The sequence below is a fragment of the Bicyclus anynana genome, chromosome 16, assembly GCF_947172395.1.
Source record: "Bicyclus anynana chromosome 16, ilBicAnyn1.1, whole genome shotgun sequence".
Taxonomy (NCBI): Eukaryota; Metazoa; Arthropoda; class Insecta; order Lepidoptera; family Nymphalidae; genus Bicyclus; species Bicyclus anynana.
In genome coordinates, this window is record NC_069098.1 from 11013896 (window position 1) to 11158074 (window position 144179).

Sequence of the window (144179 nt, forward strand, 5' to 3'; positions counted from 1 at the left end):
GCAAAACTCATCTCATAAACGCCTAAGAATAGCGGAATCAGATTGGATAAGATGTTCGTTTTGCTCCTATTATACCGAGCTGTCCACTTTTACTATCACTTCGTGCGTTCTATAAATCTATACACCTTCGTTGAACGAGAGTGATTTCAGACTAGCGTATTTTTTCGTGCATATACGGTCGTTTCAGCATACGCGCTCACACGCGCGCTACATTACGCGCTTCAAAACACCCGGACTCGCGAAACGGGCATATTTCGGCGTGTTCGCTCGAATCGGGGGTGTTGTGGCAGTATCTAATAGGCTTAGTTTGGACAACTTCAGCATTTTAGTCGAGTAGCATACTAAACTACTTGCTACCGCCCAAAAATCGTTCGTGCTCGACTAAAATACTGTACTGTAGTCCGAACTAGGCCTTACGAGTTACAGTACGAGTTGAGCGTGTGCCAAAAGGCGCGCCTATACGCGCCTACACGCGCTTCCAAAAACGAGCTCATACGCGCGTTTTTATACGCGCTAGTCTGAAACCGCACTTAATACACTTCGATTGAACCTACTATCATCATAAATATCAGCCTATTATAACGGCCCACTACGTACTACGTAAAGGAATATGGAGCTTAGGCCCACCAAACTGCCCCAATGCGGGCAAACTTAGGGTGATATTTGATAATAGGGTTTGCAGTGGCGTGCACAGGTTTTTAACTAGAGAATTCACTATAGATACAAAGGTACAAAGCGGAAAATTCCCATTGCAATACAGGCTCGTAATGAGTTCTCAGGGTAGGCAGGGCATTTTTGTTTTTATGGTATGCAGATTATTGAGGTTTTGACTATTGCACGATCAGGTTAATGATAATAACTGAGCACAAGGCTTAACCTTAGGTACTCACCACCAACTCTACAACTCAGGTTTCAAATTTTGGACTGAAAATTCGCAGAAAGAAAGAAAAGTTATTACATAACCTGACCCAGAACTCGAACCCACATCCCCTCCTGATCCAAAGCCACGCAGGCTAACCACTGGGCGAACGAGGTAATAAAGTACGGTAACCAGTCATCATATTATACCTACTGTATATAACTATATACTCAAAGTGTGTCATCATCATTAACAAACACATATTCGGCTCACTATAAAGCACGAGTCTCTTCTCAGAATGATAGGGGTTAGGCTAATAGTCCACCACGCTGGCCCAATGCGGACTGGCAGACTTCACACACACACCTTTTGAGACACGTAAAATTCCTTAAAACTTACATAATAGTTGTACGTGCATGCCCTGGACCGGATTTGAAACTACGCCCTCCGAATCGAAGGAAAAGGTCATATCCCCTGGGCTATCACGGCTACTAGAAAGTGTATGCCAAACTTCTAATAATTATATTTTTATTATTTAGACCCAAATCCTGAGTAGAGAGATAGATCACAAAGTTACACAACAAGAATCTCGAATATGCTCATATAGATGATGTCACTATCGCTTATGGTAATTTAATCTCCATATACGGCCAAGTCTCGATGAGACAATTTCTACCATAAAAGACTTTCTCGCGGCTTCGCCTGCATAATGATTATCGCGGTTATAGCCTATTATGTCGCGCTTAGGCCAGCTTTTCACTGGGCATGTACAAGATTTCTGTGTATTAGTGTAGACCTAAAGCTTATGTAGCTTACAACAACGAGTATATACTTAATATCTATACCGAGGTAAACTCGTATGGTATCTATACTTATAATAAATCTGTAGAGAGGTCAATTTTGTACATGAAATACATTTCCAAAATAACTATCAGGGGGTGATTAGTGATCGATACTGATGCCAAAATGCAATCTGTAAAATTTTTGTCTGTCTGTATGTTCGTTATAGAAACAAAAAAATACTCGACGGATTTTAACGAAACTTGATACAATTGTTCTTCATACTCCTGGGCAGGTAGTATTCTTTTCATCACGCTACGATCAATAGAAGCAGAGCAAAGAAGGGAAATGTTGGGAAAACACTTTTTAAAATAAACAAGAAAATACTATTGCGACTTATCAATAACATACTATTTTAATGGGGCAATAAAGGGTTTCCGTATCGTTTAGGGTTAGTAGGAGAGAAATTTTGGAGGTCCCAACATGCATCTGCAGTCTCTATAAACGTCTTCGTCTGCGTTCATCAATCAAATTCGACTTTGAATCGCAAGCGCTTGTCAAAATTGCAGCTTGGCTACCACTTAGCGATCTCTTTTTATATTTGTATTAGGAATTTCGTTGGAACGAATAGGTATTGTGGTGAAATGGCTACGACTTTTCTATTCGTTAACGTGTATCGATATCGAACTTTGACCCCCATATATTTTTATGCTTTAGTGAGCGTTTTCGATTGTAGAAAGTCAACATGGTTAGGCCTCCTGTTCAAAGAAAAAGAATATTTAATGAAATTGAAAGGAAAACTAGTCGACCAAAAACTACCATTCAATGTCGGCTTTGGTAGCGAACAACTGCGGAACTCTAATCTGCACGTAGCCCGACTTGGCCTATTTTTTTTACTTACGCTTGACTACAATCATGACTGATGGTCATCAATGATGATCTAAGTTGTAGTGCGCTTGCCTAGATGATGCTTCACTTTAGGTCACTCCTGCCTGAACGGTTTTTAAACTACGAGTATACGCGGGAAACACCAACGCTGGAAAGGTATTCCTCCCACATTTATGCTGTACAAATTAGAAATTTACATGCAAAAAATTCTGTGTAAACTGCCTTGATATTTACTATTTACCTTCGAGGGGGGGTAATAATCCGATTTAATATAGATAAAGTTAATGCCACGAAGCAAAATTTTAGAAGCCCACATAGATCACAGATTAATGATATCCTATGTACGATATTTGGACAGCGCTGGTGGAAATACACCTTATGATCTTACGTCAAAATGACTAATGTGTTTATCAGATTTTTTATTCCCCACTTCCTTCCTTAATAAAAGGTTTTTTATGGGACTTTAACATTATTAAGGTCAATAAGTTAAAAAAGACAAAGGTTTCCGATTTGTGCTTTGCGATTAATGAAGTAGTCCTTAAAAAGGTTGTCAAAAATTAAATTAACTGAAATCTAAATCTTCTATAGGTATAGACCGCCCCCCACCAGGTGGACTGACGACATCAAACGAGTCGCAGGGATTCGCTGGATGCAGGTGGCTCAGTATCGTGATGTTTGGAAGTCCCTACAAAAGGCCTATGTCCTGCAGTGGACGTCCATCGGCTGATATGATGATGATGATGATATAGGTATAGAGTAAATGAAACAATGAAGTCTGAGCGTGTATTTATTCAGTTATGTACATAACAGTTGAGAGCCAATTATTGAGTAGGTACTTCGTTTCAGTGGAGGTGACAGGTGACAGACGGCTAGTAGACGCCAACGAATCCAGGAGACACGAAGCGGTTGAAGCCATCGTATCCGTTCACAACAGTTGGTCCAGCTACGACGGTCTGAAAACAAAGGCCAGCTTGACGTAAATCGATAGATAATTGTAAGATTTTTGGCTGGTGGAAGGCTCCGGCCTTACCGGCAAAGACGTACCGCCATGCGATTTAGCATCATTTACCATCACTTTGATTGCTTCATCCTTTACCATCAGGTGAGATTGTAGTCAAGGGCCAACTTGTAAAGAATAAAAAAAACTGAAGTTAATAACAATGCGTTTCTCACCCTAGAACCGAAAGCGGGAGCGACGTAGCCGGGCCAGTTGAAGAACTGCGGGGCGGCGGTCGCCATGGCGACGAAGCACAGGAAGAAGAACACCTGCAAACACTTTTATGTTAAAACAAAACTTCTATATTCTGGGCCTGTAGCTATGTGGCACGTCGATTCTTTCTACAAACGCTAACGCTTCGAAAAATTTAAAAATGTATGGGAATGACATTCACTATCGACAGGTGATCGTGATCAAATTGTCGATCGGATCTGTCATACCCATACCCATGTCATTTTGTTAGTTTTCGAAGCGTTAGCGTTTGTAGATAGAGAATCGACGTGCCACATGGCTACAGTCCCAGAACCTATTCGAATGACCAACTTCAGCAGCGCTACTTGTATTAAAAATAATGTGTAAGTTTCGAATGTGTCTATCTTTCTCTCCGTCTAACACTTTACTATAAATAGAGAGAGTTGTAAAAACATAATTACACAATAACAGTACTTAGACAGTAGTTAGACTGTATCGTCACTTATCATTAGGTGTGATAGCAGTTAAGGGCTAACTTTCCAAAAAATAAAAAAGTACCTATATAGTAAACGATATTGCAGTATAGGTCTTCATTAAGAGACAGAAGACTACTATAGAAGAGGGCGGATTTGAGCTTAGTCACCATGCTACCCCTCTTCAGAATGGCGGGTTTTAACAATGTTTAACTCTATATTGATCAGATGTTAATAAAAATGACTGGGGCCGACGTCATAACGTACGTACTCCAAGACACAGGGTAAAACCAAATACTCGTACTTATAAGTCTGATAGGTTCTGATTTTCTTTGTAGGAAAAATTAATAACCGATTTTTCACAGAGCCAGGATTTATATAGCAAAATCGACACTTTTATATATAATCAAAGACTTAATTATTATTGCAGTGCAGTAAACTAACAAGAAAAAACAAATTACTAAAGAATACTTATATTTATACAAGATATTAGATTGCTACCAGTAAAGAAATTTTAAATTACTTAGGTATTCATTTACCTATCTATTTCATAGATATTAATAATAATTCTCATAGACAATAAATAGAAAATATTGTAAAGAATACGTACGAGGAATTTCATTTTGATGGGTGGTGGATTAATGTGGGTAGATCTCACTAGAACTGCTCTTAGGCCTTCTGAGTGCAAACTATGCTGATCTGCGGAAGACATATGCATTATATAGTGCCCTAGAAGGTCGCAAACCAGTCCTGCAATAGGTATCCCTAAGCCTAGTGCTTCCTAAGGTCAGACCTATCTGAATACCTAATGAAAATACCTGTCTTCAAGAAAAAAAATATAACTCGTTTTATGGTATCAATAATAATTTATTAGTTCAACTCTAACGACTTAACATATGGTATCGCGATATAATAGTATTCGTGTCATAGCCATAATTTGTTGTATCAAGATATTTTGATACATAGTTCTGTGAAAAAAAACATATAAGTAAAGATAAATATACTATATGTGGAGCCAGAAAGGAAGCTCATGAGAATTAGGACACAAGGTGAGATTCTCGAATGCTAGCGGCAAGAATTGGTTGCAAGTATCTTCGTTTTTTAAGATTGGTATGACAATACCTCGTATCAATAAAACGATGCTCGAATGCAAGTTTGGAAGATGTGTCTCTCGTCTCCTAAAACTATTTTATTATCCTACTCCTACTAATCTTATAAACGCGAAAGTTTGTATGGATGTATGGATGTTTGGATGTATGTTTGTTACTCTTTAACGCCGCTACTACTGAATCGATTTGGCTAAAATTTGGAATAGAAATAAATTTTACTCTGGATTAACACATAGGCTACTTTTTATCCCGAAAAAATCCATGGTTTCCCGAGATTTGCGAAAACTGATGATTTTAATGATATGAATGTTTGTTACTCTTTCACGCCTAGACTACTTAACCGAATTAGCTGAAATTTGGTATTGAAATATATTAGCATGGATTAACACATAGGCTACTTTTTATCCCGGAAAAATCCATGGTTCCCGAGAGATTTGTGAAAAACTAAATTCCACGCGGACGTCCGCTAGTAGATTTATATATTTACTTGATTATACAATATCTCTTTGTTAGCCCATACTCTCTTTATGAGCTAGCTACCTCTATAGCCCAGTAAACATATGATCTCTGCCTTTGATTCCGAGGGCTTACAATTAGGTCCGGTCCAGGGAATGCACCTCCAACTTTTCAGATAAGTGCATTTTTAACCGACTTCAAAAAAAGGAAGTAATTATCTCAATTCGAGTGTTTGTTTTATTTATTGTACTCGAAGACGCCTAAACCGATTTGAATATATATATTATTGTTTGTTTGAAAGGGTATTCTCGTGAGGTTTCATTGTCATCATGTCATTTAACGGCCTCCGTAGCGCAGTGGTATTCGTGGTGGATTTACAAAACGGAGGTCCAGGGTTCGATCCTCGGCTGGGCAGATTGAGATTTCCTTAATTGGTTCAGGTCTGGCTGGTGGGAGGTTTCGGCCGTGGCTAGTTACCACCCTACCGACAAAAACGTACCGCCAAGCGATTTAGCGTTCCGGTACCATGTCGTGTAGAAACCGAAAAGGGGTGTGGATTTTCATCCTCCTCCTAACAAGTTAGCCCGCTTCCATCTTAGATTGCATCATCACTTACCTGGGGATCTGGATTCTAAAGAAATCTAGGAGAACTTTAATCGTAAGAGATTGTTTGGTATTTTTTCATGAAGCACTTTAAAGCTTTAGGTATGTTATTATTACATGGCTTGAATTAATCAAGTATCTTGAATAGATCAGCAAGTAGAACATAATAATTTAAAATTTTAATTTTATTTAGGTGTATTAAAGACTGCATGTCCCATATAGTTTTTTGAATTGAATTTCACACAGACAGAGCAATTAATAATTTCAATATAGATATTGCAAGTTTGCAACAATGTTACCTGATAGGTTGTTCTGGCGTTCACATTGACATGGTTTCCTTTGTCTATGATATGGAAATATTTAAATAAACTAAACTAGATTGAAACGTAGGAGTTCTTTATGACTGATTAACATACACAACACACCCATATAATGTATCTAGTTATTGATAGCAAACTCGTAGTAATTCATTTCCATTTTTGCGCTTTGCTTGTCAACGTCTTAGTAACCCATTTAAACTTTTGCGCGATGCTTGTCAATACGTTGCATTGTAGAACTAATTTATGCTATTACTATAAATCTAGTTTGTACTTTGTTGTCAAGTGCTTACTAGAGACTATTATTACTGGACCACTGCAATCGACTGTATCGACGATATGGTCGATGTGATCGATGATATGGTCGATGTCAAAATGTCCCCAACTGTGTATCGACCATTTTTTGGTGGATTGCGTAGTGTTTTATTTTTTACCTTCTTTTGGTTATTTAGCCCCTTTTGTGTCACATTCTTACTTATATTACACATAGTAAAAAGAACAAGGATGGCAATAGTATAGTAGTGTTTTGTAGAAGTAGTGAGGGACCTCACTACTTCTACAAAACACGTCTTTTGGATATTAAATTATTTACTATAATAATAATACTAATACTAGCTGCGCCCCGTGGTGTCGCACGTATGTGCTCGTCCTGTCCTGTGCTTCCTGGGGTCTTAGCCAAGTGGCAAGTCGATTCTCTTTCTACAAACGAAAACTAACATAAAATCTTTTTAACAAAAAAAATGTAATTGAAGTCGGTTCAATAAGTTTTTTTCAATTTTTTGTTAAAAAGATTTTATGTTAGTTTTCGTTTGTAGACATTATTACATTTTGCTAATCTTGCTAAGTCTCTCTGTCACATTGCATTGTGTACGTACCAATATGACCAATGCATACCTACCTATATGATATAATAAATTATTTCTATCTAAGAAAATTGCAATTACAAATGTCATTATAACAAACAATTATTTACTAAACAGTGATTGTTATTCAATCATCAGAATAACAGTCGTTTTCAATAATGCATCTGTAATACGGTAAGTTGCTTAGCAACATTGTATTTACCAGCTACTTAATAAATAATAGGTATAGACTTTCATCCCTTTCAGTTCAGTTTCAGACGTTCCAGGGGTTGAAAACTGCCATAGAAAAGGAATGGGATGATCCCTCAAAATTTCATAGAGCGATTGATAAACTCTATGCCTAATCATTTAAGAGCTATGGTAGATGCCCATGGAGGCATCACGCGTTATTAAACTAAACCTTTATTTGATAAAACATGTTTTTTATTCAAAAATCAATTGCCTTTCTCAAGGCATATACCACACGACATGGACCGCGTAACTCCATGTAGTGTGGTATTCTGAATTCAAATTTAAAACAATAAGAACGAAAAAGATGGTAAAATGTATCAGGTTTAAAACTGCATCAATAGTTTTTGTTTCAATCTAGCAATCATATTTCGGTAGGGGCCATCAAAACATAAAGTCTAAGGTGGGCCAATAGATATGTCCTGAAGTTTATTTTCGCTACAAAATCTTCTTCCCAAAGATCTGTCCCCACTAAACACGCGGTGACCCAGCTGCAAAATCTATCAACAAAAAAAACCTAATCAAAGTAAAAAGGACCTTACGTAATTAACATATGAGCGGTTTCTCCGTGTCCAGGCGCATGTGTTCGTCGACGTTGGACTCGGCGGGCTCCAAGGCGTCGGCGCGATACACCGCGTTCTCTATCCACACAGCGATGCGGTCAGATATCGCCACCATGAACCGGGCCAGGCGGCCGGAGTGAGAACGAGAGGGTTTCGGCTCTCCTGTACACGAAAATGTCTTCTCATCACCATTGTCATCATCAACTTGACGCAGACGCAAGCCGCAGCTGCTGGCGGTGCCGAGCGGACGCACCAACCTTTTTTTTTTTATTCTTTACAAGTTAGCCCTTGACTACAATCTCACCTGATGGTAAGTGATGATGCAGTCTTAAGATGGAAGCGGGCTAACTTGTTAGGAGGAGGATGAAAATCCACACCCCTTTCGGTTTCTACACGGTATCGTACCGGAATGCTAAATCGCTTGGCGGTACGTCTTTGCCGATAGGGTGGTAACTAGCCACGGCCGAAGCCTCCCACCAGCCAGACCTGGACAAATTAAGAAAATCTCAATCTGCCCAGCCGGGGATCGAACCCAGGACCTCCGTCTTGTATATCCACCGCGCATACCACTGCGCCACGGAGGCCGTCAAACCTACTCAACAAGGCTCCGTTGACGCGCACACTTCGCACTCACAACATCGCTGACAACATAGATTTATTTCATTGTACTTTGTGTGAACTCAAAAAGGCTGCCCAGTGAGCTATTTGTTATATTATCTAGGTAAAATAAGTTTTTGATTTTTTATTGTTTTAGGTTTTGTTACTTGTAAATTGTATATGGCTACACTAGTGAATTGGGGATAACCTGTAATGTTAGAGTAAGTTTGTAAATAAATAAATAAAAACTTCATCGTAAGCTGACGGAGGTCCACTCCTGGTCCTCTTGTAAGGTCTTCTGAACTCTTGTAATATCTACTGGCGGCAAATTTGTAAATCCGCCACTGTTTATAGGTAATAAGTTTAATATGGCATAATTAAGGTCAAGTTCAACGGGAGAAGTATCTACTATAGCCCAATTATTCCTGCTGCGAAACGCATAGTTGCGTTTATTGTTATAAAGTAGGTAGAAGGTGGCTTATGGCTAAAAGTATTAACATCATCATTCAATCATTCATCACCGTCATTTGATAGGCTTAGGATGATAACGTGTGACTCAGTTCAATCAATCAGGGGCCTTAGCCATGTGGCATGATTCTCTTTCTAATAACGCTAACGCTTCGAAAATGAAAAAATGTACGGGAATGACATTCACTATCGACAAGTCACATGATCAAGTTGTCGATCGGATCTGTCATTCTCATAATATTTTGTTATTTTCGAAACGTTAGTGTTTGTAGAAAGAGAATCGACGTGCCACATGGCTATAGGCCCAGATGTAAAACAATAATGACGACTGAACGAGCTCTCCAAGGCAGAAGGATCTAACACCCCGACTATTCAACTCTGAGCTGCTACAAAGATGTTAGAAAACACCAATAATAATTTATAGCACAGCAGTTCACAGCACATAAGATATGGACCAATAAGGCAATTAATAATTGTGCAAGCCAACCTAGTATTTCAGCGACTCTCTCCAACACCACGTCAGCGATACTCCTCAGCCTGTTGGAGACCAGCATCTCCTTCTGACCCTTGGCGATGTAGTCGCACAGCCGATACGCCACCTACCGTCACGTTTAGGTAGGTACATATTAACTAAATTGAACTAATACTATGACATGACACTTGTCTCCGCAGGTACAGTTATAACCATTAATTATAAAAAGATGTCATTGACGTAGGTACGTTACGTGATATCAAATAATAACAATTACTAGAAAATAATTCTAGATACGCCAATGCCAAAGCTTAGGCCCACCACGCTGCCCTAAAACGGGTTGACAGGCTAAGAGTGATAATGTTTGTTTTTAGCCGATCCATGAATCGAAATCGAATCCAGGAACTTGTGACCCGAAACCAAATCAGCTTGTTAATATGTTATAATCGTAGGTACCTATACCTACTCGAAAAATAAAGATCCATCTAAGATCGCCCGAAAGATGCGAAACTATACTTATACTATCGTGTAACTGTAAAATTTCCCATTTACACCCATGAACTGAAAGGCTTCATCCCCGAAAGGGGAGGAAAGAAAATGACCGGGGAACAAGATCCTCCGCGCCTTACCCGGGCAAGGAGGCAAAGTCTCGAGGCCCGTATCACCTACCCGGATTTTTATCTGGAAGGAGAAGACTTGCCCCTACGGTAAAATCTGACTCTTAACACTGATTCAGCTTTGCTTATAACCCTCAGAATACAGAAAATACCAGAAGACACGTTCAGCCGTCACCATAAAGTATACGCATTGTGTCCAAAAGTTATACCTGTACCTATAGCACATTACACAACACAGCATACAAATGACTAATCGCTTGTTCGTGAAATTACACCAAAAAATAGTAATTTCAACGGCTTTATTCCTATACGCGATCACACCTTCTAGAGTTTTCTGTATTCTGACTTATAACCATAGACAATACTTTATTAAATAAAGACTTATAACTCCTTCGCAAACGGGTAAAGTAGGGTTATACTTGTGCACTAAAATCGACGAGCCACTTCTGTCGCTGTCGCAGCTCTCGGGACTGATCAGCCTGCTCCCGGCGACCGATCATGCCACCCGGCCCGACCCAGCGCTTCGACGACTCGCCCAACGCTTGGAAGTATTGCTCCGTTTGTCTAAATAAACATACGTAAAATACATTATATTGCACAAAATTATCTATAAAAAACTCTTTTTAGGAATTTCATAGGAAATCTCGAATACCGCTTGACGTTGGAAAAGATTACCCATCCCAGGCCATGGCTTACCATAACCACCCGGTTATTTTTATCTAAAAAAATTATAACTGTACCTGAAAAAAAGTAAAGTTATCCATACTAATATATCGCGTGGCAAAAAGAAAACCGATTTGACAAATTCGTTCACCAATAGATCTAGCTATCAAGGAGTAACATAGGCTATATTTTATCCCACGAATGGGGCTACGTAGTACGTAGGCTACGTAGGAACTCTGCTAGTAGGAACATGATAAATCGAAAATCCAATCCGTATAGAATAGACTAACCACTAGACCAAAGAGACACTTAAAGCTTACTCAGGACTGAGGAAGTATTCTTCCTCCAACGCGCTTTTGATCTTGTCCCTGCGGTGCTTGGGAAGGATACAACACTTCTCGTCCCATAGACTACGTAGACGGCGAGCGGTCGGTCTGGCTAGCATCTCCGTTCTCTCCATATTACGACGAACACGTGAACCAACCTTCTTTATAGGGGGTTCTGAAAATATCGTATAATTCCAGAAGTTCCATTGTTGACAAAATCTGCTATCAGCAGATAATACCAACAGCTTGAAGGGGCCCTTCTGTATAAAAAATTGTAGGGGGATTTTCTCACAAAACAAACAAAAATGCTTGCTTAAAATAAATATAACAGTGTCTTTTTACCCTTGAAATCTACAATGTTTCCAACTTTTGGGTGCTCGCTAAACTTGAGAAAAAAAGAGATTGCTTTTTTAAGTTTGTCATTTCTGGAGTGAAGCTCTAAACGCAGTATTTTTTGCTTTTTTTCCCAAAAGCTCACCCACATCTTAGGATTTACCACATCTATTTGATTGATAATGTGGATTACTATTATACCTACTAATTTTTGCTTTAACACATAAGGGGCCCCTTTAGTCCGGGGGCCCGTATCGGCGGTAGCTACGTCCCTGGCTTACAGCTGCAAGCAATCTTGAATAAAAGCAGCAATATCATATTTTAATAGCCCAATAAAGTAGCCATGTAGCCATGTGACACATCGATTCCCTTTCTACAAATGCTCCGAAAATTAATAAATGTATAGGAATGACATTCACTATAGACGCGGTCACGCGATCAAGTTGTCGATCGGATCTGTCGTACATACATTTTTTTAGTTTCGAAGCGTTAGCGTTTGTAGAAAGAGAATCGACGTGCCACATGGCTACAGACCCGAAGCCTGAAACCAAGTTACAAATCTCTTTTTACGAACGCTAGCGCACCAAATACTAAATGAAAATAAAGTATATGAGGGTTTTTATTTAGTGTATAGACCAACAACAACAGGTAGTTGGAGATCTTATTCTGTGTTTCTGTGTCAATATGCTGATCAAATATAACCTATGTTAGGGTGCTCCTCATAACATCAGCTATCTGCCAGTGAAAGTATCTCCAAAATCAGTCGAGCCGTTTCAGATTTGCCAGATTTAATCTGGCAAATCAGACGTACAAAATTTTTGACAAATGTTTATGTAGGTATACCTACTTAGCAATTTATTCTCTAATCACTGTTTCCCCGGGGTTCCACTATTTAGCTAGTACCAAAGCCGAGACATTGTAAACCCACTTATAAAATAAACGGGAGGTCCTCTCCAACATAGCAGTAACGCCAAATCAACACCAGCTTCTTCTATTTTCCTTGTCCTCCTAGATTGTCATCTGCTAAGCCTGGTGAAGTTTCACAATCGTGAGATCGGCAGTATCTAGTACATATGCCTCAGACCAATTACCATAGGACATGCCTCTCTAGACGTTACCCCTCTGTCAAAAGTATATGACCACGATCTAACATGTTTATTTATACAAACTGGGTCTATACAATCGATGTTTCATTGTGTTAAAATTACACGTATGTGTATAACGATTTGAGATCATAGTTGTGTGTTCACACAAAGACACAGGATATATTTATTGGTGTTAAATTATTTCGATTTGTGAGTTTATCCTATCCCCTTAAAAAACGACAGACAATTTTGTTGGTGAACTTGATGGTGCTATACAAGTCCAAAGGTAATAAGTAGGTCTGAGAACTACGACTGACTGGCAAATGTATTGCAAATGGCTTTGAATTAACAAAAAAAAATATTTTAAAATTTATTTTTAAAAATATCTGTTTTCTCAAGCCCTTAAAGTTCATATCACGATAACACAAACGAACATTTAAAAAAAATTACTGTCAGTTTGTCCAAACTAAACTCAAACACGGCTTAGCCAATTGTAATGGGACTTCTTGTATTCTGAGTGGGACTTTTACTGGAAAATAGAGATTTAAACACATATGCCCATAACTCCTTTTTATCTTGGACATAAACGTGGTTTCCTGTGGGATTTGTGTAAATTGGAATTTCACGCTGACGAAGTCGTGTCCGCTTGTCAATATGTAGGTAGCCACTTAGAAATAAAAATAGACTCACCAGACTCCCTTCTTATTTTTACATTTTGGTCAGATTTTGCAGAGAGGCTGGTCTTCGAATATTTTTCAGATTTCAGCGTTTCTGTTTCACCCGCCTGATCCCTGCTTTTTCTTCTATTTTTAGGCATGGTTTAATAGTTATATATAAATAATATAACAATTACACGGATAATTTTAATAATTATTGTTAGAAATATGAACCAAAAGCACTGATAAATATAATCTGAAAAAAATTACTCTAACCTCATTGTTATATTTCTGTTGACAGTTTGATAGGTCAAAAATTAATTTAAGTAGTTATTTTTTTAGAAAACCAAGTAAGTACATAACCAAATAGGTTATATTGCATAAACATATAAACAATTTTGACGACCTCTTTGGCGCAGTTGGTAATTGTCATACATACTACTAGAGGTCCTGAGTTCGATTCCCAGCTTTGGTCTGTATGGGATTTAATGTCCTTGGCTAAGGTCTGGTTTGGTGGTAGGTTTCGGCTGTGGCTAGTTACCACCCAACCGGCAAAAACGTACTGCCAAGCCATTTAGCGTTCCGGTACGAGGCCGCATAGAAACCTTAAAGGTTAAAGGTATAAGTACCTCTTCAAAGTAAGCCCGCTTCCATGTTGGACTGCAACGTCACTTAGCATCAGGTGTGAGGTGAGATCGTTGTCAAGAGTTAACTTGGCACAGAATAAAAAAAGTTTGATTACAGTAAAATTAACGTGATGTACCTACCTAGAGATAGAGAATGTCTGATTTTAGGAAAATCTGGTTTACTAGTTAGAGTGAGTGGAAAAATAAAAAGCCCTCGCCATTTTAGGAAATAATTCCTTCTACTCAAAATATGTAAACTCATAATGTGTAACTACAGCCGGCTGAGAAGTACTTGTAGAGCCTTTTAATCCGTTTTTTTTAGAATCAGGCTTTACATACAAAGTAGGTCTTCTTTATCAACCCATTTTAATTTTTTATTGAAAATTTTAGATGAAGATTTCTGCTGTTAGCCTATGTGATCCGAAATCACATAGGCTAACAGCAGGACTATCAAGACAGTTCCAAATATAGGTCTAAAAAATCCTTCGTATCAAGCAAAGGAAATGACTTGAAGACAGAAAAAAACAAAATTACAGCATTCCATTTTATATTTTCAAAAAAAACATGCTTGATATAACAAATTTATTATATAAATTTAAATATTACTGTAGGCATGGTTACAAAAATCGTACTTTCAAATAGGCTACTCGCCTGCTGTACAAAACTAAGATGATTTTTTGCATATAAGGTATCGTAGGCAATTAACGCCCACTTAATTTCAAATCAATATATTATTTAATGAAACAACTGTATTAAAAAACTGCTTAGAAAAATAGTTTTATTGACAAAAAATAAACACAAAAAAGTAATACTTAAGTGCTATAAGTCGTATAAAATTATGTAAACAAAGAATTTTTGAATACCCTGTCATGGGCGTTATTGAGCATACGGTTTTTAGTAACGCCCACATAGTAATTTACAAATTATCTTAATAAACAAAAATATTTTGACTTATAGCCGTACAAAACCAAAAAGTATATTCTGTTGTCTTTTATTAGAAAGAATCATAATTGTCATAAATGACCTACAAATACTACTATATTTAAATTTTGTAACACGTCCAACATATCTCGTATTTTCTATTTAATCATCTTTAACAAAAATATCTCACTTCTAACAAGTTTAATAATTATAGAAAATCAACATATATATATTTTTTTCATTAAAAACAAATTATTAAAAAATGCTTATTGGGCGCTATAAAACGTAGATGGCTAATGACGCCCCAGAACAGTGCGCCAATTAACGCCCAGAATTAAGTACAAAGCTTAATTAATGAGATCAATAATAAACTAATTATATCCTAAGAACTAATCAAAGTACTTATCAGTAATCAGTCTTACAGTCATTTGGAATTGTAGTACGTTTTATATTTATTCGCAATTTGAACAAATTAAATATTCGTCATGTATAGAGAGGCCCACACACTCCTCATGGTACCACTTCATGCAAAATTTACATTGTCTCATGTCCAATTTTGTAGTTTCATGACATGCATAGCAGTACCAGTCTTCCGTATCGTCTTTTTTTTCATTTATCTTTTTCTTATTTTGTTGTTTCTTATCCTTTGTTTTTATTACTTTATTTTTTGATTTAATCTTATCTTTCTTGTTTTTCTCTTTTTTTTTGGTTTTGGTATTCTTTGTTTTATTTTTATCTTCATCGTTTTTGTTAAAGAGATCTTTAGTAATACGTTGACCTTTATAATTGATAGCCTTCTTTCGTGGACGTTTTGTTTTAGTTATAGAGTAATTAGGAGTAGGCAAAAATTCATGAAATTCTGTTTTGTTACTTTGTCTCTTTAAATTGAATAATGGTATATTATCTTCATCTAGTGAACCAGACTCATCATCATCAGAATTTACTGTTTGCTTTTTAGGTGTTGTTTCTCCTTTATTTATGACAGTTAAATTTTCATTTTCTTCTTCTGATAAATAACCATAAACGTCTTCAACTGAATATTTTAACTTATTATGCGATGGCTTGATTATGTAACTATCTATGTCAGACGAGTCAGAGCTGTATTGTCGGCACATAGGTCGTTGCAGACCTGAACAACTGGGAATATCAATATCATTAGAGCTTTCTTTGTTTGCAGGCGCTTCTGGTGGTGCTTCAGGCACATATAGATTTTCAGAAAATATGGATGGTGAAGCACATAAGCTATGGACTGAATCATGAGGTGTATTATTATGCGGAGCTTTTTCCAAATCATTTTCAGAAACATCAGTAGATGAGCTATAATCAACAATACTAGAAATTTTTGCTGCCCTTAATCCTGTTGATTTAGGCAAAACATTCTGAATATTTTGACACTGTTTAGAAGAAATCTCTTTAGGTGGCGTCACAGTCAGGTAATCGTCAGCATCAACATCAATTCTATCAGGAGTCGAGTCCCGCCTGTTTGATGCGTTAAAATCAATATTAGGCTGATTTTCATCAGAGTAAGTGTCAATATTAGAATCAGATTTAGGATTCTGCACTTGTTTGTTTTGATTTTGAGGATATGGAATTTCAGATAAAACTGATGGAGCAAATGCTTCTTCCGGGATTGCTTCAGGGTTATAGGGATACAGACCAGTCGCTTTGAACCCATTCACTATATTTGTATGTGTCATGCATTTGGGCCACACTTGCGAAAATATTTTATTGAAATCGGCTTTGTTTAATGTCCTATCAACTTTGACTGACAAATAATTCATAACAGCTTCATCCCAGTGATGTTCATAGGATTTATTTACCGATTTGTCTAACGGTTGCAGCTCGTGGGTCGTATTTGAAGGAAGGCAATAGAGAACTACGTTATTTTTATCAGCTTCTTCTAGCGCCTCAATTGACAAATGGCACTTTGCACCATCAAAAATTAATAAACATTTATCAGCGACTTTATGTTTTGCCAGGTGTTGAATAAATTCTACAAATAAGTCTGAGGTCATGCTACCCTTCGGTGCCATTCTAACTAGCGTTCCAGCTGGTAGATTTTCTATAAGATCTGGTCTTTGTCTTTGGCCTTTGAAAATTATCATAGCTGGAATCGCCGTACCTATAGCATTCACACACATTGCTATGGTCACATTTTCTGCATGTTCCGGAGCAATGAGATGAACCCTTTTACTCCCTTTTGCTGCCAAAACTGTGTGCTGTTTATGCACAGTTATTCGACATCCTTTCTCGTCCATATTATATAATCTTTCTGGATGTCGCAGTATATCTAATTCATTATATAATTTGCGGATACTTTGAAAATGTTGTTGAACAATAACTTTATTTAATTTTTGTGCACGAGCTGCATTCATCATTTGCGGTTTTCGTTGGCTAATAGATGGATTTCTTTTTAAAAAGGATCGCAACCAGTCGACACCGGCAATCCTTTTCGAACTATTAAAATTATTTTTGATGTCATGTCTCTCGCAAAATAAGAAAGTTTGTTTTCGAATGAATTTAGGTGTTAGTGGAATTCCTATGCTTGCAAATCTTTTTATCCGCGAAACTAAATCTTTTTCTTGATTATTCGTTAAAACAGGCTTTCTGCCCAAACGTTTCATTTCTTCACCCGTTTTTAAATGATCTCTCAAAGTTCTACGCGGAATATTATACCTTGCTGCTGCTGATCGCTGAGTCAAATGTCCTCTTTGCACAGCATTCATGGCAGCTTTCATGGTATCTTCAGTCCACAACTCCCCTCTTTTCTTGCGTGTGGAATTAAATGGTGTCATTTCCCCGATCTGTAAAAAGCAGATCATTATGATACACAAAAAATACCTTGTTTATATACGCCCACAGTATGGACAATAGCGCCCATACAGGCTATTAACGCCCAAACCTGACTTTACGGGGCGTTATTACCCAATTAGTACCTTCTATTATTCTCATATTTTCACACATAATTACAAACAAATCAATGAAATCTTCAATGAAATATGGAATAAAGGTATCTTTAATAAAAGCTAATCACAAAATAAGAAATAGATAGGTAGAAAAATAAACTGAAACTTACCGATTTCTCAGAGTATATTTTATAATAACAGCGTGCACTGTCGGCCTCCTTGCGGTGCGGGTCGCAACTGAGAATAATCGTGGCGTGATCCATGCCGCGCCGCGTCTGAGCGTTCTTATTGGTTTAATCTATGTGTGCGTGAAATGTGTCGTAACTCACGTGACTTTAACTACGATTATTAGCATTCGGGCGTTATTACACATTGGGCGTTAATTGCCATACCTACCTTAGGCAGTTTAGATGCCTAGAAACTCTAATCACATTTTTATTTGTGAAAATAATCTCGTAATTGTTATATTTTTATAAAACAAAATTGTATTGGTAATTAATTAATTAGTTAATTATTATTAATCTTTTGAGTAATACACAGCCAACTGCTGACGTCGGGTACACCGTCGTTCACATATTCTAGCGATGTATTTTCAGCTTCGTACGGAAGATGCCAGCCATTTGTGTGCTGTTGAGCGATTGGAGTGAACTTTAGGGGCTCCTGGAAAACAATATAGCATTTTGAATTAAATAGAATTAGACGTTACTTCATCATTATCAACGTTCGCTCTCTTCTGAGCACGAGTTTCCTCTCAGAATGAGTGGGTCAGAAGTCCACCACGCTGGCCCAATGCGGATTGGCAGACTTCACATACGTGAGATTTGAGAAAATTCTCAGGTATGCAGATTTAACTTCTTAAAATGCACACAACTGAAAAGTTTCGAACTTAGACAATCCGAAATTGGACGCAGAGGTCATATCCACTCACATCACGAGTCAGATAGACGTTACTTACGAGGCCCATAGTTAGTGACCAAATCTTGGAACCATAAGTCACCACTAGCAACACGCACTGTACAAAGACTTTTGTCTTCAGGCACTGAGGAATTTCAGACGAAAAGATATCGCGATGTTTCCCGAATGCTGCCCAGCCGAGTTGTATTCGGTGGTTCACCTCTTTCTCGAAATCAAAATTGCAGTCAAGAGCCAACATGTTTGTGAATTTAAAAAAATCACCTGTATATGCAGCAGGAAGCGATCCGGACACTATGTCCGTCTGTGGCCCGCTTAATATTGCCGCTGCGATGCGACAATATTGGTCAATATTGGCCTACAAATGACCCGCGAATGCCTCTTAGACTTAAGGATAAAATACACAAAACGGTTGTAAGACCTGTCATGCTGTATGAATCAGTATGTTGGGCGGTGAAAGGGACGGATAGTAACAAATGCATGTGAACGAAATGCGTATGTTGAGATGGATATGTGGTGTGACAAGAATAGATAAAATAAGGAATGAGTAGGTATATAAGAGGAAGTCTGAAGGTGGCACCAGTAACAGAAAAATTGAGGAGTAGAGGTTAGCTTGGTATGGACATGTAAATCGTAGGGAGGAAAGTCATATTACTAGAAAAATGTTAAATATGCAAGTGGAAGGACATAAGAGGAGAGGAAGGCCAAAGAAGAGATGGTTGGATTGTGCAAAAGAGGACATGTGTGTAAAAGGAGTGGATGATGAGTTGACGAGTAATAGAGACGAATTTAAAAGATTGACATATTTTTCCGACCCCAATCAAGTGGGATAAGAGTAAGGAAATGATGATTGGCCTACATAAGAGATCGCAGTCAAGGGTTAACTGTTATTGAATTCAAACAAGTCACCTGTATAATAGGTCTAAATCTGTTGGTGGAAGGGAAGACCATCCACTGGTGCTCCCACTGCCAACGCTGGAACAGTTGCCGCAGAGCGTCGGTCCGCAGCAGGAAGCGATGCCCGCGCAGCAAGTCTCGCGACACTATGTCCGTCTGTGGCCCGCTTAATATTGCCGCTGTTATGAAGTATGGGTCGTCTTGCGATCTGGAAACATAGAACAGAGGGCCTAGTGACAGTTTGATACTGTTACTGTCACGTAACGTAAACGCGAATTTCTAAGGTATTGAAACAGCGCAATCTAGTGGCATTACTGCACAATTGTTTCAATTTCATATAAATTTGCGCTTACGTCAACGTGATAGTAATAGTATGAAAATATTGAAAACTCCCACTAGGCACACTGCTATCTATATCTACTAATATTATAAATGCAGAAGTAAGTCTGCCTGTCTATGTGATACTTTTTCACGTCTAAATGGCTGAACCGATCAAGATGAATTTTATAATGGTACTTGTAAATGGGACCTTGGAGCAAAACACAGGGTACTTTTGGACCCTAAAATAAAAATAGAAGGGGGTGAAATAGGGGTTGAAAGTTTACATTGATTTCCACATCATCGATATAAGCTTCCAATTACACCCCCTTCTATTTATACTTTCGCATGTGTTATGTATAGTTCTATTACAAAGCTATAACTCAAACCATGAACAATTTATATTAGAAAAACTTCAACCCCTTTTTAACTTTTTGACGGCCTCCGTGGCGCAGTGGTATGCGCAGTGGATTTACAAAACGGAGGACCTGGGTGCGACCCCCGGCTGAGCAGATTGAGATTTTCCTAATTTCTCCAGGTCTGAAACTGAATTTTGCAAAATCTTGAATGACATTATTTTTAGTATTTTTTTTGTAGTACACATACCAATTTTTTCAAATGTAACGTGAAAAATGAATGACTTTCCATACAAACTTCTACCCCTGTTTCACCCTCTTGTGCTTGTGCAATTTTTGCGACTAAAAGTATTCTATAACCTTCTCCATATTAAGGTCTCAAATCATACCAAGTTTCATTTTAATTCATTTGGTAGTTTCAGCATGATGCCCGGTCAATCAAATCAGATTTAATACAGACAAAAAATAAAAAAATAATATTTTTAGCTCCAGTATATAATGCCCTAAAACTAAAAATTAGAAAATATCTATAATGTACAAAATTTGATAGTTTTATTATAGGTAGGTATAGATTTCATCTAGCCCTACTAGTAGTATGTGCAAGTCGAATCTTGGTATGCATATTGTCAGTCATATGCAATAATTTATGGTTCCTAGTTCACAGAAAAAAACAATAATAAATTATTTAAAAAATACTCACATATTTTCAGTAAAGAAATATTGTGTTTTCTTCATCAATTGTACTAAAGCTCCCCTTTTCCAATTCAACATGTGTTTTCTTCCTAGAAGCAATATCTTTTTCTTTTGTTGAAGAAAATGATTAACCACAGTGGTCAAGATTCTTATCCTTTCATCAGCACCACCTTTTCCAGCCGTATAGGCAACATTTAATGCATCCAAAACTATGTCGTATGGACCTGTATTTTCAACAAGGTCCATGAACTTTTTCAATTCCTCTGGTGATGTTTTAAGGAACAAATCTGATCCAACTATTAGTTTATCCTTAACATTCTGTTGCAATGTAGCGAATTCCTCTGCAGATAATCTCAGACAATCTAATGTTAAGTCACAATTCTTGCATTGGCCACTGTTGAAAAAAATTATTTTATTAATGCATAAAATACAATGTATGTATAATAGTCCTAGAGCATATTAATTCTGCTATACTGTAATAGTGGAGCTACATAGATTTATTAATATTTAATATTATTAAATATCAAAAATTAGGAAATACTACTCCTAAGAGGCATATAAGTGGTGGGAATTTCCAAAATACAAATCAGATATTTGATTAACACAGTCTAAGATTTACAGATTAATATATATATATTATATACCTACTGTCTATTTTTAGAGGTATTATAACTACAATACAAAGTATCTATTGTGTTTTCTAAATTTCTAAAATACTGTATTGGAAAAACGGCTAAAATAAAAGTAACATGATTTTGTTGAAATATCCTCCACTAGTTTCACACCAAGTTCATAACAAATTAACAACAATATTGGACCTATTTAGTTTACCTTTGTTTTCTTATCTCTGTAAACTGAACATTCCAATTGAGAGACTCGAATGATTCTTTCAATTTATTTGCAGTGGCTCGAGGGACAACAGTGCTGTTCTTGGATATATGTGTACACAACTCATTCAAATATTTCAATACAGTCTTTTTATCTTTGTACTTTCTGAAAATATATTTCATCCACTCATCATATGCACAATCTCGTAGTGATCTCCTGTTGTTCTCACTTATATCTATCATTTTCATAGCTTCAGCTTTCTTATTGTTTTTAAAAAGTGTTCCTATTAATGTACTGTATGCAGAATGTGTTGGTGTGCCAGTTAACTGTATATCATCTAATACTTTCTTACATTTTCTCCATTCATTAATTGCACACAGTGCGTGCAAAAGCCTTTCGCAAGTAGCATTGTCCAATACTTGGTATTTCTCATATAGATGGGTGTATGTTTTCAAAATAAAAGCTTTATCTTGCTCAGACAGGTCATACTCTTTGGCATATTCATAATAAAGATATAAAAGGCTGTTTATGGCACCTATTGATAACTCTTTATTAGACAATTGCAGATGATTAGCAAAGGATAGAGCAGCATTGAATTTTTTATTTGCAACCATTGTTTTTAACATAACAGCATCAATATTCTTCTCATTCAGGTTCCCTTGCTTACAGAGGACATTATTTTTAAAATTGGACCAGTTGGGCTCAGATTTGCTTGATTCTGTAGCTGATTTTATAAATTCAACCTGTTCTGAACTATTTGTGTTTGGTGTAGTTATGAGACGAGTAATAATGTTCAAGTCTGTGAAATAGCAAATTATTTTTAAAATAGTAAAATATATTTACTAGGTCTATGGACTCCCTCATAGGTCTATTTACTAGATATGCTCATCAAGTACCACCAGACTAAAAGAATGGGGATGATGACTAGGTTTGAATATATTGATTTTTATGATCCATTCGGGTAAATAAGGTCAATGTTAACTAATTTATACATAAAAAGCAAAGATTGTCTGGATATTTGCAAAATAAATAAAATTATAAAATTTCAAAATCTATTAATTTTTTTTATCGTAATTAGATGAAAATTCATACAGTTTTAGCTTCCTTCCATTAAATGTGACATTTTTCAATAAATGAACTATAAACATAAACGCACGAATAACAAAGATATTAGTAATTTTGTTTGAACGCCCATACAAACCTAATGATCAGCGAGCCAACGACGTCACTAAATCGTGCCATTTTGTATGGAGCGTTTTTCAGGGATCCGCGGCAGCGCCGCAAATCTGACCCTTTAAATCCCTGTAGCTCCGAAAGTAATGATACGCAGATACCCTGTTGCTTTTACAAAATTGCTTTGCTATTAGTATACTCTTAATGTATATACAATTTAAAAAACTTTCATCATCCCTATTGAACACTTGTCACAAGTCAACACATGCTTAGTAAACAAGCATTGTCACTACTCACTAGCAACTGTAAGGGGCGGCGGGAAGAAAGCTACTCGTTCAACAAGTTCACTAATACACCACTTTATTAACACGACTCTTGACATATAATCACGTAAAAACTGAAAAAATCTCTTTCATGAAGCCGTTTTATACCTTTCTAACGGAACAAATAACAAGCATCAAATAAGTCAAACATCAATCTCCTATTTATCGTGTTCTATATTAACATAATTACACTTGTGGGTTATGTTAATATACGTTTTTGAGTTACTTATTAATTTTAATTTTATCAATAAAATGATCTTCGGATATTTTTGAAACTAAGAATTACTCTTGTCATTATACGTTATGGTACGTATATTGACATCACTACAAGTACCCCAAATGTTGTTTGTAATATTTAATGTAGGATATCCGTTAATACAAATACTTTTACTTTACTTTTACATATACTTGGTCTAGATTCTACTATTATAATTTATTAATCTTATTATGTGCTATGCCTGGAACGTTTTTGGACAATAGCCACACCTATCTTGTGCCCTGCCCGATAACATATTCGGTCAATAGGCACATCTATTTTGCACCCTGCCCGATAACATATTTGATCAATAGGCACATCTATTTTGCACCCTGCCCGATAACATATTTGATCAATAGGCACATCTATTTTGCACCCTGCCCGATAATATATTCGGTCAATAGGCACATCTATTATGCACCCTGCCCGATAACATATTCGGTCAATAGGCACATCTATTTTGCACCCTGCCCGATAACATATTTGATCAATAGGCACATCTATTTTGCACCCTGCCCGATAACATATTTGATCAATAGGCACATCTATTTTGCACCCTGCCCGATAATATATTCGGTCAATAGGCACATCTATTATGCACCCTGCCCGATAACATATTCGGTCAATAGGCACATCTATTTTGCACCCTGCCCGATAACATATTTGATCAATAGGCACATCTATTTTGCACCCTGCCCGATAATATATTCGGTCAATAGGCACATTTATTTTGCACCCTGCCCGATAACATATTCGGTCAATAGGCACATCTATCTCATAATTATTATATTCATTAAAAATTCAAATTATTATCCATTAATAAACAAACAATAAAATTCCAAATCAAGGAATTAATAATTAAGGAATCCAATTCAAGGAATATGTAAATAACAAACAATGATAAATAATGACAATAATCCATATAATAATAATTCATTCATACAATAACATATGTTGAACAATCAATAATTTTAGTAACTCAAACTTTCTATTCTATTCTATTACTATTCACTATTTTCACTATCGCTAATGAGTGTACTAATCCATGGCTGTATCTGATCAACTGCCCATACATTGCAATATTTCTTCTTGCCTATATTTGAACCAGGTATACTAGATACTTCATATCTATCATTTCCTAATATTTTTGTTATTATATACGGACCTGAATAAACTGGCATTAATTTCCTGCTTTTCCCTTCATTAGAATTAATTTTCTTTTTAATTATTACTAAATCCCCTACTGAGTAATTTTTTGGATCTTTTCTATTTTTATCAAAACTTATTTACTTCTGATCAAATTTTGTCGATAGTCTGAATTTAACTACGAGTATCTTTAAATAATTCAACAAGCATATTTTCGTTATAATCCGTCAAAGAGCGACCAAACAAAACCTCCGACGGTGTTTTACCTATTCCTTTATTAATCGTATTATTTAAACCCCATTGTACTTTCCCCAGTACTTGGAGAAAATATCGGTAAGTGCATTTATAGTTAAACTACTCTTTAAACTTCGTACTGGCTTTAATATGCAAAATTTTGTGAAACCATCAACAAGTACTAATAAATAAAGATTTCCTTTTTTACTCTTAATGAAAGGTCCTAAATGGTCAATATGGACTGTGTGAAAAGGAATATCTATTTTAGTTATGGGATGTAAATAACCTTCCTTTTTCCCGGATACATCTTTACTTAAAGCGCAACGAATACAGCAGCGAATATATTTTGTGACAAATTTCTTCATTTTAGGGAACCAAAAATCCTTTTTTAACTTTGAAAGGGTTTTTTCTATAGAAAAATGTCCTATCTCATCATGATTCTTTTGGCATAGCTGCCACCTAGCGTCCTTAGGTACCACCTATTTTAATTCTTGTCCTTCTTTTCGAAATAGTTTATTATCTTTTACAACGTATTTTTTTTTTATGTCTGTAACATCACTACAATTATTATCTAGCAAAACATCGCGAATATGACATATTTTAGGATATGTTAATTGAAGACTTAATAACCAGTCTTCAGTTGACAATGATAATATTCGAGCAGGTGTACTCGGATTTTTACTAAGCGCGTCCACATGTCTCATTTTATTATTTGGTCTATAAACTACATCGCAGTCGAACTCCTGTAATGGGGATGATGACTAGGTTTGAATATATTGATTTTTATGATACATTCGGGTAAATAGGGTCAATGTTAACTAATTTATACATAAGAAGCAAAGATTGTCTGGATATTTGCAAAATAAATGAGATTATAAAATTTCAAAATCTATTAAAAATATTTTATCGTAATTAGATGAAAATTCATACAGTTTTAGCTTCCTTACATTAAATGTGACATTTTTTAATATATGAACTATAAGCATAAACGCACAAATGACAAAGATATTAGTAATTTTATTTGAACGCGCATACAAATCTAACGATCATTACATTGCCTATGACGTCATTAGTTCAAGCCATTTTGTATGGGGCGTTTTTCAGGGATCCGCGGCAGCGCCGCAAATCTGACTCTTTAAATCCCTGTAGCTCCGAAAGTAATGATCGCAGATACCCTGTTTCTTTTACAAAATTGCTTTACTATTAGTATACTCTTAATTTATATACAATTTAAAAAACTGTCATCATCTCTATTGCAACAACCAGCGTGCAACACGGGGCAAAAGGTCTCTCTTAATAAAAGTAGCTCTTAACGCATTACAATCTGTGACAATTGTGAACGTTAGCCCTAACAAATAGGTACGAAATATTTTTAAAGATTCGATGACAGCCAAAGTTTCGAGGTCGTAAGCGTGAAATTTTTGCTTATCTGGGGTAGTTTTTCGGCTAAAATAAGCCACGGGCTTAAAAGGAACAGATTCACTATCCTTTTGGAAAATAATTCCCGCAAGACCTAATTTACTAGTATCTGTATGTAACTCGGTTATATATTTGGGATTGTATAAAGCTAACACGGGTCGACCAATTAATCGATTCTTTAAACTTTCAAATGCTCGATTTTCTGCATCACCCCACCTCCATACATATTTTTTTTTGTTAAATTGGTTAACGGCTCTGCTATTATTGCAAAATCTTTAACAAATTTACGGAAGTAACTTGTTAAACCTATGAATTGTCTTACTTCGTGTACATTTATTGGGCAAGGAAAACAACGAACCGCTTTGATTTTAGCTTTACCTGGTGTAACACCTTCGGAGCTTATTTCATAACCCAGATACTCAATACTAGACAGGAAAAAATTACATTTCTTGACATTCAAAGTTAAATTAGCATTCTTTAATAAATTAAAAGTAGTCTCTAAGTTATGAATTCCGACCTCGAAATCTTTAGAAGCTATAATTAAATGATCCATATAGGCTAAAGCTGGCTTGGAAGAGTCACTATTTGATTTGACTTTTTTTGAATTTTGCTCAAGCTAATACTGTATTTTTCTTTAATTCAAGATATGTTGAAGGTGTGACCACTACAATAGAAACTTTACCGTCACTAACTTTATACATACCTTCCTGTATCCAATATATTAAGCCCAAATAACATCAATAACTGCTCGGTACACAAATCGTTGCATCTTTTATGCTTGAAATATAACATGGAATAAGCTGAGTTTTATCTACTTTACAGTCATCTCTAATAAGTAATTTGACTCAACAACTAGTTTCATGTTCGATTGTTGGTAATTCAGGCTGAATTTCACGGTTAATAAGTTCTAATGATTGATCAGTTTTTATTACTACTATTTGTGGAAGTTCTGTGAAGTTTTGGCCAATAAGGATAGGAACATGCAAATGTTCAGAAGTAATAACGTGCGCAATAATGGAAGCTTCTATCTCATCTATTTTTAAATTGAACCTAGTTTAACCAAGAGACTTTATTCTTAAATCACCTACACCTTTAATCACTGGATGGTCATCATTTTCTAAAATCAAATTATATTTAGCGAGTATATTTTCTCGAATTAAAGTACAATCACTCCCAAAATCTGTAAACCCCTCAAGATATTCATTATTATTATTATTTATAAAAACTTTTTGTAAAATTTATTATTTGAATTAGTATTGGATCCTATAGCCAAAGTACGCTTTTCAATATTGGGTTTTATATTTGGCTTAATTTCCTTTTTTGAATAGCAATCTTGAGTTTTATGACCTTTTCTTAAACATTTTTCGCAAGTAATTATTGACTGCGTGCACTGGCTAAAAACGTGACCAGCTTCTTTACAATTGTAACAAACAACTATCTTACACTTCCTAAAACTATGTCCTGTTTTGTTAAATTTACTACAAACAATTGAAGGTTTGTCAATTTGATGCGTAGGATTTATAGTACTAGTTTTGTAATTATGTTCCCGGCACATATCTTTTAAAAACCCTAACAAATCTTCGGGTCGACTAAACCTAGCAGAAGAAGCACTAGCTTTCAATGTGCTGTCATCTAGTCCGTAAATAATACAATCGACAGCTCTTTTTTCCGAAATGTCACAAGCAGTTAATAACACCATTTTATCATAATAATATTCGTCTAAAGAATCTCCTAATTTATAACGCTTGTCCAACATTTCTGACAACAGAGCACCGTAATTACTTTCTGAAGGAAAATCACGTTTGAGATATTCCTGCCACTCTGACCAAGTATGATTAATTGATTGTAAACCTTCATACCACTTTTTAGCATGACCTATTAATCGAGGAAGTGCAAAATGAGCTATTTGTTTATCCTCCCAACCATAAATACTAGCGCACTCATTAACTTTGGATAACCAAATTTCGATTGTATGACTTTTAATTGCTGGATCAAATTCAGGGATAATATTTTTATCATAATGTAACTTTTTAATGTGATCTGGTTTAAAATTGTTCATAGAAGTCATAAATTCTTTAACATTCACAACAACTGACTCGTCTTGTTGTTCTTCGATTTGGCTGGCTGGCTCGTAGTTGCTTCGTCGTTCGGTTAAGCGACTGCGACTTCGGCTGGGCTGTCGGCTGCAACTCCGGCTGGGACGCCGGCTGGGACGCCGGCTGGGACGCCGGCTGGGACGCCGGCTGGGACGCCGGCTGGGACGCCGGCTGGGACGCCGGCTGGGACGCCGGCTGGGACGCCGGGTCGGGCGCCGGCTCGGGCGCCGGCTCGGACTCCGGCTGGCACTCCGGCTGGGACGCCGGCTGGAATGCCGGCTGGGACGCCGGCTGAGCGACCGGCTGAGCGCCCGGCTACGACGCCGGCTGGGATGTCGGCTAATCGCCCGGTGGCGACGCCGGCTGTGACTCTTGCTAGGCTCCTGGCTACGACGACGGCTCGGACGCCGGCTCAGCGTCCGGCTACGACGCCGGCTGAGCGTCCGGCTACGACGCCGGCTGGGGTGCCGGCTAAGTGGCCGGCTGAGACGCCGGCTGCTACGCCGGCTGTGACTCCTGCTGAACGCCTGGCTGGGCTCCCGGATGGGTGAAGCTTTTTGCTCGCTTACGCACTGAGTTCTCGGTCCAGTTTGGTTCGGCTTGCCGAGTATAGGACTTCGCGAGCGTTGGTCTGAGGTTGTACGTGCCTCCATTTTTATAGCTAAAAATAGAAATGTTTGAGGGCAGAAAAAAAATTCATACTATACAGTATCCTTTCAGGTCATACTGAAGTTATTGATAACAATTATTAATTTAAGCATCCAATAGTTTTAAATACATATTATTATTTTTGAAGTTGTGGGTAAATATAAAAACAAATCTTTACAAGTTAGCCCTTGATTGAAAAGAACTTTACAACACTTCTGTTGTTTGTTAAAATACTAATAGAAATTCTAACGTAAATAGGTCACAAGTATAAAAAAAAAAGATTAAGTTGTTTTACAAATATAAATAATGGATGTTACCTGCGGTCAACTGCAGCGTTCAACACTCCCCGCTTCTGATGTAAGGGGCGGCGGAAAGAAAGAAACTCGTTCAACACATTCACTAGTACACCACTTTATTAACACGACTCTTGACATATAATCACATAAAAACTGAAAAAATCTATTCTATGGAGCCGTGTTTTTAAACCTTTCTAACGGAACAAATAACAAGCATCAAATAAGTCAAACATCAATCTTCTATTTATCATTAACATAATTACACTTGTGGATTATGTTAATATATGTTTTTAAGTAACTCGTTGAGCTATGTCGGTGACTTTGGTTCTTCTGCGTATCTCCTCATTTCTGATTCGAAACTCGGTTGCGAAGCTGAAGTGGCAATGGGCGGGGCACATAGTTCGAAGAGCCGATAGACGTTGGGGTCCCAAAGTGCTGGAATGGCGACCCCGCACTAGTAAGCGCAGTGTTGGTTGACCCTCAACCAGGTGGACTGACGACATCAAGCGAGTCGCAGGGATTCGCTGGATGCAGGTGGCTCAGTATCGTGATGTTTGGAAGTCCTTGCAAAAGGCCTATGTCCTGCAGTGGACGTCCATCGGCTGATATGATGATGATGATGATGATGATGATGATGATGATGTTTTTAAGTTATTTATTAATTTTAATTTTGTTAATAAAATGATCTTCAGATATTTTTTAAACTAAGAATTACTCTTGTCATTATATGTCATGGTACGTATATTGACATCACTACAAGTACACCAAATGTTGTTTGTAATATTTAATGTAGGATATCCGTTAATACAAATGCCTTCTTAATTAATTTTCTAACACAACTAATATTATTTTAGCTTCCCTCCTTATATAGAGACCTAGATCAATTATTGTATAGGACCTGCCTCTCTAGACTTTACTTTTCTGTGAAAGTATATATAATCCACAATCTAATGTCGTTATAAAAACTGTCTCTATAGAATTGATGTTATATAGTTCTAATTGTGTTTGTTAGTTAAAGAGCTCTGTAAAAATACCTTTTGTGTAGTTGAATGGTGTAAAAAACATGCAAAAACTATTAGTTTAGTATAAGATATATGATTTATTGAAAGATGACTGGCCAAGGTGGTCACGACCCTCAGTCGTGTGGGACTTATTGGAGAGAGAAATTTGGATTATCTGCTGTTGTTAATATGCAGAAAAGATCTACTACAGGTATTTAGGCAAGACAAACCGTTATACCCCGCTTCTCTGTACCACTGCTACAGCCGAGGATATACATAAACTTACAAAGCAAAGAATATGTTACTCTCTATGAGAGAAGAACTGTAACTTTATAGTAAACACCAACACCTTTCATTTATATGACTGACAGTTGCAGAGGTGTAATGGAACAATGAGCAACCTACATTAGTTTCTCAGCGACACTCCATGAGGCTATCGGCGACCTGGACGGCCTGCAAAGTTTCTGGGGCGACCTCGGCTAGATGGAGTGAATCCAGCCGTAACCTACACCGAACGAAACATGTGCAACGGCCAATCACATGGCCAAGTGCAGAAACAGCCCAGAAGGAAGAAGAACACTATACCAAAGAATATATGACTTATTGATATTGTAAACAGCTGTGAATTTTAATTTTAATTTTATAGAAATATGCAATTTATGTGTTTGTATTGTATAGTGATTATATTGTAATTTGTTTATCTGTTATATTGTTATATTGTAAGTCTGTACTTTGTATGCGTTTTGGCTTAGCTGTAAGCATACTAAGGATATATAATAAATAAATAATAATATTAATAATAATAATGACTCTACAGAGTTATTTAGTGAAGTGAAGTTGATGCTTTAGGAAAAAAGTTACTTCTTTAAGTAGCACCAGCCGTTACAGAAGTAGAGTTGAGATATAAATGCATGCGGAGCCGTCACATTATTGTTTGACTATTAACCAAAACATACACATTTCCAAAGACATATAATGACGAGCCGAGTCTATGAAAAACTTACAAGTTCTTTGAAAAACTCCTTCATATTGGTTAATTCCTCTAGGAACGCCTTTATACAGTAATAGAAAGTGTTTATGTATCATTTTACTAATTGCCGCACAGTTTGGCTCAGCGGCTTTAATTCATAAATATCAACAAATATTGATTAAATGACGAAGTATTAATATTATTAATAATTTTAGGTTATATTGACAAAAAAAGGAAATATTAAAAACAGATAACCCAAATTAAAAAAAAAACATAGACATAGACAACATATAACCTTCAGGGGCTTACTATGACATATTATGTAATCGTGCAATATCCGAGCAATTTCCAGGCAGTTCAAAAGCTGGCCTGCTTCTGAATTACTGAAACGCGTACCATGACATCGTAAAAGGTGAACGATAGTTGAACGCTTCATTTGTGGTCTGTGGTTGAACGATACTGTTTGTTTTGGTCTGCTGCAATGACATTGTCTTTTGTTATTTATGGTTATTTACTAACGTTCAAAAACTTCCTTATCATTCCATCTTTACCCTACTATTTTATTTAATAATTTATAAATTTATAATCGATTTTTCTGTGGTGTATGTAACTTTTATTTGATAATTTATTGCAATTTGTCATAATACTTATCTTACTATTCTAAAACCATAAGTTTTGAGTTTGAAATGAACTTCAAAGATAAAAACAGTTTTCAGACGACAGTCGATGTATTTGTAATTTTACCGCGATACTTGTTGTTTGAAGCATGCCATGGCAACTTAGAAGAATGTGAAATCTTTATGAAGCAGCGCCATCTACATCCTAGATTTAAGATTCCAGGATAGTAAATTCAATTACTTATGGTGTGTATGTATTATAATGTTTTTAGAGAATTAAAGAATTAATTAAATAAAAAAAGAGAATTAATTAAATTAAAAATTAAATTCCCTGTAAGTATGGAAAAAAACCAAAAAAAAAGAATTATTTATCCTTTTAATTTTGACGCGTAATAGGAAGAATGAGAAATAAATTAATATATAATAAATAAAAGAATAGGATTATTAAAGAAAGACAGTAACCGTACAACAATTTCATCGATGTTCCATATAGTTATTTGGCCTAGTGGTGCATAACAAATGTACGATCTAATTATCCTGAGTTCGAGCCTGGGGGTAACAATAGAAAACTTTTTGTCTTTTTTTTTTGTTTTCATCAATTGGTTTCTTCAACTATTACAAAATCAAAAATCTCTTCTTTACAAAAAATATGCATTATTATTTTTATAACATAATGGGTACTATACTAAAAATACCGTAGCTAGTCACTAGATGGCGCTATCACAAGCGTTCCGAAAAAAGTTAGAGTTGCCTATCTATTTCCAATAATACATTGTAATCTTTGGTTTGAAGTCATCACCGTGGTGTGAGTGTGTCAATGTCAAACAAAGATTACTCTTTAAGAGAGATGTCAAACTCAACTCTCAAATAAATGTCAATTGTCAAAAAACATACATGACGAGAGTTTAGTTTTTAAATAGCTATTAACTATCATAATTTAGAAATTTTCAAGATATTAATCATTATTCACATAAATCCAATTTTGTTTTTGAATTAAAACATAATATAACATTATCAAAAATGGATGGAAAAATTACGAAAATGCCCAAAGTGGCGAAGGCAAGTTCAGTCCTATTTACACTACCATAACTTCAAAAAACAAACATTTTCAATACCTTTGTTTATTTTAGGTTAAGAACAAAGCTCCGGCTGAGATACAAATTACAGCTGAACAGCTTTTGCGTGAAGCGAAGGAGAGGGATTTGGAAATTTTGCCACCACCGCCTAAACAAAAGATCTCTGACCCAGAAGAACTAAGAGATTATCAGCATCGCAAAAGAAAAGGGTTTGAAGATAACATTCGGAAGAATAGACTTGTAAGTATTAATTGTAATGGTTGGAGTTTAAGAATAATTGTTAATATCTGTTTTCTGCTGAACACCTATATGGCATAAATGAATATTATAGGGCTGTGCGCTTACAAATTCTTGGCTGCTAGAAAATATTGTTTTTGCAGGTCTAGGTATTATTTAAAAACATCAGCTTTTTTAGTGTCTCACCAGATAGAGAAATATGTAAAATCCATTAGCAGTAACAGCCTGAAACATATTTCTCTATCTGATAGGTTACCTCAGCCATATTATCTGTCAACTATGTCAAACAGAAACCACTAAAGATTTGGTTTTCATGAGGTAAACCTGCTAAATTGAAGTTGGTAAATTATAATGAAATATTTTCTATGTAAACAGGTCATAGGCAATTGGCTCAAATATGCTCAATGGGAGGAATCACAGAAACAAGTGCAAAGGGCTCGGTCTATTTACGAGAGAGCCTTGGATGTGGACCACAGAAATGTTACCCTGTGGTAAGATTTATTTTTTGTTTCAAAAACAAATCAATAACCAAAACGGGCTATAAAGCCGCTCTAGCATCTTACTAAATTTAGCAATGCAGAGAACAACACAAGTAGAGAGAGGGTGTTAGTTAACTGTCAATGACATCCTCAACTCTAAACCCATCAGTTACAAGTTCTGGGCTCTGTTCAAAGTTTTTCTCTCTACCATGTGTTGGACCCGGCATGCGTGGTGAATCCATGCTAAGAATATATGTCTTACTTTTTTTCACTTACACTCACGTTTCAAATAGTTCTTATAACTTTGAAAACTCATCTCTAAAGTTAAACTAGAATTTGATAAACATAATATATATAATATATATTAATGGTTAATGTATTAATTTTCCTGTATTAGAGAAATGTTAATAAAAAGAATCTATAAACTATCATCATTACTATCAGCCAGTTTTAATATTTTTATGAGGAGATATCAGATATGGAGATTGACCCACAATGCTGCTCCAATGTGGGTTGGTGGGCTAATTTGTATATCTGTTTTCTATGTAGAAATATATTATAGAAATATCTGACTAAGTTTCTGATATCAACATAGGGGTGCTATCACCAAAATTTATATCTGTATAAATTCCTTTTAAACAGTGCTAAAAACAGGATTTTAGAAAACTTATCTCCTAAATATAGGATCTTTACAGATTTACATTTGTTAAAACTAGCTACTTATGATATTTCAGGCTGAAATATACAGAAATGGAAATGCGAAACAGACAAGTAAACCATGCAAGGAATCTGTGGGATAGAGCAGTGACAATCTTGCCGAGAGTGTCCCAATTTTGGTACAAATACACCTACATGGAAGAAATGTTGGAAAATGTAGCAGGAGCTAGACAGGTAGAATATTTTGGATGTTTAATTTTGTAGTTACTTTAAGTTTTATCTATTCTATCACCAAAGCAAGAGTAATAAAATCATCAATATGAAAGCTTTATTATGTGTTGTTATAAATCCATTGACCATTCTATTCCTTAATATTTTATTGTAATGTACTGGGATTTGTACCAACATTAGTTGTTCAATAAATTATCATGAATGAAACAAGAATTTAAATAATGACCTGCTTTTGAGTAAATTTTGTTTTCACTTGTACTTTACAGGTTTTTGAGCGATGGATGGAATGGCAACCAGATGAACAGGCATGGCAAACATATATAAACTTTGAATTACGCTATAAAGAACTTGATAGAGCTAGACAAATATATGAGAGGTTTGTCATGGTCCATCCTGATGTAAAACATTGGATAAAGTATGCTCGATTTGAAGAAAACCATGGGTTTATCAACAGTGCCAGAAAAGTGTATGAAAGAGCTGTAGAGTTTTTTGGAGACGAAGAACTTGATGAAAGATTGTTCATTGCCTTTGCAAAGTTTGAAGAAAACCAGAAGGAACATGATAGAACAAGAGTAATTTATAAATATGCACTGGATCATATTCCTAAAGATAAGAACAAGGAGCTTTATAAAGCCTATACGATACATGAAAAGAAATATGGTGATAGATCAGGCATTGAAGATGTCATTGTAAATAAAAGAAAATACATGTACGAACAGGAAGTAATAGAGAATCCAACAAATTACGATGCTTGGTTTGATTATATAAGACTTGTCGAAAATGAAGCCAATGTAGATGATGTCAGAGACACCTATGAGAGGGCTATTGCAAATGTGCCACCATCAAAAGACAAACAGTTTTGGAGGCGATACATTTATTTGTGGATCAACTATGCACTGTATGAAGAACTAGAAGCAGAAGACATAGATAGAGCTAGACAAGTTTACAAAACTTGCCTGGAATTAATACCACACAAGATATTTACATTTTCAAAAATTTGGCTAATGTTCGCACAACTGGAGGTCAGGTGCAAGAATTTGAAGCAAGCTAGAAAAACATTGGGAATGGCTCTTGGAATGTGTCCAAGAGACAAACTATACAGAGGATATATAGATTTGGAGATTCAATTACGAGAATTTGATAGATGTAGAATTTTGTATCAAAAATTTTTAGAGTACGGACCAGAAAACTGTGTGACGTGGATTAAATTTGGTGAACTTGAGACCTTACTTGGGGATATTGACAGGGCTAGAGCTATTTACGAGGTCGCAGTAGGTCAGCCGAGGCTCGACATGCCAGAGTTGTTGTGGAAAAGTTATATCGATTTTGAAGTTTCTCAAGGAGAAACTGATAAAGCTAGACAGTTATATGAGCGATTACTAGAGAGAACAGTTCATGTTAAAGTTTGGCTTTCGTATGCCAAATTCGAATTGAATGCAGAAAACCCTGACAACATTAACGTTGAATTAGCACGGCGTGTATATGAACGCGCCAATGATAGTCTAAGAACTGCTGGAGAAAAAGAATCCAGAGTACTGCTCCTAGAAGCTTGGAAAGATTTTGAAACAGAAATTGGAGATGAAGATAAACTTGATAAGGTGATGGCTAAAATGCCTAGAAGAGTTAAAAAGCGACAGAAGATCGTCAGTGAGGGAGGTGTTGAGGAGGGATGGGAAGAGGTATTTGATTACATATTCCCTGAGGATGAAATGGTCAGGCCTAATCTGAAGCTTCTAGCAGCTGCTAAGAATTGGCGTAAAAAGCAAACATTACCAGAAAGTATTGAATCAAATACAGTTTCTGAACAAGACAAAGAAAATGAACATTCAGACAACTCTGGAAGTAATGATGAATCATAACTGTATGATTTGTAATAATAAATATTATAGAATAAATAAAAAGACTTTTTTAAGTAGTTCATTTTAATCAACTTCCTCAGGTCTAACTGGATGTGTCAAGGGCACAACAGACTTTTTGTTTATATCTCTTGAACATGCTTTTCTCATATCTGCAACAATAAAAAAATAGAAAAATTTAGCTGGTTTGAGCATGACATTTATACAGAGTGCTTAGGAGTATTTCCCATAGGGTTATATTGTGTAAGGAAAATTAATTAAAAATATATAAGGAACATAAAATGAATATTTTTTGAGTAAAAAATATTTCTTTTCTAAATAGATCTTAAATTGTGTCCCTTATATCGATCGCATCCTTATATTATGATAGGTCATAATATAAGGATATGTTAATAAGTAGAAATTAGCCAATCAGTTTGGCTGGCCAAACTTATTTGGTGATAAATATCACGTAGCTTACTAGTGAAGAGCAGAGTGCTATTTGCAATATCTCGTCAATATTGACAGTCTTACTACTATGATTACAAAAACTAAATTTTTTTTTGTAGTTGAAAATAAAATTAGTTATGCAGTTTGGCTCCTATAAGTGGACTTGTCATCACCTTGAAATTATGGGAAATACTCTGCAACACCCTGTATAATGTGTAATGAAAATAATTGAATTAATAAACTATGATTTTTACCATAAGCATCTTCATCTGGATCTCCCGAATAGTATTCCAGGACCGTCCGATACACGATGTATCCCAAATTCTTGTACATATTGATGGCCACCTTATTGCTCACTCTTACAAATAAATCCACAAAGTAGGCCTTTTTCCTGTTGAACAAAAATAAGTAATTTAGATTAATATGTTACAAATATAAAAATTATAAAACTTTTTTTTTTATTCTTTACAAGTTAGCCCTTGACTACAATCTCACCTGATGGTAAGTGATGATGCAATGTAAGATGGAATCGGGCTAACTTGTTCAGAGTAGCGTGAAATCCAAACTCTTTTCAGTTACTACACAACATCGTACTGGAATGCTAAATCGGTAACTAGCCATGGCCAAAGCTTCCCACCAGCCAGACCTGGACCAATTAAGAAAACCTCAATCGGCCCAGCCAGGGATTAACCCCAGGACCTCTGTCTTGTAAATATACCGCTCATACCACTGAACCATGGAGGTTGTCAAAACTAAACAAGAAAATTTTGTATTTATAGTGTAGATAAAGCTTACTTTTCAGAAACTTCTTCCAGTATATTCATCAAGGTTGCTGCTATTCCTAGTCTTCTGTAATCAGGATTAACTGACAGTGCAGTAACATGACCATGCCAATTCTCACCATGTCCTTCTGCCTTGCCCATAACTAGAAAATTAAAATCTTTTATACACTGCCACAAATACTTGTATCTCACAATTCCATGCAGTTCCACAGAGTGTCAGATCAGCAGAGTGATTTGATAACTACCCACTCCTAATATAATACCTTTACCCAAGAATAAGTACTGATCTGCAACTTATGTAATAATAAAAATATAAGGTAGTAGATAGCCCAGCGGATATGACCTCTGCCTTCGATTCAGAGGGTGCAATACATGTCCGGGGCATGTCCGGGTCAAATCTAGTCCGGGGCATTCACATTTAACTTTTCAGTTATGTGCATTCTAAGATATTAAATCAAATGTCTCAAACAGTGAAGAAATAACATGGTGAGGAAACCTGCATACCTAAGAATTTTTTTAATTCTCTATGTGTATGAAGTCTTCCAATCCGCATTGGGTCAGCATGGTGAACTATTGGCCTAACCCCTCATTCTAAGAGAAGACTCATACTCAACAGTGTATGAAAATGTGTTGCTAAAGATGATGAAGGTAGTAGGGAATATGTACATTTATTAACTACCCAACCAGGCAAACATTGATATAAACTTCTATACAAGAATACTAAAATCAAATTTAAAAAGTGACCTTTTTGGTAGTCAAGTAGGTGAAAAACTACCACCTAAGACTTACACGCGACCTTGTGTTTAATAAATAAAAATATTTCATTAAAATTATTCAAGTCTTTGGAGTAGTGTGACATGATTTTTAACAATAAAGGTATTTAAGTTATGGCATAATGTCATAATACAGAGGATGTCTACCAAGCATGGCTAACTAATATTTGATGTGTGTGAATGTGAACTTACTATATCCCATAATTTCTCCACTTGGAGATTCAGCTACTTGAAAATATTCAGGCCAGTGCGCCAAATATTGAGTGTAGAAAGATAATCCATATGTTTCGGTTAACGGGTCTAGGTTTCTGAAAGATCAACATTTCTTTAATATGCACAAAATTTCAATAGAGAAAACAAAAAATATATTATTACCAACACCGTGTTAAAATAGAGCATGTCCTCGCAAGTGAACGGTCGGATAGTCGTCATCGTGAATAGTCCAAATTTTTAATATTCTGCAATAATAAACATGAGAATTGTTAAGGATTTCATTAACTCAGAAAAATCCGAATAACTATATTTCTAATTTGGAAAAAACGCAATATTTTAAATATACCTACAATTTGAATTCGATTGTTCTGACAGTGACAGACGATGTCATGATGTCAATGTCAATCAAAGATTACAGTGTATTATTGGAAATAGATAGACAACTCTAACGCTTTTCGGAACGCCTGATAGCGCCATCTAGTAACTAGCTATGGTATTTTTAGTATAGTATCCATTATGTTATAAAAATAATGTTTGTATTGTTTTATAGCTGAAAAAATTGTTTTATAGCTGAAAAAACCAATTGAGAAAAACAACAATGGTTCCGCCTCTGGCGGATAAAAGTCAACCCAGAGAAAAGCGCAGTCGTGCTTTTCACTGGCAAACCGGTCTCCCGAAACAAACCCGGACTCAAAGAAGTCTTCCTTTACGGAGCTCCCATCCCCTTACAACCTTTGACAACCGCATGAGCTTCTCCGTGCACATCAATAAAGCGCAGAAAAAGGCTACATATGCATACGTAATGTACCGCCTTTACGCGATGATTAACAAAAAAAGCAAATTGTCCCTCCGTTCAAAGCTAACCGTCCCAAAACGACCCTTAAGCCGCTCCAAACATTGCAAAACCGGTTTCTGCGACAAATCACGGGCACACCGTGATTTGTACGCAATAACGACCTCCATAGAGACTTAGATTTACCTTCAATAGCTAGTTACATGAGGCAGCTGTCTCGAAACTATTTCGACAGAGCTGCCATCCATCCCAACCAACTAGTGGTTGAGGCCTGCAACTACACTCCCAACCTTAATGCTAACTTTAAGCAGAGGCGTCCCAAAAACGTCCTTTACGATCCAGACGATGACATGACGATCGACAATGCTTCCCGGGCAACACAATCACAAGCAACACAGCGTCTTCGCCGGCGAAGACGCTGTGTTGCTTGTGTTGTGACGCTGTTTGGCAGCGGAATCTCTGCCGGAGATTCTTAACACCCGCCGATACTGTAACCGCTGCCAAAGCTAGGAATAGCGGTGCTGCCGGGGACTAGGGTCTGTGTTGTGTTTTTGTCAAAGTTTTGCCCAGTACTGACCACGCTGGGCATGCGGGTTGGTCAGCACAAAGCTAGATTACTCGCGCCAGTGTCGCTGCTGCCCGACACCATCCTGAGGCATAATTTCATAATCTAGCCTAGAATGTATATATCGCCATTCGTCGGTCGCCAGAAAAATTCTTATCTAACATACTTAAATAAATTAAAAAATATATTTGGAAAATACTTACTAACTCTATCTACCCCCGAAGTAAGCATCACGGGTACTGAGATGCTGATTTCATGATTTCATCTTATCAGCCGATGGACGTCCACTGCAGGAGGGCTTTTTTAGGGACTTCCAAACATTACGAACCTTAGCCGATTGCATCCAGCGAATCCCTGCGACTCGCTTGATGTCGTCAGTAATTTACATTTGTTAAATTTAAATAAATTCAAGTCATTCACATTTAAATAAATTATATTTAATGTTATTCGTCAGGTAATTATGCGAATGTCTACTATGATTTTAATAATCTGATAAAACTATCAATAATGATTGATACCTCTATAATGTCAGATGTTTGTACTAATCTTTGATTATCTACGTATCTAAGGTACTAATGATAGTAATATAGTATTTAAGGTAAATACGTATCTAAGGTAAATACCTTTTAACTCTGTGAAAATATAATACAAAATGAAAACTGTAAAAGTCCTCTCTCTTTTAAAAAATACTTATGGTCATAATGGTATGTCTTGATGTCTTCTGTCATTGTCATTTGTTAATGGCGGTTGTAATGTCATTTGTCTTATTGTCTTAATGTTATTGTCAATAGAGCGCTTTCAAATACAGTTCAGGTTTAAGCCGCGGGACTTCTTTCATAAAAACATGAAAAGGACTCCAGTTTTAGAACAAATGGTATTTTAACTTTGACAGTAATACTTTTATCTATGGTATCTATGTTATTTAGTCTTTGGATTAGCTTGCCATGCTGTGGCACATTTGTTAAATATGGTGTAGACGAAAAAGTAAATAGACAAAAAGCCATTACAAAAGAAAATAATGAATACTTTGACAAAACGAATAGTACAAGTCAAGGAACATATTTACTCAGGAGTACAAGTTACAAGTACACTCGGAAATCGGAACAAAGCGGTTCTTTATTCACCCATGGATATTTATGAATCCTATTCTCTGTGAAAAGTTAATTAGGAATGAAGATTCTTTTACAAAATTGTTTGGTAGGACAACCAAATTAGCGTAAAAAATATGTATGAATAATTTTGATTTTAATAACATAATTATAATTTTCTATGTACGTTGTAAAGACGATATATTAATACTTGGTTGGGTACCAATATGACTTTCTGACATTTTACTGAAGTTCATTAAATGTCTATTGTTAATTGTTGCCATGTACAATAAATTTGGCTACTCTCAACTATTGTCCTACTCGTTTTACCACATGTCGAAACGCATATTTATTACTCTTTTACAAGCTAAAAGCTCAAGTGGAGCGATCTATGGGCATCTTGCAGAGTTTACCAACACGACAATGGCCGAATTGTCCGTATAAAATATTTTTTATTGGCTCATACATCTAAACCTGCCATGTCTTTGGTTTTAAAAATGGCGTATACAAGCTTTTTGTTTGCCGGTTTACGCTGTTAAATGAATCGTTTTCAAGACCCTGTGCGTATTCCAACGACACGTAAACTTCGTGAATATGAGAATAAAGTGCATGTGTAGTTACAATAATTTGCACCATGGATCCGTGAACAAATTTTCTTAGCGTTATGGTGAATTAGAATGGTGCCTGTGGTTTGTCAAGCTCGCACGTCGACAGGTTACCCGTTCGAAACGTAAATATCATCCAGCGAGCGTTTTATATTTCAGATATGTCTGTGTCGCAAAACAGTAGATAATGGAGAGCACTGAAGACGATGCGGGCGCCGCGACGAACGCTTCCCGCCGCGTATCGGCGCGGGAAAAGGACGTCGGGCGGATTGAGGACATCAATGCAACTGGTAGTTTACAACAAGACCCGTTCGAGCCGAGAACGTCTTGCCAAACCCCCGCGATGTCCGACGACAACTTCGACGGCGACAGCGTTCCGTCGCCGTCGACTCACGACGTCAACACGAGCACGGAGGCGATCTTGGACATGATAGACGAGATCGTGGACGGGCCCGGAGCACCCAAGCGACTGCCGCGCGCCGCGGCGAGCGACTCGGACAGCAGGTTCGCTGGTGGCGGAGATTCCCATGTCGAAACGCGTTGTGCTCGACGCGATGACACTTCTGTACAATCTCCAAATTTAGCTTCTGCCACAAGTGCCAAAAGTGAAGAAAATCAATGTGTTGACTCCAGTTCACTCAGTGTACAGACCTTACCAAGTGATGAGATTCATTTACAAACATCTCAAAGTGATATTTTGACAGATTCAAATAGTCTTCAAACCAATGTCTCTGTTGATTTGAATGTACCTCAAAGTGATGTTTTGATGGACTCGCAAACACCTCATAGTGACAAAGTGTTATCTCAAAGTGAAACATGTGCAATATCACAGGTTTCGCAAAGTGAATTATGTGTTATACCACAGTCCTCAGAAAGTGAAGGTGTGACGAGACAGATACCTGAAAGTAAATTAAGCATAACTGTGCAACCCTGTGAAATAACATCTGTAGTGCAGACTTCAGAAAGTGAAATATGTGCTACATCACAGGCAGCACAGGTCTTAGGAAGTGTAGAAGTGTCTACTAAAAACAGTGACGATAGTGTAATAGAGCAGATATCACACAATGTAATAAGTGCAGATGATGACAAATGTGAAATGGAGCAAATATCTCAAAGTGAAATCTGTGCAAAAGCACAAGTCTCACACTGCGAAGTAATGCAGACTTCCGAAGTTTGCACAACAGAACAATCAATCCATAGTGAAGAAAATACAGAAGCTCAAATTTCTGTAAGTGAAGTTAATGTTGAAGCGCAGACATCACAGACTGATTCAAGTAGATCACAAACTGAAGAAAGTGAGGTATGCACAACGGCACAATCATCTCATAGTCAAGATAGGGAGGAAGAGAATTCATCTAAAAGTAATGTTTGTCCAGTAGAACAAACATTTCAGAATGACGTATGTAGAACTGATGAGATAGCAGTAAATACTATTTGTGAGATAGTACAATCATCACAAAGTGAGAATAGTCCAGAAATACAGACCTCGCTGAGTGAGGAAGTGCATAAAACTGAATCTTGTATAGAGGAACAGGAAAGTCATAATTTTTTAGATACAGTTCAATCATCTGAAAGTGAACAATGTATTCAGGCACAGACATCTCATAGTGTGGAAATTGCTGAAGTGCAGAAATCTGAAAGTAAAGTTTGTGCGATTGCACACACGTCACACACTGAGGACAGTCCTCAAACACAAATAACTGAAAGTAAAGTTTGTGATAATGTACAGATGTCTCATAGTACAGAAACTCCGGAAGTGCATACCTCCCAAAGTAAAACGAGTGAAGTAGGGCAGATATCACAAAGTGAAATTTGTGCAACAGCACAAGCATGCAGTGAGGAAAGTCAAAATGTGCAAACTTCATGCATTGAAGTAGGAAATGAAGCAAGTATAACAGAAAGTGAAACTTGTGCATCTAAGCAAACAACTCAAAATCATGAATGTACAGTAGTGCAGATGTCACAAAGCAAAGTCAGTGCTATAGAAGAAATGCCACATTGTGAGAGAAATACTGAAGAAGTTTGTTCGACAGAGCAGTCACCTCAAAATGAAGTATGTTCTACAGTACAAACATCAGAAACTGCATTATGTGCACAGACATCTAAAACTGATTCATTACCTGAAGTGCAGTCATCACAAAATGAAGCTTCTGATGAGATAAAAGTAGATAGTGTTTCAATACCACAACAAAATCTTCCTGTGCTAAGTAGCAATGATCATATAGTATCAATGGATGCTGAAAAAATTACAGTATCATGTTCTGATGATCCAAGCAATAGTTCACTAGTACCTGTACCTTCTGCCAGTGAAGAGGAGGCTGTGCGGACTAATTTACAAACTGAAAGTGAACCTAAAAGGACTTTAAAATGTGCTACATCTAGTGATTACCGGGACAATGTTACTGTAGAAAGTGCTGAATCCACATCAAGTGACAATAGTATAAGTACACAGAGTAGAGTCGCCTTGGTGGAGAATGTAACGAAATCACCATTGAGGCGTCCGTTAATACGTCCTAGACCTATTCGACCTGATTCTACTGTCTCCTCTACAGTAGATTCCAGCAATAATGTATGTAAGTCTGAACAGGCCAGTGACAGTGTTGTCAAAGATGTATCTAGTTCATCAGACGCTGTGCCCCCTATACAAAGTTATGTTAAGCCAGATGATAGTAAGAAAGTTAGTGAAGTTAGTATCTGCAAAGCAGAAACATCAAGCAGTCCAACTAGAAAAATAAAACTTATAAGACCAAAAGCTTTGCCTCAGAAAAGCAATACACAATCTGAAAATAGAACAATTGATGCGCAACATAAATCAACAGAGAGTGAACTGTGCCAATCAACATCTGAAATTCAGACACCTGCAACAGTATCTTCGGAACAGTTTACAGAGACAGCCACAGAAAAAATATCAAATATCCCACAAAGTGATATCACATCACATACACAAGATATTCCAACATTAGCTATTCAAAGTGATTCAGTGTCAGAAACATTGTCAAACAGTTTACCAGATCCTGCAGAAGAAAAAGTGCTTGAAACTGTACAAGAAATATCTGTTAGTAATGTCAAAGCAAATGATGAATGTGTAAGTCCTAAAATTGATTCACTAGAAAAAGTTGTGGTAGATATCCAAAAGAAACTGCCTCCACTTAAACTTAACCTTTCTACAGCAAATAAACAGGAATCTATGGACACTGAAGAACCAAATAGTGGAAGTAGTAGTAATATTACAGAAGAGTCTGAATCACAGAAACAAGTCCCTAAATTAACAATTAAATTGAGTAGTAAACAAAGTGAGGAAATAAAATCTCCAATACCAAAATTAACAATAAAACCTATTAAACCTCCACCAGTTGAAGAGTTTCGGTCTGTGGAGACTGTCAAGGAGCAAATACCTCATGTTACAAAATTAAACATTAAGCCTATTACAAAACAACCAGAGAAAATAAATGAGATTCATCGGAAATCTAGTAGCAGTGAGATATCTGAATCAGAATACTCAGAGAATGATGAGAGTACTAGTACATCAGATCAAGCATCTGCCTCAGACCAGGGCTCTTCAGATATAGTTCCTAAGGTAACTATAAAACTAGGTAAGCCAGGAACAGAATCTGAGGGTCAATTTTACACTGAGAAAAACATACCTAAACTAACCATAAAAGCTATTCAAAATAGTGAAAATGAAGAACAACTATCTCCATCAAAATTAAAAGTTTTCATCAGTCAGTCAGAAGACATTCAGACTGATAAAGTACCTAAATTGACAATAAAAACAGTAACAAAATGTGAAAGTCAACCTCTTAGTCCAAAACTAACTATAAAACCCATAAAAATTCCGGATCATATGGTTAAGGAAAGTGCTGATGAACATGTTAATTTACAAGAAATACCAAAATTAAAAATATCAACTGATACATTAAGTGCAAGTCCTACAGTAAGAAATTTAGTACACACAGCTTCAAAAGTTTTAGACACTGTGAGTAATAAATCATCTAAAATGGTTAGTAAATCTGAACCTGAAACTACAATTAAAAGTAAAAAAGCAGCACCATATGAAAATTCAGAGAATATTCCAGTAATTACAAAATTAAATATTAAGCCTTTAATGAAACCTTCAGACAGTACTGAATTATCTGAAGGCTTAGAAGATAAAGTTCCTGTAGTTTCAAAATTAAATATTAAACCCATAGTGAAGTCTAAAGATAGTGAAGTAGATTATAATAAAGATGATGTACCTAAGATTACGAAATTAAATATTAAACCCTTAAAAAACCCTGAAACTAATTCTTCAGAAGAAAAAGACTGTGATGAATCAAAAGCTGATATAGATGGAACTAATATACCTGTTATTACTAAACTTAATATTAAGCCTATAATTAAGCCGCTAGATGAAGAAACTTTAAAAGATAATGAAAACCAATCCTCCGAAACAGGCAATTCAAGTGATGACAACACTGACATACCATTTGTTACAAAAATCAATATTAAACCTATATGTAAACCAAATGATACTATGGAATCAGGACCAAGTAGTAAAAATGAGGAACATATTCCAGTTATTACAAAATTAAATATTAAGCCATTAGTAAAACCTGAAGAAGGTACAGCTCCAATGTCACCAAAAAAGGAGCAGTCTAAAGGTTCTAGTGGTATACCAACAATAACAAAATTAAATATTAAACCTGTAATGAAACCTGAAGAAATAAAACAAAAAGAATCTTCAGATGACGTTGAAGAAACTATAACGAAAAATCCACCTTTAGTTATGAAAATCAATAGGAAAACTGTTGATTCATATGTTAATGACAACCAATACAGCATTGATAAAAAATCTGACCATGAACATTGTAACAATATCAGTGTTGAATCAATTCCTATTGTCTCTAAAATCAATATTAAACCTATAGTTAAGCCTTCAAACACTGAAGTTTCTGAGAAGAAAAATTTATCAGATTTAAATTGCAAAACAAGTTTAGAGAAAATAAATCAACTGGAACTCAAAGATTCCAAATCTACTGAAAAGCTAGAACCAGAAGAAGTAAAACAAAATTGTGTGTCACAAGTAAAAGCAAATGAAGAAAATTCACCTGTTAGAAAAGAGGAAGAAACACTACAAAAGAAAGAATCTGAATCTTGTAATACAGACATTTCATATGAAACTAAATCCACAATGACTGATATATCATCACAATCATCATTAAAGCAGTTTAAAAGAACATCAGGAAATGAAGAAAGTCGGAAAAGTACAAGTAATGTTGAAATACCTAATTCCCAGTTGGATACAATATCAAAAGAAACTTCCAAATCTATAACTGAAAGACCTACAAGAAGTAAAACATTGCCAATGAGGCAAAATTGTATGTTATTAAAAAAGTTGTTAGAGACAAGAAAAGAAAAAGGTCAAGAGGAAGACATATTCAATCAAAGTAATATTAATAAACCTACAACTGTTCATGCGATTTCTTCTCCAAAATCACCCAAAAATGTTAACACTAAAAATGATTTACTTAAAGAAAAAAATAAACAAGAAATAATATCTGAAAATGAATGTCAAGCAAATGATTTCAGTATTGGATCAATAAAAGTTCGCTCCATGCAAGAGTTATGTAACGAAGCTAATGAAAACCTAACAAAGCCCCTATTAATTAATATATCTGACAAAGTTTCACAACATAGCTCAGATCAAGATTCGCCCAGAATAATTCTAAAAATCAACAAAACAGAGCAAGGTGCATCAGCTAAAATTTTAACTGAGGAACCCAAAAAACCGGAACAATCAGTTTCAACTGAAAAGGATAGTATATTAGACAATGACATTCAACACAAGAAAACCATATTGAATAGCAGGAAAAAGACTCATGTAGACACTCCAATGCCTATGGGCAAAAGATTAAGGAGTTCTAGAATTCTACAATCTCCAGAAAAAACGCCTTTGTTAAGGCGAAATATTGTTAATAAAAGACCGTCTACTGAGTCAAGTCCTCCAAAAATGAAGTCAGAAAGTGAGTTGTCGGTACTTGAAACAAAAAGATTGAAACTTGGGCAATTGCTGTCTAATAAATCTCTTACAATTACGCCAATAGTCACTAAAACCTCTCCAATTTCACCACCCTCTAAATCTGCAGATATAAAACAAGGCAGCAAACACCATTCAATTTTGAATAATGAAAATTGTGCAAAAAATGGAAGTTCCAAGTTGCACAATATTTTGTCTAATCTTCAAGCGAAAAAATTGCAAGCTTTGCCATTCAATGACCTGAATCATACAGATAATAGTCAAAGCTCAAGTCCAGACATGAAATCTAGTGCTTCAACAGATAGTTCAGAAGTAATAATCATTGATAAATCACCTGAGGTCCAAATGATTTTTAATGAAAATTCTGAATCTCGTGATTACACTATTGGATCTGAAGAAAATGCTCAGGACCCTTTGCAAGTTGACACTTTCAAACCCCCAAATGATTTTATCCATGCTGATATTCCAAAATTGATAGACACAACACCTCAGCCAAAAAAGCGTGGTCGGCCTCGAAAAGTTCCGCTGTCTGAGGGTGCAAAGCCAGTTGTGACATTACCAGTTCCGGCACTAGAGGAGCGACCACAGCGATCACTTCGATTGTCAAGGTATATATTTGATTTCATTTAGTAACTTTTGCCAGTCTTAATATAAATTAGATCTGCCTTAAAGAAAGATTTATAAACTTATTCATCTGGATAAAATACCCAATACCTTTTCCAAAGAATGAAAAATTTCATGATTATCATCTGAGTAGTTGAAGCAAACAATATAGTAATCATACAAAACATGACTTTTGCATTATAAATATTATAATACTATAGTATTTGTAAGTACTGAATAATATTGTACGCAATTTCGCTTCTGAAAAAAAAAAGCTGTGAGGTATTGAGTGTGCATAATTTGAGGACTGTTTACTGTTAGTTTGAACTCAGAAAAGCATGCAAATTACGGTTTTGCATGCTGCCAGGAGGTTTGATTGTCTGTGCTTTTGTAATACCCTACCCCCTACAAACACATTCATCTGTTTACAGGGACCGTCCAGTAATACTCGTGAAACCGCGAGGCCGGGGCCGCGGCAGGGGTCGGCGGATAGAGACCGAGCCCAACCCATCCCCAGCACCAGAGCCCGTTGAGGAGACGGCGAACAAGTTCTTTGTGGAGTCGAAACCTGAGAGATCTGAGGAGGAGATAGACCCCACCAGTTCACGCATAAAACTGCCTCGAATGACAGAGGCGTTAGATAAAATGCCGTCCGTCTGCTCTACACCGTTGTCTAGTAGGAGACGAAGTTCGTCGTCGGATTTGCAAATATTCGCTGCTCAAGATATAAAGGTAGTGGTGGAACAAACACCGCTTCCGAAAATGGAGGATCCGTTTCTGAAGTCTCCCGTAGTTGTGAGCGAGTTGCGAGGGCGAGGTAGTCGCGGCGGGCGCGGGAGTCGCGGGGGACGGGGGCGACCCGGTCGCGGCGGTCGGGGGAGAGGACGCGGACGCGGGGGAGGCAGGGGCGCTATGTACATGAAGGTGAGGTGATACACTATTTTAATAATACTAGCTGATCCGGCGAACCTTTTGCCTTCTAAATGGTAGATGGGTCAAATTTTAGAGGTGTATATATTGTTCAATGCCACATCTTAAAAACAAAAACAATAGAAAAACCATAGATAGCAATGGACAAAGAATACAGGAAAACAATTTAGTGTTCTGTTATGATGTCCTGTAGAAATCTGTTAGGCCATCAGGGGGTTGCCTGTTAGATATTGCTTATAAGGCTGCCTTTACCTACAAATTTATTGCAACAAAGTATTTTTACTGTTAGTGATAGAAAAACAAACCATATCTTCTATCCATATATATAAAAATGAATTGCTGTTCGTTAGTCTCGGTAAAACTCGAAAATAGCTGAAAGTGGCTGTAATGAAATTATATCTTGGTCTTGAAATATTCTTAGATGTATAGAGAGGGTTTAAAAAATGAGTAATATTAGATTTATTGCACGGAAAACCATAAAAACAACCCTTTTCTATTTCCCATACAAACATTTAATGAGTCAAGGTGTAGGGTGGGGGTAGAGTAGTGGTAAAATACTGTATGCGTAGGGATATGGAAGTCAAAAATTAATGTAATACCATCTTAATCTCATCCAACATTAGCTGAGAACAGTCAGGTCATACATAGTACATACCACGATAAAACGACGAGATTTTTATTGTCGATATTTCGACCCAGTTGCGTGGATCGTGGTCCACGGACCGCCACTATATACCCCGAGTAGTTCGAGAAGCCATTGAAATTCGAAAATACAAAAATTTCAATCGAGAAGATGGTTTCAAACTAGCCAGCGAGTGGAACCCGGTGGTAGAATTGTGCAAACCAAGAAGGCGCCGCGATACGCATAATAACAAAAGCGATGTGTGGTTTGCCTAAACAGCCAAAAACGCGAGGTCGTTCAAAAAAGAAAAAGAACAAGAAAGAGGGTAGATCGATTCTGCCCCTAACAGCTGACTTCACTTCTCATCTCGCAACTTCAGTCCCGTCGTGACCACGATCCATGCAACTGGGTCGAAATATCGACAATAAAAATCTCGTCGTTTTATCGTGGTATGTACCCGTTTAAATAACATTCATAATGAACAACCACGAAATAAGTTTAAAATCATACATAGTACATCATACATACATAAACAAAATGTATTGAAAATATGAATATTGTGTTTTAAGGAAACAATGGGTATCTACGGGAGAGTTTGTGGTCCAGCTACCACCACAGTGCAGCTATTTGAAGAAGAAACCTGCATGATGGATGACAATGCTACACCAGCAAAGTATGTATCATGTTTTAGACAGTAATAATAATAATATGCTCCCGACCGACTTCTCGGTCACAATATCTCCTGCGTAACCAATTACGCAGGAGATATTATAGTGCACAAGTGTATGCGTAAGCACAGGTGCACTCTCTCTCGAAATCTGATGGGACGGCAGACCGACACGACCGGTGAGAGATCAGGCGCAGGACCGACGGCTTTACGTGCTCTCCAAGGCATGGGGGTGTACTAACACCGCCAACTTCCCAACTCCAGGCTGCTATTAAGATTTTCCTTGTAAAAAATATTATATTTATATATAACCTATTTTGTTTTGTTGGCCTGACCCGGGATTCGAACCCTGGACCTCATTGTCCGTAGCTGAACCAGCTAACCACGGGACCAATGAGGTAGACAGTAATAATACTTTAAGGAATTACCAGATGACATATGGTCAATGGCATTTCCATTTAATGGACATGCCATTGTCCATTAAATGGAAATGCCATATTGTCTATAACAAAGCAACTCAGAGTAAAGTAGCTAAGAATTTACTATCTGCTACTTCTACTACTGAGGAAGAAGTCTCATGTGACTGCAATTTCACCAGCAGTAACCACCTTTAGACCAAAATGGCAATGCTCTTCGTCGGCCCCCATGGTCCAGTGGTATGCGCCTTAGACTTCCAAGATGGAGGTCCTGGGTTCGATCCCCGGCTGGCCTGATTGAGGTTTTCTTAATCGGTCCAAGTCTGGCTGTGGTAGTTACCACCCTACCGGCGAAGGCGTACGGCCAAGAGAAACCGGACGGGATGGTGGATTAGACCAGTAGGAATTTCGATCCTCCTCCTAACAAGTTAGCTTCCATCTTAGATTGCATCATCACTTACCATCAGGTGAGATTGTAATCAAGGGCTAACTTGTAAAGAATAATATAAAGAATCTAAGTAAGGCAGTAGGGGCTAAACTATTTCTCATAAAAAATACGTTAATTTTTTTATTAATGTAAAATTTATACCACTACAAATGTATCATATGTTGTAGAAATAAATTTCATTACAATATTGATAAATAATATATAGCCATTATGGCTAGTAAGTATCATATATTACTAACCAACTATCATTTGTCCTGCGGTTTTACCCTTGTAGTTCTTGTTCCCCTATATCTGAATATGGTGATAAAATATAGTCTTTGACATTCACAAATTATGGGCATTCTATTGGTTAATGAATTTTCAAAATTGGTTTAGTAAATCTAGAGATTACAATCTCCCAAACTTTACCTCTTTATAAAGATACCACTGACAATTTGTATGTAGTTTTATGATGATTGAAGAGTTAAGGTATAGCTAGGATTTTTACATTTGTCAATGTTTTTATTGCAGTTCCCTTTACTTTTTTTTTATACATTACAAGTTAGCCCTTGACTACAATCTCACCTGATGGTAAGTGATTTACTTGTTTATTGATTTGTTTAATTTTTAGGCCCTCACATTTATTGGACGAAGACTCTCAGAGTTCCGTCAAAAGCTCAACCAATGACAGTAGTAAAATGAGAAAATCCAAGTTCGCAGATTTGTTTGATAGGTGAGACCATTTTATAATAGAAATTCATAGTAATGTTATATTATTTTATATTGCATTGATAAATGTTTCTTGTTTTCTCTACATACGATTTGTTTTTATGGATTTGTGAATCCAGTCTGAAGCATGCATCTCTTAACTTTTTAGTTATGTGTATATGAAGAAACTAAACATCACGTGAAGGAAAAACATCAGTGAGCTGTATATGGGTTGTTAATGAATTTGTAAAAATATCATTCATTAACAACCATATACAGCTCATTGTTGAGCACGAGTCTCCTTCATATACAAGTTCAGGTGAATTCAGGTTTTGCCTGAATTCTCGAAAATACTGACTCCCTGTATAATAAATATATTATTTATCCAAAAATAATTTAGATACTTTATTTAGATGGTGTTGCATCAATATTATGTCTATAATTTTCTTTTGCAGTAATAAAGTATGGACGGCGGCTGATGTCAAAGAATACTCATGGCCGCCACCAGAAAAGGGGGACGGAGAGGTATGTTATTAATCTACTGTATAAAAATAAGTCAGGTTTTCCTTCCTGAAGCTATAACTCCAGAACGCACGAACCAATTTCCACTGTTTTTCATTCGTTGGAAAGGTCTCGGGCTCCGTGAGGTTTATAGCAAAAAAAATTCAGGAAAAGGTAGGGGTAGGGTAGGGGTACGGTAAGGTTAGTTGAAAGTTTACATCGAGTTTCACGCGGACGAAGTCGAGGGCGTCCGATAGTTATTATTATTTACTAGCAATTGTCTGCGACTTCATTCGTGTTTATAAGTTACTCGGATACAATACTTTTTTTTGGATGAAAGTATCATACTGTTTGTTTTATTTAAAATGTGTGAAAAGATTTTTTTTGGTATGTGGACAAAATCAGCAACGCCACTGTATTCAAAAGGCCTAGGATACGCGTCACGAGATATCTCGTGAAGAGAAAAAGACATTGTCGACTAATAACGATGGCAACGAAAGTAAAGCTCTCTCTTTCGTCCCATGGCAAAGAAAGAGAGAGTGATATTTTCGATTATTTATATAAACCTGTTTGAGTTTGTTGTGGGCTCTTCTCGTACCAAGGCGCGTTTGGAACCCTCGTAACTTTAATTTAAAGTTTTCGAATAATTATTATCACCATTATCTTAAGTTTAATATTATTACCTAACGTTTCGAAAGAGCTTGTAAACTAAGCCCATTTGAAATAAATGAATTTTGACTTTGACTTTGATGGATCTGGCACCTGCACGGTGAATCCATGGAATGCTAAGATATTCGTCTCTCTTCCAGGTGATGATGATACAAGAGCAGGTGGCGATGTTTCTCGGCGTGAAGAGCTTTAAGAGACGATACCCTGAGATGAAGAGGCGCACCATATCCGCCGAGGAACGGGACTACGTGCTCAGCAAGGGGCTGGTCAGTGAAGCGCTTTGCGACCTTGGTATGTACTGCTTTAATATATACTATCTATACTAATATTATAATTGCGAAAGTACACATATTTATTTATTATTTTTTTTAAACCGTATTTTACAATTTAATGGTAACACATACATACACGTTGACACGCCCACAGATGTACATATCATTTCCATTAATTTCCTATATCTGTCGATAGTCAATACACTTTACACACACAAACTCGTATATATGCTCTGTTTAATTCTATACTATCTATACTAATATTATAAATGCGAAAGTAAGTCTGTCTGTCTGCTCGACTGTTACTTTTACACAGCTAAACGGCTGAACCGATTAAGATGAATATTTGTATAATGGTAAATAGGACCTTGGAGCAAAACATAGGGTACTTTTTACCCTAAAATAAAAATAGAGGTTGAAAGTTTGTATGGAAAGTCCTTTATTTATAGAGTTAGTTTTAAAAATTTGTTAATCATAAAAAAATACGAAATATAATGTGATTCAAGAATTTTTAAAATTTAACCCCTAAAGTGGTGATTGTAAATTTACATTGATTTCCACGCGAGCGAAGTCGCGGGAGTCTGCTAGTACATTTATAAAAGTAAAAAAAATTTTTAGTGCATGAGTGTACTTTATCCTATAGCATTTAGCTAGGAGGCTTCGGTTGTGGCTAGTTACCGCCCTACCGGCAAAGACGCTAAGCGATTTAGCGTTCGGGTACGATGTTTGGTATTACATAAAAATAAATTAAACCACTTTAAAATCTTTTTTCATCATCAGGTATAACTGCAGTTGATGCAAGCGAAGTCTTGGACATAATGCTCTCAGACTATCCACACAAATACGAAGAGTACCGAAGCCATCAGCGGGAGAAGCAGCTGGCTGAACCTGAAGCGGTGGTGGAGGAAGTTAAACCGGATGTTAAGCCTGAAATTGTAGAAGTGAAAGAGCAGAAGTCTGAACAAAAACCAGAACTACCGAAGGTAGACCCAGAAAAACTCAGACAAGTAAGTGTAAACATGAGAAATCAAAAATTACTTGCAGTGCCACAAGTACGGGCAATTTCGTTATTTTCCTTTTAACACAAAAAATTATTAATATCTTTGTTATTTGTGTGTTTATGTTTATAGTTCACATATAAAAAAAAATGTCACATTTAATGTAATGAAGCTAAAACTGTACGAATATTCATCTAAGTACGATAAAAGATTTTTAATAGATTTTGAAATTTTATAATCTCATTTATTTTGCAAATATCCTGACAATCTTTGATTTTTATGTATAAATTAGTTAACACTGACCCTATTTACCCGAATGTATCATAAAAATCAGTATATTTAAACCTAATCATCATCCCCATTACGTTTGTTTGCGTCGCAGGAGATGGCGGCCGCGGCGATCGCGTCGGCCAGCGAGTGGAACGCGCGGCTGAACGCGGCGCGGCGGCCCGCGTGCGCCGACCTGCAGTCGCTGACGGTGCTGCGCCGCCGGCCGCCGCCCGCCGCGCCGCCGCGCGTGCGCGTGCAGCCGCCCGCGGGCTTTTACCCGCACGCGCTGCTGCCGGGCCAGTACCAGCACAGCTACCGGCTCTACACGCCCGAGGAGCTGCGGTGAGTGTCTCTGACGTGCGCCGACCTGCAGTCGCTGACGGTGCTGCGCCGCCGGCCGCCGCCCGCCGCGCCGCCGCGCCGCCGCGCGTGCGCGTGCAGCCGCCCGCGGGCTTCTACCCGCACGCGCTGCTGCCGGGCCAGTACCAGCACAGCTACCGGCTCTACACGCCCGAGGAGCTGCGGTGAGTGTCTCTGATGTGCTCCGACCTGCAGTCGCTTTTCACATATACATACATTTCAACCTTCGACCATTAAAAACAGGACCTGCTTCGTTAACCGTTACCTCTCTGGCAAAGATCAAAAATCAATGATCTAATGCGTTTATAAAAACCGTTGCTATAGGATCAATCGATGTTTCATTGTTGTAATCGTTTTCGTCGTGTAAAGAGGTCCCTAAAAATGCCGGTTTGTGTAGTTGAAAGGCATAAAAACGGCCAAAAAACTTGTAGCTCAGTAAAAGATGAAGTAATGTTTCATTTGTAAGTATTTCTACCTTAAGTTTCTCAAATTTGTAATAAAAAACAATTTCTACAATGAATTGATTTGTTTGACGGAACAGCAAAAAATCGATCAATTAATCGAATATTCTACGTATATATTCTGTGGATAGTCTAAAGTCTAAGCGAAGTGTTGTGTGTATTGCTAGTCTTTACAGTTGAGTGTGGTGTATGGACACAATATATTTAATGGTGTTAAATATTTTCGTCAAAGGCTCAGAGTCACACAGCGGGCGATGGAACGAGCTATGTTAGGAGTATCTCTGCGTGATCGAATCAGAAATGAGGAGATCCGCAGAAGAACCAGAGTCACCGACATAGCTCAACGAGTTGCGAAGCTGAAGTGGCAATGGGCGGGGCACATAGTGCGAAGAGCCGATGGACGTTGGGGTCCCAAAGTGCTGGAATGGCGACCCCGCACTAGTAAGCGCAGTGTTGGCCGACCCCCCACCAGGTGGACTGACGACATCAAGCGAGTCGCAGGAATTCGCTGGATGCAGTTGGCTCAGTATCGTGATGTTTGGAAGTCCCTACAAAAGGCCTATGTCCTGCAGTGGACGTCCATCGGCTGATATGATGATGATGATGATGAAATATTTTCGTTGTGTGAGTCTACCTCGTCCCCCTCAAAAAACTTTTTTGTTAGTGAATTAGGGTGCGATACAGGTCCATAGTCTAAATAGTCAAAGATTTCAACATATATGTAACTCAGAATGTTCTCCCTATACTCAGTTCTCTATTTAAAATGTTTGCAGGTACTTCCCCCTGAATACGGCACTAGCCGCCCCGCCCGCGCCACCAACCCCTGCGGACGACAGCTCGGAGTCGGAGCCGGAGTGGGGCTCGCGGTGCTCCTCCACCGACGACTCGGACACGGAGACTCATAGGAATGCTAAAGTGAGTACTTCCCCTGAACATGTCACTGAAGCTCATGGAACAGTCTCGTCCGACCATAAATAGTCTTTCTATGTCTATATCTAGATAGAAAAAAAAATATGGAGCCGCTAAAACGTGCCAGATAAATTTATCACATAGCGTATACATACGTTTCAAAATACTACAGACAAACTTAATGTTGAATGTTTATCAACAAAGAAATTTAAAACTCATAAAGCAATGTATATCGGAGAATATTAAATATCTCGGGCTGGACTGTTATTGTACACTGCGCATTGTTATCGTGGTATGTCTGGACTAGGTTTAACGCTATATGTCAGGGATGGCAAATACACAAAGTAACATCATCAATCATCACCGAAACGATCACTTGACTTACTTCTATAGGTCTACCCTAAAATTAAACCATTGATCAAATATAGCGCTGATACCATCAGATGGAAACCAGTTTTAACTATCGTATGGCAGGGAGTCAACCACGAGCGTCAATCTCGGACTTGCGACCGATAGTAGTAGGGTTAAGGGATCCCTTTAAAACTAGTTAACGCTCCCCTTCCCCGCTCGTGTTGCCTTCCAGCCAAGTGATTAACAATGCAATTGCTATGAGAAAAACCAATACATAATTTAAAAAAAAATAGTTATGAAATGACATGCGTTTTCTATCTTAATTTTTAAATTGAAGGTTGCCAAAAAAATCACCACATTGAGTTATTTTACCTAAGTTTACGGCCAATCGCCAATTTGGTTGCAGCGGAAAAAGATAACAAAAACGAAACGCAGCAGCCACACGGAGGTGTCGAACTCGGCCAGCGTGAAGGAGGAGGAAGTGGTGGACACGTGCCGCGCCTGCAAGCTGCGGCTCGAGGCCAACCGCAAGTACACGCACGAGCGCTTCCTCGTCTGCGCCAAGTGCGACGCCAAGCGTGAGTACACGTACTGTACCAGTGGGACGTCTTCACTGATATACATATTCTTTTTTTTCTCTTTCCTTTATTATCTATATAAGATCAGTCTCTGGACCATAATCCAATCAAATGACTGCTTAGAATGTCGTTTCGGGCTCTGCACTTCCACTGATGTAGCGTCCCTGAGTATATGTTACTGTCAAATTGTAAAATACGTTGGTTTATTATCTCACTCGTGATATTATAATCTGCCGTCAAATTGTGAACTGAAAATACTGATTACAATTTAACGTGTTATTTTTGGTATATTTAGTATTTTTAGTATTCGATTGTTTGATATCAAAAAACGGGCTTAAATTCAGTGTTCTAAATTCAAAAAAAGACTATTGAATGAAATTGAGAATGTACCAGGTTCAAAACTACATGAAAACTTTTTGTTTGGCCTAATATAAAATTTTAGCATGAAAATGCGAGGTGGGCAAATAGATGTGTCCAGAAGTTTACATAACATTCTAGTGTACAATTAGTACTATCATTTCGTAGTTTATTATTGAAAGTTTTTCGGGAATTTTGAAAATGGGTATATTTATTTTTGAGGTGCTCTTTTCGAATTTTTATTTTGGTAAATTTTTTGGATTTGTAAAAATAGTGTCTAAAAAATCAGTTGTTTGACTGATAAGAATTTTCAATCATAGCGGAGTGGGCGTTTAGCTTGCAGGTTCCATACAGTAAATCACAAGTTTTATAAGAAGTGGTAAATTAATGCATACGACACTTCTAGATCTGTATATATCTACAGACATTTAGCGTGCCAGACACATGCCGTGGCAGACAGAATAATATTCTTCTATACAGTGTTTATTAACGTATTTATATCTATCGTAAGGCCGCGCAGACGTTGACAGACATGGGCCGCGCCCGGCCAGTATTCGCGGAAATAACATTTTGTTTGTGCGGTTCATGCCTATAGAGTCCTTTTCATAAAACCTGAACTAAAATTGACAGCGCCTTACACAAATGACAATAAGACCGCCATTACCAAATGACAACGAACGCCATTAAGACATTAGCGCCGCGTCTAAACTTCTTTCATGAAAAGGACTTTAAGTGTCTCTAGCTACCAGCTGAGCAGTGTGAATAGATGGCGTCTGTGGGTGTCTGCCACGCTACTTGTCTGTGACGCACTGTGTCTTTAGATATAAACGGACCTTTATTGCCAATGAGTACTAAACACTTGCAAATGTAACGTTTCCAGTGCACCCGTCCTGCGTGGAACTGAGCCCGGACACGATCCGCAAGTGTCGCGAGTACCCGTGGCAGTGCGCCGAGTGCAAGACGTGCTGCGGTTGCTCGCTGCCCGCCGACGACGAGAAGATGCTGTTCTGCGACCTGTGCGACCGCGGCTTCCACATCTACTGCGTGGGGCTGCAGGCCGTGCCTAATGGTGAGTGCCCACAGTGCGAATGCAAGACCTACAGTGCACCGGGTGCTGGCTCGATATTCAGTCTATGAGCACTGAAGTGGCTGTTCACCGTCATCATCATCATCCTCCATAAATTGGTTAGACTCCCCCCCCCCCACAAGATTGACAATATATGCCAAGAGTTCTTTTTGTATGGCAATAAAAATATATAATAAACTTCCTCATAGTCTAAAAGAGATGCCCTGGTCAATATTTAAATGTAAAATTTATAAATTATTATTTAAAAAAAGTTATTATGATATTCAAGATTATTTTATGGACATGGACATTTTCTAACTTATTATTTTCTAATTGTGACATTGTATTAATTTAGATTCTTTTTTTTTTTCTTCATTTAAATGTATTTAATTATTTAAGATAATTTATACACCAGTTATGGTAAAATGTATAAAGGCTCAATTCTTTAATATGTACCATCATGTTAAACCTACATTTTCATGAATAAAATATCATTCATTCCTCATCCTGGCACGCAAGCAGCACGACAAGTGTCAGTCTATTTTCGAAGTTTACTCCTTAAGAATCGATTTAACATAAATAGTTTGAAAAAAATATAAATAAGTAAAATTCGATGAACGAATGACAGCGTTATGTTTTTTGTGCGCAATCTATTCTGCGTACCTGTCACCGTGCGCATTTGCCGCCAACAGCGTACACATGGCGGGCGCACACGCCGCAGCCTGCTGCTCCTTGGTTGCGCACCTTTCACTTTTCAGGCGTAGGTATTGACACGTACATAGTGTATGCTGCGCGGCAACATAATATTATTCAGACAGTCGATCTGAAAGAGTAAACTCCATTCGTGCATCGGAGCTGACACACACTTTTTTATCTGCCTGCGTAGACCTTTGATTTTAATAATTGTATTTTTAGGGTTCCGTAGTCCACAAGGAACCTTATTGTTTCGCCATGTTCGTCTGTCCGTCGGTTCGTGGCTTAGTGCATAGACTATTACTACTAGAAAGCTATGAATTTGCATGTGTGTTCATTGAAAATGTGAACAAAGTCGTTAAATTAAATCTGGTAAAATAAATTTTACCAGCTTTTACACCGCTTTTAAGAACTAATTTTTATTACAGTCAAGTGTCCCCACCCTCTACAGCCTAAAAGGTTATTTATGGATACGTGTTTATTCATAAACGTTGGATATAATTATATTGAAATTACAAGGAATTAGTCGACCAACTTACAAAACTCTTACACTTGCAAAAAATTGGAAATCGAAAATTGCACACTTAATCCGTAGTTACTTGAAAAACAATTTCAGTAAGATAACTCAAAGTTAATTAAAACTTGAAAGCTGAATTTGTTATGGGTATGTATATTAATTACGTCTATAAAGTGGTAAAATTAAAATTTGAAATAATAAATTTTTGGGGCTCTTTCCCTACATGCAAGGTGAGGATAATTATAAATATGGGTATCGCTATCGGCATTTTTGTGTATTAAATAAGAGACTAGCTGACGCCCGCGACTTCGTCCGCGTGAAATTCGATGTAAACTTTCAAATACCTCTACCCTACCCCTACTCTACCCCTACCCTACGTTGAAATTTTTCCTGTATTTTCTTTGCTATAAACCTCACGGAGCCCGAGACCTTCCCAACGAATGCAAAACCGTGGAAATTGGAAGAAAAACCCGACTTATATTTATATAATTGATTAAAGTGCTAACTTAATCTTCGGAACCCTACACTGCGCGTGGCCGTACACACACTTGGCCGGTTTTTGATATATCGGAACAATCGTTTCCAGGGCGGTGGCACTGTGTGGAATGTGCAATCTGCAAGTCGTGCGGCGCGCGGGAGCCCAGCGGGGCGGGCGCGAGCACGTCGGCGGGCACGGGCACGCCGGGGAGCACGGGCACGCCGGGGAGCACGGGCACGCCGGGGGGCCTGGGCAGCGTGAGCACGGCGGGCGCGGAGTGGCACCACCAGACGCGGCGCGGGCCCGGCGGGCACAAGGTCTACTCGCACTCCCTGTGCACGCCGTGCGCGAGGTAAAACAATTCCGTTTTAGATTTGTACATCTTTTATGCTCTCAGTTATTGTTGAACCATTCTTTCTCGTATGGAGGGTAAACGATTTTCTGGAAAAGTGCAATTTCAATAATTCTTATACAAATGATTATAGATATTCAATAATAATAAAAATATGTTCAATAAATAGATATCTGTATGAAATGTTCAAAAAAAAAATAACTTAGATGTAAAACTATTCCGTTTCTCAATGGCAAAAAATTATGAAAGCAAAAAGCATAAGGCACTGTTTTAGTTTATTAATTATGAATTATGTTATGTATTTTGTTTATCAATCGGACGTAAAACGTAAATTTGTAATGTAAATTAAAAATTGCAACATGTTTTTAAAAAGCCGATTCTTCTTTGTCTTCCGAATATGTATGTATTTTTTAAAAATAAATACGTTTTTTCAGTACTTTATTAATGGAATCAATGATTTAGTTCCTTTACTCAACCTCCATTTATAACAGTGATTCAATTATAACTCGATGCTGTGTAAATCTTTTTGGTTAATATTAAATATATTGATGAATTCTATATAATATAGTATTAATTATTTTTTTTCGTGTGAAGTTTATTCCTATATCGAATTATAACCATGTTCTACGGAATTCATCTATTAAATATATATAGTCATAGATTGAGTGTCTAATAGTTCAATAAATAAAAAAGATTTTTAGTTACACTGTAAATTATTTTGAAAATTGGTTTTTTATTGCATAATATATGTATTTAATTAAATTTCCCACCTGCTTACAATAATATGTAATGTATAAATATTTAAATAACAGTTATACAAGTTTCAAATCATAACACAGCAAAACATCTTGAAAAATAACTAATTTCAATATATATTGGTAGTACAGTATATTTAGTATATATTAGTGAATAAAATAGCTCTTAGCCACTCAATCTAATAATATGATCAATATAGATCTGTATGAAATATTCATGAAAAAAATATAATGTAAGATATATTACTATATAACCAGCCAAAGATTTGATCCCCATAAATACCTTTTAGATCCATTCTCACTTTAACTAGTAATATTTTTTTTTAATTTGTTGCGTTTTAAAAACAATACAGGCCCAAAAAGGTTAGAAAAAATACTCTGAACACTTTTGTAATTCAAACACTTTTATAGATTTGAATTTAATTTATTATAATGAAAATACATATTTTCTAGTCTTAGAAATGCCTGAATTTATCTATTCATGTGTAGGTATCAGCAGATTTATTTTCCCAATATATTGGGAGTAAAATGGGAGTTTTTTTTTTTATTTATTAGGTATAAATAATTTTCCAATCAAATCTGTTGATATTCTATACTTTTCAGATAAAAATATCCTAAGTATCATATAATAAAAGTTAGCTTAAATAAAAGTAGATTGACATAACCATTCTTTGGTTCTGGTTTTAATAGAGTGATTACAGAGTATTTCATTTTGACAATAACGCTAACTTTGTAACGATTAACGTACTACAACGATTCAAAGCTAATTTTGTAACGACATGTTACTCAAAGTGACTCGGTATTGTTTTTCAAGTAAAAACAAGAGGGGCACCGGCAAAACGTGAAGCCGAATATAACGAGGGACGCAGACGAAAAGTACAAAAAATTATATTTTTCTATAAAAAGTTTCCATGATTTTATGTGTATTTTTAACTGGTCTTGGTAGACGATTGTGTTCTCACGTCATCTCATGCGTGTTCAATGTTGACTAACACAACCCGATCCATCCCTGAGCCGTGAGTGACTTGTTTATGTGAACGGACGCGTCGATACACTCGGTGTAAACCTGTCATTGACTTCTGCCTTAGTTTTATAATATTATTAAAATGCCACATAAAAGAGACTTAAAATAGTTGATAAAAATGGAACCAATAAATTCGTTTTGTGACAAATTTACTGTCATTATAGAGCAACCAATTATTATTGATAGTTTTGTCAGATTATTACAATAAATATCATTTATGTAGATGAGATTTACTTTCTTTTAAATATGATAAATGTAAATAATGAAATCAGCTATCTTAATAGCCACAACATGAACTAGATACTGATGAATGTATTTTCCAAATATATTTATTTTATATTTGATTGATAATTTCACACTGAACTTAACTAATTTAACTTGACTTTTGGAAAGCATTAAAGTTAGATTTGCTTTCCAATTTGTGAAATATTGAGTCGTTCGTCTTTACAAAATGTAAGACAGTATAGTGCGACTTAAAAGAGTAGAAGTCAATGAAAATGGAACTAATAAACTCACTGTGTGGCAACACCACATTTATCGTCATTATCACAAAGATCTGTCAATATAGTGCAAATAATTATTATTGATAGTTTTATCAGAATATTAAAATCATAGTGGATATCGGATATTTAGCAGACGAATTACAATACATATCATTCTAAATCTCATCTAAATGATGAGATTCAGTTTCTTTTAAATTTGTAGTTTATTTCTAAACATTTGACATGATTCGCAGAAATTGACAGGTTTCCGCCAATTGTTATTGACACGTTTGTTTGTGTGAGAACTGACGCGCAAAAGCTCTGTCTTCACTGTCGACATCCGCTTTGTCTCTGGTATATTGTAGCATTTTGACCCCGCATACTATAAGACCCCATGCGTTCTTACTCAGCACATAATTCCGGCTGCCAAGTTCTACTAGATACTAACTGTGCTTTATTTGTTTGTTATATTTTGTTACTGTGGGTCATATTTGTTTGTCATTGTAGTGTTTGCACACACTCTCTGGGTGATCGGTTGATCACTCGGGTTATCACATCCAGTTGGTTGAACACGGTATCTACTTAGTACCTTGTGGTACGTACTGCTGTAGCACCAAAGTGCAACTAACTCCCCCTCTTGTCCGAGGCTTGTATTTATAGACTCATCTATTGACAGTCTAGGCTGTTGACATATACTACAGTCATCTTCAAAAGTTACAGAGAAATTTTTTACAGTTTCCTTCTGTATGTCGACAAATTATTTTTTATCTAAAACGATTTTTGAATCAATTGGAACTTAACTATATATATTACTTAAAAAGTAATGGTCTGTGTATTGTTATTAGAAAATTTCTTGATTTTTAAACAACAAAAAAATATTGCACTTCTATATAAGATCAATGTTTTTCTCAGCCGAGATCTATATCTCCATTCCCCTCCTTAAAGGACCCTTAGAGTCATCACTTGGCAGAGCTTCTGCGCTCACTAAAACCCCCAGTGATCCTCTTATTACTGCGATACAAATACCAAATAATAGAATAATAATAATTTAAAAGTCACTGTTAATATTTAGTAGAATTTGGTATAATTATAAGTTGCATGCTCCACATCTCTTCATACACTAAGTTATTTTTATGATTACGTAAGTAACGGAGGTTGTTTGTTATGTTTTTATGTATATTATTATTTAGTGACTTAGACTTTAATACTTAAAGCTTCGTTTTTAAGTATTTTTTACGCAAACAATCTTTGTAGATCAGTAAAGTGGGTCTGTTAATATTTGGCTTAATTTTTAATTAAAATTTACTTGTACAATTAATAATTGATTTATTTTGCTGTTTTCCACAAAATATGTCGGACCAAGACACAATCGAGAAGACCTTTTCAATGTATGTACATTCTTTCGCAATTCTTAAACAGCGCCATCTAGTCTCACTACTGCACAACTGTTTCAATACCATATAAATTCGCGCTTACGTTAACGCGATAGTAACAGTATGAAAATATTGAAAACTCCCACTAGGCACACGGAACATCTTCAGTTATTAGCTGAACTGTAGATTGCAAATTTACTATTGGCCAACTTTACAATTAACCATTGTAACTTTACAATTAAACCCCTTGACAGCAGCATTATAGGTCCGAACCAAGCTACCATTTTACTTCGCAACTATTTAGTCACTGTTTCAGGCTTCCTCCTTAAATTGTAAATCGATTGGGAGAGAGCATACGACCGGCCGTAAAAAAATTAAGAATTAGTAATAGCAAAAAAAATAATATATTCATTGTTTTTATTTTGCTTAAATATTATTGAAAATTTGTTAAAAGTAATACATAATACAGTTCGCTGCGAGATCCGTTTTTGTTTAAAATATCAAACAAACCAACTTTACTGATCGATTGGAACTTTTCAATATTGATAAATTTTCTCGATTTATTTTTATTTAATTGATGCAACATGCTACTTACTTATTGCTATATTTTGTTACTTTCTACTTTAATGTTATATGTTGTTGTCGCGCAAATGTTGCCTCAGTTAATATGTTAATCGTTTGGCTGTGGATGTCACCATTACATCGCTGCTGTGCCATGACAAAACACTGTATCTGAACATATTTTTTAGTTCCCTATTATTTGCTAGATACAAAGTACTATTACTATACTGTTGATGCATTTCGCAGTATTTAAGTCTTAAAAAAATATTAAAAAGACCAGAGAAAGGGATATGTCGACCGATAGCGACAGACTCGAAAATATTGCTATCTCTTTCGTTGTGTTGGCATGAAAGAGATAGCGATATTTCAATTCTGCCGTTTTCGTCAAAAATATTTTTTGCTTGAGATAATTTGTCCTTGACTAGCCCTACAGTATAAGTAACCAAATGCGAGGATCTCTTTTATAGATATTACAGCAATACGCCGTATCTTACGATATATGGGTGTCACTGCTAAACACTGTATCTGCATATACAGTGTACCGTCATAGCACAGCATCAGCCATGGCAATACAAACTAACATCACTCTCATACTTTGTCAACTAACAAGGGCGTCTAAAAACTCAATTTCAAGCGTTCACTAACCACCGTACACTTTGTTACTTGTTTTCTGGCTCTTTACATATTACTATGATATACTCGGTTCTATAATCTATACGTTGTTCTATACTCTATACGTTATTTCAGTACTTATTGATTTAACATTTTTTGTGCAGTGTCTTTTTTTTTTATTTATGTTTTATAGACATATACACATTGTACATTTACACTAAAATTATTGTATGTATTTATATATTTTGTATATTTATTTCTATAGTTTTTATTTTAAAGTGTCAAGGTGTTGTCAGTTGTAGTTTATCTACTTTTGGAAGTCTGTTTAATTTTGGATGTAGTGGTAAGAGACATAGAGAATTTGAATTTTTGAAATTTTTTGGAGTGTTTCTCATATTAATTTATTTATGAAACACGGCTAAAACTCACGTGATACAACGTCGAAATATGCCCGAGTATAAATAAATTAAAAAATAAATCTAACCGCGTTGCAAGGACCAGCTCATGACTAAGGGTCCCGTATTTTGTTTGAAACTACGCATACTCCGACGTTGTATCACGTGAGTTTTAGCCGTGTTTCATAATAAATTAGACAGACAGAGAGGTAAAATAAATCCGTGTTTGTGTATAGGACTGATGGAATGTTCTTTAACGAAACGAATCTTTAGTTCATACTCGTATATACAGGGTTAGTTTGTCTTTTTACCACTTCATGCAAATGGTCTAAGACCTAGCATTAGAAATATATACCCTCATCTGTTATTTATTAATGATAAGAAATAAATCATAGATAATATTCACAGTGACACATTGCAAATAGGTTACCTTGTTATATTTTTCATACAAAATCTAGGAAACTATTAACTAAATCAAAGGCAACTTAATGCAGTTAAATTAAGCATAAAATATGTTTTCATTTGACTTAGACGACTAAATAACTGATGAGGGTACATAAATAAAATTACTAAACTGTTTGTACAAATAAAAAAATAATAATTGCTCTCCGGCCGCAATTTAACTAAGCAACGGATTTGCAATGTGTCACTGTAAATATTTTCTATAAATTATTTCTTTCCTAAATAAATAACAGATGAGGGTATATATTTCTTATGCCGGATCTCGTACTAAAAGACCAACGGATATTCCAAAATCAATTGACTATAATTGTCTCATGTATAGGGTTCACATTGGTATATATTAGTGTAATATTTATATATTCGCATTATTGATATACAATACAAAGCGAGCCAACGGAGAAGTAACAAAGTATAGAGTGAGGCGCGACCGTCGCCGGCGACGCCTCAACTGATACTAATGGCGTGTTTCTGTGTTCCGGTGCTTGTGCGCGTACGGTCCGTATGTGTGTGCGTAGGGCGTATCGCATCGGTCGCTACTGCCCGCTGTGTGAGCGCTCCTTCATCGGGCCCAAGGGGACCATGCAGCTCGTCATTTGTAAGCTCTGCGATAGGCAACTGCATCAAGGTACGTCACCGCCGTAGACGCAACCCCCCCGACCCCCCACCCCATGCCCGTAGACCCCTGACGCCCCGACTTCCCACCTCCCAGCGACCCCGTACCGCAGGGCTAGGCGTAACTGTCCAAAAATTAAATATAATAAAACAACTTATTGCGTACGAATACTAATACTGCGTACCTAAATAATAGTGATCGCATATTAAAACGCGGCGCCGCAAGCATCGTTTTTATTCATAAGTGCCTTGTTGTCTGAATTCTTGTTTGTCTGCTAATCTTCAATATCGCTCCGAACCGATGTCGTGTAGAAACCGAATGGGGTGAGAATTTTTATCCTATTCCTAACAAGTTCTTAGATTGCATCATCTCCATCAGGTAAGATTGTAGTCAAGGGCTAAGTTGTAAAGAATAATAATAAAAAAAACTACAAACAAGTTATTGGCGTTCTGAAAAATCCTCAGTTGCAGTATGGAATTCTTAACTTAGTTGTATGCCTAATGCCTTAAACAGACTGTAAAGACTGACCCATTCCAGATGGCTTTCACTTCGTAGTCCGTACAATGGACAGGTAGAATTCTAAAGAAGATTTTCCTTGAAAATATAGTCTGCAAAGACTAATACAGTCCAAATTATCATTGTTATCATTCAACTCAGATACTAAAACTCATAGGAGAAAAGGATTCCATTTATTCAAATCAGATATTATAACTCTTAGGAGAAGAGGATTCCATTTATTCAAATCAGATATTAAAAAGAGGATTCCATATTCCTAAAAGCCATCATATGATTCCTATTCGAATTGGCCCGTTTAGGGTTGTCAAGGATTAAGTAAGCAGTAATTGTTTCAAGTCTATTACAACCAACCTACTCCCCAGACAGGAATCCGTATTCTGATCCAGAATTAGACATAAAGGCAGTTATAGGCCGTACAGACTACTTTAGTATTTTAGTCGAGTACGAACAATTTTTGGATTTACCGCCTAAAACTCGTTCGTACTCGATTAAAATACTAAAGTGGTCTGAACTGGGCCTTATAGACGAAATTTTACCTTATTTCGTTGCGTGCGGTGCGGTGCGATCATAAAATGTGTGATTAAAAAAAACTTTCAACAAATAATATAACATTACGCCTAGACCCTTGTATGACATCTATAAAGCTTGGTTTTCTATCAGCTAGCAGAAGGACATCATTTTTAGGTTATATTTTGATCCATACAAGAATGCTGTCCTCGAGTTAGACGCTTCACGCTTTGAAATTTCGCTTCGATACGCATGCTTCAAAAGCTTAGTTCAGACTATGCTTTGATATATAGCTTATATTTTATAGCACGTCATTAGCATCATATACAATAAGCTGTACTATAATATTTGTAGCAACAAGCTATATATGGGTTGCAGCGTGGTCTGAATTGTGCTTGTTTCATTTTTTGGTACGATTTTTTTCTTTCATTGTCTTTAATGTTTGACATTTTTACGCTTCATCCATTATTATAGCTTTTTTTAAATCTCTCGGTGTGTCACATGATTATCGATGCTCAATTATGAAGAATGTATGAGGTTAAACAGTTTGAAATGACACCATAGGAGGCTTAAGTCTTGTGTTAGATGTTTAGAAGGAAATAGGCCAAAGCATGATGTGTAAACACTGCAAAATATTTATTATAATAATATCTAACGCCTCGTTTGGACAATAGTTTGCATCTCAATGCGACGACATTGTTGAATTAGTTGTACAAGCAACTTAACTATAGCTTAGCACGTCCGTTGATGACATTCCCATGATATGCGGGAGACGGGAGGGGAAGGATTGCGCTTGTAAGACGTCATGCGCGCGGAGCATCTCTACCCCCATCCCGGCCCCCGCGGACCATCGGGAGTGTTACGAACTTTGCCAAGCTATAGTCGCCGATTCCAAAAAAAACAACAAAAATCTAACTGTAAATCGAAAGATACTTGTAACAATCTTGTTTTGTCTAACACTGTCATTATAGTCAAAGAAAGGTACACGATTGCTTTGACTAATGATATGTTGCAAAGTGATTTTGTTATTGTTTTTACGGATACATTGTGTTATTTCACCGTAAAATTGTAAATATCGTTAGTGTTGTCTTGTTGTTTCTATGAACTATTAATGAATTGACTAAATGTTTCCGTCCTTTTTCATCAGAAACATTGTGAAAGGGATAGGATTACCTTAATTATGTCAATTTAAATTCAAAATAGGTGTTAAGTTGGTTGTACAACTGAATCAGCATCTACAATGGCTAGGACCAACAATGGTGGTTTTTTAGACATAGAAATGCTGATGTGTGTGCAATGCATATGATATTGTAATAAGTGGTGAATGATTTCTGACTCTGCTCGTATGATAATGAAACGAATATACATTATTATTTATTATATAATGAGTTTTGAATAAAAATGAGTATTTACTCGTAAAACTTAAAAACATAATATTTCTATCCAAATTTTCAATTGTATGCATTAAAAAGTTAATAAGTCTAATTTGTCAATTAAAGAGGTATCCTCTTTAATTAAAAATTAAGTGCAATTACATATGTACTTATTGAGCCACTTATCTCTTGTTAGTTTATTTGGATTTAGGTGTGGTTTTTCATCTTCCTCCCAACAAGTTAGCCCGCTTCCATCTTAGTTTGCATCATCACTTACCATCAGGTGAGATTGTAGTCAAGGGCTAACTTGTAAAGAATAAAAAAATAAAAAATAATACTTTGTTGCAATGTATGAGTAGATTTAACATAAATAATAATGAAAGTAATGTATTTCTAGATACCAATACAATCATGTTAAAAGTCCTTTAAGTCACATACTCTGTAATGTGAATTCGTTGCAATATCATACGGGCTAGAGAAACTCTCTCACACTCACAATAATATTGTCAATAGAGTAGAATAAGTTTACCTAAAATCTTACTCCGTTGAATATGATTTATGGTTACGTCACATAGTGGACACTCAACGGAGCGGGACGGTAAAGCGATGCTGGCACGAGAGTTGTGATAGTAATTTAATATATAACACGTCATACAGTCAACGCGATCGTCGCGATGTTCTTTCTGTCTCTGAGTAACTGGCCACGGGACATGTCTAAACGACTAAAACATATATATAGAAGTGACGAGGAAATTAGTTACGGCGATTGTCCGTGGTCAGATTATGTCAACTATCACATTACGACGGCTCAAGTAACACCAGTGTGACGTCACCGCCCAGTTCTAACTACATTGTACTTTGTTGACGATATTATTGCACATATGTGTGTAGGGGAGTATTTAGAGCGTTTGCCTCATAAGTGAGTGTTAGGGTGCTAGTCCACCAAAGCCGCGAGGCGGCGGAGCTGAGAAACGGAGAAATATTAACCAATAGGATTGCACAAAATCTCCGCTTCTCTTAAGTGGACAAGGACTTGCGAGATAATTTAAGAATTCATATAACACTGGTAAGCGGTGCGAGGAAAAGGAGCGGGATTAAATCCTCGCTCCGCTCCGGTGGACAGTCACAGTACGCAACTCCGCTCCGCATTAGGCTGTGTCCAGAAAGGGCGAATTCGCCGCGATTCTCTCGCGCGCAATACGCGCGTATCACGCGCGAGTCGAGATTCTGGATTTTTTGAATTCCCGCGATGCTTGTGGACGCAATGTAATGATGTCTAGTACTTAGACAACGCGCGTATGAATACGTGCGACGAATTCGCCCTTCTGGACAAGGTCTTAGTCCGTTTCTCCGCTACGCTCCCTCGCTCCGCTTTGGTGGACAGGCAGCCTAACGTGGTGTGTCGGTTGCGCAGAGTGCGTTAAGGCGACGGTGGCGAGCCTCAAGGTGCTGGACTACACGTGCGGCGAGTGCCGGCGCGGCGGGATCACGTCGCGTGCGGCCGCCGTGCGGTTGGCGCCTCGCACCATCGCCACGCTCTTCATGGCGAAGCGTCGCTTCAACAAGTACGCGCACCGCCAGTATCTGCAGAGCCGCGAGCGCGAGCGCGCCGCGCTCTCCGACTCGGAGCCCGCCGACGACGCCAGCGACCCCCTAGAGCCCGACCCCTAGGACCCCCCATCGTCTCCATTGCGCCCCTCCGCTCTGACCAATGCGATTATATTGTAATATTTTAATTGCAATTCAAACAGCGTCGTCTATTCGCGGATTGTTTAGCTATACTATAGCGAAACTTTATATGCAATGTTTATCAACAAACAAATTGAAAATTAAGTTAGAAAACACGTCATTTCCTACGTAATTTATTATAATTATGTATTCTTTTTTTTTGTCAAAGATTTTTTCTAAGCTTATTAATCAAATTGATTGTCATTAATTTAGGTACAAGTTGATTAAAATTATTATTATAGGTGTAAAATGGCTACCGATTTATAACCTTATTTTTAATTTGTTTGTTGATAAACATTCCACATCGAGTTTGGCTTTAGTATAGAGCACTGTTTAAATTGTATACAAATTAAAAGTTTTACAATAACCTCGTGTATCCAGAGGCCGCGTCTTCCCGCGCGCCCGCCCCTCGGTGTATAGATACAGAACTGTGTAATATATCTAGCTGTTATTAGTTCGTAACGTATAACTATTATTCGCTTCGGTAATACGGTCGTGAGGTATAAACTGTTGCATAAATCTGATTAATATAACGATTAACTAGTAGGCTATGTATAGGTAAGCTGTCGAATAGTGGATAGGTCCGAGCGACGCGACCGCCGGCGTCGGGCGCGACGGTCGCGTCGCGCGAGTGACGTCACGATGCGGTTCGTTAGATGTAGTGAGCGGTTCGCTAACGACAAACTGTACAGTAATTTAATACTAACTTCACTATATGGGTAGCTGGGCAATCATACTATTTTTAATATTAATTTTTTGTTTTTTGAAGTTAGCGAGACAAATCATGTATGCATCCCCGTGTTATTTATACCGAAAGGAAGTGTAGGCTGATACGGATCGAGTAGTGTGGTGTTGTTTTGTGAGGAACGTTGATTTCATCGAAGCTGACATTGCTGTGTACATGTATACGCGCGTTTACGAGGAAAGTGTTATAAATAGAATGTTTTCTCTGCAAAATAAACTTCTCCAAACTTGAAAATTATAAACTGTGTATTATATAAAAAATCTGCCTTTTTAATGCATTTGTAATGCATAACTCTTCGTACTAAATGAGATAGATACTCGATTGGACGGTCGTTTTTTTGAAATGGTTGATTTGAAAAGAAGACAGTGCGCATTTTTCTGTTTTGAATATAGGTTAATTATAGAGTATTGTTAATTTCGCTTAATAAGGTATTTATTTTAGTTATACTTTTATATGGATACAACTGTATACAAACATATATCTGTATCTCTATTCACGTAATTATGTATTATTATATTATATACGAGATGAAGTGAATGGAAGGTGTTTCAGTTTATCGGCTCTCGTTACAGATGAGAGTTCACTTATGAATAGAATCGCATTGAAAAGAATTTATCAGACTCCCAAAATAAAAAATGAATATAAGTGATTAATTTACTCTTTAGACATTGTTGAATTAAAGCTATGTTAATAGATTGTTAGGTTTTTTTGTTTAGTTTAATCGAACGAGTGAAGACCAGCAGCTCTTCTTCTGATTAACGATTTATATTATTTAACTCATTCAAGACAAAATGCTAGACCACAACAGCTGTAACTGTATTAAAAAAAATGAAGGCAATTCCTCAACGCCACGTGTCCTCTCTACCCTACGAATTATTTGATCCTTTAGCTATATTGTGGTGTAATTTAGTAGTAGTTGTATCTGCGTATATAATTCGTATTTTGAATTGCCTCCCACTATGGAACCTAAAGTTTTAGTGACGTATTTACGTCACTAAAACATGTGTACGATGTTGTCATCACGAAAATGTAGTACAGTTAGATTTGCCGCATCTCAAGTTTTGTAGAATATATAGCAAAATATAATTATGAATTACCATTAACATCAGATTTGTGTATAGGATATAAAATAATGTATACACCAGCATTTGCAATAATGAAAATATTTAAGAAAATACCTATGGTATTTTTTTGCTGTCTAACAATATACCATGTCTATAAAGTAGTGTCCTTTTGTTTCATAAAGCAAACCCTTAAACGCAAAACAAAGTCAGATCAGTCAGAAATTCTTATTACAAATCTAATATCTTGTAAAATAAAAATAAATGTCTCTTAATCTTTGAGTAATTGTGACATCATTCAAATTGCACAAAACATGTTGAATGAACGCTAGATAAACGCTACGTGTGAATGGGCTGTTATAAATGATGGCTGGTCGTTATTATGATTTCAATGAAATTCAATAAGTCCCGTCTTGAATTATAAACAATGCATTATTTTTGTGCGAGTGCGATTTTGGTCTAGCATTTTGTGTTTATTTCAAAGTACAAAACATAGGCTACCTTTATCTGCTAATTTATTTAAAATCGCCCAGGAAATTGTACAAGCCGAACGAATGAATAAAGTTTATTATTATTATCAGATTAAATTATATATCGAAGAGTACCTATTATATTGTTTAGTTTTTTGATTATAAAGATATAATTTATTCTATCGAGAATGATATAGTATTACTTAAATAGATGATTTTTTAGGCGGTTCCGATTTCACGGGCGATGCTCAAGATTAACCCACACTTACATTTTCTAATTTTTCTAGTATTCGGTGAAACGATGCAATATTCAAACGCACTTGATTATTTTACAATGATGCTTGTATTATGTATCATTTAGACAAAAACTTGTATGTAATGACGTATTTTAAAATCATACCAATCTGTTAATTCTACTGTCTAATGACTACTGAATTTGTTCTGAAGATTTTTAGAAGCCGTTTAATTTCTACCATTAGCGGTTGTAAAAGTTAAACCAAACTTTGTTTTTGTAAATAGTCTTTATGGTAAGATAAAAAAATATTCAGATCAGATATTTTTCAACATAATTTATTCAACATTTATGCCGGATTTACATTGGGTATTTTGTACATTGGAGATTTTTTTCATTATAAATCCTTCTCTAAGGGCCAATCTACCTCTACATTGACTAAACAATACCAAACAGATACCTATTCCTATACCGTTCAAAGGACATAACTAAATCTATCGGTCTGTATTTCTAATTTAATCGTCAAATATTGAATTTTTATTTTTAAAAATAAATGTACAATTTATTACTGCTAAATCGCAAGGCTCAATGTAATTCCTGCCTAAAATAGTTAAATATCATTTTGTCGTTTGTGATATGTGACAGATATTATGACTAAAGGTTAAATTTACACAAGATTCGCAACAAGAGATACCTATAAATATAATTTAGCATACATATCGCTCTCTTCCCATCGTAAAGAAAGGTATACTATGCATAGTACTCTTTCATTACGATAGAAATACAAAGCGATGTGTATGCGAAATAATCCCATTATCTCTTTGAGCGCATCTTATGCTTGCTGGAATGTGTACGAGCCAGTGTCACTATCCTTGTGTAAATAGGCCTTAACAAAATACGTCTAAAAGTTTTTGTCGCCACATTAAACTGTAATATGAAAAATAGTTTCACAAGTGTATGTATTTTAACAATTATACAATGTGTGGAATTGCCTTTTCACTTATTTCCATCTACATTGTGTAGGTATTGATGAATGATTGAATGAGAAGCTTTACCAAATTTACGTCAGTGAAAATCGTTCTTCAAAACGATGCTTCATTTTAGAGAGAGTTTATAAAAAACGTAGATTGAAAAAATCATTATAACCAATGATTTCATCCAGAGTGAATGTATAGTGAAAAATGTAAACATTTCCGTCCCATTCACTATTCAGTTCACATGATAATTGAAAGTGTTCCATACAATTTCACACAATTGGATGAAAGTAAGTAAATGGGGATAGATTCAGTATTCCTCAGATGTGCGAAAAAATTACACATCGACCAATAGTGCCGAACTAGAAATATCGCTTCCTCTTTCCCATTGCAACAAGAGAGAGAGACAGCGATATTGCCGGTTCGCCCGCTATTGGTCGATGTTACTTTTTTTCTTCGCGAGATTGTCTCGATGCAGTCAGGGCTACTGGATAATTTCAATAATAATGTAAAAAAATGTCGCTTTTGCATTTGTTTCACTCGTAGTCTCCCGTACTTACGTCCTCTGCGCGCTATCGTCTTACTGCTGAGTGCAATTGTCCCAATGTGTTGTGTATTATACCTTGTATTAGAGATGTAATCAGTAACTACAACTAATACTGATTAAGTGTAATGTATCGAAGTTTAGTTTATAATTATGCTTTCTTTATTATTAATCATAATTTACCTTAGTGACAATTTTTAAGTAATGTCAACAGATCAACTTACTTGAAATCATGTAAAATCGGTTCAGGTGTGTGTGTTTTTTACACGCCCTTTCAAATTCGCGTTGCTTTATCGACACAGGTGAATAAGACTTACTTGTAAGAGAAGTAAATAATTACTTGAGTCTACTTAAATGCAAATGTAAACGTTCTAGAAATCTCGCACTGTTCGGTCAATTTTGTAAAAAAATAAAGTAAATTTAATTTGAGCAGTTGTTTTTATTTTTTTTTCTACTGTTAAGCTGACGCACGTAAATAACATGGCATTATTATAGTGGTAAAAGAATTTTCAAAATTGGATCAGTAGAGCCAGAGTAATACCCCCTACAATACCACAAGCTTTACTTCCTTATAATATTAGTATTTTCATCATCGTCATCAACCCATAATCGGCGCACTGCTGAGCTCGAGTCTCCTCTCAGAATGAGAGGGGTTAGACCTTAGTCCACCAAGCTGGCCAAATGCGGATTAGGAGACTTAACGCAGAGAATTAAGAAAATTCTCAGGTATACCGGTTTCCTCACGATGTTTTTCCTTCATCATTTGAGATAAGTGATATTTAATTTTTGATTTTTACATTATTACTAAATATATATATATATATATAGTTAATAATGTAGATATTGTATATCGGGTGGAAAAAATTCAACACGTGTGCAATAAAAATAATTTATATATTTTCGACTTAAAATATGGTAAACTCGGTAGCATAATTAACAAAATTTTATAAAGACTGAAAAACATTCAGCAAATATATTTTTAAAACGGCAATAAAGCATCTGCATTCCTATTTTATGGGCTGAGTACCTGCAAACAAAACGTAGTATTAAAATAATGATATAAACAAATTGTATTAGTTACAGACAGTATGAATTACGAGTATGAATTATTAGTACTATAGTTCGTTTCGTGTAGGATGGTGCGGGTGACAGTTCTTTTTTACTCTTGAAAGTTTTTTGCGATTCACGTAGTACGTATTATGAACATCTTACATCATACATACAGGCGACTGTCACCGTTCCCATGCTATCTGAAAAACACTTTAATAGGGTAGTTGACTCATCAAATTAAAAATAAACAATATCAATTTCGTGTAGTCCATGGAATAAGAGTCCGAAATATATTATCGATATTAATGGATAAAAGTGCCTGATGTTGTAGATCAGGCAACCTTTTCTAAATTATTACACTTTTCTAACGTCAGTTTTTATGTGTAAGTGTGCATTAGTGAGTGTGGGTGTATGACTATGTATTTGTGTGTACTCACGGGTGACGTCACTCCTGCAAGCGCAGGCCGCTGATAGAGAGGAAGGTGAAGGCGTTGTGAAGCGCCACCACCGGCACGGCGGTGAGCGCCACGCGCGCGTTGAGCCGAGCGCCCACCGCCGCCGCACACGCGGACATGCTCGCCGGCGTAGGGGAGCCCCATACCTAGAATGACCACAACATCTTAAATGTCAGAGGATATTAGCTCATAGAGATACTTAAAAGTCAGAAGATAAAACTCATATAGTTAAACATGAGAGGATATACCAACTTATACAGTTAAATGTCAGAGGATATACCAACTCACACAGTTAAACGTCAGAGGAAATACCAACTTACATAGTTAACTGTCAGAGGATATACCAACTCACACAGTTAAACGTCAGAGGATATACCAACTTACATAGTTAACTGTCAGAGGATATACCAACTCACACAGTTAAACGTCAGAGGATATACCAACTTACATAGTTAACTGTCAGAGGATATACCAACACATACAGTTAAATGTCAGAGGATATAAAAACCCATACAGTTAAATGTCAGAGGATATAAAAACACATACAGTTAAATGTCAGAGGATATACCAACTCACACAGTTAAACGTCAGAGGATATACCAACTCTGACATTTAACTGTGTGAGTTGGTATATCCTCTGACGTTTAACTGTGTGAGTTGGTATATCCTCTGACATTTAACTGTATGTGTTTTTATATCCTCTGACATTTAACTGTATGGGTTTTTATATCCTCTGACATTTAACTGTATGTGTTGGTATATCCTCTGACAGTTAACTATGTAAGTTGGTATATCCTCTGACGTTTAACTGTGTGAGTTGGTATATCCTCTGACGTTTAACTGTGTGAGTTGGTATATCCTCTGACAGTTAACTATGTAAGTTGGTATATCCTCTGACATTTAACTATGTAAGTTGGTATATCCTCTGACATTTAACTGTATATGTTGGTATATCCTCTGACATTTAACTGTATGAGTTGGAGGATATAACAACTCATACAGTTAAATGTCAGAGGATATACCAACATATACAGTTAAATGTCAGAGGATATACCAACTTACATAGTTAAATGTCAGAGGATATACCAATTAACACTGTTAAATGTCAGAGAATATACCAACTAACACAGTTAAAAGTCAGAGGATATACCAACTCTTACAGTTAAATATCAGAGGATATAACAACTCTTACAGTTAAATATCAGAGAATATACCAACTTACATAGTTGAATGTCAGAGGATATACTAACTCACACAGTTAAATGTCAGAGCATTACCAACTCACACAGATAAATGTCAGAGGATATACCAAAACATACAGATGTCAGAGGATACACTAATTCATAGACAGATAAATTAATAGACGAATATAATATAACATCGTCCTATTTTCCCAAAAAATGAGAACTTACGCGCGGGCTCTGTAAAGAAACGAGACAAGGGTATTCAGTGTCATTACATTTTTTAGACCCAACAACAGGTTAAACAAGTTCAACAATTGTCATTGTTGAAAAGTGTAGCCAAGTGGCACGTCGATTCTCTTTCTACGATCGCAAACGCTTCGATAACTAGAAAAATGTATGGGAATGACAAATCTTGATCACGTGACCTGTCTATAGCAAAATGTCATTGCCAAACATTTTTCTCGTTTTGGAAGCGTCAGCGATCGTAAAAAGAGAATAGACGTGTCACTTGTCTACAGGGGCTGGCTCGTGGCCGGACGCGAGCCACAGTTACAGACAGACACCTGGTAGAATATCCTGACGTAGAGCGCGGGGCAGGGCTCGCGCTCCTGGCAGTCGTTGAGCAGCTTGCGCAGCGCGTACTCCAGCACGGCGGCCAGCTCGCGCGGCGGCATGGCGGCGGCGTGCGCGCGGTGCCGGCCGCACGCCGCCGCGTCGGGGAACGACACCTGGCTCGTGGCCGGGGACAAGCCACAGTTACAGACAGACACCTGGTAGAATATCCTGACGTAGAGCGCGGGGCAGGGCTCGCGCTCCTGGCAGTCGTTGAGCAGCTTGCGCAGCGCGTACTCCAGCACGGCGGCCAGCTCGCGCGGCGGCATGGCGGCGGCGTGCGCGCGGTGCCGGCCGCACGCCGCCGCGTCGGGGAACGACACCTGGCTCGTGGCCGGGGACAAGCCACAGTTACAGACAGACACCTGGTAGAATATCCTGACGTAGAGCGCGGGGCAGGGCTCGCGCTCCTGGCAGTCGTTGAGCAGCTTGCGCAGCGCGTACTCCAGCACGGCGGCCAGCTCGCGCGGCGGCATGGCGGCGGCGTGCGCGCGGTGCCGGCCGCACGCCGCCGCGTCGGGGAACGACACCTGGCTCGTGGCCGGGGACAAGCCACAGTTACAGACAGACACCTGGTAGAATATCCTGACGTAGAGCGCGGGGCAGGGCTCGCGCTCCTGGCAGTCGTTGAGCAGCTTGCGCAGCGCGTACTCCAGCACGGCGGCCAGCTCGCGCGGCGGCATGGCGGCGGCGTGCGCGCGGTGCCGGCCGCACGCCGCCGCGTCGGGGAACGACACCTGGCTCGTGGACGGGGACGAGCCTACAATTGCACAGCTACTATTTAATAAATAAACATATTGAGACAATACACACCTCACCATCTAGCCCCAAAGAAAGCGTAGCCTGTGTCACGGGTACTAAGATAGCTGATTTTATCATATACTAGTAGACGTCAAGCGGTTTCCCCCGATTGGTTCCCTTTCCCGTCAGGAATACGGGGGTAAAATATATGACACTTGCTAATAATGTAGCTTGCTATTGATAAAAGAATTTTCCAAATCAGTCCAGTAGATCCAGAGATTACCCCCGACAACCACACACACTTTACCTCTTCATAATATTAGCATCGAAGTCGCTTGGGAAATAGTCCTTTGGTCATTGCACCACACAAAGGGCTGGACCGATTTGGCTGAGGGTAGGGGTAGGGATAGGACAGGGGTAGGGTAGGGTACGGATAAGGTAGGGGTAGTGTAGGGGCAGGGTAGAGGTAGGGGTAGGATAGGGATGGTGTACGGTAGGGGTAGGATAGGGAAGGTGTACGCTAGGGATAGGATAGGGGTAGGCGAGGGGTAAGGTAGGGTTAGGGTTAGCGATATGGTAGGAGTAAGATAGGGGTAGGGTAGGATAGGGTATGGGTAGGGTTAGGGTAGGGGTAAGGTGGGGGTAGGGTAGGAGTAAGGCAGGGTTGGGTATATTGTAGATTACTTTTACAAAATTTTGCGTCAACACGTAAGGGAATCATTGACACAGCGGTAGCTGACTTGAGGCATAGACTATTCAGATCCTATCTGAATAGTCTATGCCTCCAGTCCTTGAATAACATCCAAACATTTTCAGAGTACATTTTTTTTTAAAACTTCTTATGGCAATATGTATTGTCTAAAATCACAATGACCTGTAGCGACATAGCACACGATGGCGGCGACAGTGTTCTCGTAGTTCCAGCGGCGCGTGATGGCCACCTTGTAGTCGCCCACGTTGCAGCCCGTCTCCTCGTCTGCGCACACATACAAGCCTCAGTAAGTACCTAAGTGTCCCCGCACACAAACACTTTGAAGCGTGACACTGATCAGGGAATGGCGCGAAGATAGAAAGTAGAAATTAAAAATCGTTTTAAAGTTCTCTAAAAACGCCATCTACTGATAATTTAAAATAATAAACACCATTTCACTAAGCCTGTAGATGGCAGCACGCATCTTAAAAGCCCGATTGCGCTTTTCGTAACGCATTCATCAATTTACTCCTAAAGTCAAGCGAGCGTAAAGAAGTTTTAGAAGAAAAATAGTGAGTTACATTCGAATCGGTTGTTGTCGGTGTGCGCCCAGGCGTGCCACTCGACGTTGGCGGCGCGCGGCAGCGCCTGCACCACGGCGCACTGCACGATGGCGCCCGCCGTGCGCCGCTCGAGCTGCCGCCGAGCCTCGCGCGCCGCGCCGCGCCCCGTTACGTAGCACACGCTCTGACATATTAAAAAAAAAAAAATTGTGCCTGCCTCGCTAGACGTTATTTTTCTGTCAAAGTATATGATCAACGATCTAATGCGATTATAAAAACTGTCTCTATAGAATCTATGTTAAATAGTTGTAATCGTGTTCGTCGATTAAAGAGCTGTTTTTGTGTAGTTGAATGGTGTAAAAAACGGGCAAAAAGCTCGTTTTACTCAGGAAATGACAGACAATTTTGCTCGTGACTATGAGTGTGATACAGGTCCTTCTATAATTGGACTGAGGCCACACACAATGCGCACTATTGTAGGGTCTGATGACTCAACCTGAGGTGCTAGTTGTTCCAGTCCCATTTACCAACGCAATGAAAGCGGTATTTACGGTTGCACCGCCATTGCTTGAAAGTCTATTACTCCTCACGAGATTATCTCGTTAGTCGCCCTTGTTGGTTGGTCGTTGTTAGCACTGATGGGCAAGTCAGTGATTGATGACCAAAACTCAAATAGTAGAAGCGTCAAACACCACTTTGTCATGTTAAGCACAACCTCGATAAATGTCCAGCATTGTGCTGCATGAACAAATTCTGGAGCATACAGTTTTGATTTTCAGCTGTTACCCTGATCTAGAAGACACCATCATCACTAATGTTTAAAAATTGCTTATGCCGTGCCTAAAAAAGGCAGACTAATGACATCAAGCGAGTCGCAGGGATTCGTTGTATGCAAGCGGCTCAGGATCGTGATGTTTGGTTCGTACAAAAAGCCTATGTTCTTCAGTGAAGGTATCCTACTATAATATTATAAACGCGAAAGTTTGTATGGATGTTTGGATGTATGTTTGGATGTTTGTTACTCTTTAACTCCACTATTACTGAAGCGATTTGGCTGCAATTTGGAATGGAAATAGATTTTACTCTAGATTGACACATAGGCTAAAAAAATCCAAGGTTTCCCAAGATTTGCGAAAACTGATGATTTTAATGATTTGAATGTTTGTTACTCTTTCACGCCTCGACCACTGAACCGAATTAGCTGAAATTTGGTATTAAGATATATTATAGTCTGGATTAACATATAGGCTACTTTTTATCCCGGAAAAGGCCATGGTTCCCGATGGATTTGTGAAAAACTAAATTCTACGCTGACGAAGTCGCGGGCGTCCGCTAGTAACTGATATGATGATGATGATGATGCATGTGGCTGCTACAACTCACCTGCACGACGCTCCGAATGTGAGCCCTAGGGTGCGCCGCCCTCAACACGCGCGTGAGGTGCCGCAGCGCGAGCGAGCACTGCGCGCGCGCGCCGCCCTCCGTCAGCTGCATGCAGCCCGGCACGAGCGCGATCTGCCCGCACGTGCCGAGAACTTCGCCCACCTATGAACCATGGGACATAATCTTACTGCAAGTTGGTTAAAAGTTTATGAGCTGAATTTTTGGAGCGTATGATCAACGGTACCAGGATTGTTAAGGATCACTTGGATTGTTGTCAAGAATTGATGAACAGAATGATTGGATTGCAAGCAATTTATGTGGTAGAGGCTAAAATGTATCAGAATTGATTAGGGGAATGTTTGGGGTATTAGTATTGTTGAAGAAAGTATTTCGATAACTTTACCAGAGTTGCTGAGGAATGCTGAGGAATTGTTGTGAGGAAAAAATATTTGCATAGGTGAATCAGAATTGTAGAGAGAAGTAGTTGGATTCAGAATTGTTGAGGGGAATGTTTGCATAGGTGATTCAGAATTGTCCTAGGAAGTATTTGGATGAGTTATCCAGAATTGTTGAGGGAATGATTGGATAGGTGAATCAGAATCGTCGAGGGAAGTGTTTGGATGAGTTAACCAAAATTGTTGAGGGGAAGGATTGGATGGGTGCATCAGTATTGTTGAAGAAAGTACAATGTATGTAGAATGTATTTGGATAACTTTACCATTGTGGTAAAGTTCTGCTGAGAAAAATGTTTGAATAGGTGAATCAGAATTTTTGAAGGGTGTATTTGGATAACTTTACTCGAATTGTTTTTGTGCGGAATTGTGGCAGACGTCTAAATAACTGTAAAATTTGTTTCTATAAACAGTATTATACCATGGTATGGACATGTAATGCGTAGAGAGGAAAGTCATATTACTAGAAAAATTTTGAATGTGCAAGTGGAAGGTCATAAGAGGAGAGGAAGGCCAAAGAAGAGATGGTTGGATTGTGTGAAAGAAGACATGTGTGTAAAAGGAGTGGATGATGAGTTGACGAGTAATAGAAACGAATGGAAAAGATTGACATATTTTTCCGACCCCACTTAAGTGGGATAAGGGTAAGGAGATGATGAAACAGTATTATACCTTAAAAGCTTGACTGTATGGTCCAATATTCGCTGGCGCCCAATGCGATATGCCTTGGACGTGCATCGTCATGCGTTCCTTTAAAATCCCGTCGCTGTCCTGGTTATTGTTGACCGCTTTGTAAGCAACCTAAAATCAATAAATGAAATTAATCTACATAGATTCAGGAATAAATGTTTGTTGTATAACAATATAATAGCGGACACCCGCGACTTCGTCCGCGTTAATCCCTAGCCCTATCTAACTCCTACCCTACCCCTACCTTAGCCTATGTTATTTCTAATACATCCAAGAATGTGTACAAAGTTTCATGACAATCACTTGAGTAGTTTTTGCGAAAAAGCGTAACAAATATCCCTACATTTACATTTATAATATCAATAAGGATTAGTTATAACATGGCCTATCTTAAGTACATTTGACTTCAAAATATTTCACTTCCTAATCTTTTAAAAACTACAAAAATGACCAGCTTTGGGACTGACTCAATTTATAGGAATGGACTACTGAGTCATTCGTGGATTTTATTTCCTTTTCTCTATGAATTCTATATACAGTCTTTATAATTTTTATTATTAGTTTCTTCATTAGTTTGTCTGGAAGAGATGGCTTGTTAGGTTAGGTTGGGTTAGGTTAGGTTAGGTTAGGTTAGGTTAGGTTGTAATTTTTTTGCATCTATTGTATTTGGTGTACAATAAAGTGCATTTCTTTCTTTCTTCTTTTTACAAGTAGGATTGGATCACAAAGTGTACTTACCCCGTCTAATATAAGTCCAACGTCGCTCGGCAGAGGGCACTGTACGCACACTCTGGTGGGCGGGTTCGGGAACGAGAACGTATCAACGTACACCCTGTTCAGCGCCGCGTATTGCTCCATATCACGCATATATATGTTCACAGAACACACGTCGTGTAGCTGCAGGTTTTCAGACTCGAGTAAGTCTGAAATTGTTTTGGCGTGTCAGTTTGTTTGTAACACTTTGGTATATATTCTGATTGTGCATTGCTCTACCGCACTATAATACATCTAAATGTTATCCACTTTTGAGAAGTCAGTTCTTTGTCTTAGTCCCCTACTATTTGCTAGAAACACTAGATATATATTAATGCATTTCTCAGGGTTTTTAAAAAAAAAAAAAAATGTGCGACCTCATTTGACCTCATGATTATAAAACACTGTATTGTGTCTAAAGATACGGTGTAATGTCATAGCATAGGTTGTAATGGCATTAGGGTTCATTTACACGAGCGGCAAATCTACTGACGACCGCAGTCGACTCCCGGCGGCGGTCGGCGGTGGTCGCCCACTGCAGTCGACTCCCGTTGGCTGCCGCCGAGATGTCGCTGACTGCAGTCCGCGACGCTGTCTCCTGCCGCCGAGACGTCGCCAACTGCAGTCGTCGGTAGCAGCGGCCGCTCTTGTAAATGAACACTTTGCTGTACTTTATTGTATCATTGAGGTCTAATTCGTAGGTACTACTTTAGTATTTTAGTCGAGTACAAACGATTTTTGGACGGTAAATCCAAATTTTTTTTGTACCCAACTAAAATACTAAAGTAGTCTGTACAAACTCTGAGGGTATTAGGCATGAGGCATGGGTATTAGACTTGAGGATAAGCCTTAGGTCTCCAAAATCAAAGGGAAACTATGTTTAAAGTTGAATGGTTTAAAGGTAAATTCTACTTTATGCGATGTAGCCAAGTTGAAGGTGAGTGAATAGTAATGACGTAAAAAATCAATATATGATACAGATAAAAGATTTATGTGGTAACGTTATATTGAGGGCTTATGTTAGGAGTATGTACAGAGTGTGTACTACAATAAATATTTAAATTATCCCGAATTGTTTACATATTGAGGCTTTATTATTGTTAAAGGAGATCATTCACGCTCCAAACATTTCTGGGCTCTTTGAAAGTGCCGGCCAACAAAAAAAAAAATGGCACGACTCGTTAGAATTAACCATTTGGAGCAATAGCTAATATGGCATAAAAGTTGTAGGAGGGCTCTGAACCAAGTTGGAAATTGAAATAACGAATCATCGAACCTGTATAATTTGGTTCAGAGCCACCTGACAACTTTTATGCCATATTAGCTATTACTTCAAATGATTGGTTCTAACGATTCGTGCCATTTTTTTTCGTTGGCCGACACTTTCAAAAAGGGCCCAAAATGAATGATCTCCTTTTATCTGCATTGTTTTCAATTTTATCTTTTTTATTCAATTTATTTTATTACCTTTTTAAATATGATAATAATGCAAATCGTGCAGCTCATAATTACTTGACGCATCTACATAGTAATATAAGTTGCACCTAAACAATAACAAAGTTAATAAGATAACAAACAGTGTACGAGATAAAATGTACCACTACAGTGCAAACTATGTCATCTGTCATCACTTTAATTACTCAAAAGTGTTGCCATACTTTTTAGAATTTCCCCAGATTTATGTGGGACTTTTTCAATAAACATCAAGCAGAACGATATGCTTTCAAATGCCAAAAAAACAAAAGTTAGTCTGTATGTATGTCTGTACTACCGACTGTATGTGGTTCTTTAAAATTTACTGCAAATTAAATAACAAAACAAGCATATGTTAAAGAGGGATGGTATCACCCACAACAACAACACTTAGCATGTCATGTTGGGGAGTTTGACGGGAAAACTATAGAGGGCATCTCGTTCCTAGACATGATGCCCTAAGCAATGCTTAATTAGTATATAGGCTTATCTAGGACTGCCCACACCACACATACACATTTCTTTACTGTCACTGATTGCTCACTATCAAATCTAATTTTATACTGCAGTACGTATATTGATAGCTTCAAAGATACAGAGAGATTTTGCATTAATAAACTATGTGTGAATTATTATTTATAGAATGTATAAATCTTTAATAAAATGTATTAAAATTAAAATTTACATTATATTATAAATATAAAATAACATGGGCATTTATTTTAACGAAACACATGGCAATATTTACGTTAAGACATACTTTATTAAAGTAATTGTGAAATTTTGCATGTTAATATTTAAATGGTATTCATCCTCTTAAATATTCCCACATATCTCGTTAATTATTGTCATGCTGGCAACATTGAACGCGTAACATACTGGCACAGAAAAAAAAGCTCTTACACAAGTTTACCTACTAATGAGTTTCTTCATAGCGTCCTTTGTCGCTACCGCTGTATCGACACCCTCACCAACTATGCCTCCAATGAAATACCACCCATGTCTGTTCCCATATATTGTTCTGTGATCCGAAATTGGGTGTATTTCACTAGGATCGTGCATCTCGTCATAGTAATACCCGCCTTCAACTTCTTCGCTGTCACTAGAGTTTAATGCCTCAACATTATCACCCGAGTACGTCAGCAATGGGTGTATTTCATTGTTCTTTATCTTCTCAACTTTCTCCAGTTTCTCTATTGACTCTAGTTCTGTCTCGCTCAGTTCTATATCACTTATGTCGCTAAACACCGTATCGCTCAAGTCTTTTACAAAATCTAATGAGTTTCTCACTGTTGGAGGTAGTTTGATTGTTTCATAGTTCCCTTTATCTTCTAAGTGTAACTTTAGGTTGAGATAACCGACGGACGCTACGGGGTCCTCGGTGTGAATCACCATTTCAGATTCGTCTCTGTTGACAACCACAACATTGTCAGCACTTATAGACAGAGAGCCAGCGACGGTTAGACCTTCGTCAGAAAGTTTGTCAGCTCATGCTCCTAGAGTACCGTAACCAACTATGAAGTATGGACTATGGTGGCTTTAGGAGATAGCAGTTTTCAAAGATCCAGACCCTGAACATTACATTTTTAGCATATTTTTATAATAATAATAATAAATCTTTATTTCAGATAATAAAATCCATAAATTACATTCAATTGATTAATTTTTAATATCCTATTGTTAGTAATATTAGTAGTTATAGGTACTTGAAAAAACTAAATTAAAATATGTTAGTGTGTTAGTAATGACAGTATCTACCATTTATGAAGCACCGTGAGTGCATATGCAAGTGCACCCAGTGCTTCAAAAATGGATTTCCACCATTTTCCACCAGCGTTTTTAATATGCTGTTGGAGCTCTCGCGCATTCTGTGCATAACTGATGCTGCTCTTTTTCGCATTATAGCATAAAAGTCATCTGTATGCGCTTCAGCAAACATCAGTGATGCACTGCAGTAACGCGGCAGCCCCATCAGTGTCCTAAACCCATTATTGTATTGGACTCGCAGGTCGCTATAGGCCCTTTGCGTATATGTCACCCACAAGCTGCATGTGTAAAATGTTTGACAGTATGCCTTAAATAGGGTCAGTTTTACGTCCATATTACACCGTGCAAACCTGCGGGCTAACATATTGCATCGGACTGCCAGCGCCCTGCGCTCCCTTTCTATGTCATTAACATCAGACAAGTCCTCCGTTACAATGTGCCCTAAGTATTTGAACTCTGTGACTCTTTTTAGCGGCATACCGTTAAGAGTCACTGGAGAAATATAATTTAAGGCGCATCCCTTACTCTGAAATACTAAGAGTTCGCTTTTTTTAATATTGTATATGAGTCCGTGTGACGCAGCATATGACTCACATATCTTCAGCAGCTTCCTAAGTGCATTAATTGATGGACTCAACAGAACCATATCGTCTGCATAGCTAAGATTATTAATTACTATACCATCAATTGAGCATCCGATTCTAGTACTGCGGAGTTCATCAATTAGTTCATTAATGTAGACATTAAACAGAGCAGGAGATGTCAATCCACCCTGTCTAACTCCACATTCCAGCAGGTAAGCGTCTGAATAGACACCAGCCCATTTGACACGATTTGTTTGTGAACTGTACCAGAATCTCAATATATTTATTAACTCTACAGGTACATTTAGGTCTTCTAATTTTGTCCACAATTTTTCATAGCAAACTAGATCAAATGCTTTCGAAAGGTCAAGAAAAGCTGCATAAATGGGAGTTTTTCTGTCCGTATAGTATCTGACAGTTTGCTTGAGTGCCATTATAGCACTTTCAGTAGACAACCCACTTCTAAATCCAAACTGTGCATCGTTTAATTTCAAGTATCCACTAAGCTGGCGGTCAAGCAAACCATCAAACACCTTGCCCAGTATCGCAGCCAAGGATATTGGTCTATAATTTAATTTGTCCGAAATATCCCCCGTTTTATTTTTAATTACTGGCACAACTATGGACTTCATTAGATCTGCAGGAAGATAAGAGTGCTGTATGCAAAACGTATAGAGCATCGCGAGAACACGATAGAGGTGAGGACCAGCAAACAACAGGTGTTCCACACCCAAACCGTCATGTCCTGGACTCTTTCCCTTTGTTAGGCTATTTATAACAAGCTTCACCTCCTTAGCACTGAATGAGAGCACAGAACTAGAGCTAGGCACTTTATTTCCTGTTACCTGCCGGTCCTGTTGTAATGTTGATCGAACTCTAAAGTGTTCCTTAAATATATTGGCTATACGTTCCGCATCCGTCTGTCCATCCACACTCACAGGGAGGCTCGATTTAGGATTTAATTTATTAGTTTCTTTCCAAAAATTTTTGAAATCTTTTTGTATATGTCGCTCTGCCAATTTATCCATTTGTATTTTCTCTATATTACTCTGACAGAATTTTAGTTTGTTCTTGAAAACTCTTTTACTGTCTTTCATGTCTTGATACTTTTTTCCAACCAAGGGCATACCATACTGTTTCCACGTAAAGAACTTATTGCGAGCCTCCCTGTGAGCATGTTTCACATATTTATTCCACCCAAATATATGCTTTCCCTTCCTGACCTTTCTTGGCTGGTTGCTGGCTATCGCTGCCTTCTGAAGCGCTTGAATTATTCTACTGTACAATTCATCGATTATGTTCCTATGACTATCATTGATACACATCCTGTCGCAACAAGAGCTTAACTCAGACGGAAAATCTATATTTTTCAAAGCGGTTTTTTCAAATTTTTATCAGCATATTATGAGAAATGATATCCCTATTCGCCAGACACTTAGCTTCATGGCAACCGTTCGCTAGACGGTTGACAGTTTGGTTCCTTAAAACCTGGAACCTCCATAATTACTTATGATAGGAGCATGAGCTGACGAACTTTCAACTTTTATAAAATGAGGAAGGTCTGGGCTTCAGGTTCTCTCCGTCTATAATGTTCACCAAACGGTGAGAGTTAAAAAAATCCAAAACTAAACGCTGGCACGTGTAAAGTATTAGTGCAGTTAAGACTGATTCAAAACAAATTTTACAACTATGTTCGCATTATTAGTAAGGGAATTTAGGTTTGTAAGAAAGTCTTTAATCTCTGCCAGCAAAGCTAATCCACACTAATATTATAAAGGCGTAAGTATGTCTGTCTAACAGTTATTTTACCACTGCTAAACCACTGAACTAATATGGATGAAATTCGGTATAGAGACAAAGTTGAGCTTGGAGCAGAACATGGGGGGATGGGATGGAACATACTTTTTATCCCAGAAATTTCAAGGTTTCTCGCGGGATTTGTAAAAAAAAAACAGAATTTCACGCAAATGAAGTATATATAGAGGAAAGATTTGATTGTTTGTTTGCATTGAATAAGCACCGAAGGTACTGAAACAATATGAAAAATTCTTTCACTGTTGGGAAGCTACCGAGAAACTATACCTTTATAGGCTATATTTTCATTACCTACGGGAACGGACACAACGCGGGTGGAATCGCGTGGCATCCGCTAGTGTACCTAATACAGAGATTATTAAATTCCGGCCGCTCAGAAATTGCGTTTCTGATAGGTCGGCGATGTAACATGTGAGAGAGATAGAAAAAAACGAGGCAACTGCAATATCTTTGTTCCATTCGCACGATCTGTCAGAGTCACAATCCCTGAGCGGCCGGACTTTGACAAATGTTCATAAGGTAAATACTCACATAACTAGTTTCTTCCTAAACAGCGGGCAGTCGAGCGTGAAGGTCTCATACTCCCCGCCCTCACCGCACACGTTGAGTCCATACTTCTCCTGCATGACTAGAATATGAGGCTGGATGTCTTTGATCGTCATTCCCAGGTGAACCCGTGGATCGAGACCTAAGGCTGCCACCTATAGTAGAAAAAATGGTATACAAGTTACGATAATTACATCGCAGCGAATCCTAAGAAAGTCCTAACCTACCATAAAAGTTGTCGGCAGTCGGCCGCAGATTTTAAAATAACAATTACATAATATATATAATCTTAAATACTAAGTACATTTCTAAAACAGAGTCGAATTTTTACAAAGTAACAAAATGGATTCTGACGAGAAAACACTGCTGTTTTATTGATTAAAATTTATTAAAAAAAATCAGATTTCTGGCTAAAAATTGTTTGTATTTTTCTTTCCTAACTAACAATTCATCCCATTTTTCGTCGACTAGTTAATATTTTTAGTTCGTTATGACGATGGGTCTAAGATTTGAACAGGTCGTAAATTTTGCGTACGATTTAGATTACTCGATCGTACCGATGTACGATTTAAATCGTAATTGTACGACCTTTTTGGCTCTTGTATTACTTTTTTTTTACTATTTGATTACAAGAGCCAAAAAGGTCGTACAACCGTAACTTAACGTACCCGTTTGGAGCCCGTTCCGCTTTAAAACGCTCGCAATCCACTAGTGTGATAGCTCTGTAAGGGTAAAAGCTCCCTCTAATGATTTCCACCTTTCCCTGTGTTTAGCTGCAGCTTGCTATATTTTCACTACCTCTGACGCCTCTATTTCTCTACTCTTGTGGCCTATTGGACCAGCCCATTTCAGCAATCTTACAGATTGTAACATAGACTTAACTTACTTTAGAGGCAAAACTGCAAGACACAGGGTAGGTTTCCATTTCTACGCCATTGACATCCCTAGGACTCTTTCAAAGCGACTTGCTTCTTCGTTTCTTATACGCATGGATAAGTAAATTCTCTCACGAACTCAGTATTTCCTAATTCTTATCTAATCCTAATTCTGGGCATCTTTAAGATGAGAGTGAATAGACATCTTCTAGACAAGCGCTTTCCACCTTAGCCCACATGTACACTTACCATCAGGTGAGATCGTGGTCAAGCGCGAGCTTATTATAAAAATAAAAAAGGCGAGGGGATCCAGAGAAGAATAGGTGTTTTGTAAGAGTAACGAAATATTGAAAACATTTATTATGTAGCTATCTATAACAGAAAACCTACAATTTCAAACACCAAAGGCTTAGGAATATATAATTTAATTTCCAACTGAACCGCAATAACCGCAAATCAATAGAACGAACGGTAAGATAATACACCATTGCAACTAAATCAGATACCTAAGGAATTTGATATTGGCTATCAGATCGTCGCATATCAGATTTTAAGAAAAAAAAAAGCGGATTGAATTATTATAAATTTATTATGATGATATTTGAATTTGGTTTGAATTTTAAATGAACGAATAATTTAATTGGTTATCTTCCACTATCCCGTAATTCTGTGTGCCTAGTGGGAGTTTTCAATATTTTTATACTGTTACTATCGCGTTGACGTAAACGCGAATTTGTATGGAATTGAAACAGTTGTACAGTAGTGCCACTAGATGGTGCTGTTTCAATTCCTTAGAAATTCGCGTTTACGTTAACGCGATGGTTACAGTATCAAACTGCCACTAGGCCCTCTGGTCAAACCATTCCGTACTGACTCTTAAATCTATGGGTCAAACTATGTGGCAATGGATCACGTAGTAACTTTAAGCCAAGCGAAGAAAGGGGTGTGGATTTTCATCCTCCTCCTAACAAGTTAGTCCGCTTCCATCTTAGATTGCTTTATCACTTACCATCAGGTGATATTGTAGTCAAGGGCTAACTTGTAAAGAATTAAAAAAAAAGATCTATTGGCCTAATATTCATTTGTTTCGTAATTTTATTCGGTAGGTATAAGTATCATCATATTTACCTATCTTTGCTATAGCAAACAATGTACTATGTTAACTATAGGGTAATTAAGAACACATTCGTATCGTATATTAGTACCTATTTGAGTAGGTAGACTAGATTAACAGGTCTAAAGTGCATCCGTTAATGCATGGCCGGCAAGATAATTGATAGATACACTCGTAACTCATAAATAAGGTCATATTACCTATTTACCTAGACCTACTATAACTCGCGACTTCCTCCGTACCTTATGATCTATGAATACCTACTATCTACTAATAAAACGCAGTTTCGAGCGTTTTTTTTTTCAAGTCTTGATGATGTAAGGAAACAAACATCACGAATCGGCGGCGGCGAAGACGCTATGGACCAATAGCGTGTATAAAGGTTTTAACTAGGGTATGCGCTATACGCACAAATTGTAAAAAAAGTTCTTCTTTATTGTTTTTTTTATTCTTTACAAGTTAGCCCTTGACTACAATCTCAACTGATAGTAAGTTATGATGCTATACGACATCGTAACGGAACGCTAAATCGCATGGCGGTACGCCTTTGCGGTGGTAACTAGCCATGGCCGAAGCCTCTCTCTAGCCAAATTGTGTATTTACTTTTTAAATGAACCGTAGCAGCGTATGTTAGGACGAGCACAGAACCTCTTTCTATCAGAGTCGAGAGCCCAAGGGATAGACGTAGGGAGGGCAGAAGAACTTTCTAAGACATTGACATTGACTTGAATGTGGGGGGTTGTATACAATTTATACAATTAATTCTTGACCTATGTATCCCACTAGGTAGATACATGTTATACTCTAGGCTAGTATCTCCACATTTACATAGATATGTAAGTATAATTATGATATCGCTTATCGTGTGTCTATCCAAATGTTAAAAGTTAACAAAATGATCGATGGGACAATATTTAAGTACGCAACACATTCATACAGTAGCTATGTACCGTCTATGTAAGCATTATTAGACATACGACACTGTAGAACAAATTGACACACTGTCTTACTAATAAATATTAAAGGAAACAACACAAATTCTTTGTATGTCTTACTATACACAGCCCTAGGTACTCGATGTGTACTGTTTACCAGCAAACAAATTAGAAAGGAAGGTAGAAAAGTGTTCCGTTATAAGGGTTTCGTTTTTGTGCGTACATTCGTTCGGAAAATACAACACCTCTGTTCCCACTAAACTCTGGATCTACATTACGGATTTTCAAGCGGCTTACACAAGTGGATTAAGCGAAGATTGGGGTAAAATTAGGAGTTGATTCATCAAAATGGGACACTCAAAAAAATTGTTCGTAATCTGCGCGAGAAATTAAAACGTGAATTAACATGATTTAATTTATCTTATCATAACTTCATTGATCATATTTCTCATATTTGAAGAAACATGAGTTCTCGACATTGATTTTGTTATATTTTACGTACCAATTTAATCACCATTTCAATATTCATCTAACTTCGTCAGTTATTTATTTTTTAAGAGCGACTTCGCTCGCAGTCATAAAATTGTATTCCTTTAAGATATTTTTTTTAAATAAAACTCTCTGTAGCCCTGACAAGTGACAGCTTAATGTGTGAAGCAACACAAACGTTATATACTTTTGCATTAATAATGCTAGTAAGAATGGCGGTTATAGACATTATTTACTTTACATATATCATCATTATCAGCCCATATTCGGCTCAGTGGTGAGCTTGAGTCTCCTCTAGGCCAATAGTCCACCACGCTGGCCCAATGCGGATTGGCAGACTTTGCATATGCAGAGAATTAAGAAAAGTCTCTGGTATGCTGGTTTAGAATCAGGGGTCTTATCTACTGAACTATCACGGCTATATTTACATATATAATACTAGCGGATACCTGCGACTTTGTCCGCGTTAAAGTCGATGTAACTGTCACTGCTCTGCTCCTATTGATCGTAGAGTGATGAGAAGTATAGTATAACCTGCCCAGGAGTATGAAGAACAATTATACTAAGCATAAAATCCGTCAAGTAGTTTTTCTTTCTATAACAAACATACAGACAGACAAAAATTTTACTGATTGCATTTTTGGCATCAGTATCGATCACTAATCACCCCCTGATAGTTATTTTGGAAATATATTTCATGTACAGAATCAACCTCTCTACAGATTTATTATAAGTATAGAAGATAAGTTAAATGTACAAATACAACAATATAGACCTTGATAATGATGGCTTCAACGCCACTGGCTATCATTTCTTGCAGCAGCTCTTTTTGGTTCCTTCTCCACAGGTATGCAAGTGACACTAGACCTAGCCTCTGACATCTAAAAGAACATCTTAGCTTAAACATATATTACATTTTCTCATAGTATTTAAATAAAAGATAGCATATAGTAACAGATAGCATATGATAAGACAAAAGTTAAGAGAAAGATGCAAAATAAAGATTAATGATCATCATTGACAACCCATATTCAGCTCACTGTTGAGAACAATTCATTCTGAGACACCACACTGGCAAAATGCAGATTGGCAGACTTCACACACATAAAGAATTAAGAAAATTCTCAGGCATGCAGTTTACTTCACAATATTTTAGTACAGAATATAACCCCAGAGTCATGGGAAATACTCCCCAGCACCCAGTATAAATAAATAAATATTGATAGCCAAATTTCAGTTTTGATTTTGATTTGGATTTTGAGGGTAGGAAAAGTTAGAACATTTAGTTTTAGCCAAAAATAATATTAAAAGACTAGCTTAAATGAACCTTATTATGTAATCAAAATATGAATACTCACACATTTTCCACTCTTATTCTTTGGTAATCAGACAAAATGGCTCCACATGCCACTGCTTCTATATCTAATTCATTCTGAAAAGAAGTGTATATTTATACAACCATACACACAAAAAAATACAATTTAATAAATACAAAAAAATGTTTACAATAATCTCAGAAAGTATGAATGATACAAAGTAAGTAGCAAGTAGCATATCTTTAAATCAAGAGTGAATAGGTAACTTATAGGCAAATAAATCATAGTTAGGAGAAACATTATATTCCTTTTATAATAAAATTTTATTCACTTGTTAAATAGAATGAAACAGTAATTAGTAAAATTCTAGCAAAATTAAATCTAGATATTATAAAAGCGTAAGGTCATCACAAAATCGCAAAACCCTTTGAAAGATGAAATTTGGCAGGGAGGTAGTATATCGTTAGTAGACATCTGCTTAGACCAGATCTTGTGACAGGGCCTAAGGATTACGGAGGTCTAACGGCGGACAAAGTCACGGGCGTCCGCTAGTAGCAAGCTTAGAAGAGTTTTAAATCAAACTAGCTGACGCCGCGCGGATCCGCCCGCGTGGTTCTCGTTCACGCAGGAGTACGGGGATAATATATAGCCTGTAGTCTTCCTTGATAAATGGGCTATCTAACATTAAAAGAATTTTTCAAATCAGACCAGTAGTTCCCGAGATTAGTTCAAACAAACAAACAAACTTTTCAGCTTTATATATTAGTATAGATAAGATATTAGGCATTTTATGTTCCTGATTTAATTGTTAATCTTATGTAGAGTTATAAATATAGGAAAAATAATAATTACCTTAATTTTTGACAACAGTCTATATAAATCTTCCACTTCATCATTATCTGTTGGCTCATAGTTTCTGCCTTGGTCCACTGCCACACCAGATATTTTCGCCCTATACAGGGGCAGGCCCATAGCCTCCGCATACAGATCAATGCCATGGTGACCAACTGTTTGATACATGTAACTGTCCATTTCATCTGAAAGAAATACTCTGTTATCAAATTGTTTTTTTTTTAAATATTGGCAATGACTTTAAGCATAAAAGAGAAAGAGGGTAGATTATTCTGCCCCTAGCAGCTATCAACTTCGCATCTCTCAACATCAGTCCCGCCGTGACCACAATCCATGCAACTGGGTCAAAATATTGACATTAAAAATCTCATTGTTTTATCGTGGTATTTACCCGTTTAAATAATATTCATAATAAACAACCACAAAATAAGGTAGAAGTAAGAATATTTTGTGGTGCATTTTTTTATTTATTCAAGACAAGTTAGCCCTTGACTGCTATCTCACATGATCTTGAGTGACAATGCAGTCTAAGATGGAAGCAGGCTTACTTGGAAAAGGTATGTGTTAATTCTACCCATTTCTGTGATGATTTCTATCTATCATCACTCTGGAAATTTGAATCTCTTGACTTTCAAAACTATTCCTTAAATCTAATTTTTATTCATTAAATATTTTGCTAGCTAATTGTTTTATATTAATTAACATTAATGCAGAAAATTATATTAATTAATTGTATTTATCTGCATACAAAAATCTGACACTTATTAACTGATGTGACAAGTGTAATCTACTAAGATATTTATTATTTGGCTACTCTCCAAACATGTGTATGTTTGTTTTAATACATTTATACAAAAAAGCACAAATATTTTCTTATATTTGTAACAGGATATATAATATATATTAAAATAAACAGACTGATATATTTGAGTGATATTAGTGAAATTCCTATACATCATTTCTGACTTAATATTAGATTATTATTAAGAAGTCTATGATGCTTTTTTCTTACAAGAAAATGGCATGGCATATTGTTTACCAAGATTTTTATTAGTGAAACATATTATTAAAATGTATTGAACATTAAAATAACATGTTTCTTTGTTTGTAAAATGAAGAGTTCATAAATTTAACTAATTTTAATAAACCTGAGACCGAAAAAAGTTACGACAGAATTTAATTTAAATAATACTTAAATAAAAAAGTGAGTGCAACTCTAAATACAATAGACATGATGTGTAAATAGTTGTAAACGTCAGAAGTAACCTTTGTAAACAGGTTGGAGGTTGGCCAGCGCCACGATGCTATGCCCGGCACCGATGCACTGCATCATGTTGTAGCAGCTGTCCTTCCCGCCGCTGATCAACGCGACGGCCTTCATTGTCAGCTTCAATGATCGCCAATAATAAAATAACAACAATTACATAACAATCATAATAACTATTTGTGCGAAAACAATGACGATTTCACAATGCGGTATTCCTCACGAGACCACCATCGTTTATGTATTGGGCGTCACGTTTCCGTGAGCTCACTTCACAGAGAGACTGTGAGGAATTGAATGCGGAGCACACTCATTATCTCCCTAAGATAACATTATTTAACTAGAAGAAAATATAAATTAATTAATGATTAAAAATTCTACACATCCTGCCTGGCGCAACAAAAAGTGACAATTAATTGACGTTAACTGTCACCACATTTGTCAATTACCGATTACAGATAATAAAGTAGCATAGACAATCGTAAGTCATTTCGTAATTTTAATGTGCTCAGACGAATTATATTTTTGTTATTACGACAAATTATACTTGTAATAGTTTCAAGTTTTTTTTGTCTGTCAGTATTATATAGTATTTTTGTTGATGGGATATCACTCTGAAACTACTGAATGAATCAAATGATACCCAACGACTTATTGTACCTACGATAATTCTACCCTTAGAGGGTTTAAAAGGGGCAAAAATTACTGCACTGATTTTGATAAAACCTGCACTGATCTCTAAGTTGGATTATACCTATAGCTACTCCACCTAAAAATTGCGAGCTGATCTAAAGTTTTGGAGATATATGCACGGACAAACGTACATACACTTATGTATGTTGACACACATGTATAATATAAGACGGTAAAAATAAAATTGGGATATGGTGTAAAATTTAGAGATAGTAAAAGGAGACAGGGTAAACCTCCTGCAATAACATTAAATTCTTTGGGATATGCCATTGAAGAGAAAGTAAGCAAGTAGATTGGAAAATGAACGGATGATGAAGGCACGATAATTTTGGAAGATATAAATTCTCGTAGGAAAGATTGAAAGATTCTGGGAGAGGCCGTTGCTAAAAAGTAAGACAATTTAATTTAATGGTGCCAAAAGATCAATTTAAAAATAAAATAATAATGTAAATTGTTATATTTCTAGGCTAAAATGATTAATTTAATGGTGATATGATGAAGCGCCATCTCTGGTTTAAAATGAAAGTTTTGAAAAATACACTAAATATTTTATGATAATCAGTATTTCAAGTTACATGAATATTCTTTATTTCTTTACAGATTTTACATAGGTACTTTTATTACTTTGAGGAAGTTACTGCCCAAAGATGTAAATTCCATGTTCAAGTTGTTTAATAGTTCTTTTTCCAGTCTGTACTGTAAGTGTTGCTGTATGTAAAAAATATAAAAGTAACAAATATTCTGTTTTAAAAATAAATTACACCTGATTTAACTTATTTCTTCAATAAATTAAGCATGTTGAAAATATTTCCAGAAAATTTTCACATTTTCTACATTAAATATTGTTATCCAAGAATTTATATGATCAAAAGTGAATGCCCGAGCTAAAGGTACAGACGCCATGAAATGAACCAAGGTAGCTAATATCTAGTTTGTCAAATTATTGATGCGGTGGTTTGAATCACGTTTGAATTGAAGTGCGAAGCTTCGCATTGAGTTTATTAATCGTATAATAGTGCAGCTAAAAATATCTTATCAATGGACTTATAAAGTGTGTAAATCAAAGGTGATATTAGTGTGATAGTGTGTAAAATTGGGAATCATGGTTTTGGCCGAACGAAGTAATGATGTTCGAAATGGGAAGCGTTCGAGAGGACCAAGCCCAAATGGTCACGGTAGCCCTGATTCAAGCTCTGAGGATGAAAATGGTAAGCTCCATATAGTCGTAAGGCAGTAGAATTTAAACATTTTCACTTACTCACCAAACATGTCTGGCTGCTGGCTGCATGACGGCGGTGCCTATTATCGCGCAGATTAAGATTTATACGCCAAATAATAAAATCTGTCAGTTTTTATTCAATAACTTTAAGCTTATTTTTTTGAAGTAAGTAATAATTTTGAATTCACAAAAATACAACATTCATGCTTTATTTTCATGCTTCTCTTCATCTGCTTTCATGCTGCGTTCACATCATCAAAACATCATAAAAAACTCAAAACCAAGCAGTAGTGCCATTTGCAGCTGAAAAAATAAGAGTGGGTCGAGATTATCAAGCAGTATGTCCTGAGTTGGAACCAGTTGAGCAGAGAAAACCAGATCAGATATCAGACAGAGCTCTTCTAGTTTGGTCACCAACATCTGACATTACAGATTTAAAGTGTAAGTAAAACATTTTTTTAATAAAAAAGGGCTTACTATCTGAAAACTATTGAGTTATCAGACATTTTTTTTTGAGCTGGCTGTATGTCTGGTAGCTCATTAAGTAATACTTTAGCGACTTTACTGTCATGGATCATTAATCAGTCTTTAAAACTATGCACTGACATATCTATACCTAGGCAAATTCGTTCGTAACACTCCAGATGGTCTGCGCGGGGCGTGAGGGCAGTAGCGATGCCCCGCTCGCACGACTTCATACCCGCGTAGTCCTTCCCTATGCCCCCCGCGCGCTCGACTTCACACCCGCGCAGTCTGTTACCCCCTTCGCCCGCATATCATGGGAATGTCATCAACAAACTTGCCAAGCTATAAGTTTACAGTCATCATTATCAGCCTATTTTAATAACCCATTATGTCAGACCCAGGGCTCCCTTGTAGGAAATAGGATATAGAGCTTAGACCCACTACTTAGCTCCAATTGAGTTGATTTAGGGTGATACTGTTTAAACTCTACAATTATCATCATCATTATCATTAGCAGCAGAGGGATGTCCACTGCTGGACATAGGCCTTTTGTATAGACTTCCAATCACCTTGCGACCCACTTAATTTCCTCGGTCCATCTAGCGGGAGGTCAACAATGCACTTTGCAGTGCACGGTCTCCATTCTACTCTACAATAGAGTAGAATAAATGTCACAAACTAAACAATTGGACATTACCCTAGAAAGAGAAAGAGGTTTAATATTGAGTCAGAAGATCTCACTACAAAAATTTGAGTACCTGGTTCAGTTCAGTAGGCCTAGCATCCTTTAATGACATATCTAATGTTGAAAAAAGACATGTTGTAAAACAATAGTGGTGCAGTTGAAATATTGTTGTCTAGAGAGAGTGATATCATTTTCTTGGCTGAAGATATGTCATGGTGCACATCTCTAGCCTACTAGTGTTATTGATATAAAATAAAATCAAAATTAATTTCTTTCAAGTAGGTAAGTTTAGTTAGCAAGCACTTTTAAAACATCAAGTTTGAATATTTGTTAAGACTACCACAATGCAATATATTCAAAGTAGGTACATATAGAAGTACAATTTGATAACAGGAACTGGTTTAAGAGACTTGCAAGATAAAGGAAAATATAAATGTAGTTAAATTAAAATTGATATAAAAGCTCATATTAAACCCACATGATATATTGTCGATGTATGCCTGACTAGTTTTGAACCCATACAGGGGGCCCTTAGTCATGAACTGGTCCTGATGAATTATTGTAATAAGATTGGTTCTTGATTGGGATTGAATGATTTATGACAATGAATTTCTTTAGATTTAAGTATGTTTAACCAGACTCACACACTGATTGTTTAAATTTAATTTTTTCTGCTGCCATTGTTGGCACATCCAATAAGTATATAAACAGATAATACTATGTATAGCATAATATATGTATTGTACCTAGTGAACCAAAGGGTTTCCTTGCATTTGGCTACATTTTGTTGAATCTTTAGGAGGGGATACCATCCCTCTGCCCTATGGTTACTCGTGAAATTATTTAGGTTTTAGGCATTATTTGATAAACAAAGAAGCAGATAGGTACTTAATTTGAAGAAGGTGACAGATGTAGTTGTTAATCAACTTCAAAAAAAGGAGGTGGTTCTAGACAATAACTTATTGTTGTAAAATATGATTTACAGTGGATGAGTATATAACAACAGCAAAAGAAAAATATGGCTACAATGGTGAACAAGCCCTCGGTATGTTATTCTGGCACAAACATGACCTCAGCAGAGCGTCTATGGACTTGGCAAACTTCACACCCTTTCCGGATGAGTGGACGGTGGAGGATAAAGTGCTTTTTGAGCAAGCCTTCCAGTTTCATGGCAAAAGTTTTCATAGAATACGACAAATGGTGAGTATGACTCAATGTCTGGGGGAATAACCATCTATTATTAGTATCCTAACAGAATTCCATATTGGTAGCCTAGAATTCTAGGGTGGGCACAGGTCCATTCTAGATTGGGCATACCCTCCTCCCTCCATATATGCCTATATGCCTATGATCTAAAGACTGCTTCTAAGCAAAAACTTTGCTAAAAGGGAAATCTGTAACTGTATTTTTATTAAAGTAACAAAAATATGTTACTATAAATTTATAAAAATTCTTAAATTACTTTAAATGCACAGTGGGTCAATGGAATGCAACTTTATACTAAGTTAAGATTTAATCAAGATACCTAATTAGGTTTTTTTGATAGAATGTATTAAAAACAAAGCAAAAAATTACATTATATTTTGTTTGAGAAGATACTTTCCTAATTATATTTTTCTATCAGTTACCAGATAAATCAATAGCATCTCTAGTCAAGTATTACTACTCATGGAAGAAGACCAGAACTCGAACATCCTTGATGGATGCAGTGGGCGAAGGCCGTAACCCCACCAGCTCGGGAACTGGTAAACGGGAGTCTGGAGCAGGTTCTGAACCTGGGGGCTCCGATAAGGACTCCGACAATGATGAAAAAGTATGTGTTTATGTGTATTGTTTATGTTGTTTTGATATATATGCTTTTGTTTATTGTTCTCCTCTTGTTTTGTATGCGTATCATTATTTGGTTATTAAAATAATCTAATGTGGCCTTAATGGAAGTTTTAGAAAAATAAATCTATGATGATTGTTTAAATATAACGGTTAGTATGAAAAGCTGAATTTTAAACAAATACAACACAGACTTGAATTTGTAGTAATACTTACCTCATAACTCAAAAACTTACATCAAGGACCTAAAAACATAGTAATAATAATTACTATAAATATTACTCTGAAAGAGTGTATCTGGATTGTCCAATGGTTATTTTTGAAACCGTTTACACACAATTAATAAATAATTCATTGGTCGCTCAGTAAATAGAAATGCAGAGTAGACAATTTTTTAAATAATGAGTAGTGTACATTCATATTACTCTTACATTAATATACACAGTTTATTGATTCAATATAAATTTTTCACTTAATTTGGTATATTGCTCTGACAACTTTTTAGTTATTAACATTTGGATTTATTTAATAAAGTCAAATTCCCTTTAATATTATTTAGCCCCTATGTGACAGCACTTGTTTCGAAGTTACATACTCAATTTAAAATTACAAACAATACTCAATTTGATGTAGAGATGGTCTCTGTACAGGGACCTTTGTCATCATAGCTTGTATTATCTATCTATTAATGATTGAGATGTATTCTGAATACTGTATATCTGGGGGCATGGCAGTGCCCTCGCCAAGTCGAGCAATAAGTGTTTATCAGGAAGGACATTTTATCCATTGTGTGTACTCTCCCATATTTTTTTTTTAAATTGCTTTGCCTGTCTGGAAGCACCAAAGCCATAAACAATATGATTGAGTCATATCAGTCATAGACACAAAGCACTTATTTGGCTTAAAATGTTAAATTGGCAGAATTTTGTTAAGGATAATTGAATATTGGTAATGACAGAGGTGGACTTTACACCGCGGTGTAGTCCGCGGAGGCAAGTCCCAGCCGGTTGGTGGGCCTTCACTGCGCGCGGGCCATCAAGGCGAGGTGGGTTCTACTCTTGCCCACAGTGTATCATTGCTATGTGATGGGCGACTATATGTTTCACTCAAGTATCTCGAGTTACTACTCTTTGGAATCGAATTAACACTTCTATTTGATTGATAAACATTGTACTTTGACATTATGAATTTGAAACAATATCTAGATTTTGTATGTTTGAAATAATACGTAGATAAATTTTGGAAAAAGCTGTAGAGGTTAGAGGTAAGGACTATATCATGTAAATTGTAAGGTTTTTGTGTTAATGCTAAATAATTTACTCATCTCATAGTTCAGACTCTCAAAATCCAGACTAGAATTGTGCTACGCGATATGAAAACAACTTAACAATTTGTAGAGTGAAGTATGTATGACTTTGAATCCATCCAATGCTTATAAATGCGAAAGTAAGTCTGTCGGTCTGTTATCTTGATCCACTGACGGTTTTGATAAAATTTGGTACAGAGATAAATAAGAACTTAGAGACATTGTCTCTTTTTTACCCCAGAAAATCCATGATATCGCGGGATTCGTAAAGTAGATTTTCACCCGAAACTAGTGGGATTCACTCCGATTTTTAACCATGTTTTAAAATATTTTAATATGAACAACATTCACCATTAAAAAATATAAACTCAAAATCTAACTTTAATTAATAAAGCTTTCTATTAAACTTACATTCAGGCTCTCGCCTATTTAATATTTAGATTACTTAATACTTTGGTAGTTTCTATATTTCAAATACAAGAGATGATGTTCCTTACCTCTGACCTGCATATTTAAATCTAACTGCCAGCGAACCTGTTACTTGTTGATTATTTTTTGGCTCTATTAATATAAACAGACAAAGAGTTAACTTGAGTAACTGGAGTTTAAAAAAAAATACGACTCGTCCCATCACTATTACAATAACTGGATGTATTCTGTCTTCTTCCATTATCTCACTGTTTTATCTGTTTATTGGTGTGTTGTCTTCCCTAATTTGATGTTTATCAAATCAATGTCAAGCCGTGCCTTGCCATGTGGCCATTACATGTAACCAGTCACAGAGATCATAGGTTTATGCACTAGTCATTGTTTTATATATATATGTTCATTTTCATATCAACCTTTGAAGCATTTGCTTGATTCCAGCTTTTTTTATAATTTCATTAGTTGAAGGTTTTTTTTTTAATTTCTTTTTATTTTGTACATCATTGATTTCTTATAAACTTGGTAGAACCTCTACCAATTTAAAGATTTGTTCGGTTTAAAGTCAAATAAACTCTTTTAAGACCTTTAAATTGAAGTAAGCAAATAATTGGACTTTTAATTTATAGCCAGATGCAATTACTGCATAATTTTGCAGTAGAAAAGTTGGTACGATTTCTGATGTTTTGTTAATGTTAATATCAACTGTGGTTTATGTTGCATGTTGGTGAGACTAGATTTCATAATTAGTATACTTAATTGAGAAGTAAATTCAATTTAACAGCAATTCATTTATTTTAGATTATGTCATTTTGTCAGACATTTTATCAATTAATTTTCGTTTAAATTTTTTTGTTGCGCGTTTTTTCTTGGACTGTGCTTATTTTTTTTTTAAGTTTAACTGCTCTGCATTTTTATCTACAGACTGTCTTTTATCATGTTCACATAATTATTTATAACAAAACAATCTATACAAAGTTTTTAATGAATCATCATATTGAGGATATCTAATACATTATACAATCGTGTCACAATTATAAGCAGCATATAACATTTTGGTTGTGGTCATTCTATATTTGAAATACATATGCAAGCAATTTAGCGTTCCGGAACGATGTCGTGTTGTAACCGAAAGGGGATGTGGATTTTTATCCTCCTAACAATTTAGCCCACTTCCATCTTAGATTGGATCACCACTCACCATCAGGTGAGATTTGTAGTCAAGGGCTAACTTGTAAATAATAAACAAAAAATTACATGGTAAATTCTGATTTCGTGGCAAGTGGGACAAAATTATGAACGTAGCCGTAGTGGTGGGGTATTTTCTAGGAGGTAATAACCTATACTACAGCCTTTCTTGATGAGTACTGTTTAACAACAAACAAATTGAAAATAAGGGTTTCAATCTCTAGTCATTTTACTTAATTATAAATATTATTAGAATTATAATTAACTTGTTCTTAAATTAATGAAAATAAATTTGATTAATAAGTTTAGAACAATTAGTAATGGTTAATATATTTTATATAACAGTTTATAAACAAAACATACATAATTTGACATAAACAAGTTATGAAATGACATGCGTTTTCTACCTTCATTTCTAATTTGTTTGTTGGTAAACAGTATACTCATTAAGTATGTAGTATAGTCCCACAATTTTCTGAATCCCACTGAAGTCTAGATGGAATGAAAGAAAAATGCTCTATAACTATGGTTCGCTATGGACGCTCATTATTTTGTCCACCATGAATATCCCATACACAAAGTTCTAGTTGAATGGTCATGAAACAATATTTTGTTCCTGGTCCAAATTAAAGCTATAGTCTGGCAAGTTCCTTGATAACACTCCCATGATATGCGGGCGACAGGGGGAAAGACTGCGCGGGTGTGAAATCGTGCGTGCGGGGAAGTGACATGCATCAGTCGTGGGCTTTTCATTCATCGCTACACGGCTCCTACCCTGCGCGCAACATCGGGAGTGTTACGAACGAAGTTGCCAAGCTATAATGTATTGTTTATTTACTTGCTATCCAATGTACTGACAATTTCCGATTAATTGGTTACTTACAATGACAATAAACGAAATGTCAATAATGAATGCCACACAATGTTATATGTTACTTATGACATATAAAATTGTTCTTATCCGTGTATTACAATCTAATTGTGCTAGCACCTTACCTTTTCCCTTTAATTCACCTCAGTGTTCCCGCATGCTTCCTTTAACAGCCCCCATGGATTTTATGTTGTTAAAAATGTGTGCAGAATATCGTTTAACGGGTTTTTAAATGAAGTGTGTGAGGAGTTGTTGACGAATTTTTAAATATATATCTAAAATTTGCAAATAAAACACCTCTCGTATCGATTTCTAATTTTATTTACTTGAGCACTTAACTAGCTGGTTATGGGAATCATACGTACATTTCAAGAGTACCAAAATGCTTATAAAATGATACAAATTGTCAAATTTTGCCATTAACTGCTCCTAACATTTCTCTATTAAAAAAATATACCGAGAGTTTGAGAACCTCCTTTTTGTTTTTGAAGTCGGTTAAAAGTATAGACATTAGTGAATATTCGCTATTTAATTTCTCTTAAGTTTGTGGTAAAATTGTTTCCCAATGAATATGTCATTTGCAATATCTCACAAAACCCATAGATAGAGCTTAATTAGAGGTGCAAGCAGATTTTGATATGTATTTAAAAATTTGTTGAGATATTTCGTCTTAGGTAACAGTTGAATAAGTTGAGAAGTGTTGTGGTGGTTGGTTAGGCGTGAAGTGAAGTGAAGTGTAGTAAAATATTGCATTGGGGTTTAGGGCGAAGGCGGCGACGCGACCAAGTGGTGCTCCGTGTGCGGGATTCTGTGCACTTACACCACCGCGCACAACTCGCACAAGTTGTGCCAGGCATGCCTTGTGCACGCCAGGTCGGTAAACACAATATTTTGAATATACCCATCCTCATATTTAAAAAAAAAATTATATAATACCATAGATCGCGACCTCCGTACGGGATTAACACTTTTTTGTATTTTTTTTTTAAATTAACATTTCAATATTATTTTCGATTTATAGTGGCCTATACTTGCTTCAATAGTCAGTCACCTTTGCTTAATTTAGCATTACAAAACAGTATTTTCAGTTTCGAATGTTTTTTTTATTAATAGAACTCAAAACTACTGTCAATGAGTAAATAGTGCTGTGTGCCTAGTGGGAGTTTTCAATATTTTCATACTGTTACTATTACGTTGACGTAAACGCAAATTTATATGGAATTGAAACATAGTGCAGTAGTGACACTAGATGGCACTGTTTCAATTCCTTAGAAATTCGCGTTTACGTTACGTGGCAGTAACGGTATCAAACTGCCACTAGGCTCTCTGTTCAGTTTAACGGAGTGGGTTATAAGAAATGTAAATTTGGCCATTGTTGATCCCTTACGTAGCGAATAGCGGGTAGATTTTGTTTGGGTGCATTTAGCATGAGGCACACAATGACACACGCTTGCGGTGGAGTGTAGGGTTTGTTTGAACGTTCGCGGTGATGTGACAGACGCACGGGCTCGATGCGACCGCTGTGCGGGCCCTCGGGGCGGCGCGGGCCCGGCTCGAAACAGCAGCGGTACAAGCACCGGCTGCCGCGGGGCATTTACCTCAATCACGACGATCTCGTTGCCATGGCGACCGGCCCGCAGCCCGGCGACGCCACGCAACCGGGCCTGGTCAATCAGGGCGAGGCTATGCTCAAAGCGATGGACAGAGAAATTATCTCGCTCAAGAGACAAGTAAGACGCAACCCGCCATCCGATGACGCTATGTAGCTCACATTCTCACCCTTACGATCTCAGCCGACGCTCACGCTTCTCGCCCACTATTGGGATCGTGCGCGCATTGATTCATAACATCCAAGCATAGCAAATGCCGCATGTCTTTTCGGCTCTTAGTAGATTCTTCCTTCCGAACCGCTGATAAAGTCACTACAAAAAGACAAACTTGACATTTCAAAAGTGCTTGCAAACCAAGCCTACTTGAAATAAACTAATTAAGGATTTATGAATTTTGAAAATATGCTGATTTATTGCTAAAAATTTGTCAGGGCTACTGCGTTAGTTGCTTCAATTTTTGTAAGCGACATAACATGAAGTCAATTTTGTAGCAGCCTGTTAAAATCAAAGCTTGCCAACATTGTGGTTGTGATGGCAATGTAGTGGCAATTTTCAATGTTTTCATACTGTGACTATCGCGTAACCGTAAACGTGAATATCTAAGGAATTAAAACACTTGTGCAGTAGTGCTACTAGATAGCTCTGTTTGAATTCCTTAGAAATTCGCGTTTACGGTTACGCGATCGTCACGCGATTGAAAACTGCCACTAGGCCCCCAGGTTTATTTATGCAGACGTTTGATGTCTTTTCATAAATCAATATTGAAACATACTACTGAGAGTTTAGAGAGAACTAAGGTTTATTATGCAATGCACGTTCCTATGTAGTGGGCGGAGATCTTGTACTTAACATCCATTAATTTTATACTCACCATGGTATGTTACTAATAGAATTGTGTGATGTAACGTGGAGAATGTGATATGATAAACTGATCTGAATTCGCATAATACTGTAGTTTTACTCCGACATTGCATTAGGCGATTTAACAATGTATTCTGCACACATCAAGTAGTATAATTGTTTTTTTTTTCATTTAATTTTTTTCTTTTATGCCATTTTTTATTGACTTAGTTTGTTTTTGGCAACTTCCATGTACAATGCAGTGAGAGTCCTGCGTATAGTTTTAATTTGGATAATCCAGATATGCGCACCCCGAATCCTGCCTGACAATTACAAGGTGACGTCACGAAACTTGAATGCAACCTCCTTAGATATCACGAGGAATATTATAAAGAGGTATAGTAGGGGGTAATTTCTAAATTCTTTTACCACTAGAAAGCCACGTAACTTGTAAGTGTCATAAGCTATATTTTATCCCCGAATTCTCACGGGAACAAAAAAAACGCGGGCGAAACCGCGGGGCGTCGGCTAGTATTAATAATAATTTAACGACGTTCCATTACTTTACACACACAAAAGTGAATGTCACCTTAAACATTCAAAGTTAGACATTTTACCTGAAATAGATGGTTCAGTCTTCCATAGACTTTTCTTATTTAAGTTTAAAATACATCAACCAAGTTGACTATTGTTGTTCTACTTATTGTATTGCAATGCAAAACGAACGAGATTATGAATATAATTGACAGTCCTCGCCCGCGCAGTACAAGTTACATGTTTGCCTCTATTTACTAAACTCGCATTTTCAACTTTCGTGACGTCATATTAACGACTCTTAAAAATTGCTGTTTGGAATATATTTTGAGGGTACGCGTGTTAATTGTTGTTTATGCTCAGGTCCAACAACATAAGCAACAGTTGAGCGCGATGAAGCGCAAAGTTGGCGACGCCGGTGTTGAGGAGCTTCGGCCCGGGGAGCCCCCCGCAAAGATCAACTCGCGATGGACTAACGACGAACTACTCATGGCAGTCACGGCAGTCAGGAAGTATGGTATGTTGTTCAATATTAAATATTGAATTGAATTCCTTAACCCTACATCCTGTAGTCACAAGTCTAGGATTCTGCTCGGAGTTTTCCCTCTTTACCACGCGATGGACCCGGCACCTGCCCGATGAATCCACGGAATGCTAAGAAATTCGTCTCTTGAAAGACCACCGTATAAAAATTAATTACTCATGGCAGTTACGGCCGTCAGAAAATACGGTATGTTGTTCAATATTAAATATTGAATTGAATTCCTTAACCCTACATCCTGTAGTCACAAGTCCAGGACTCTGCTCGGAGCTTTTTCCCTACCTCGTGATGGACTCGGCACCTGCACGGTGAATCCATGAAATGCTAAGACATTCGTCTCTCTCTTGAAGGACCACAGTATAAAAATGAATAAATATTATGGTCCAAGTTCGGGTATAAGAAATATTTTCTATCATTTATTTCTTATCCCAAATAAATAACAGATGAGGGTATATATCTCGTACTATTACGACCTAACAAACGAACTGACTAAAAATGGCTATGTGCTTAGTTTGTACGCCGTAGAAGTGGGTGCGAGAGTATTACGAGAAAAATCTCTTTATAATTTGCATAAAGACCTTGGCCTCTTTAGAACTACAGTAAGTTCTATATTAGAACGTGTATCCAAAGCTGCTCTAGTATTATCTTACCAAATTTGGCTATTTAGGGAGGGACGAGAAGGGTAGTGTTATTCGATTGCCAAGGAATACCTTAACCCTACACATTTTGGTCACAAGTCAGGGCTCTACTCTGAGATTTTCTCTCTGCCACATGATGGACCCTTTAGGTAGAGTATTGTAGAAGTTTACTATATGGGGTAAGAAGAATCTCGAATTTACCTAAAATAATTTTTTGTTATGCAATTTGTTATGCAAGACATCAAAATTGTTTTTTCTTGCTGTGACTGTTTTCTAATAGTTCTAAGCAAGAAGTCTTAGGACTAGCAGACGCTCGGGACTTCGTCCGCATGAAAGTCGTTGTAAACTTTCAACTACCTCTACCCTACCCTCATCATCATCAACGCATATTTGGCTCACTGCTGAGCTCGAGTCTCCTCAGAATGAGAGGGGTTAGGCCAATAGTCCACCACGTTGGCCCAATGCGGATTGGCAGAATTCACACACGCAGAGAATTATTTCTCTGAAGTGCAGGTTTCCTAACGATGTTTTTCCTAAATTGTTTGATACATGTGATATTTATGAATGTTATTTAAACGGGTACATACCACGATAAAACGACGAGATTTTTATTGTCGATATTTCAAAAGACAATAAAAATCTCGTCGTTTTATCGTGGTATGTACCCGTTTAAATAACATTCATAATGAACAACCACGAAATAAGTTTAAAATGTGATATTTAATTTCTTAAAATGCACACAACTAAAATTGATTCGTATCTCTTCAACATCCTGTTTTGTGATATGAAGTAGACAGTCTTATAATAATAATAATAATAATAAGCCCTTTATTCTGTGATAAGAAATTACATTTTTTACATCTATTACATTGTGTTAATTTTTTTTTTAAATGACTTATAATATAATGTTAAATAACAGGTAAAGACTTCCAAGCCATCGCAGAGACGCTCGGCACGAAGACGGAGGCGCACATCCGCACGTTCTTCATCTCGTACCGGCGCCGCTACAACCTGGACGCCGTGCTGCGCGAGCACGAAGCCGACCGCGGCAACGCTAACCACATACAACCCGGTGAGTTACGCTCAGTCCAGAAAGGGCGAATTCGCCGCGATTCTCTCGCGCGGCCGTTGCGTCCACAAGGCGCGTACCAACGCGCGAGTGTTTGAGGAGGAATTCAGTACGAAACATGGAGTTGAACGTGCACTCGCTCTAGAGTTCGCGCGTTAACTGGACGCAACAAGGCGTCCCTTTCCTTTTTTTTTTTCGCGGGGAAATCTCTTTCTGAAATACCCGACTTACTGGAGGACAAGACGAGATATGTGGGATTTACCACTAAAACCCCCTCGGTGGCCACCCTCAGCGCATTTTGGTGGCGTCCCTAGTATTGCGCGCGAGTCGAGATACTAGGGACTTGTGACGATGCTTGTGGACGCAATGTATTGATATCTAGTACTTCGACAAGGGGCTAAAGACATCCCACCACCTCCATCGGCTGATAATGATGAATGAAATGATGATAAAATAATGTAGCCTTTAAGAATAAAAATAAGAAAAATTAATCTTACTGTTGTGTATTGTTCTAATGATTTGTGTATTTTGTCAAAGGTACAACAAGCACAGAGTCTACAGACAACGATGTTGCGAACACAACCGCAAATAGCGGGAGTGGATCAACACAGGCTAAGGATGAGAAAGTAAGTCACTGGTTTGTAAAACAAATACCGTCTACGGCGTTGTGACGTCACAGAACGTCAGTGGCGTAGCGTGTACAAATTTATAGGCGTGGGCAAACACGCAAATGCGAGGCCCCTATTTAACTGACGAAAAAGTAAAGCAGATTCTCATTTGTCCGAATTTGATGGTTCTTTTTTGTTTCAAATTTCAAAATTCATTTATTGATCTAAAAACATGTATAATATAAAATTGAATGCGTTAACGGTAAGGCCTTTGCCCACGCCTTGTTACGCCACTGCAGAACGTTATAGAGCGATTCACGGCAGCACTGCAACGATGGCCCTTTTTCTGCGAAAGTAATTATCGCAGATACACTGTTACTTCTAGAAAACTACTCTACTATTAGCTGACTTTTAGTGACTAGTGTAGTGTTAAGCTACATGGACGATCACGTGAACAAAGTGACCTAGAGACGTAATAGTTAGTGAAAGACTAAGATTAAATTATTGGACGTTATCTTACCATAATAACAATATATTATAAGTTTAGCTTAAAGTTAAATCACTAATTAGTCACATAAGTAGGCTAGATCGTAATTTTATGAAGTACCACATTGGTATTTTCGAATAGAAAAAAAAAAACTAGAAAAAAAAAATGTCAAATACTTAATTTTTTTTAATAAAGTAATTGTTTTACAGACGGAAGTGGACAGCGAAGGCGTATCCATCGGCGCGTCAGCGGAGCAAGGCGGTCCGCCCACCACGCCGCCCAAACACAAGCCCGCCAAGTGATGCCCACCAGTCAAGCGGCATGCCAGATAAACGGTCACACATACCACATGTATTGTATACTAGCGGATGCTTATCACCCTTCGAATTTTAGTATTCTTTGTATAGAAAGTCATACAAGTGCGTTCACTGATCCGCATCGAACGGATTTTACCTACCGTAAAATTAAAAATCCGTTTGATGCGATACGTCCGATACCTACGATGCGGATTAGTGGACGCCTGCCATAATCTGACGCTGTCACAAAAACCTTAAACAATAACCACAAAAACTTAGCGAACGTTTAATAATTACTACAAATAACTTCCCTGCTAAATTTCATCTTTGTGCGTCAAGTGGTTTTCGATTTATCGTGATATTTAGAAGACTAGCGAACGTTCGCGACATCGTCCGCGTGAAATTCAGATATTTCACAAAACCTGGAACAATGGCTTTGGCTATATTTATTTTCTTATAAATCATGGTATGATTACAATAATACTATCTATATAATAATAAATAATAATACTATATAAGAAAACGATTTTTATCCTAAAAAAAAAAACAGTAAAAATCTATTTCATTCGAACAGAACTGTGGGCGTCGGATAGTCTGTTACAAAAACTATATAAAAGTCTACATGTATTTATATATTACATTGTTAGACAGTTGTATCTCAATCAAAGATATATAAAATCAGTGGAATATCTATTTTCACATATATTATGCGTTTAACAAACATTTAGTAGATTTTTTTTTATTTTTCGCCGGGCGATTTCAGTCTGTTGATCTGTTCTTGAAGTAGTGAAATTATCAGATATAGGATATTGAAAACTGTTGTAAAACGTCACCATTGCAGTAACTAAAATTCTACGAGGATGAAAGATATTTTAGTTTTTGATAAAATCAAGTGTATTAAATTTATTTTTACCTTTGAAATAAGAGGTTCATGATCAGAAAGGTTTGAAATGATTCTTACATTATTTGAATCATGGATATACATGAAGGTTTTGATGGATAATTTTCTATAACCAATAAATATACCATTTATATGATAATCACAATAATAGGATAATCACACATTTAAGTAAACCTTATATTTGTCGTAAACTACATAAAACCCCTATGACCACTATTTTAACGCAGGGCGTAACATTGATTAATATTATGTGTGCGATTGTTTTGTATAGATTTAAAGAAAAAATATATTCCCATTATGAAAATATTTATTTTTTTAACATAGATTTTGTAACAGAAATGTTACGGTACATATACGGTACTTTACTTTATCACAAGTAAATAAATAAGGCCGATGCCTCATTACTGCGTTGCGTTGCATCGTCGCAACGGATCAAATAATAGGGATGATGTCAGTTTTTTTAAATTGTATATAAATTAGGAGTATGTAACAGGATATCTACGATCATTACTTTACGGAAGGGATTTCAAGGGTCAGATTTGCGGTGCTGCCACGGATCCCAGATAAAAGCCCCATACAAAATGGTACGATTTAATGACGTCGTAGGTTATAATGATCATTAGATTTGAATGGGCCTTCAAACAAAATTACTAATAACTATAAACATAAACGCGAAAATAACAAAAAGTTATTTGTGCGTTTATGTTTATAGTTCATGTATTGAAAAAGATAAAAGATATTTAAAAGATTTTGAAATTTTATAATCTTATTTATTTTATAAAGCAAATATCCAGACAATATTTGTATGGATGTTAAGTATAAATTAGTTAAACATTGACTTTATTTACCCGAATGTTTCATAAAAATCAATATATTCAAACCTAGTCATTATCCCTATTGCAGCTCAAGAGGACGATGCACGTCATTCTCGACAATAGGCTAGTTGACGCATTTTTTTAAACAGTCTTAAATTGTTAATTATCGTCATATTAGATCGTAAAAACTATATTGTATTTTTTTAGACATTAATACTTCCAAAGGAGGTCACATTTAACATGGAAATCTTCATTGTTGAATACTACATGAAAAAAAGTTCATTTTTGGAGGATTAAATTACAACTAACTATTTGTTGAATAAATAAAAGATATTTATTATACGTACACCACAGATAAATAACTTATTATCAGGTGATCATTTGTTTTCGAGTTTTTATATCGGATCGGATCGGATATGTGAACGCATACGTTTGCAACGACGCTGCGACGACAACTTATCGCAACGCACTAATGGGACCAGAGCCTTACCGTTTTACGAGTACATTATGAAATAACTTCATATGCTGCAGCAATTAATATCCATGACTTTTTTAAACATAAAATATAATATTATGGAGATTTTCATTTCCGATAGCTATGCGAAAATTCTTGAACGTCTCACGATTATGTACAAATTTGTACATAGAATTTTGTAAATATTAATTTTATAACTGTAATGTGACATAAGGTAATATCGAAATATCGAAAATAAAAATAGTTATTTGTAGATGTTTGTGTTTACCGTCTGTATAACGACTAAGTATAGTTACAATACGTAGATGTTATATAGAGTTGTAAGGTTAGCTTTGTTCCATATCCACTGGCCTCATTAATTTAAGATATTCAAAATTAAAAGACCAATACTAATATTTGGGCGGATATATTTAATTTTGAATATCTTTTATATATCGTATACTCGCATGTCTAAAGTACTATCCTAATATTTAATATAATATAGAGATAAAATTATTATTATATTTTGCACATTTTAAGTTTTTAGTCCTGGCTTCCTTATTCTTACCTGTTCCAGATATGGTACATAATGTTTTTTTAATTATCTTAACAGAGAAAAACGTGTGATTTTTTTCATTTCTTTACATACTGTTGTGTAAGAAATAAAAAATAAGCGATATGTATTGACGGAATAATTAAATTATCTAATAAGAAAGTTATTCGAATTTCATACTTGAAATTATTGTTAGTAATAATGGGCGGTCAATAAAATACGTCATATGTTAAGGCGGGGGTAGTGGACAAGGGGGAAGGGCGTCCAAAGTATGATGACGTCACATTTATTAATAAGTTTGACGTCGACGTCGATGACGTCACTTTTTTAAACACGCCCACCAAAAAGGAGATCTTTGAAAAATTACAACACAAGATGCATAAGTTAGTCATCCCTCCTAATGTATATAAAATTACATTTTTCTGGAATGTTTAAAGAAAAATAATATTAATAGATAGCTAGACAAGTTTACGTAGATTATAATTTAGGAGTAATTTTTTATTGCCATGTATGAAATTTTAAGAAAATAACAGTTTTAATCATTAGGACCTATTAAGTGAATCGCAACTATGAGCAGGAAACTCGGTAATAGTATTTATAACTAAATAAACGCTTCATATAAAAACTATGACTATTATATAAAAACAAATATATGTCTGTATCTATCTGTCAATATAACGTATGTTTATTATAAAGATCATTAGCACGTCATGGAAATGTATATTTGCCGTAAACCCAACACAAACGTTGACTAATTACGAATAATTACGTAAAAGTAGCCGATAACCTTAGTGAAGTACGACATTAACTGTAGTACATTAAAATAAATAAAAAAAACTAATTTTCATGTGCGTTGAACTAACACCAAAACTGAAGTTGAAATAAAAGCACCTACCTATCTACTAAAAAGATATACATTTTCAATTAATTAAAAAAAAAATATTTCAAGTAAAAAAAATAAGGTTTTACGTCGAAATCGCATTCGCAGGGTACATTATATATGTCTCCGTTAAATTGTAAAATACGTTAGTTTATAACCTCACTTGCGATATTGTAATCTGTCGATATATTGTGAACTGAACATACTGATTACAATTTAACGTGTTGTTTGTTTTCGGTATATTATAATCGAAGTGAAACCGTATTCATCAGTATGTTCAGTTCACAATATATCGACAGATTACAATATCGCGAGTGAGATTATAAACTAACATAGTTGACAATTTAACGGCAACATGTATAAATCAATATTCACATAATTGTGTATTTATTTGGTATTATGACAGGTTTTAAAAATCACGAGATTTTTTTTTATACAACGCAAAAAAATGGGTCATAGGTCAATATACAAATATAATAGACATGTATGATATGGGTACCTACATAATTATATTAAAATTAGACCCCTGTAGTTAAGGGTATCTTTGCTTCAACAAAGTTCTTTTTGACATAAGTCAATAAATTTTTCAATAAAATATTCTATCGACCGATATTCTAGTAATTATTTGATTATACCACTACATCAAAAATGATTTTTATGTAGTAACAATAGCTTAATTTTAATAATGTAGCTACAGAATTCTATATTATAGACAAATGTTACTAAATAATGACGATATTTTTGTACACATAAAAGACATTCAATAATCCATATTTTTATTAAAATTAGGGTCATATAAAATAGATTATCATTGCTCTAGTACTAATTATAAATTAGGCTTTAAGTTCCTTTAATATCTAATAGTTTCACGGTAAGCATAAATAAATTTAACATTATTATATAGCTTTAATACATGTCTATGTTCGGGCAATGACAGTGATCATACTTGACTGTTATACACCGTGCTATTTTCACCGTCTGTAAGCCGCCCCGACAATTATTAGTCCAATACAAGAAATCCCTTATTAACATTAAATATGACCTGTAACTAATTCACATGGTAGCGAAAAAAAAAATTCGTTCGTTATCAACCATATTCGGCTCACTGCTGAGCACGAGTCTCCTCTCCGAATGAGAGGAGTTAGGCCAATAGTCCACCACGCTGGCCCAATGCGTATTGGCAGACTTCACACACGCAGAGAATTAAGAAAATTCTCTGGTATGCGGTTTTCTTGCGGTGTCTCCGGAATCGGAGACAGAGGTCATATCTACTGGGCTACCACGGCTCAATTAATGAAAAAAATTAAACATTCTGTTTAATTCTGTTTCGTAAGTATGAAGTCATTGACCTCAAAGGGACCGACGAGCCGCTTAGCGGCGAAAAGGTAGATGTTTGAAGATACAGGTGTTTATGAATGATGATGGATTAAAATAATTGATATTTGAAAGTTCGTTACAATCGGAACTCCTTGAATTGTACTTTTTTTTTTAAAAACACTAAATAATTAATTTACATTGGGTAAATTATGTGGGATTTCGGTATGAGACGAAGGAAAGTTCACGGTGTATACTGTAGCCATATTCAGACTGTCGATTATTCTATTCACTCGACGGTGTGAGTCTCGCTATCTCTCTCTTTAACACCATACCATAGATAGAATGAAATACGAATACTGTGTACTCCATTTGTACACAGTGTTCGTTTCGACAGAGTTTTATTGATGCTGTGGACCGGGCATTAAGATTCTATTTGGTAGCGAGTTATACTTGTAAAAGATGCGTTATAGAGCATAGTACGAGAGCTGGTTGATATTTTTGGTAAGCTGAAAACTTCTCCTGAACCTCTCCTATAACTATAACTACCCTAACATAGTACTGGAGACCTGGCTAGGAAGTAGTAGGACTGTTGGGGGGGGGGGGGGGGTTTAATTTCAAGAAAACTAAACAAGTTTGTTATTTATTCCGGTCTTCCGGTCTTTGAGTTTGCCAGATGTTTGCAAAACAATTTTTCAAAAAAAAAATTAAATGAAAGGTATAAAAGTTTCATAATATATTTTTTGCAAGGATAAAGTCCCATTACTCCTGCGCCAGGTCTCAGGTTAGTTTAGGAGAGGTAAACGACAATTTTTTAGCTTGCCTCTAATACATACTCAAAAATGTCGACCAGCTCTCGGTTTAGAAGATGACCGCCTATAACATAATGCCCCCACCACGAATAAGATAGTGGTTAATGAGCCGAAGATGTGGTTACCTATGTAGATTTGTGATTACCCTTTATTTGTATTAATAAAATAAAATAAAGCCCTTTGTATAAAAGAGCTCGGAAGCCCGATGTAACGAAGATTAAATAAATAATAATTATTTATTATTATTATTTACAATTCAGAATATTCCGCCTGAGGTTATGTTAAGCAAAAATATAATAATATAAAATACTTTTAGTATATTATTCGCGTACTATTTTTTATTCGAAGTAGGTTACCTAACATGGTTTCATAGGGCTGTTTTTATATTTTCACTTGTGTTATAGCAATAATTATATTAAGTAGTAGATTTTTTAATGAAAAAAAAATTGCAGAACCAGACATTTTTGGTTTTTCGGAAACTACGAGTAATGTAGTCCATGAGTAAAAATTGGCCGAGAAAATTCTCTGCTGGTATTTATTATTGTGTATGGACATTGGACATTCAAAATCTTTAAGCATTATTTGCTTCAAAATCAATATATCAAAAGGGATATATGTCAATAAGAGTTACATACTACTCCTGTATAAAAAAACAGTCTCCTTTTCTTCGTATTTATAGGGACAAAATTTATGAATGACCATTCAGATGTGTAATCTTAAAAATAAAGAAATGTGACTTTTTGTTAATAAGTAATAGGTAGTTTTTAAAACATTAAAAGTTCTTTCGTGTAATATTATGCTATATTTTCGAACTTTAACATAGATTTTCAAGTTTTATATTATACTGTAGTTAATTAATTAGTCACAATATTATTTACTAATTTTAGTTATTAACTGATTATCATTATTTCTAAGTTTCGGTTTTGGGTTTAATCGTGGTTTTATTTTACGTGGAGATTTTGTAAATATTTGAAATTAATTGTTTTATGATGCTTCTTAGAAACAATAACGGAAGTTTACGACATGAAATGAAATGTTTAATTTTCTCACTCCAAAGAGATCCACAAAATGTCCTTTTATTTATTGATGCTATTTTTAGACCTAATGTAAAATTTGTTAAAGAATTAAATTATTTTTATTAGACTAATTGTGTTCTCTGTATATTAAGCATATTGATCGGTTTAGTTAATATTTTTTCTTAACATTAACTTTAAGCTCAAACAGCTGTTCAGTCTGTCCTGGCAGTTTTAAATTAATTTAATCATATTTTATGTATTTCTAACATTCGTAATGTTTGAATTTAAGATATTAAATAAACATAAGTCTGTATGAATTGGATTCTTTTATTCTTTAGTTTACCTATATCCTTGTCCAAATGTGGCATTAATAAAATGAAATGCATTTATACTAAATTTATGAAAGCGCATGTTATACATACGTCTGTCTGTTATCTTTTCATAGCTCACTTTTGCTGAACCGATTTTGATGAATTTTTACTCCAATTAGTCGTTATGTTAGGGACGGGTACAACAAATTATACCCTAAAGGTAACATTCGGTATGCATTTAAATAGATCACCAAACAAAGGCGGTCGCGCGACACGGTCTAGTGTTTAGTGCTCCATATAAATTCATACTAAGTGGGTCGTACGACCCGGTCGCGGTCGCCAAAGTCCGAATGCTACCCTAGGGAAGGAACTAAGGAACGGTAGGTAATCGAACTCACGACCTCTCAGTACGGCCCTTTGACCGTGTTGACTGACGCTTGATGTGTCAGGTAAATTTGATCTTGGAGAAGAACACTATTTTTTAGTCATAAATTTACGATTCGGTACAAGTGCCTATAATTCTATGATTTTAGTTGTTTATTTACGCTGTCACGAAAACTATCGAAATATGTCAGTAAGCCTGTCAGTACTTTGTCTTTGCCAGAGACGATGGTATAGGCTTTTCTTCCTTCATAGATAAATCTGCTAGAGTTTGTCTAATGAAAGTTGAAACTAAAATAACTCTAGTTTGCAATTTAATTTTTTTAAATATGTAGTAATTTTCACACATATTGGTACGTTTTTTTGATGAAGATTAGTAGATATTTTTTTTAATTTGCCGGGCGATTTCAGTCTCAACTTTCATTAGCTCTATAAAGTCTTCTGCTATTGATAAACTGATCTGTGCACCATAAATTGCTCTTTGCTGTCCACTAATCTGTGGTTAGACATCTTAAAAAGTTAAAAATAAAAATAATTCAAATAATTTATTTTCTGATCACGTAACGTATCTGAATTCTGAGTATCTTGGGATTTTTGTTTAGAAATAGATTTTCAACTTTATAGTTTTGTAACTGTATTTCTTAACATTAAATTGGTAACATGGTATCGAGAGCGAAGGCTGTTCCGTTAGGTCGTTTGCGGTTAGCGTGCGTGGAGGATGCCTCGGTCGTTTACCCGTTGGTGACTGAATCTATGGCGAAGAACTTTCGTATCAACAATGTTTCTGATATTGGATACCTTTTGTAAGAAATCTTGCTAATTAATTTTTACTTGATTATGCTTCATGACGTTTCTTTTTTTATAAATTTTGGGGTGTAGATACCAGTACCACCCTTATCTCAGTGTATGAAAAATATATAACAATCTATTCTCAGACCTACTCAATATACTCGTATCCAACGATATTATTATAAAATTATCATTGCTCGTACCTACTCAAAATCGGTCAAGCCGTTTCGGAGAAGTATGGCAACTAAAACTGTGATACGAGAATTTTATATTATTAATATAGGTACCTAGAGAGATTTTGCCTGTGAAAGTACATATTATTTGATAGATATGAGCTATTTATTAAGGTAATGTATCTTTTTTTATTATTTACAAGTTAGCCCTTGACTACAATCTCACCTGATGGTAAGTGACGATGCAATCTAAGATGGAAGCGGGCTAACTTGTTAAGAGGAGGATGAAAATCCACACCCTTTTCGGTTTCTATACGACATCGTACCGGAACGTTAAATCGCTTGGCGGTACGTCTTTGTCGGTAGGGTGGTAACTAGCCACGGCCGAAGCCTCCCACCAGCCAGACCTGGACCAATTAAGAAAACCACAATCGGTCCAGCCGGGGATCGAAGCCAGGACCTCCGTCTTGTAAATCCGCCTATACTTGGTACGAATAGGTACCTCTACAAGGTAGGTATAAACATTTAACTACTTATTACATTACATTTACAGTGAAACAAGTGTGTTGTCTATATGTCACTTGGATAGAAATGAAACGGTGGTCGGTTGTCTTGTGCTGAAAGACTATCCGCTTATACCTGCCGTGTACCCAGGCGCTTGGGAAGATTTTATAATGACCAAATATAGGTAAGACAAACAACAGGCTCAGATCAGCTTGTGCTACTGCAAGCTGGTTCCCGACCCAAGAGATAGCATAAATATCGTTTTCTTTCGTTCCGATTGGAAGATAGGGAGAGCGATATTAGGTATCATTATCATCATCCCTTACTCTTTGCGTTGGCAGTAATTATCTACGTCACAGTAAATATTATACATTATTTAGTGTACGTACTGTACGTATGTCGTAACTCGCAAGTGGAAGTTTCGAATTCACCTCTATCTCTCTCTGTCTAACACGATACAATAGAAATAGAAAGATAGACATGAATTCGAAGATCCCATTTGTGAGTCATACAGAACGTCGTTACAGTATAGGCCTCCTGATATATGTACTCGTAGGTCCCTACTCGTCTATACTATTATGAAGATATTATGTTAGTGGTATTGTAGGGGTAGTATCTGGCTCTACTGAACCGATTTGAAAAATTCTATATTTATCCGAGTGTAGCGTAGGCGAATTTGTACTTACTAAATAATTTTAATACATTACAGAACAACAGAATTGAACTCTCGGAACTCTCTGTTCATACACTTGCTTTGCTGGAACTCGTCGTACGGTCGTGATGTCGTGGACGCCATGATGAAGTCAGTGTTCATGCACGACCATTACTTGCAATACATCGCGATGGTGAAGTGCTTGATCAACAGTACGCGTAAGTTGTTTGAATGTAATGCTTAAAAAAGTATAAAATAATAATCTAATTTTTATAGTAAGATAATTAACTAGCGGACGCCCGCGTCTTCGTCCGCGTAAAATTCCGTTAAAATCGGGCAGCCTTTCCAAAGATTAGCCCGGACAAACAGACAGAAAGACAAAATTTAAAAAAAAAGCTTGATCAACAGTACGCGTAAGTTGTTTGAATGTAATGCTTAAAAAAGTATAAAATAATAATCTAATTTTTATAGTAAGATAATTAACTAGCGGACGCCCGCGTCTTCGTCCGCGTAAAATTCCGTTAAAATCGGGCAGCCTTTCCAAAGATTAGCCCGGACAAACAGACAGAAAGACAAAATTTAAAAAAAAAGCTTGATTGTGTTTTATTGTCATGTAAATAAGCACTTCAGAAAGTTAGTTATTTTAAAAGCACAGACAGGCACTTGAATTTCATTTATATGGTTTGATTTTTTTATTTTTTAGTACTAATGCCAGGCCAGGCCCGCAGTGAAGCTTCGTTTAAGCGCATACAGGTCTTGGAGCGTGGCATGCTAGGCGACCAGTTGCCTTCTCTATGGCTTGCAGAGAGAAAAGAAGTCTGCCCCAAACTGAAGATACGGAGAGCAGTGTTAGTTAACGACCTAAACTAGGTTTTCAAAGATGTATTTAGGTAAACAGTTGAATGGTATTCATTTTGCTCTTTCACCGTTTTACCCTTTTTTAGATCCATTAGATACTTACTTACCTACAGGTTTTACGAGCTTATTTATACCTACTAAATGGTCCATGATCGGGGAGGGTAAAGTAGGGACCTAATCTAAGACACTAAATCAGTAGGTAATCCAATAATATACCTACACCAAGTATATTTACATATTTTCACAGCGAGGAAGACAATGATGATCTATTGCCAATAATCGATCGACAGTCGAAACTATTACGCGAGCTGTACGGAGACTTCTATATCAGCGAGCTGATAGCACGACATCCGGAGTCTGAACGGGTCCAACTCGTTTGCGAGGTCTGTTGTTACCTTCCTACATCATTAACATCATAATCATCATCATCATCGCCATCAAACAACGGTTTTGCTATGGTTTTGTTAACCAGTGGCTTCCTGTGACACGATATAAAACGCCAGTTGAGTTCGGCTAACATTGCACTTTCTGAAGCGGAGTCGCCATTTCAACATTCTGGGTCCCCAACGATCATTTTGTTCTCTAATCAATCTTCTCAATTTTGCTTAGCTTCGACATTTTAATTATGAGTAACTTATATGTTAGCTAATGCTAACATTAATGCGTTTGGTTTGCCAAGTGGTTAATTTCCACACGATTAATTTTAATTTTTAATATTGATCGAAAATATAAACGGTTACTGAAATTAATATAAGGGTTCATTTACTCGAGCAGCACGTTCCCTACGACACAGGCAACTGCTACCGACGACTGCAGTCGCCGACGTTTCAGCGGCAGTCGACGGCAGTCGACGGCAGTCGCAAACGCTAGCAACGTGCTGCTCGTGTAATTGAACCTCAAGATAACAGAATCATTAGGAAAGGTATCTTTATGTCCTTTTTATTTTGTAAACAGCACAAAGAGCTTGCAGTCGGTGTGATGATCCTGAACACGCAAATAAACTACGAAGCTTTAGAGGAAAGTTTCGAACTGTCCCCGTTTGCAGGCCTGCGACACATCGATATGCCGCCACGACCAAATGTACATGATTCAAATACCAGGTAGGTAAAGAGACGAATAAGTAAAAATTATTATTATTTTATTCTATGACAAGTTAGGTTAGCCCTTGACTGCAAGTGCAACCTCACCTGGTGATAGATGACGATGCAGTCTAATCTAGTAGTCTAGTCTGGAAGCTGGATTGACTTTATTTTTTGTAAACTGTGATACTATTGGCGGCTACCGTGGCCCAGCGGTATGCGCGGTGGATTTACAAGATTGAGGTTCTGGGTTCGATCCCTGGCTGGGCCGATTGAGGTTTTCTAAATAATCAAGGTCTGGATGGTGGGAGGGTTCAGCCGTGGCTAGTTACCACCCTACCGGTAAAGACGTACCGCCAAGCGATTTAGTGTTCTGGTACAATGTTGTGTAGAAACCAAAAGGGGTGTGGATTTTCATCCTCCTCCTAACAAGTTAGCCCGCTTCCATCTTAGATTGCATTATCACTTACCAGGTGAGACTTCAGACATCACTTACCATCAATCAGGTGAGACTGAAGTCAAGGGCTAGTTTGTAAAGAATAAAATAAATAAAACTCCTTTTTTTCAGTCTGTTTGTAGGTGCTACTACTGAATCACAGGAAGAATCTAACGCTGATTTGCCTGAACCTAACTATGGGAAATACCAAGTAAGTGTGATTAAAAGAAACAAAATCTTGCATTGAAATAGCCTAGGTGCTATTTATTTACATATATCTTTTAGAGAGTCGTTCCGCCCATCTACTTGCTTCTTTCTGCCTTCGGGCCCCATCAGGCGATGCTTCTGCGCTCGCCCAAACCCCCCGGTGACGCCGCTGAGGTCCCATAAGGAGCCTTACACAATCCGTCGTTACCGTCTAAAAAAATCTTTAAGACTATGTATAATGTATATTCGCTCTAATAGTCTAGCTCTAACTTAAAAATACACTTTACTTCTAAGGCTAGTTTGCTACCTGAGGAAGTTCCATTTAAGGATATTCGCAAGGAAGCGGATAAATCAAAACAGAAACTAGTAGACGGTTCCTGCCAGTTAGATATAATGCAACTATTGGAAGAAGAAGAGGAGGAATTTGAATATGACATCGTTAATATCGATACTGATCTGTTGAAACTGCCACGGTTATTCATTAGTGACTATGTGAAAAAACAAAGGTATAGAATCTTATTATTTTTTCTCGAACCTCGAGCTATACTCGGACTGTTTCTGCGTGATCGAATCAGAAATAAGGAGATCTGCAGAAGAACCAAAGTCACCGACATAGCTCACGAGTCGCGAAGCTGAAGTGGCAATGGGCGGGGCACATAGTTCGAAGAGCCGATGAACGTTGGGATCCCACGGTGTTGGAATGGCGACCCTGTACTAGAAAGTGCAGTGTTGGTCGACCAGGTAAACTAACGACATCACGAGTCGCAGGTAATCGCTGGATGCAGGAGGCTCAGGATCGTGATGTTTGGAAATCCCTACTAAAGGCCTATGTCCTGCGGTGGACGTCCATCGGCTGATATGATGTTGGTGATGATGATGAGAGTCGTGGGTCCATTGGTTAGTCTATGTGGCTTCGGATTACGAGGTCATCAAGTCTCGGGTCGTAGACCGTATTGTTATGAAGCTAAGTGAATGGTGACTGGGGACATGATATTTTATATTAAAGTTGTTATATACGTATTCTGTTGTACTTACGAGTGAATGCTCACCAAATAGGTCACAAAATACTCAGAATTTAGTGAAATATCAACTGTGTTACTCGGGTCACATGTCCTGGGCTTTGCTCGGAGAGTTTCTCTCTGCCACGCGATGAGTGCGGTACTCGCACGCTAAGTCCATGGAAGATAATACCTATTTGTTTCTTACTGTTACCCCAAAAAAGTAAGAAAATCTCAATGTACAGGTTTTCCGATGAGAGTGAACCAAAGCAACGCAAGGACTCAATTGTTGATACCTACAAACATTTCGCGAAAGATAAATCAAAGGCGCTCAGTAAGTATTCTGCGATTAAAGGTTTTCCCTCGGTAGGCTTGTATATTTAATCTATCTATACAAATAAATGTCTATCTGTAATTTTAAATTACCAGCTTTTTACTGAATGCATATTATGAAAGTATATACGCTACTTATTTCAAAAATATTTAATGCAAATAGTCAATCTAATCTAAACACAGGCTGTGTCGATTTTGTCAAAACTCACTGGCAGAGGCTAATAAAGGAATAACTTAGGCTACTTTAATTTATTTTATAAATTCAGTATAAACAGTTATTTTGTATATACTATTATACTACTAGCAATTTTTTACTAGCAAATGCGGCGTATGTCGGTACTTCCCTAAAACCTCCGGAACCGAACCGCTATTCAGGACGACCAAATGCTTTCTTGTTAGAAGTCTTTGCGATGCACCCTGAATACGACGAAAGGTAAAACTTACAAGTATTTTTTATGTATGAATTATAAAATCATGGTTCATAAATTTTGCTTGGTTTATGCGGCACAATGCTGTTACCTTTTTCAAGGTTATAAAATCATGGTTCATGCATTTTGCTTGGTTTATGCGGCACAATGCTGTTACCTTTTTCAAGGTTATGCAAAACATGGCAGAGTGGTGTTTGATGCTTCTACGAGTACTACATGAGTTTTGGTATTCAATTAGGTGGTTGTGGCATTAGCCCCTGTAGCTAAGTGGTACGTCGATTTTATTTCTACGATCAAAAACTAGAAAAATGTATGGAAATGACATTTGCTATCGATAGGTCACGTGATCAAGATCTGACATTCCCATACATTTTTCTAGTAGAACGTTAAGACTAAAAATGATATTGTACTCGTACCCGTTTGGTTAAATGAATAAATGCCAAAAAATATAAGCTGATTTTCAAATGTATCTCTTGAAAAAGATATAATATATATTTTTTTTAATTGTTTTTTTTTGTTTTTTTTTTTACTATTTTTGTAATCTAATATCAGGTACGGTTTTGAGATGCTCGAGGCTGCTTATGAGCTATTTCCCGATAGAGACTACTGTATCGTGTGTCTCCCTTACTCGAATGCATGTTTTCCACTTCTAGAACATTTTACGGTACCTATTTTTTTAATAAATTTTGTTAAAAATTTATTTATTTTTAGTTTATTACGTTATTTAATTATTTACTAGCAGTAGTATTAGGTCTCTTTTCAAGTGAAACTACAGTTATCCCTTTATTTTATAGAGACCAAACTTCTAAATTGCAGAATTTTTATCAAGAATCCAAAATTGTTAGCTTGTTAATCTAATGCCTATTACCATTAATCTAAAATAGGTATATCGGCTTTCATAGGCTTGTGTTACATTATCTTTTATTGCTTTAGTTCGTTAGTTTAACTTACATAATTTATATTTTACAGCTCGTTACTCCATTCAACTTTAGAATGCGTTTCATGAATTATTCCTTGTACGTGGCTCATGTAAATTCCATAAGAGGGTAATTATTTATTTTTTATTTGCACCTTGATTAAATTTCAAATAGCAAAATTTGCAATCATCATTAACAATCTTCTGCTCTCTGTTGACCACGAGTCTCCTCTCAGAATGGGGTTAGGCTAAAAGTCCACCACGCTGGCCCAATACGGATTGGCAGACTTCACACACGTAGGGAATTAAGAAAATTCTCAGGTTTTCTCATGTTTTCCTTCAACTTTTGAACATGTGATGTTTAATTTCTTAAAATGCACATAACTGGAGAGTTGGCAGCGCATGCTCTAGACTGGGTTCAAACATACGCTCTCCACATTGAAGGCAGTGGTCATATCTACTAGGTTTTCACGGCTCTCAGAATTGTGATTCAGTAAAATCCAATTTTAGTTTTTTTGGCTTTCAGCTTAAAATTCTTTTTTCAGAGACCCTTCCGTTCGCCCAGCAGAATATTACGACATTCCAAATTTGAACAAAGTCTTAGATCACGCTCCCAGGAAACAGGACTTGATGGGGTTGTTTGAACGTAGTCTTCAATCTTTGACGTTGTCATCATATGTTCTTCTTAACGAAAACCAGCCTATTGGATTAGTTATACTCGGGTTATTTTTTTATTTGTCTATAAAAGTTAAATTTACTTTACATAATAACGGATTCGAAATTTGGTCGATATTTCTGGAACTGGGCGATGGAGCGAGCTATGCTTAGCGTATCTCTGCGTCATCGAATCAGAAATGAGGAGATCCGCAGAAGAACCAAAGTCACCGATATAGCACAGCGCGTTGAAGTGACAATGGGCAGGCATCATAACTCGAAGAGTCGAAGGAAGTTGGGGTTCCAAGGTGCTAGAAAAGCGACCGTGTACTGTGCAGGGTTAATCGACCCCCCACTAGATAGACCGAGTACATCAAGCGGGTTGCAGGGAGCTGGATAATTGATTATTTTTTATATAATGATTTATTTATTTTGCTATCATCCGCGAAAATTCGGCGAACCCATGCGACAACGTCACCCAGGTCCGACAAAATACTCTCTACGTACGTTTCACCCCGAAACCGGAGCATCCTCAGGAGATGTTGACTCTACAACGTGCAATTGCAAAAATTTTTGCAATTGCAAAAATTTTTGCAATTGCACGTTGTAGAGTCAACATCTCCTGAGGATGCTCCGGTTTCGGGGTGAAACGTACGTAGAGAGTATTTTGTCGGACCTGGGTGACGTTGTCGCATGGGTTCGCCGAATTTTCGCGGATGATAGCAAAATAAATAAATCATTATATAATCATGATGAACTTCCGCAAAGTAACGCCTGCTTCTATCCAATATTTAAAAGTGATTATTTTTTTCTCTCATCTATTTACCTATTTGTCTTTGTTTTTTTCAAATTTTTAACATTGTCAATAAAATTAGTTGCTTTTGAGATTACATGTAATCACTTTCCAATATATATTTTAGACCTTTGGAAGATGGGACATCTATTAGAACACAATATGACTTAGAACCAGAGGCTAGAAGAGCCGGAACGGATGCATCGGTATTTAATTTTTATACCTACCTATTGGACAGTTAAAGTTAGGTTTTCCATTTCTCTATTTGAGATTTGGCGTAGATAGAATAATGATAAATTAGGTAATGTTATTTTTGCGACTCATGTAAGTAGATATCCCAAATATTATGTATTATTAATTGTTGTCTTAAAAAGAGTAAGTAAGAGACGAAATATCTTACCGGTACCGGGTCCATCGTGTGGCAGAGAGAAAAACTCCAAGCAGATTCCCGGACTTGTGACCAATGGTGTAGGGTTAAGGACGTCCTTGACAGTTAACTAACACTCCCCTTCACCGCTCGTGTTGTTTTCCCTGCCTAGCCAAATTTGGTAAGAGTAAAATGTAAAGTTTAAATTATGCCGTAAAAATAATAAATCATATGATTTTGTCGACAGATTTTAGCATGTGTTATGTCACCTATGATGGAATCCCACGCACGATGGTATCTGAGAGACGTGCTACGTCATACCAAGTATTGTTCTTTGTTTTGGGTGTGTCGACTCTTCGCTAAGGGCGATGCGGTAAATAAAGAGATTTTTTTAAATTACTTTCATTAAATCATTGTGAAGGCCTTCGTGGCGCAGTGGATTTACAAGACGGAAGTCCTGGGTTCGATCCCCAGCTGGGCCGATGGAGGTTTTCTTAATTGGTCCAGGTCTGGCTGGTGGGAGGTTTCGGCCGCTAGTTACCACCCTACCGGCAAAGTCGTAGCGCCAGGCGATTTAGCGTTCCTACACGATGTCGTGTAGAATCCGAAATGAGTGTAGGATTTTTGTCTTAACTTAGCCCGCTGCCATCTTAGATTACATAATCAATTAACATTATGTGAGATTCTAGTCAACAGCTTACTTGTGAAGAATAAAAAAAAACCATTTTTTTACATAACTTCCTAGTGATATATAAAGTCGTAAATGTTATCATTAATTTTTCGTAGCGTTTAGTTACGTACTAGCCAACGCCCCGCGGTCCCACCCGCGTAGTTCCCGTTCCCGTGAAAATACGGGATAATATAGCCCATGACTTTCACAAATCACGTGGCTTTCTAGTGGTAAAATAATTTTCAAAATCAGTTTATTTGATGCAGAGCTTACCCCCTAAAACACCACAAACTTTACCTCTTTATAATATTAGTATAGATAAGTAACTTACTTATTAACTTCCTTAGTGTGGTGATGATGCTTTTACTACTTGAGTTTTAGTCTTGCCTTGATCAGGTGGTTGAGGCATCGGACGCTGCATCAGTGCTTCGGCATTGTGGTGTGTGGCACAATTAAAAAAAAACGTTTTTTTTTTCTTTTTTCTTTCTTTCTTTCTTTCTTATTAGAATATATTTTATATTTGCTTGCGTTCCACAAAAATCGTGATATTAATGACTTATTCATAAAGAAATAGTTTTTTGATGTTGGGTTCATGTTGATAAAAATGTTGTATAACGAAAATTAAATGTCGTTGCCATAGCTACAGTTTTGTTTATTTCTATAAACTCTAAAGATGTTTAAATTATTGGTGATAATATCAATTTCATTGTTCATGTACACTTTTTGTTTGCATTATATAAATTCAGAGTCCTGTTCGAAATCTCATGTCGCTTGCGAGTTACATGAACCCGGTGCGACCTCGACGAGTAGTGGCGACCATGTCTGGAGGCAAATATCATGATAAAATGTTTAAAAATATGTAAGTACTAGCTGACGCCGCGCGGTTTTACTCGCGTGGTTCCCTTTTCCGTAATAATACAGGAATTATATATAACCAATAGCCTTCCTCGTTAAATGGGCTATCTAACACTGACCAGTAGTTCCTGAGATTATCGCGTCCAAACAAACAATTCAGATTTATAGTATTAGTATAAAGTTACTTAAACCCGATTTATATTTGTCTGACGTGTCTTGTGTGACGCATCAGAACAGAATCGGTATAATACATTTTGTATGCGGCACATCAGAAGTCATCACGACATGTCACAACACGTAAGTGTAAACGTTGCCATACAAAATGTATGATAGCGATTCTGTTCTGCCCCCCTAGCCAAGTGGCACGTCGATTCTTTTTCTACGTTCGTTAACGCTTCGAAATCTAGAAAGATGATTACATTTGCAATCGATCAAGATCTGTCATTCCCATAATTTTTTCTAGTTTTCGAAGCGTTAGCGATCGTAGAAAGAGAATCGACGTGCCACTTGGCTAGGGGGGCTGATGCGTCACGACACGACACGTCAGACAAATGTAATTCCGCCTCTATTCCCATTGGCTTGGTTTGGCATCAAAGTGGTAAGATGGTTGACCAATCGCTATTGGAATAAGCTGTCTTTCAACTCTTCTGTCAAACGCTTGTTAACCGACTTCAAAAAAGGAGGAGGTTCTCAATACGACGCGTATGTTTTTTTTATCTTTGTTTCTACCTCATAACTTCGTCATTAATTAACCAATTTTAATTTTTTTTTGTTTCATAGGGTATTGTCTGTTGTTTTTCAGCGCAACTCCATTTGCTTTGTGGGTGTTAGAGCGCCCTCTGACGAGCATGCCAAAGGTGGAAGTTAACAGCAGCATAGTTGTTGTAGGAGCTAGCCGTACAGGACTCGCTTTTCTGGAATCATTAATTTTAGGGTATGTTCATGAAATGCTTTTGCCACTGCAATACATCTGCCATAGCTACGATAACTTAACCTCAATATTTGTACTGGTAATTTCAATAAGGTTGTTTCATAATTCATCAGCATAGCATAGTTGTTGTAGAAGCTTGCCGGACAGGACTCGCTTTCCTAAAATCATTAATTTTAGGGTATGTTCATTCAATACTTCTGCCATGTCTAGGATAACTTAACCTGAATATTTGTACCTACTGGTAATTTCAATAAGGTTGTTTTATCATTCATCAGCTTAAAGCATGCCAAAGATGTAAATTAATAGCAGCATAGTTGTTGTAGAAGCTATTAATTAATACAACATACACATAACTATTAATTAATCAATAGTAAAAAAAACATCTGGTTAGTAACAACTTTTGATAAACTACCCTCCTCCCAACTTGTATCAATTACGAGGTTATTAAAAGTTGTTACTAACTAGCTGTTTTTTTTTTACTTTTGCTTAAGTCGGATTATGTGCGTAACATTAATTAACATTAACATTATTAGGTGCGAAAACTTAAATTTTATAATTATGGATTATTTTTCCAGACCCACATCAGAATACCTTACGTTTACAAATATAACTTTAGTATCTGAACACGGTTTACCAACCACTACAGATTGTTTGCGCGCTGCAGAAGTTTGCGTACCGAGAGACGGCCGATACACAGACCGATACATTAAGAGCGTTCCCTTTCATTATTATATAGATATCATGACTGCTGTCATGGTTCAAATCGACAGGTAAATTTTATCTTCTTCTAAATATATAATAGCGAAAATTTTGTCTGTCTGTCCATATTTTTGTACATCGGGCATCTCGCTGAAACGTGAGTTAAAAGTTTGTATGGAAAGTTCTTCAATTTTCAAAATACAAGAGCAGTATGTCGGAGTATAAGGGGTTTCACATCAGAAGCGGTTTCTGCAAAACACAATTATTGAATGAAAGTCTGTCAGGTCTAACAATTCCCACTAAGAATGTTACCAATAAACCCTGAGTGGCAGAGAATGACCTTGAGTGAAGTCACGTACTTGTGAACAAAGTGTGTAGGGTTAAAGGCGCCTTTGACAGAAATCTAACACTCCCCTTTTCCACTCAAGTCACTCTCCCGGCCTATCAACCAAGTAACCCGTAAAGAATTACACAACAAGAGATGTGTACGGCTCGAACGGCTTCGAAATTCTATCTCTAAAGTGTTATGGGGTTGAAGGTTTTTTCAATATACATCATGTTCATGTTTCGAGTTAATTTTTTTCATAAGTTCTGTCAAATTGTATTTCACATATTTTTTTTTATAACAGGAAAAAGAAATGCATTTATTTGAAAGGTGATGGTGTGAAGTTTTACGATGAACTAGTATTAACGTGTGGTCATCAATTCCAACATCCAGAATATTTGAAGGATTTAATCGTGTTGGCTAAAGAAGTCGAGTAAGGCAATCAAAAAGTAGCGCTGTTCTGTAACGATGTTTTTAAAACTCGACAGTGTGAGTTTCGGACTTTTTTTTATCTATACTAGTGTGTTAGAAAGAGAGATGAATTCAAATCTGAACTCTCTTTATCTATACTAGTATGTTAGAAAGAGAGTGCTATCGAGTTGTAAAAAGTCGTTAAAGAATATTGCTACAGATATTTTAAATATAATTAGTAGCTTTTGTTTTAAAAGATTGTGTTTATTTTCAAAGTCAACTCAAAGAATAAGTAAACATGTTTGCTTTGAACGTAGGAATCTTTAATTTCAGTATAATTAAATGATGATCTTCTTAAATGTATTGCGAAATCCATTGACAGGTATTATATATTTTTACTTGATATGTTTAACGTGTTATTTACTTTCCCTTTATTGTCGTCGTCATCAACCCATATTCGGCTCACTGCTGAGCTCGAGTCTCCTCTCAGAATGAGAGGGGTTAGGCCAATAGTCCACCACGCTGGCCCAATGCGGATTTGCAGACTTCACACACGCAGAGAATTAAGATAATTCTCTGGTATGCAGGTTTCCTCACGATGTTTTCCTTCACCTATTGAGACACGTTATTCCTTGTATTTATTTTCTCTTTTATGATTGGTTGTCTGGAAGAGATCGCTCATTAGCGTATCATCATCAGTGAACAATATTAGTTTTCAAATTAATTTGTTTGTTATCATTTTATTTTAGGTGTACAGTAATAGTTATTTATACCACTGTTATGTAATGGCACGAGTGTTACAATCGCTAATTAAGTGCAGTGGCATACGATACTTTTATACGATTATGTATATAAAAATAAGTCGGGTTTTTCTTCCTGACGCTATAACTCCAGAACGCACGAACCGATTTCCACGGTTTTGCATTCGTTGGAAAGGTCTCGGGCTCCGTGAGGTTTATAGCAAAGTGAGGGTAGGGGTATGGTAGGGGTAGGGTAGGATAGGGTAGGGTAGGGTAGGGTAGGGGCAGGGTAGGGGTAGGGTAGGTAGGGTAGGGTAGGGTAGGTAGGGTAGGGTAGGGTAGGGTAGGGTAGGGTAGGGTAGGGTAGGGTAGGGGTAGTTGAAAGTTTACATCGAGTTTCACGCGGACGAAGTCGCGGGCGTCCGCTAGTACGATTATGTATATAACTGGCGCTAGGTATGGTCTCATGGCATGGCATGGATTTGTCTATTATAAAAAAGTCTGAATTTTTGTAGGCAATAAACATGGAACTATTTAAAAATTAAAAACAAAATAATTGTAGCACGGCTTACCCGTACTCATTACCAAATGACCTGTACGAATGAATAGCTTTGTAATATAGTTTGAGGTTTTATTTTGAGCAGATTACGGGAGTACAAAAATTATATATCATTCATTCATTAATATTTTGCGTACCAGGAAAGGCAAACCTTGTGTTAGACGCCTCATGGATGATCCTGCGTATTTACCTGACAGTCTACCTTTGCAACCCGAACTGCCTAACAATGTCATGCTAATAAATTCTCCGTACCAAGCCAATAAGTGCTTCCGGAAACTTCTGCATATGATCGCTGAAACGGGTAAGTCTGATTTGTGTACCTACTGGAGATATTGTAGTTCTACATACGAGTAACTATAGCTTGACAATTTCGTTCGTAACACTCCCGATGGGCTGCTGTCATGCAATGGTTGTTCTTTTGATGCTAATGTTCTTAATATCATGAACGTTATATATTATATATTCGCATTTTATGATATCAAAACGGTAAATCTACTATATGAAATGTCAATGAATCGTGTTTGTTAACAAACTCCGCCGAAACGGCTGGACCAATTTTTATGAAATTTTGTGTGCATATCAGGTAGGTCTGATAATCGACCAACATCTATTTATCATACCCCTAATGATATAAATATCGTTAAATATAATATAAATATCGTTACGTACCTATTTAAACTGTAAAATCAGAAAAAAATACATACATACATATAGCCGAACGTAGAACCTCCTCCTTTTTGGAAGTAATAAGAGCACTCACAAACAAAAAATAGTAAGATGACCAGTAGCTATCTAAATTCCAGATAACACAACAGAATCTCTCAGTAATAAGAAGCCAGTTATTGTATATGGAGATTGTATAGAGGCATACAGCTGTATAGCGGGTTTGTTAGAATTGGGCCTGACGGGAGACACAATTGCTTTTGTTGAACCTTTTCCGCCAGAAGACAGTACAGCATTAAGAGTTAACTGCTTTAATGATGAAACAGTGAGTAATTCATATCATATATCCTCAATTCAATTCCAGTCCAGGCCAGGTCCAGGCAATTGGGCCAGCGTGGTAGACCTGGCCTAAACCATCTCATCCTGAGAGGAGACTCGTGCTAATGAATGATGATGAATGTCATAAGAAAACTTAAAAATAGTGTTACTCGTGATTACTTGAGTTTTCTTCGCAGAAAACGAATTGCGTTTTGTGAGATATTTGAATTTTTGAGATACCTACTGTTTTTATATCTCGCTATACATAGAAAGTACCATGTTCCCATTGTTCCATTAATGGATCGATACTGTAATTCAAAAGAACAGTGTCCGATATTTTTTTAATTATGTAATTTTGATACTGTATCTCAAAGCATAAGAGTGATACTGAACTTTAAGCAAAAAGACGGATAAGAATTTACAGTGTTGGGAACAACGACATAAACTTGTCAGATACCCAGTACTCCCCGCTTAGGGTGATTTCAGACTAGCGTAATTTTTTGCGCGTATACGATCGTTTCAAAATACGCGCTTTCACGCTACATTACGCACTTCTAAACTATTCTTATTCTATACTATCTTATTCTGCGTAAACGGGCATAATATTACGGCGTGTTCGCTCGAACCGGTGGTGTCTGGAAGGTGTGTCTCGCGGCTTGTATACCTAAGCACGAGTTGCGCGTGTGCTATATGCACTTCCAAAAACGCGTTTTTAACGCTAGTCTGAAACCGATCTAAATTGAGACCAACTTTTGTGTGCCGTTTTTATGAAACGTAACTGCAGTCTATGCAATATATGTCGCTGATTGTGAAGATAGGTCAAAAGAAGTAATTTTTGATACTAATATTATATTCAAAGCTCATAATTCAATTTTTTTTTAGATCGATGAAAGAGTGCAAAAGAAGCTGGAGAAGCTTGACATTCGTATATACCGCCAATGTTACTTCCACGGCTGGTCTGAGAAAAGAGGAAGTATTGAGCATATACAACTAATGTCTCCGTTGCACGCTATACATGTTCCCTGCTTTGCAATGTTCTATTTCGGAATAAAAGCCATTGATTTGAACGCATTTAAAGGTATACATATAGGCACAATAATTAATAATTAACTAGCGGACGCCCACGACTTCGTCCGCCTTTTCTGTTGAATTTTTTTCTGAATTCTCTTTGCTATAAACCTCACGGCGCCCGAGACCTATAGAGAGCCCGAGAGTTATAGCGTCATGAAGGAAATATTAAATAAGGAATTACAAAAGTAGATAATATGGATAATTTTATACTATAGTTAGGTTACGTCCCCACAAAATCCGCATCGCAAAAGTGATCCGAATTTAGCTATACCATTGAGCGCACACATGCACAATTTTGTTTTTAATTCCATTATATATTTCTAAATATTCGTATAAATAGTTTTTACACTTCCTGAACACACAACTCGACATTGTAGACGATGTTTAACGCTTATTTAAGCTTAACAAACAAGAAAACGAACAAACAAACCAATCTTTATTTAAGTCTTCAAAAATATCGTAAAATTCAGGCTCAGGTTAACGATCTTTGCTTGTTCCTTCTTTTGGACAAAATAAAAATGTCGTAGAACGCTGTGGCAAACTAATGATTTCAATATTGAAGTAGAATTAGAATTAGAACAAGATTTTTTTAGATGTAGGTAAATTGCGGGGTGGTTAGGTTAGGCCTGTATGGCCTAACCTAACCACCCCGTATATATATTCCCTTTTGAAAAAAAATGTCTTTGATCATTTGCTTTTAATGAATATCTTAGGAGATTGGAATAATTGGAAGTGCCAATTTATTCCAATTATATATAGCCACCAGCAGTGGCTTTGCGAAGTATTCTTTTACTATGTCGCTGGCGTCGGCTAGTCTTCTCATCGTCATAAATACATAGCTTTTGTCCTGTGTAAGAGTATGGTAACTATGGGCCTTATTAAAAGAATCAAAGTCACTCAGCGGGCGATGGAGCGAGCTATGCTTGGGGTGTCTCTATAGCTAAGCGAGTTGCGAAGCTGAAGTGGCAATGGGCAGGCAACATAGTTCGAAGAGTTAAACCGAAACTGTTGGTCGACACTTCTCTAGGTGGACCAATGACATTGCGGGTTGCACGGAGCCGCTGGGTGCTGGCGGCTCGAGACCGTTTTGTTTGGAAGTCCATGCAAGAGGCCTATATCCAAAAGTGGACGTCCATCGGCTGATAATGATGATGATGATGATGAAGAGTATGGTAGTATGCGTCATGTATTTGTCAGCTATCAACGAGAGCGGCCTGGTGTACGACGGCGGGCTGGTCGTGGGGCCGATGTTCGACACCAACGACCCGCATGTCTTCGCCGCGGGGTCCTGCGTGCGGTATTCGCGCCGCCTCCACGCGCGCCATTTTGAACACAAGTACTATTGCCCTGAGGATGTCGGCGATGCTGTAAGTATAGGGTCATCATTATCAACCCATATTCGGCTCACTGCTGAGCTCGAGTCTCCTTTCTGAATGAGAGGGTTTAGGCCAATAATCCATCACGCTAGCCCAATCCGGATTGGCAGACTTCACACACGCAGAAAATTAAGATAATTCCCTGGTATGCAGGTTTCCTCACGATGTTTTCCTTCACCGTTTGAGACACGTGATATTTAATTTCTTAAAATGCACATAACTGTAAAGTGGGAGGTGCATGCCCCGCACTGGATTCGAACCCACACCCTCCGGAATCGGAGGCAGAGGTCATATACTGGGCTCTCACGGCTCCATATCCACTGGGCAGCACGGCTATAGGGTAAGCAGGGGGAATAGCGATCACTGGGTAATAAAACACCTTTGGAACTTGTTCAAAATTGAACATAGCAAAACACCGTGTCCTGTTAAACAGGATATTTTAAAGGCAGAGGCAAGGAGTTCATGGCATGCGGTCCTGAGGTGAATTTGTCTATTTACGGTTGTTTTGATCCAATTTTCGGTCCGGTGTTTTCGCCGATTAGCTTTTAACACTTGTTTAATTATTGATGCAAAGAATTTGACTACAATAACTTAATGAACTCTTGCTTGGCTATAGGCCCAGGTTCATAATGAGTTTTTTTGGGTAGGCAATGCGCGTTTGCATCTACAAAATGCATGCCACTGTTATTGTATTATTAATTAATTGATTTATCATAAAGGTCATTAATAACCAATAAATCCTCTCAAAATGAGAGGGTTTAGGCCTTAGTCTACCACGCTGGCCCAATGCAGATTCACACACCTAGAAAATAAAGAGGTATTATCAGGTGATACTTAATGCACATAACTGAAAAGTTGGAGGTGCATGCCCCGGACCGGATTCGAACCTACGCCCTTCGAATCAAAGGTATTGTTCATATAGGTATTTAAATAAAATAACCGTGCTAGGTGCTGATTGTTTTCTTGTTTGCCGTTTTTAGCTAGGAAAGCTCTTCTGGAGTAAATTGGATCCATTCATGTCAGGACGAACGGACATTGAAGAATCAGTTGCAAATCGTTTTAGTTCGCATTTGCTTGCGTAAGTATGTTTTAAATCAATAGTAAGTATCATCATCATCATCATATCAGCCGATGGACGTCCACTGCAGGACATAGGCCATTTGTAGGGACTTCCAAACATCACGATACTGAGCTGCCTGCATCCAGCGAATCCCTGCGACTCGCTTGATGTCGTCAGTCCACCTGGAGGGGGGTCGACTGACACTGCGCTTACTAGTGCGAGGTCGCCATTCCAGCACTTTGGGACCCCAACGTCCATCGGCTCTTCGAACTATGTGCCCCGCCCATTGCCACTTCAGCTGGGGTTCACTAGTAAGTATTCGCAAATTTTGGTATAAAATATAATTATATATATATAGGGCCGAGAACACTTCTAATTCATCATCATCATCATGTCAGCCGATGGACGTTCACTGCAGGACATAGGCTTTTTGTAGGGACTTCCACACGATACTGAGCCGCCTGCATCCTTTTAAAATTTTTATAAACACAAAAATTAACCCTGCAGTACATTACTCTTAGTATACCCAAGCGGCTGGTGGTCATGGCTCCGGAGTGAGGAACCTCCTCACAATACGCGCCGTCTCAAAAGTCACTACCTCCTGTATCCGACCCTTGCTCCAGCAGTAAGGCGAAAGCTTCTTAACTTGAGTAGGAGTAACCAAATTTGAAATTTGTATTTTTTAATGTTGGTTCGGCAGGTTATATAGAATATATTTTTTTACAGTTTTCAGGAATCTCATGGTAGTGTTGGAAGCACTAGCCGTTTATCAACTGGTGGTATGAAAAGGTAATGATTTTCGAATTTCATGTAGTATATGCAGTCTGAAGTTAAAAAGACAGACTCGAATAAACCTCCTCATTTTTTGAAGTTGGTTAAAGAAATAAATCTGTTTCTTTTATTCTAAAGACGGTATACTTACTTACGTTTCTATGGTAACTATACAATAATACAATAATATTGAGCTGGTCATGGTCTGGTCAGGTGGAATTTTTAAGTATTTAGTAATAAAATATATACAATAAAAAATATTTTGAGTGTTTAAATTTAAATTTGCCGTTGTAAGTAATAGCTCGTATTTCTAAGACAATTACACATTCTTGATCTTGATCGAGTTTCCGAGATACAAAGTCAACTACCTCCCTGGCAATTTTCTAAGGCAGGTATAGTTTATAGATAGTAGACGTCCGCTAAAATTTTATTAGAGCTAGATTAAGAAGGTCTAATTTTACATTTTAATTAATCTATATTTTAGCCGCTGGCAACCCGTTACGAAATTCGAGGCGCCGATAGTGCAACTAGCAACACTGCCAGGACCTGTTTATTACATGACGCTGCGCAGACCGGGGCGCGACGTTCCGATGGCAGTACGGTCTCTGTTACCGCAACAGGTGGGTCATTTTGTTCACCAGATGATGTTCCGACCGACTGAGCTAACGGTCAGGCAACACAAACACAAGCTACACAGCGTCTTCGCCGGTAAAGACGAGGCCTCCGATATATGACGTCACGACGTCAGACGTGGGATTTTTATCTCACGATCTCGGGGGCGCCCGGACTGATACACTCAGGCCAAAACACCCGTGACGGCCTCCGTGGCGCAGTGGTATGCGCGGTGGATTTAAACACGGAGGTCCTGGGTTCGATCCCCGGCTGGGCAGATTGAGATTTCTTAATTTGTCCAGGTCTGGCTGGTGGGAGGCTTCGGCCGTGGCTAGTTACCACCCTACCGACAAAGACGTACCGCCGAGCGATTTAGCGTTCCGGTACGATGCCGTGTAGAAACCGTGTAGAAACCGAAAGTGGTGTGGATTTTCATCCTTCTCCTAACAAGTTAGCCCGCTTCCATCTTAGATTGCATCATCACTAACCATCAGGTGAGATTGTAGTCAAGGGCTAACTTGTAAAGATTAAAAAAAAAAACCCTTCCCGAACAGCCCTCTAAGCCGAGGCCCGAGTCTCAGAGGAGACGCCCTTAGAGAGTCGTTCCGCCTATCTACTCTGCTTCTGGCTTCGGGCCCCATCAGGCCATGCTTCTGCGCTCGCCCAAACCCCCCGGTGACGCCGCTGAGGGCCCATAAGGAGCCTACGGCACTTACACAATCAGAAAAAAAAACCATTCATCATCGGATATGGACATTTACAAGATAACTTTTATTAATAATTAGCATGAGTTCCCGTGGGAATAAGGGAATAAAGTTGATGATATTACTCGGCGAAGGTTTTGTAACTTTCGAATGGTAAAAGATTTTTTAAAATTGGTCTACTAGTTTTTTAGTTAAATCGTAACAAACAAATGAAAAGTCAAATCTTTATAATGTTAGCTTACATAAAAAGCAGATTTAAGATAATAAGCTAGATGACGAAATATCTTCGAAAATATTTTTTAATTAAATTAAAGTATAATCAGGCTTCTTTTAATTAGATATTTCAATTAGCTTCAGGTTATAGTAACATTAACAAATTAAGACCCTATATAACTTAATTTAAAAGTGAAATTGTTATGAATTAGATCCGACGTGGTCTTTAGTTTAGTTTGATTCAAAACATTATATGTCGTAAATTCTTACAGGGCCATACCCTTGTTACTAATAAAAAGCACAACTACTTCAAACTACGGATAAATACCTTGCATTGCATCGAATCTTTCACTTGTTTGTCTAAAAAACAATTTTCATGCGATGTCCTAACGCAGCTATATGGAAAACATGAAGCTTATTTCAACAATCTACTAGTTCGGTACAACGTAAGTTAATTAATTAATATTAAAATATTATAAATCTCTGTAACTACACTACTATAGGTTCATTCAGGCATTGTTATAGTTAATTAATAGTAAAGGTGAAGTAAAGCTACCTTGTAAGATGCTTCTGATCAGAATATAACCATCGCATCTAAACCCTGTCGTTGACCAATAAATGAAAAGTCTAGCTGAGAGGTTACGAATAACGACCCTTCGGTGATGAGTCCGCCCTCTTTACCGTTGACCTTTTGAAACTTTATTAAGGCTTTACTAGGAGCAAAGACAATTTCGAAAAATCGAAGATTATAAGAATCGGTACAGCCGATCTCGAGTACATATATACACACATAGTATATCTATGAAGGGACAGGTCATTAGCCAGATATATTAAGCGTGGTTTCACCCTCGTGGTTCCCGTTCCCGTAGGAATACGAGGATAAAATGTAGCCTATAGCACTCAGGGATAGTGTAGCTTCCCAACAATGAAAGAATTTTTCAAATCGGTTCAGTAGTTTCAGATCCTATTCAATGCAAACAAACAAACAATCTTTCCTCTTTGTAAAATTAGGTTTATGGTCCGTTGATTTCAGATGAATTTTATTGACGATCTATTCGATTACTTCACCAAACCGTGGACAACTGTATTCTATCAGGAGCCATTTGCCAATATGATGAACGATGTATACGTGCATGTAGGAAATACTGTAAGCTCAAAATTTAAGCTAATATTTAGTTGTTCTTAAAATTAGAACAAAGAGCACTTATACTTTTGACGGCCTCCGTGGCGCAGTGGTATGCGCGGTGGATTTTCAAAACGGAGATTCTGGGTTCGATCCCGGCTGGGCAGATTAAGATTTTCTTAATTAGTTCAGGTCTGGCTGGTGGGAGGCTTCGGCCGCGGCTAGTTACCACCCTACCGACAAAGACGTACCGCCAAGCGATTTAGCGTTCTGGTACGATGTCGTGTAGAAACCGAAAAGGGGTATGGATTTTCATCCTCCTCTTAACAAGTTAGCCCGCTTCCATCTTAGACTGCATCATCACTTACCATCAGGTGAGATTGTAGTCAAGGGCTAACTTGTAAAGAATAAAAATAAAATACTGCACTTAAGCGGATTTTAATGATAACACTTTTGTCATTTTCATCATTAGAAATGTAATTAAATCGCATTTAAATTAGAAACATTTTCTACAGAAGTGCATCCCCGAACCCTCCCCTCCTGTTCGAGATGCACCCTTTGCATATTTTGATCTACCGCAAAATGACTGAAATGTTTCTGAAATGTGTTGAGCTTTCTGAAATTTTTGTAATATTACACGTTGCTTCATTGTTGTTTTATCTAATAACGATAATTATTTATAATTTCAGGTGTATGATGTTGTAAGGACAAAGTATAATGAGTTTTACGAGGGCATCAAACAGTCACTTATGGGGGAACTATCTGCTTTAGAGTTTAATGAGTCCACTTGCAAGGTAAAATTATTGTTTTAATATTAAGAAAAATTTTGAGCAATTATTTAAAAAAATATTTGCCTGTATTTTGTAATAGAAGACTGACCGTAGGAAAATCTTACCTTCGGTCAGTGTTAGGAGTGGGTACGACATAGTACAGCGGGCAGGAATCGAAGCAATAACCGCTCGGTGTTGAGTCTGTTAGTCCCTACAAAAGGCATATGTTCTCTAGATGACGTCTATCCGACGGCGGCAAAAAGCTATGTTTGGACCGAGGAGCATCATCAAAGTAGTCAATCGCAGACGGGCCTATAGCTTGGCAACTTCGTTCGTAACACTCCCGATGGACTGCGCGGGCCGGGGGGCGTGTAGCGATGAATGAAAAACCCACGACTGATCCACCTCACTTCCCCGCACGCACGCTTTCACCTTCTTTTCTTCCGTCGCCCGCATGGAAGTGTCATCAACGAACTTGCCAGACTATACCATACACTGCATGAGAGGCGTAAGAAGTAGCGAGAGAAGTTGGTAGAGACGTCGTCTGGCCACATTTCTGATCTTGCCGCATATCATGCCACGCACAAGGCAACATCGCGGCAGCACGAGGAGCATAGTGTGGCTGTGATATTAGATTGTATTTGAACAAATTCTTGTTTATTTCACGGATTAATTTTTTTTATCTTTTTAGGAATGCGGTCAAAGCGAAGTGTTACGTCACGATGCTGACACGTTCTGGAAGGTGGTGGGAGGAGAACGCATCCTCTTCAAGCATCTGACAAGATATCTGCAGAAGTACGCCTCTGCTAATCCCCATTACGCTGTGCCGAATATGCAATATATATCTATGAAATGAAAATTAACTGCCTTTTGTTTTTTAAATTTATTCATTCATTTTCGACATTTATATATACCTCTTGTACCGATATATTACGTCGTGATAAGCATCTAAAGGCGTGTCCAAACATAGCGCGGCAATCGTGATTGCCACGCCGCGCGTGATTGACGCGTTGTGTGTGGACGGCCGGCAGCCGCGCACGAATGTTTCTGAAGTCAGTGGCAGGCGGCGGTCTAGGGCGGCAAACTTTAGGTAAAGGTAAATTTGTCACAATTTTTTTCGTTTTGAAGAAAAATGAAGAATGACGAACATACTTAGAGAATACATAC

The 144179-nt window shown here is 37.0% G+C and overlaps 9 protein-coding genes across 15 annotated transcripts; 4 read left to right on the forward strand and 5 right to left on the reverse strand.

Moving 5' to 3' along the window:
* Positions 1 to 3742: 3742 nt before the first annotated feature.
* LOC112057331 (uncharacterized) lies at positions 3743 to 14524 on the reverse strand. Its single transcript, XM_052886135.1, has 7 exons — positions 13580 to 14524; positions 11466 to 11646; positions 10902 to 11046; positions 9881 to 9992; positions 8308 to 8490; positions 4800 to 4888; positions 3743 to 3793 (listed from the first exon to the last, which is right to left on the reverse strand). Exons 1-5 carry the CDS (start codon positions 13704 to 13706, stop codon positions 8312 to 8314), a joined length of 744 nt encoding a protein of 247 aa, XP_052742095.1. The 5' UTR covers positions 13707 to 14524; the 3' UTR covers positions 3743 to 3793; positions 4800 to 4888; positions 8308 to 8311.
* Positions 14525 to 14768: 244 nt separating this feature from the next.
* LOC128198842 (uncharacterized) lies at positions 14769 to 18310 on the reverse strand. Its single transcript, XM_052886125.1, has 2 exons — positions 18169 to 18310; positions 14769 to 17896 (listed from the first exon to the last, which is right to left on the reverse strand). The coding sequence occupies exons 1-2, from the start codon at positions 18259 to 18261 to the stop codon at positions 15545 to 15547; spliced, it is 2445 nt and encodes an 814-aa protein (XP_052742085.1). The 5' UTR covers positions 18262 to 18310; the 3' UTR covers positions 14769 to 15544.
* A 165-nt stretch (positions 18311 to 18475) lies between these two features.
* Positions 18476 to 31862, reverse strand: LOC112054206 (mitochondrial ribonuclease P catalytic subunit). 4 transcript variants are annotated; one of them, XM_052886129.1, is made up of 6 exons: positions 31599 to 31799; positions 23473 to 23572; positions 22006 to 22801; positions 21182 to 21568; positions 19820 to 20015; positions 18476 to 18658 (listed from the first exon to the last, which is right to left on the reverse strand). In XM_052886129.1, exons 1-6 carry the CDS (start codon positions 31620 to 31622, stop codon positions 18506 to 18508), a joined length of 1656 nt encoding a protein of 551 aa, XP_052742089.1. In that variant the 5' UTR covers positions 31623 to 31799; the 3' UTR covers positions 18476 to 18505. The 4 variants fall into 4 exon arrangements, with proteins under 4 accessions (XP_052742089.1, XP_023949668.2, XP_052742090.1 ...); XM_024093900.2 differs by lacking the exon at positions 23473 to 23572 and having other exon boundaries at positions 31599 to 31824; XM_052886130.1 differs by lacking the exon at positions 31599 to 31799 and having other exon boundaries at positions 23204 to 23561.
* A 1219-nt stretch (positions 31863 to 33081) lies between these two features.
* On the forward strand, positions 33082 to 36773 carry LOC112054207 (protein crooked neck). The gene is made up of 5 exons (XM_024093903.2): positions 33082 to 33240; positions 33312 to 33497; positions 33870 to 33985; positions 34708 to 34864; positions 35128 to 36773. Exons 1-5 carry the CDS (start codon positions 33202 to 33204, stop codon positions 36718 to 36720), a joined length of 2091 nt encoding a protein of 696 aa, XP_023949671.2. The 5' UTR covers positions 33082 to 33201; the 3' UTR covers positions 36721 to 36773.
* Positions 36727 to 39308, reverse strand: LOC112054208 (N-alpha-acetyltransferase 20). Of its 2 annotated transcripts, none has more exons than XM_024093904.2 (6): positions 39265 to 39308; positions 39081 to 39159; positions 38894 to 39009; positions 37942 to 38071; positions 37401 to 37537; positions 36727 to 36869 (listed from the first exon to the last, which is right to left on the reverse strand). In XM_024093904.2, the coding sequence occupies exons 2-6, from the start codon at positions 39131 to 39133 to the stop codon at positions 36784 to 36786; spliced, it is 522 nt and encodes a 173-aa protein (XP_023949672.1). In that variant the 5' UTR covers positions 39134 to 39159; positions 39265 to 39308; the 3' UTR covers positions 36727 to 36783. The 2 variants fall into 2 exon arrangements, with proteins under 2 accessions (XP_023949672.1, XP_023949673.1); XM_024093905.2 differs by having other exon boundaries at positions 39261 to 39302.
* A 2361-nt stretch (positions 39309 to 41669) lies between these two features.
* On the forward strand, positions 41670 to 76042 carry LOC112054209 (microtubule-associated protein futsch). Its single transcript, XM_052886139.1, has 14 exons — positions 41670 to 48589; positions 49016 to 49508; positions 50706 to 50809; positions 52278 to 52379; positions 52810 to 52879; positions 53665 to 53815; positions 54577 to 54803; positions 55177 to 55406; positions 56659 to 56800; positions 57552 to 57723; positions 58961 to 59149; positions 60943 to 61186; positions 67366 to 67475; positions 71274 to 76042. Exons 1-14 carry the CDS (start codon positions 42153 to 42155, stop codon positions 71528 to 71530), a joined length of 8928 nt encoding a protein of 2975 aa, XP_052742099.1. The 5' UTR covers positions 41670 to 42152; the 3' UTR covers positions 71531 to 76042.
* A 446-nt stretch (positions 76043 to 76488) lies between these two features.
* Positions 76489 to 97630, reverse strand: LOC112054202 (uncharacterized). Its single transcript, XM_052886124.1, has 14 exons — positions 97220 to 97630; positions 95954 to 96138; positions 95144 to 95217; positions 94561 to 94666; positions 90358 to 90527; positions 86578 to 87068; positions 84173 to 84357; positions 83417 to 83545; positions 82293 to 82454; positions 80928 to 81093; positions 80530 to 80631; positions 78866 to 79674; positions 77101 to 77264; positions 76489 to 76640 (listed from the first exon to the last, which is right to left on the reverse strand). Exons 1-13 carry the CDS (start codon positions 97332 to 97334, stop codon positions 77109 to 77111), a joined length of 2850 nt encoding a protein of 949 aa, XP_052742084.1. The 5' UTR covers positions 97335 to 97630; the 3' UTR covers positions 76489 to 76640; positions 77101 to 77108.
* A 1169-nt stretch (positions 97631 to 98799) lies between these two features.
* On the forward strand, positions 98800 to 116115 carry LOC112054210 (REST corepressor 1). 3 transcript variants are annotated; one of them, XM_052886132.1, is made up of 10 exons: positions 98800 to 99118; positions 99415 to 99570; positions 101265 to 101479; positions 101904 to 102092; positions 106658 to 106767; positions 107393 to 107624; positions 109242 to 109395; positions 110977 to 111129; positions 111664 to 111752; positions 112431 to 116115. In XM_052886132.1, exons 1-10 carry the CDS (start codon positions 99013 to 99015, stop codon positions 112521 to 112523), a joined length of 1497 nt encoding a protein of 498 aa, XP_052742092.1. In that variant the 5' UTR covers positions 98800 to 99012; the 3' UTR covers positions 112524 to 116115. The 3 variants fall into 3 exon arrangements, with proteins under 3 accessions (XP_052742092.1, XP_052742093.1, XP_023949679.1); XM_052886133.1 differs by having other exon boundaries at positions 98801 to 99118; positions 99433 to 99570; XM_024093911.2 differs by having other exon boundaries at positions 98802 to 99118; positions 99418 to 99570.
* Positions 116116 to 120614: 4499 nt separating this feature from the next.
* LOC112054212 (cilia- and flagella-associated protein 61-like) lies at positions 120615 to 143868 on the forward strand. Its single transcript, XM_052886332.1, has 30 exons — positions 120615 to 120757; positions 121470 to 121604; positions 122130 to 122290; positions 122776 to 122920; positions 123178 to 123313; positions 123885 to 124030; positions 124578 to 124656; positions 124947 to 125125; positions 125896 to 125984; positions 126302 to 126416; positions 126964 to 127075; positions 127381 to 127457; positions 127873 to 128049; positions 128902 to 128980; positions 129389 to 129514; positions 130558 to 130670; positions 131469 to 131600; positions 132173 to 132367; positions 132926 to 133054; positions 134472 to 134632; positions 135135 to 135319; positions 136195 to 136390; positions 137581 to 137750; positions 138740 to 138805; positions 139529 to 139608; positions 140075 to 140210; positions 141392 to 141565; positions 142153 to 142266; positions 142932 to 143036; positions 143704 to 143868. Exons 1-30 carry the CDS (start codon positions 120615 to 120617, stop codon positions 143866 to 143868), a joined length of 4020 nt encoding a protein of 1339 aa, XP_052742292.1.
* Positions 143869 to 144179: the final 311 nt, after the last annotated feature.

Excerpts from the sequence above, each read along its gene's own strand:
- LOC112057331 (XM_052886135.1), bottom strand. The coding sequence starts at position 13,706 with ATGCCTAAAAATAGAAGAAAAAGCAGGGATCAGGCGGGTGAAACAGAA. Across the intron at positions 11,047-11,465 it reads GAATACTTCCTCAGTCCTGA|ACAAACGGAGCAATACTTCC; the intron begins GTAAGCTTTAAG and ends ATGTTTATTTAG. Across the intron at positions 8,491-9,880 it reads GAGAGTCGCTGAAATACTAG|GAGAGCCGAAACCCTCTCGT; the intron begins GTTGGCTTGCAC and ends TTTCGTGTACAG.
- LOC128198842 (XM_052886125.1), bottom strand. The coding sequence starts at position 18,261 with ATGGATCACGCCACGATTATTCTCAGTTGCGACCCGCACCGCAAGGAG. Across the intron at positions 17,897-18,168 it reads AAATATACTCTGAGAAATCG|ATCGGGGAAATGACACCATT; the intron begins GTAAGTTTCAGT and ends TGCTTTTTACAG.
- LOC112054206 (XM_052886129.1), bottom strand. The coding sequence starts at position 31,622 with ATGAAGGAGTTTTTCAAAGAACTT. Across the intron at positions 20,016-21,181 it reads TATTTCTTTACTGAAAATAT|ATCGCAAGACGACCCATACT; the intron begins GTGAGTATTTTT and ends CTATGTTTCCAG. Across the intron at positions 18,659-19,819 it reads GATTTAGACCTATTATACAG|GAGCCCCTAAAGTTCACTCC; the intron begins GTGACTTGTTTG and ends ATTGTTTTCCAG.
- LOC112054207 (XM_024093903.2), top strand. The coding sequence starts at position 33,202 with ATGGATGGAAAAATTACGAAAATGCCCAAAGTGGCGAAG. Across the intron at positions 33,498-33,869 it reads ACATTCGGAAGAATAGACTT|GTCATAGGCAATTGGCTCAA; the intron begins GTAAGTATTAAT and ends CTATGTAAACAG. Across the intron at positions 34,865-35,127 it reads ATGTAGCAGGAGCTAGACAG|GTTTTTGAGCGATGGATGGA; the intron begins GTAGAATATTTT and ends TGTACTTTACAG.
- LOC112054208 (XM_024093904.2), bottom strand. The coding sequence starts at position 39,133 with ATGACGACTATCCGACCGTTCACTTGCGAGGACATGCTCTATTTTAAC. Across the intron at positions 37,538-37,941 it reads CTGGAAGAAGTTTCTGAAAA|GAAAAAGGCCTACTTTGTGG; the intron begins GTAAGCTTTATC and ends TTTGTTCAACAG. Across the intron at positions 36,870-37,400 it reads TCCAGATGAAGATGCTTATG|ATATGAGAAAAGCATGTTCA; the intron begins GTAAAAATCATA and ends TTATTGTTGCAG.
- LOC112054209 (XM_052886139.1), top strand. The coding sequence starts at position 42,153 with ATGGAGAGCACTGAAGACGATGCGGGCGCCGCGACGAACGCTTCCCGC. Across the intron at positions 57,724-58,960 it reads CGCCAAGTGCGACGCCAAGC|TGCACCCGTCCTGCGTGGAA; the intron begins GTGAGTACACGT and ends TAACGTTTCCAG. Across the intron at positions 61,187-67,365 it reads CTGTGCACGCCGTGCGCGAG|GGCGTATCGCATCGGTCGCT; the intron begins GTAAAACAATTC and ends GTGTGTGCGTAG.
- LOC112054202 (XM_052886124.1), bottom strand. The coding sequence starts at position 97,334 with ATGAAGGCCGTCGCGTTGATCAGCGGCGGGAAGGACAGCTGCTACAAC. Across the intron at positions 95,218-95,953 it reads GACTGTTGTCAAAAATTAAG|AATGAATTAGATATAGAAGC; the intron begins GTAATTATTATT and ends ACTTCTTTTCAG. Across the intron at positions 84,358-86,577 it reads CGCTATGAAGAAACTCATTA|ACTTACTCGAGTCTGAAAAC; the intron begins GTAGGTAAACTT and ends AAACAATTTCAG.
- LOC112054210 (XM_052886132.1), top strand. The coding sequence starts at position 99,013 with ATGGTTTTGGCCGAACGAAGTAATGATGTTCGAAATGGGAAGCGTTCG. Across the intron at positions 99,119-99,414 it reads AAGCTCTGAGGATGAAAATG|CAGTAGTGCCATTTGCAGCT; the intron begins GTAAGCTCCATA and ends CTCAAAACCAAG. Across the intron at positions 111,753-112,430 it reads CACAGGCTAAGGATGAGAAA|ACGGAAGTGGACAGCGAAGG; the intron begins GTAAGTCACTGG and ends ATTGTTTTACAG.
- LOC112054212 (XM_052886332.1), top strand. The coding sequence starts at position 120,615 with ATGGTATCGAGAGCGAAGGCTGTTCCGTTAGGTCGTTTGCGGTTAGCG. Across the intron at positions 128,981-129,388 it reads GAGCCGGAACGGATGCATCG|ATTTTAGCATGTGTTATGTC; the intron begins GTATTTAATTTT and ends TTTTGTCGACAG. Across the intron at positions 138,806-139,528 it reads GAACGGACATTGAAGAATCA|AATATATTTTTTTACAGTTT; the intron begins GTTGCAAATCGT and ends CAGGTTATATAG.